Source organism: Podarcis raffonei, chromosome 1, assembly GCF_027172205.1.
Source record: "Podarcis raffonei isolate rPodRaf1 chromosome 1, rPodRaf1.pri, whole genome shotgun sequence".
NCBI lineage: Eukaryota > Metazoa > Chordata > Lepidosauria > Squamata > Lacertidae > Podarcis > Podarcis raffonei.
Genome location: NC_070602.1, coordinates 20,622,505 through 20,766,683, shown reverse-complemented (window position 1 = coordinate 20,766,683; position 144,179 = coordinate 20,622,505). Strand labels below are relative to the sequence as shown.

The window sequence follows — 144,179 nt, the reverse complement described above, 5'->3', positions numbered from 1 at the left end:
TTGACCAAACTGCGGGAGGCAGTGGAAGACAGAAGTGCCTGGCGTGCTCTGGTCCATGGGGTCACAAAGAGTCGGACACGACTAAACGACTAAACAACAACAAAACACAAAAATGAACAGACCATAACTTTATTGGAGATATATTCAGCTACAATTATTACAAAAAAATCTATTAAAGGTAATTGTGATCCATAAGGTGCAGACTGCAAATTTCTGCAGCATGATTACAGTATGAATGAATTACATTTTATGTCCCTTAGACAGCTGCAGCATGTGATGGGAAATATTTTATTGTCCATCAAATTATGTTATTCATTCTACTTGATTTTAACCATCTTTACAGTCAAACTATTTACAATAAAAAAGCCTGCAATTTTCAATGCTTGTTCAACTTCTGTTTCTCTAGATAACTTGCTGCTGTAGTAAAACTGAGTGCATCAATCATATCAATTTAAACAGTCTGTGGTTATCCAAATTAAACATATGCAAGTGGGGAAGCTATAAAAGGACTTAGGAAATAAAACTGATAGATTAATGTTGAGTTACTCTTGGAAGTTGCAATTAACGGTTTTGGGCTGGATCAAAACTAAGATAGTTGAACTTAAGTTCCACTGAAAGCAATGGATCAAGCTAGTCATAAGTCTCACTGATATCTATGGGAACTAAGTTCAACTCACTTAGTCTAGATCCAACCCTTTGTATTCTACCTGACTTTATGGATATCTGTTATCAGACTTCTGCTGGTGAAAATGTAGGTTTCAGTTACATTTCATGGTTGTAAAGTCTTAAGGATTTAAAGACACAGTCTTATAAATATTAACACATCTTCGCTTCACTGAAAGTGAAAATATTTGCCATTAATAGTGTAGCGTTGCCCTAGGTTCAGTCTCTTTAATTACTCACACATAGCTAATTCCATTACATTCAATGAGGAAGGTAGAACAGCGCATGGCTAAAATATTGTCAAATAACTTTTTTTTTCAATTAGAAAAGGCTGTGACTTTGGGGACTGCCAGTTTATGCCACTTGCAGATGTGGCCTTACCCCTTACAGGACTTCTCACAGTTCAATCTGGTTAAAAATTCTGCCCTCTGGACTTGACTAGATGATACCTACAGATAGATCCCTTCATATTCAAAATGAATGTATGCATGTTCAGTGAATTTACAGCAAGGCAGGGCAAGGGAAGGGGAGCTCGAAAGAGTCAATTTTAAATATTAACCGTTTCACAAGACAGTAAAAGGATGGCAAAAAGAGACACTGCTAGGACCCTGATAGTCCCTGGGCAGTGTTCTGCTTGTGCAGTGTGGATCTCACGCCTCCTTTTTGCAGCCCTTTGCATCCACTGAAAAGATAGGGGAGGGACAGGGACTGGGACTGGTGGCCAGCCAAATGCCAATGGTCAAAGAATGGGAATTGTAATGGGAATTGTAACCCAGCAACATCCAAAGGTCATAGGCTCCCCATGTCTGGGTTAATGGATCTCCAGAAGGAAATGGGACAAGGTGTGGGTAGCTGCATCTGGGAGAGAAGACTCATTGGAAATTGGAGAACACCCCCTCCCTTCCCACTTGCAGAAGCACCTTCCAGTCATGCAAGGGGCTCTCTGGATCCTAGACCAAAGTCTTTCTTCCTTAAAATATAGAAAAAGTTACAGACAAAAAACCAACAAATAGCCTATTTCCATTGTGCAATTTAAGTGACACATTGCAGGTATTCTAATCATCTTTTTTTTCAAATTCAGTAAATCAAAGCAGCAGCAAGGCCCAAACCACATTAATTCCTCTAATTAATTATCTTTCTCCTTGAAATGAGGTAAAGCACGGTACCAAGTGCAATGCTTATTTGTGCTACATGAACAGAACAGCACAAAACAAAGCCATAACAAAAATAATAATGCAGCATAGTTAGGAGGACTGTTTTAAGTATACAGTGTAACAGAACACACAAACACACACACAAATCCAAAATTAGGTTCATGCCAATTAACCCCTCTGCTGTCTACATGAGGGGTCTGTGTGATACATTGTGAAGACAGGCTTGCAACAGTCCATTTCCTCTCATGCTTGTAGCATGTCAAGGGATTTCGATCCCAACCTTCAAAGGGTGAGATTTAGGTCTAAATAGCATACATTTTCCAATACTCCAACTGTACTAAAAAGGGGACGTGGGTAAAGCAGTTGCACAGCATGGAAACTAGTGTGTTTTTGCATTCTAACAGCATTATGTAATATTTGAATTAAATCATACAGCAAAAAGGTTGTTGCATTAAACACGCACACACACAAACAGCAGCAGGACCTACATTTACCATTGGCCCCTACTCAATATTTTCAGTTTCAGTTCATTAGCTTTCTTCAACAGGGAGGCATTGAATACTTCTGATTAGAGAGTGTAATTATTCCTATTGCCATCAGGCTACACTCTTAACCTTTGAAATTATCCAAGTATGAAACATTTATGTGAAGCATTTGCTATCTTTCAGTCTCATGAGATTGGTTCTGATTTTACATATGGCATTTCACAAAAAGAAAAGAAAAACCAAAGCTTATATATTTGATTGGGATAATACATGCCCTTTTTTTGAATTACAGAAACTTGCGAGTTTTTAAATGCTGATCTGGGCATCAGCAAAGAAAACTATCAACATTAGTAGCTATTATTTACTAGAGCTGCAAAATCCTTGCTTTGGGCTGCAATTGTAGATTTAACAGTGTTTATTAATAAACTACCTATGCATGAATAGAATTTAGATAGTAATCCTCAATCCACTTACCACTGAAAAGTCTTGTTAAACTCTGTTTGTAAGAATACTTTTACAGCACCTCAGATTAGTGGTTTGAGGACTACAACTTTACCTAAACCTTGTAACAAATGTCACAATACAAAGCTAAATTTCGGGAATACTATGCATGTAGTGGGCATTTTCACAGACATTTTCACAGCAGCTGCTCATACTGAAGCTGAAAAGGGCCCACTGGAATCAGCTGGAATCACCTGAAAGGTGTTTCTCTGTGCCATCCTGGACCCAGGTAGGTTAGTACTGCCTAGAAGTCAAAGGCAGGAATATCAATAGGTTCACAGGAAGTTTTAACCTCTGCGTTCCCATGAGCAGTCTCCAGGTACAGTTTTGCCAAGCTAAGAAGCAGAGACAGACAGAAGACCACGCATACCACATGCAGACAGGTTGAACTCAGTTAAACATCTCTGTGTGTGCATATAATCACTCCCCAAAAGTTTGATCTGTAGGCAGCCATTCATGGAAAAAGCAGGATGCGGCCCTGGGTGCTAGCAAGGAGAAACACCCTTCAGGTGAGCTTAACAGACCCTTCTCCTGTACTGGCATACCGGACCCAGATGGGATGTTTGAAAGCTGACCAATATCAATAGGGTTATTGGTGGCTGCCTAGGGTGGAGGAAGCACACTTTGTAAGACTCATCTTCCAAAGGCCACTTCAGCTGAAGCAAATAGGTCTACCTTATAGTGACAAATGACCCCGTGGCTCCCTGGCATACCTCCTAAAGAGGTGTGTTGGTTGACAAATGCTGCTGGAGCGAGTGGTAAATTTATTGTGGTGGACAACTTTAGGAAGTCACAAGCCAGGGAAATGCCAGCCTTAATCTGCTTTGCCCGGGTTGAGGGCAGAAAAGATAACAACAAGGAGTCTTTTTATGTTTGAGTCTGAGAGATGTAGCGCTTTAAGGCATCTTAGGGAGTGCCACATCTTGGGGAGGAGTGAGGAGCTGCAGAAAATAGGCAGAATGACCTCTTGGTATCAGTAGAAGGTCAAGTTGGCTTTTGGGATGAAGAAGGGATCCACGTGTCTGGGAAGGTGCACAAATGTTTGGCCAATGAAGCCACTAGTCTTGTCAATAGAGACTTGGGTGTCTTGCAAGGCTCCAGAAAATACTTGGATGCCCAACATTTGGACACAGTGGACCTGCTTCCCATAACTTTGCCCAACACTACTTTTGATTCATTCATACGGAGACTTGAGTGCAAATCAGGGTAGTCATGACATACAAGGGCAGGCCGCAGTGCCATAAGTAGAGCAGACCCAGGCCCTGGCTGTTGTGCAACAGGTGCTGCAGTAGGCTGCTGCTGAATAGGTTAAGTTGGGGGAAAAGAAATTTGCAATTTCTGCTAACAAAAATTGCATGTCGTTAGTTAATTGTAGCTGCATGAATAGGGAAAATTATTTGACTCAATAGCTAGGGAGTTTAATCAGAGAGGGAAAACCTGGGAAAATCAACAGTGGGAGGGGTAGAATCCATTGCAGAAGATATTTTTCTTCAGAATAAAAATGATTTTAACAATCAAACCTCTCTCACACACAGACAACACAAGTTGTAAGAGAAAAATAAAGCTATCTGAGGTAGCCATGGTGAGCTAAAAACTAGGATGCTGAACTCTGACTAGGACTTGGGCAGATGAGAATATCCCCCATGGAACACAAAAAGCAATCAGTGAAAAATACAAACAGATCAAAGCATGCAAGAAGAAAGGAAATTAGAAGGATCCTGGCCAAGTACACAGTACAAAAAGAGCAAGTAAAGAAATAAGCAGGTGAAAGTAGAAAATGCAAGCCTGAAGCAGAGGAGAAATCAGAGACCTTCCTAAGCTGCTGCTCTCGAGGAACGTATTTGAAGACCGATTCCAGGAACAGTTAAAACATCCTGTGACTCTAATGACATTCCCGTCTTCGAGCTCTAGGCAGCACTAACCTACCTGGATCCAGTGTGCCAGCACGGAAGAACGGTCATTTTCCAAACTGAAAATGAGGCTTGCTTCCTCATCCGGGGGGGGGGGGGTGTCTGCAGCAAAAAAACAAAGAAACTTTTGAGCCATGTGTGTAGTTCATCCTTGCACATGAGCTTGTCTTTTAATCCTACCATGACATTTTACTTGCTCACTGTGACTGAAGTCACACAAAAATCTTTCATTTCACTGTCACCGTTAGAAAGATTTGTTAAACTAAATTCTGTATTTCAGAAAAAGTTTAATGTCTTCTACCACTAAGGTATGATCCTTCTCTTTTAGAAAGGTAAGCCAGATGTTTTCCCCTCTAAATTTTGAATGCACATGTGTGAGGAAGGGGGGTGTCTTTAACACAGAACACAGTATTATCTGTAATTTAACACATAAAACAGCATCAAGAGCAGACCACTGTGCTGGAAAACATTAAAAAAAACTTGCTCAGCTCTCTCAAACTTCAAGCATAATTAATGGGGTAAAATTGCAGCAAACCTCTATTGATATTGGTGGGAGTGCAAGACGACCCACAGCTTTTTAAACAAGGTAAAATTAAGAGGTATTATAGTTACAGTGCAAAAATTAAAATTTCAAGCATAATACATACACATAGCACCAAAAACAAACAAAAATGCATGCAAAAGGGAAAAAGGACACAAAAAGAACAAAGAAGAACTGAGGTATTTAAGTGAAGGGTGGCTACAAATATCTAAAGAAACTTAGGCATAGCCTAAAAAGTATGCTTTCATATCAACTGAAACAACAATAATGAGCTAGTTATTTTAAGGTAAGGGACCTAAATCACAGATGTATCAAAAGTATGGCAATTTCTCTCACACAACAACTTCCATGGCATTTAACAGCACAGCTTTGGTAGGTGAAATATGCATGCAATTCTGAAAAGTACAGTAAGAAATTTACGTGGAAATCGCTCTTAAAGGTGTAAAGGTGCTCCGTTTGTTAAATATGTATCCAATATAAAATCTGCAGCATATTTTAGGTGCGATATGTCAAAAGTTCTTTTTAAAGCAACAGTTTACACTGTGCAGTTAGCTATTATTACAAAGTTCCAATGCTGGAAGCAATGCCTGCAATCCACCAATAAAATCTCTTGCACAAGTCCCTTGAAGGGAAAGGAGGTTCCACAAGAGTGATGGACTGTGCTCAGTCTCGGTTTCTGTAACAATGGAAATCAGCGAGAGACTTTTCTGTTTGCAATAACAAAGAAGATCTGTACTAACCATTTCCTCTGAATTGTTAAAAAATAACCTCACTACATATATATGAATACGATTTCTATTACAGTCCTGTAATAAGTTAGGTCACAGCTAAACTAACATGTTGTACTGTAAATATGGAGCTTCATCATTGTAAAATGCGTTCTAAAAATGAAGGGAATGTAATACAGTTTGCTCCAAGGAGTTCAGAAATGAAAGGTTGCATTAGTGAGGGCTTATGTACTTTTAAGGCAAGAACCTTTTGATGCAAGACTATGCGGCATCAGTTTTAAAATCTATCTGATGCCAGACATTTCAATTTAAACCTGTCCCTAACAAACAAGTGCAATAATGATTGGGAATGCCATCTTAATGCAAAGATGGCATGGAAAGAACAAGGACAATACTGGCACACTTAATCCTTACACCAAATCATCCGGTGCAGTTTATAAACTGCTTCGTGACTGGCACTAGTGCACAGATTTGAGGAATTTCAAGATTACTATATATATATACATATATATATATAAATCTAGTAACTGCAATAGGCATAAGCTCCCTGGCCTTTAAACACTAAGCAAAGCTGTACTGACAAAGTAAACCAAAGATACCTGACAACAATTATTTTGAACACTTGCTAAATGTCATCATTAAAGCACTCTTGTGATTAAACAAAGCAGAAGTGAGGAAAGAAGACAAGATTGTGTTTGCGCAAAAAAACCCTATAACTACATTTCGTTCCAAAATTATGTGTACATGTTAAATGTTGTTAGCTATTTGTTATCAAACTTTAAATGCTGTCTTCAGTTTGTTCCTCTCAACATATATCTTTTAAATTTCTCTATTGAGTGTGTGGTTGTTGTTGTTGTTTTTAAGAGGTGTCTCAGCTATTTGGAACCTGAGGTTGATTTGCTTTGAGGCTTCGTAGAGCTCTTCTTGCTGCAGCAGATTTGGCGATCCGATAGCTTCTTCCAACACCTTTGAACTTTCCCTTTCCTACAACTTCCACAGTTACTCTGACCTTTCCATCGTAGGTTCTTTCCGCAGGACTGCGTGAGTGGAGGGGGAAGCAGGAAAAACAGAAATAAACACATATGCCAATTAAAACAAAGATACTCAAAGTGGAATCAATTCCGGAAGAATAACCATGTTAATCTGAAACAGTGTACGGTCCCGTGAAACACAATTTATTGCAACATGAGCTTTTGTAGAAGCAACAGCCTACTGCAGGGATGCATGAAGTATAAAGACATTGTACATATACACACATGCATCCAATGGGAGGAAACAAAAGCCCTTCACATACTTTAAATGGAAGCAAAAGTGTAGTTGGAAGTTCGTTACTGTTTTTCCTCAGTTTTGAGATTTCTTTTCCAGAAGAGTATGTCATTAAAATTATTACAAGGACACTGGGTGGCATCCAGCTAAGCAGTTCTACTAGCAGACACACTTCTAACTGTGCAGCAGAACATCCCACTCCTTCTCCCCTCCGGTCCCTAAATCTGCTCCAAAGTACTGGAGGAAACCCTAGAACACATTAAAGGGGTGCACAGCAAGAGGAGGAGGTCCACTGTTAGGCCAAAAAAAAAAAAAAAAAAAAAGCTTGTGCCAGCAGAGCTGTTTAGCTAGACATCACATATTACTATTAACTCAATTTCTTACCTGCCCTTCAATATAAGGTCACAAACAATTTTAAAATGCAGCAATTTTAAAATACAGGGTTTTTTTTAATAATACAAATATAATTCCTATTATACAGTAAAACACAATTATAATCCATTGCAAGGTGCATGACTTCAGGAATATTTTACAGAAATATTAAGCAGATTAATTCTTACCTAAATTTAGCTGTCTCTGGCTCCATTTCCAGCAGCTCTCGTACTGGGGAACGGGGCACATTTGCAGAGAATTTCTCTGTGATTAAAAACAACAACAACAACATGTTTGTAAACCCTATTAACGACAAACAATGAATTACTGAACATTTCTTCCGAGAGCTCCAATGTTACCTATTAATGGCCTCATCATTGGATAGTACACTTGCCAAACCATTTCAAGAGACATTCCACTATCCATGTAAATGGCACCAGCGAGTGACTCAAATATATCCCCCATGGCCTTTGGTACTTCTATGTCCTCCTCTTTTTCTTCATCTTCTTCAGATCTTCGGAGCTAAAGCAAATACCAAAACAAAACTGTGTTACAAAATTGTTGCAAATTTTCAATTAAAAAGGATTTATTCACTCAGAACTGCAAATTTTCAACTTCTAGACGAGCAAGAATGGGTTAAACAAAAGTCTGACATTAAACTGGTATTAAGCTAGCTTCGATATCTAGTCCTCCTTCTGTGTGCTATTCAAGTTCCTTGAGATCAGCCTTCTTTTTCTTAAAAGTTTTCTGTTCTTACAGCTGTGAAGAAATGTTTGAGCGATGCCTGTTAAAAAGTCTGAGAAGCAAGATGGTGACTAAGATATCAGTGAGTGGGAATAGGCTTCAGTGTCCCCCATTCCCAACTAAAAAAACCTCCAAGAATTATATGCAAAATTGCAGCATTATGCAAAAGAGAAATGGTGTAAATATGCTCCATTTAAGTAATTTATACTGGTCTCAGAACTCTGTTTTCATTGGCACAGAATTTGAACTACTTGACCACAAAGTTTAATTTTTAAAAAAAATATGCAACACACAGCCCTGGTCATAGGGTCAGTAGTTCACAATAATTCTGAAGTAGTGTGACAAAAGTCCTTGCTTGTATGCGGCACAGACAAGGATGAAATTTAGAATGCAGCCAGAATCCGATAACTAGTTGCTGTTCACAATGTCCTATTCAGTAGAAAGCCTCTACTTGATCTTGCCATGTTGTGCTAGATGTTTAAATTCTTCAATATAAACTCACACTAAAATGAACTTCAACACACACAAATGATTTTCCGGTGCCACTAACCTCGGAATCCATTCCTTGCATTTCATTTTTTTCCATCTGAAACTGCACAAAGTCATCAATAACATGAAACAGCTCGGGAGAGACAGCTTTGAAGTATTTGTGGTAGTCGTACTTTACAGCCAATGAGGCAAAGATGGTATTGTTAACAAGAGCAGATCGCAGGTCTGTTAGAACTCCAGGAGAGTGCTGCCGTGGGTCTTCGTAAAGGTGCTTGGTTATGAGGTAGTCCAAAATTGCATCTCCCAGGAATTCCAACCGCTGGTAACAATCTTAACACACAAGGGTTGAGGGATTGGCAAGAAATAGATAGCAATATAATTAACAATCCTCCCAGATAATCTGCATCTCTTCAGGCATGTAAGCTTAATGCAAAAAGGGGATTTTTCACATGACTTACCAGTAATGGTGTTGTAATGATAGGAGGCATGAGTAAATGCCTGAAGTAGATAAGCCTTATTCTTAAAACTGTAGCTAATTTTCTTCTCGAAGTTTTCAAAGCCAGATATAAGGTGATGTAAGGTTCGCTCAGCATCTGGATGATCAAACATACATCTTGGAGGAATCTTTAAACAGCCATACATCAAGTCTTTATACAGAGAAGACTCTTGATTGGCTAGAGAGGCAGAAACACAGATTGCTGAAGAATGTTTCTGCTGGTGGTTAAAATGCTCTCTGTAGGAATACAGAGCACTCTCCCAATCAGTTTTCTTAATAACCGGAAGCACTTTTAGCCCCAGTGAACAGAGGAAAAGCTGGGCAGCTCTTTCACCGCAGCTGGTCAGATAGCAGCCCAGAAGGGCTTCCACACAGTCTGCAATGCTTTTGTCAGCAATGCATTGTTCTGTATGTAAGTCATAGGAGATGGACTGTTTTCCAGCATCAATACCACAATTTTCCTCTGATGGATTCCAGAAACCCACTACAAAGTCATCCTCTTCAACAGCCTTGCTAGGGTCTAGATAGCACATTGCATCCCAGGAGCTGTAATCAAAATCATCAAAATCTGATGCAAACTGGACATTAGTCAAGGTTGATTTTTTGGGTGCTTTCCATTCATAACTGTTATCAGTGGGTGAAAATGGGGAAAGGGATATTTTCTTCACAAATGCTCCAGAACCCATTAACATATTGTCAATGAATTTGATATGCTCCTGATCGTATTCCATAAAGTCATCCTCAAAGTCAGCTTCCTCCTTGGGTACTCGCCACATTAAGTCGTCGTCATCGTCATCATCATAATCATCATCAAGTTTTCCATTAGACATCAATCCCTCTTTTGCCTGAAAGTAGGGGAAAAATAAAACAGGAAGGGCCACTTAGTTTAATTACAAAAATAATTCCAGAGCATCACAATAAAATGCATATGGACAGTATTAACTATGCCTTTCTTTCTTTCTTTCTTTCTTTCTTTCTTTCTTTCTTTCTCTCCTACATTAGATTTAATACATTCTTATTTATGCTGTCTAAGAACTATAGATGCCTGAACCACCTAGAAACAATGCTAGGCACTGGGAGACACTGTTCTACAGTGGTTTCAGTCCTTTTTGGAAAGTTTGTCTCAGAATGTGGCACAGCAAAACTATAGAGAAAACAAAAATCTCTATTATCTTGGACTACTGCTACTGATATTGTGCTTAAGCAGAAAAATGTCAATTTCTCACTTTAGTAAATAGAGCTTTTTGCAAATCAGTGAGAAGCCGATTTGCTCAGCATGAATGAAACCAGTTTAGACTATTGTTGAATTATATCTATAAACAGATGCAAGAGCTGTAGACCAAATATTTTAAGCAGGGGTTGACACTGATGTAAACAATTACTCGGATAGTACTGAAACACCATGCTAGGAATTTGATAGCTTGGTAAATGCCATAGGTTTAAAGAAAGTTTTAGCTTTCAGATACATATTATATTTGGGGTGGGGGGGATCACAACAAATTGTGATTTTTTTTAGTTTTAATACATAACATTTTGGATATTCTTCCAACACATTGTTTTTCAATTATGATTTAGGACAAGAATGATACTGTATTCAAATCTGCAAAGTAAACGAAGCTAAGACTGAAATACATCCAAACAGAAACAAGCCACATTGATACAATCAAGCCATTTCCTTTCCAATGCTCTCTCGTTTTTACAATAGAGTAAGAAGAGACAATGAGGGACATCCAATTGTGCCTGTGTACCAGTAATATGAATGGACAATTGAACATTGGGTTTTCTCATCCCTGCAGTCCCTTGTATGCCTCCCAAATCTGCTTTGGACGGTTAGGTGACCTGAGCAATAGGCCTGGGCAACATATCAATAAAAGGTAAAGGTAAAGGACCCCTGGACGGTTAAGTCCAGTCAGCTATGGGGTTGCAGCGCTCATCTCACTTTCAGGCCGAGGGAGCCAGTGTTTGTCCGCAGACAGCTTTTCGGCTCATGTCTAGCATGACTAAACTGCTACTGGCACAAAGGAATATTGGACTTTTTCGTCAACACAGTGTGCGCAGCGACTGGAGCATAGAAATAAAAGGCTGTCTGCATATCTTTGCTTATTTTTATTTTCAAAAACGTAACAGTCAAAAGCTGCAAGCTATCACCAGTCCTCACCAGCAGCTTACAAAACATTTGATCAACTTAAATACAATTTCAAATAATCAATTACCCTATCACATCCCTTCCTGCATCCGGTGCAGAAAGTAACTCCCCTTTCTAATTAGGGAAAAAGTCAAGAGACCACAGGTGTGCAGCTAAGTAGGTCAAACTGCAAACATACACCTGTGAGCTTCAATTAACCAACCCCGTTCCTGCGTAGCATCATTGACCACTTTAAGATAAAGAAAAACCAACATGAAACACTGTGACGGAAACCAGAGTGCAGGGAAACACCGTTTACCTTCCTGCCACAGCAGTACCTATTTATCTACTTGCACTGGTTGGCAGGAGCTGGGACAGAGCAACGGGAGCTCACTCCGCTGCAGGGATTCGAACCACCGACCTTTTGATCGGCGAGCCCAAAGAGGCTCAGTGCTTTAGACCACAGCGCCAGGATTGGTATGAGGAGCAGACCACGATGTCAGCTTCACTGAGTAGTATATCACTGGTGAAACTGCCACTGCTCCTAAGTCCCTCTGCTAGCAACTTCCTCCAGTGAGCGTTGCTAGCAGAGGGACTCAGGACAGGAGCAGTGGCGGTTTCACCAGCAATATATCTGCCCTCATACTGCGTAGAGAGAGAAAAAAGCTGCATTGGTGAGGTGCCGATACAGCTTGTTCCTCCCTCTGCATCTTTTAACTGGTCGGCTGAGGAGTATGCGGTTGCTGCCCCCTTCAGCTGAGCAGTTAAAGGATCCCCCAGCCCGGCGCTGGCTCCCCCACAAGTGGGAAGAGCACCGGGGACGGGGAGCCCTCCCCACCCTCGGCAGAGCCGCAAAAAGGATCCCCGCTGCTCTCTCCTCTCATCCACGAGCGGGAAGAGCACTGGGGATGGCTCAGCTGGGCATCAGGAACCCTCACCACAGGATCCTGACTGCAATAGTGAGGCAAGAGGACAAGTTTTCTTATGGATCAGTAACTGGTTAAAGAACATTTTCACAATGGAGGGAATCAGTGGATTATCACAATGATCTTTACTAGGGTTAGTGTTATTTTAACGTGCTCATGAGCAATGAGGAGTCGTGTGAGTGCTGAGATGGTCAAGTTTGTGGATGACACCAAACTATTCAGGAGGTGAAAACTGAAGAGTTCCAAAGAGCCCTTCCAAACAATCCATACATTCAAAGACGATCAAGTTTAATGTAAGTGTAGAATGACTCCCATCTTGCAGCAAAAACATCAACTGACAGGACCTTAAAAGGCTGTGACTATGAAAGAGATGCTATGTCTTGATGGATGAAGAAGATGCCAATGTAGAAAATAGTGACAGGGAAAATAATAATGTTAGGGTTCAATTTTAGCATCGTCACATTTGAAATATACCAAGCATAGCCTGATACTGTTGGACTACAACTCCCATCACCCCTTACCATTGGCCAAGATGACATCACACACACACACACACACACACAGAGAGAGAGAGAGAGAGAGAGAGAGAGAGAGAGAGAGAGAGAAATACAGTTCTTATTTGACAAGCTCAGAATTCCCAGATTTTTATTTTATTATTATTGCAGAGTGAGTGAACAAGACTCAGATGGACAGGACAGCTTCTTCCCTTTTTTCCTGAGGAATTCCCATGATCAGTGCATTCAATCTATACAGCTAGAGTGTAATGGATTCCCTGTGTGCTAGTGCTTGTCCTATCCATATACCTTCAAGTTGTTTGCAGAAGCATCCCCCCACCTTCATGCCCCCCTCTCAATTCGTGTACCCTCCCTTTCTATAACAGCTCACGTGCTGCTAAGAGATTATAACATACAAACTATATTACATGTTACGTGCGCGAATTATATCATTAAAACCATTCTATTTTAAGAGCATAATAAAATAATACTGTTTGAAGTGAGTATACTTGAAATGTTTTACTCTACAATAAATATTTCACAGTGCAAACATTAACAGTCTTTCAGTGTGCCCTCTGGTGGCTCTGTAGTCAAAATATGAATTTCAGAAAACTGATGAGCTCAAATAAAGCATTATTTGCTTTTTCTAATCAAAATATTAACTTTTTATGGAGGAAAGCTAATCATAAAGCAAAGGACCACTGTAGCCCCCCCCCCATATTGAGCTGTTTTATATAAATAATGAAAAAGAAATAATAAAATAGAAACAGGGCTATTATTCAGGAAGTTATATTACCAATGAATCAGCAGAAGTCTAGCAATCTTTCTAGCAATTTGACATCTGATTATTTTTACCAGTCAATATTCTTTACTCAACAGTGAAACAACTCATAGTACTAGACACATCTGGACTTTGTTCAAACACTATCTGTGTCAGTGTTTCCTGTAAATTGAGCGACGGCTTCAGAACCCCAGTAAATCCCACTATGCAGTGAGTTTTGGCAAAGCAAGACAAATATTAGTTCAGATCTATGTTTTTGATCCTTAATGAAGATTTAATGAATGTTAACGAGCTAACAGTCCCATTGCAAAATGCCAGCAAGATGACACCCCACTCTGAGAGCACTACAAGTAAAACCTTTACTTTTGTACTCCCTGGGATAAACACACCAGCCACAACATAATGCAAGTCGCATATGAACCAAGCATATGAAAAGATAAATGTAGACTCACAGTTTTCCTTACATCCCCTCTTGGAAGGAGAAGAGGATTGCTTAGGTCCAGTAAACAACATGCAACTCTGTACATGCAGTCTTACAAACATTTCCATGCATATTTATATATCTGTAGAAGCAGATAATTACTGCTCCTGAGAGGAGGGGAGAAGCATGTGAACCTGAGGATACTGGCTGGTAGTTCATGTAACACCAAACCATGGTCAGGGCTACATCTGAACCACCTTGTGTTCGACATTGCAGCAAGTGCATGGGGCAGAGAAGGGTTCTTAAAAGACAACCCTCTGCAGTGAAACATATTAAAAGCTGCATACACACATCTTTAACCCAGACAATCTTGCTCTTCTGGTCACATGAGGCTAGAATTGCTGAAAACACATTCTTTATCAATTTCCATAATAGGTGCTAGCACCAAGGTAAAAAGGCCATCTAGATTTTTAAAAACCCTTATTTTTCATGAGTATTCATGTTCATTCATAGCAAAGAGATAAATGTTCCTGAGGGACATTAAGAGTTTCCTAACAGCAGGCCAAGGAAAATATTAACAGTATATTTTCACTGCAAGTATTTCTGTTCTTTTCCACTTTATTAGTGAACCAATTTCCACAAATTGCCCTTTGTTAGTCTTCCAACATGACTTTGCTCTCTATTTTTATTAATTAAAGCAGTGGTTTAAGAGGAGTTAAACACAAAGATGTAATAGGTGATATTCTGCTGAAGTATGATAAGAAGCAGAAACCCCATTTGCCTGTTTCACTTGTAATGATATACTTATACACCAAGACATTCAATTTTACATGTATTTCAACAAAGGCTTACCATTTCATCTTTTTCCCATTTGTCTGTATTACTCTTGTCTTGGTTTACTATGTAACCAGGAGGAAGCCAGTTGACAGGCGGGTCAAAAATAGATACCACCATGCGACTAGGAAGCCCTTTCTTTTTTCCAAGACGATACAAGTTACAATTGCTGACCTTTAAAGAAAAAGAATTTATCATAATCTATAGGCAATCAATAATTCTGAGAACACAGTAAACACAAACTTTGATTTAAAACTTCCATTTATAAGCTTAATTTTGTGGTAAATTTCCCCCATATAAATACACACCCACACCCACCCCTACATAATTGTTATCCAACTATGCCCAGATATGGGCTGTTACCTACTATTCATGGTTTATCCAAAAAAAGTTAATATACAGTCCGTGTGAAGGACAAGGAATTAGGACAAAACAAAGCTGCTCTTAAGTTTAGGGTGACATGATATAAGACAAAATCCCATGCTCCTAATATTTGCATTGTATCTTTTATTGAAATCAGGAACAGTAAGCTATCATGTTTCACACTCGATTCAAAAAGAAACACTCTTGGTGAACAAGGATATTTTAGAAATGGGAAAAGTTGAGGAAAGGGCAGCCAAAACGATCAAGGGGGGAGCAATTTACCCATGAGGGTTTACAGCATCTGGAGATTTTTAGCTTAGGGAAAAAGAAGGAGAGTAAGGGACACGACTGAGGTGTGTGAAATTATGTATGGTGTGGAGAAAGTGGATAGGTAAGTCTATTTCCCTCTCTAGTTCTAATCTAAGAATTTGGGCAATCCCTAATCATGCAAATCACTGTGTGAAGTGCTTCTGCAGATTGGGGTGAGCAGCGGGGGGGGGGAGTTTAAAGGGAGGGAGAGTTGTTCAGGTGTGGGGAAAGGTCAGCTGCCCCTAGTCAGATATATTCAGCCATCCCTTCTCAGTGATGATAAAGCTGCTTGCCTTTAGAAATCCCTATTAATTTATACTAGCATTGGTTATGCAACATCAAAAGCTGCCTTGTGGAGTCAGACCACTGGGTCTATCTAGTTAAATACTGTCTACACTGACTGGCAGCTGATCTCCAGGTTTTTGTCTCTCCCAAGGTAGAAATGCTAGGGATTGAAATGTAGGAATTTTTGCATGCAAAGCAAGTGTTCTTCCATTGAGCTATGGTCCTTCCACACAGCATATTTCTATCCTGCCCTTCATCCCAGGATCACAGGGTGGTTTGTAATATAAAACCACAAAAATACATAAATCATGCTAACAAACAAATAAATTCAGAGGCTAAAGTTCTTAAGAAAACTGTGCATTACAGTGCTACTGGCATACCCATCCATTTCCATCCTCTATGTGGACTTATTATTTTTGGAACAGTTAAGGATCATGGAAGCATTACTCACTTTTTTGCTTCTCATATATGACAGGCGTCCCTCATGAGCATCAGGGTAAGTGCAAAACAAGTATGTAGTGATGGCATGCTTTAGAAATGAATCACCAAGCATTTCAAGACGCTCCAGATTAAATCCATCGCTAGCATTTGAGAGAGTCAAAGCCTGAAGAATGAGACCAGGGTTTGGGCCAAGGGTTTTTGAGGAGTATCCCTTGGAAGGGCTTGTTACAGAATCCATTCTTTCCTTTGAAAGATCACAAGCATCTGAAGCACTGGTGTTCAGGGCCATTCTGGGACATCCATCTGAGGTAGATTTGTTAGCATTTCCATCAAGATATTTATTACTCAGTAGAGTACATTCATTGCTGGGCTTGAGCTGGTTCTCACTGTTGTATAAATTCTGAATAGGATACGAGGTAGTTGGTTGTACAGGTATTTCCTGCCTGGAGTAATTTAGCTGATTTCCTTGGCAAAAGTCTCGGCTAGCTAAGTCAAAATTGCCGTTGGCAAGATTTTTATTGTAAGAAACACCATTAACTGTTGCCAGTTCTACCGAGACGTCATTTTGGAGTTTACTAGGTGACTCAATCAATGTTCTGTTGCTCACAGACATTTGGTCATGCTTATCTGCAGAAGAGGTTTTATTAGCACCTTGATATGCAGCATTTTCAGGGACTACAATTGCGCTGTGCTTAAAATAATTTTCATTCTCTGCTACAGAAGAGCTAGAAGCAGAGATGAAGGATTTGCTGTCAATAGACTTTTTCCACCCAAAGTCCAGGTTAGGATATCTGTAAAATAAATTAACTGATTAATCATGCAGATAGATGCTGATGTGATTATTATTTTTTACTGTAAATGTTAATTATCTGAAAGCGTTTTCATTGATTTTGTTTTTAGTGATAATGTTAACTGTTCTTGTAAACAGTTTAGAGGTTTTATGACAATCAAGCAGTATATAAATTTTGTTAACTAAATAAATAAGGCACAGGGCCACAACATTGGTGCTTTCCATCTACCTACAACAATCACACACCCAAATAGCCCAAACGGAAAACTGCTTTGGGAACTCACATTCCAAGTCAGCTCCTGAACAGGAATTGAGCCACTCCTAGTAGCAAAAGAGGAAGATCCCACTCATAGGAGCCAACTTCTAGGGGCTAATGACCCTCCCCCCCATAAAATATTTGAGGAGGGCAGACCCCCGCAAAGTTGATGGGCATTGCAATTCAAATGGTGTGTGTATGCTGCATCTTGTGATTATGTGGGGCAGGGCTTACCTCCCCCCCACCCCAATTTTTTATTCAAGTTGGCACCCCTGATCCTGCTGTAACACTTCATTATGCTGGTCAGTGGCCATAGTATAACAGTTTGATATCTACATTTTTTGATAGATGCTGATTATAAAATCCAAAGAACCACAAGTGGAACAATATAGCTGCTTGCACTGTTCTACAAATACGTGAGGCACATGCTACTATAAGAATTCTGAAACTAAGTGCCTAAGTTAGTTCCCTGCCACCCAATTCCTTTTCCTTCTGCCATGCCTTTTAGATGGATGATAAAGCCTGGGATTAGGAATAGTCTTTTTATTGATCCTGGTAAGCTGCTCTGGAATACTTTTTTGATGGATGCATGGGATAAAAATCCTTCAAAAACACAACTACAGAGGAAGAGTTTGCATAGTGCTATAAGAGGCATGCTATATAATACATCTCATGCTTGCGCATGGAGAGCATTATGTTTGAATTTAGCTTCAATTATTGCACAACATATTAGGTGTGAAGTGTATTAATAACCCTTCCAAGAACAGAAGATGGTTTCTACATATGGAAGGCACACCTTTGGCAAATGAGAAGCTACCAGAGGACATAGCAATGGCAAAATATCAGACTACTATGCAACATAACTTTATACAGATAAACTATAGTATTCCAATACCTGAAATCTGAAGGAAGTGACTTAACTCCTACACCAGCATCAATGGCGGTTTGGGATCTGAGTTCCTCGGCTGTCAAAAGGCAGTGAAGACGATAAAGAATGCTGGGGAGGCAAACTGCTTTTCTCCACAGCGATGCTGGAATAGGATGGATAGCACAGAGTTCTGGAACCAGAATCTTTAAGAAAGAATAAAATTTGCCTTTAGTCTCTCGATATTTCAGAGCACAGGTTGCAACCCACCGTTCGAGGGCCTGATTTCCCACCAAGGTTTTTTTCCTACCCCCTTCCCCAAGACCAAACTAATTTTGACAACAGCAGCCAAAAGGGAAAGGAAAAAAGGGAGAATATACAGCACTGGGAAGGATAAAAGCCCAACACCTTGATAGAGTTGCAGACTCCCACCCCACCCTCCACTCATCAGATCGAACATTTGATGAGTTTGGAGTGGGAAACAGCCTCTCTTCAGATTATCTAAGTGGAGGAGTGCATACCTTGGCTGGGGGGGGGGGGGAGGCGGGACGTGCGAAAGCATGCGTGAGATGCAGCTTCCAGAGGGTTGGAGCGAAAGTGACCAAAAGTGGTTAGTCAGCCCATTTTAGGGTACTAAAGAGATGCTGAACACCATAAAATAGGAAATTCATCATTACCTGCTTGTTCTGTAGACTTTCCCACTTAGCTTTCCTCTTCTCAGCACTACTCAATGGGAGAGCTTTCCCCTTCTGATTCAGATGACGAGGAGTCAAAAGATTAAGTCTAAAGAGAAAATGGGAAGGGCTGTTCTTTAAAATATGCAGTATAACTTTGCATTTCACCCTGGAAGGTGGTGCGAGGAAAAGCTTGATTAAAAGATGTTAAAACCAGGAATGTGGGAAAATAATATTAGATATGTTACCAGACTTAAGAGAAATTATTTTTGTTTCCCTTGAAATTCCCCAGATGTTTCTCCTGAGCAGGAACCACCAAATGCATTTCAGGCAAAAAGTAATTTCAATTTTATTTAACAAGTGGGGCCTGCAGCAAAATATTGCAGCACGGAGAGCAGCTGTTCTGGATTCCAAGCGTTACATTCTATTCTTCCCCTTCCCATTTTCCAGCCCATCTCTCTCTCTCCCCACCCTCTCTCAAACATATGGCATTCTGCAGCCAATTTATTCCACTTCTGCAAACCTTGGGAGATCCCACGTTGACTATATTGAAACAATACAAAGTAGAACTATTTTAAGCTATCAAAACCCTCTTTACCTTGAAGACGTGTGGTCCACATCCAGCAATGGCTGGTTGAGATTGGTCAGGTCAAGGTTATACTTGGTTTTATAATATTCAGCAAAAGTTTCATATTCTGGGGAAGGAAATTTGCTCAGTGGAGTAAGATCTGTGTAGACATCAGCAACATAAAATCGATGAGGCTGATCAAAATTTCGATACCTAGACAGAAGCAGATATTTGGGTTGCAATGTCAAATGTTCTGCTGAACAGGTTCCCTAACATGACCTGAAGTTACACATTAGAAAAGAAGTCCTATTATGCAACCACAAGCAAGTCCAAAATAAAATGTAAGTTATTTCCATTAATGCTGAGTGGAATGACTGGATTTATAAAAATAGTTAAGCACTGGCCAGGACACAAAGGGCTACTCTGGGCACATCCAGTAATCTGTGCCAATGAGAATTTTATTGGTTTTAATTTAATTTTATTATTTCATTAACCATATTATTTTTTACTTGTAGACTCTCCTGCATATCAGGAGGTGAGCTCCTGTAAGCCAGGGTTACGCATCTTTAACCGTGTTTATATCTATGAAATATTAGCAGCTGACAAATACTGGTTTCTCTCTCACACACAGTATAATCACCTTGGAATGATAACTGCATCCTGGTAATCTTCTAATTTGAAAATAAAAGGTGTCTCTTTTGTATACTGTGTACTGGGAATGCCTGTACGTGCTTCAGATTTTTCAATATCTTCCATAAATTTAAAATCAATGTCCAAAGTGCTGGAGCCATCAACTTGAAAGAAAGAAAAATTATTTGTTTTAGCTGTCAAAACAGATTTTTTTAAAAAAACAACCCCCCTTGTGTACATTCCCAAACATCATCCATTTACCTATTGTAGCATAACCTACTAAGTCTTAATGCTGCAATAGATCTGTTAGTATCACAGGACTCTTGCTGAACTATAGTTGTAATCCACAGCATCTGGAGGGCATTCTGCAGCCCACAACTTCTAAGAGAGCACCAAGCTGGTTATCCCTGCTATAACCATTACCCTTTTCTCAAACTGTGAATCTAAAATAAACAGAACAATTCACTGGATACAAAGAAGAATGAATAGAAATTAGCCAATGCAAACATATGCACAAGATTCTGCACAGGAGTGCCTGAAGTGATGTAAGGGGTAGCTTCTACAACAGTTCTAAATATCCTGTTTTTAAGTGCAAGTGGAAGAACAAAGCTGGATTTATTTCATTTTTCTTGTACAATGCCCCTCACTTGAGCAGAAAACCCCTTCTGCATGCAGATGGATCCAACCCATTGTATATACATATAAAAAACCCTAGTTGTGGAATTCCCTACCTTTAGAGGTGTGCCAAGTACCTTCACTATACAGCTTTCAATGAACTCTCAAAACATACTTCTTTACCCTGTCCTTTGATACCTGAGGTGTGTGTTTTCAAGACCCACCCAATTCCTCTGAGTATAATTTGTTTTAACTGTTTTTAATATTGATTTTTAAATTTCCATGGGATCTTCTGGGATGCATAATGACAAAAAGGATAATAGCAAATTAATATTTGCAACAGTCTTCTCCTCACCAACATTAAGAGGTAGAACACAATAGGCTGAATCAGCATCGGTAGGTCTGAATTCTAGTGCAGGTTTCTCAAGCCGAAGAATGTGAGAGAAAATGTACTGGTGAAGTCTTGTGATCAACTCAAGCATTTGTAAAGACAAAGTGAATCCTGATTTCTTTAGCTCAATAGATATGGTCACTTCTCCCGAGCGGGTATACACAGGAAAGTGAGGAATCTGAGTGAAGAAAGGGGGGGGGAGAGACAAGTCAATATGAGATTGTTCCAACAAAGAACTGGCCAAAGTGCTAATGTGCAACTATTTATGCATAGTTTTTCTACCTGAAGACAAGTGGGGAGAGAACTGATGGACAGAAATGTCTCTCCAAGCATCTCTAAATTCAAATGGATTATGGAAGGTATGTGTGGCTTTGAGATTTTGGGGAAAACTTTTTTTTTTAATTGCTTGGCATATCACTTGGTAGGGCTATGCCCTGGCTACCTAATGGACCAGCCTCCACTGACTTTAATCATGAAGTAGGAGAAATGAAGAGTGGAAATAATGCAACAAGCTAAAATACCAAAATTCATTGAGCACCATTAATTGCTTGTAGTCATGTTTCAAAGGTATCCTCTCAGCTAACAATATAAACTAAATAGGTTGGGGGTGGGGAGGCTCAGTAGAGCATACCTATAAATCCACCACCTGGAATGTGGGTGGCTCTGTGGTCTAAACCACTGAGCCTCTTGGGCTTGCCGATCGGAAGGTCAGCAGTTTGAATCTGTGCAATGGGATGAGCTCCTGTTGCTCTGTCCCAGCTTCTGCCAACCTAGCAGTTTGAAAGCACACCAGTGCAAGTAGATAAATAGGTACCACTGCAGAGGGAAGGTAAACGGCGTTTCCGTGCACTCTGCCACTCGTCATGGTGTCTTGTTGTGCAAAAACGGTTTAGTCATGCTGGCCACATGACCTGGAAAACTGTCTGTGGACAAATACTAGCTCCCTTGGTCTGAAAAGCGAGATGAGCACCACACCCCAGTCGCCTTTGACTGGACTTAACCATCCAGGGGTTCTTTACCTTTAATAAATCCACCACTGTCTATTTCCAAGTCATTTTTATAAGCCACTGGATTGCGACATGCAAAGCCACAGATACCAAAAAGCTCTGAGCTACTGCTTTGAAAGGATAAATTATGCTGGAATGATTGAGGAAACTATTTGTAGTGAACTAAACTGAAATGATTAAGTTTGTTTCATGAATATGAATGTGTTATGTGACACAATGACCTGCTTCCAAATCTGCAACATCTCAAAGCAGACTAGATAGACTACAAGCACAAGTTTACTACCTGAGGTATAGGTTTGGCTGTCAGTATTCCAAAACATCTTGCAGTATCTTCAGGAGGATATAGCTTTCGCCGCCTGAAGTTGAGCTCATCAGGTAGAGGGGTAGTTAATACCATTCCAATTACATAAAGGTAACAGGGTTGGTCAGGTTTGGGATAACTATCCGTCAAACATTCTGGAATCTATAGGTATAGAATAAATTGAATTTATTTTTAAATCAAAAGTTCCCTTATGAATTACTTTTGTACTTATTTTTTTACTTATAAATATATCTTTGTACACAAGTAGTTTAAAATGGAAAAGACATTAGGACATTTCAGTCTGCATCCTGAGTGTAAGCAAAACAAGAAGATCAGACATCTCTGCTCCACAACGTGCATAATTTCTACCCTTACAAGTGTTCTGCCACAACAACAGTAAAATAATAAATCTGCAAATAAACCGCAGGAGATTGGAACAAATAACTCATGGAATGAACACTAGGCATTTTGCGTGTTCATGCAAAATGAACATGATCCAAACAACTGGTGAGTCTTTGCAAGGACTCTAGCTGCACACGGGGGCATAAAAAGCAGTGTATGAATACATTTGTTCTTGTAATAAAGAAGTTCATTAGCAGCCATTTAAAAGATGGAATTGTTAAGCGTTAAAGGCTAAGTGACTTTACTACATCATAAAACTTATGGGTAGGGCTGTAGCACAGTGCTAAAGCACGTATTTTGCACGCCAGAAGTCAGAGCTTCATTCTCTGGCTTTCTGCAGACTTTCACACAGGCACTAATTAGTCCTACATCTACTTGGCTTAAATGAGGAGGCTCCAACATGTGCCATCAAACCCTGTCTTGAATCACACAAGCAAAAACCTGAAGTAGCAGTCTGCCTTTCGTTACTCTGCTGTTGTTTAAATATAAAAAAGTACTATACATTCTTAAATGAAGCAAAAAGTATTAATTTTCCACAATGTCAGATTAGCGTCCACAACACAAAACTTTATACAAAATTATTTCCTCCCTCAATCTCCTTCTCCACCCGCCACCCCCCAGATCTGAATGGAAAAAGTCTGTCTTAGCCTATGTGATCATAGTATCCATTACTCCATGGTAGAGTATCAAGACTCCTTTCCCCAAACATATGGGAATTAATTGTTTGCAAAACATTCCTGTAGGACCTTGGGGTTAGTCTATTCATATCCTGCCTCTGCTATGCAACTTAGAAGAATCTTAAGCAAACATGGTTCAACACCACAGCACAGTCACACATAGTGAGGGCACAGAACTATACTAACAGCTTTAGGGTAGCATTGCCTTCGTTTTGTAGAACCTGGCCTTCCTGGAACACTGGTTTCTTCTTCATCATGCAAATCAAGTTCCTCCTCATATTTCACTGTCTCTTTCCCAACAGGCATCAAGTGATCATCCAGTTCACCTAAAATGCATTGATAAAGAACAAGTTATAAATCCAATTATATTTCATAAAATGTGGAAATATCTATCCCTTTGGGGCCGGGGGAACTTTTATAAGACCTATGATAAAAATGTTGAGGAACTGTGACATTTCAGTGAACTCAGTAACAAAGCATCAGCAGTCAGTCCACATGCACCTTATATTCTTTGCCAATGAAAGGCCTTAAATTCCTCATTCGTTTAAGGCAATGTAGTTTTTTGGTTGCTTTTTTAAAAACCTTTCCAGGTACATGCAAAAGAATTAAAAATAATCCTTTGTTGGAAGTGACAGAGTACTTAATTTCCTGCACCAATGGCTTGGTGAAAGCTGCCTAAATTTAAATAACCGACAAAAAGCTTTTAAACGTTCTCAGATGCTACACTATTTTTATTAAATGCTATTGTTTAGAGACCAATCTATAACGCTAAGCATCTAAAAGTAATATATTCAGCATGATCCTATTCATGTTTACTCAGAACGAAGTCCCACCAAGTTCATTGGGCTTTATTTCCAATACACATGTTTGCATTATTCCCAAACATATTGACTGGGATCCAGACTTGTAAAGGTGGAAGTCCACTCATGCAAATGGCATGGCCTCTCGTCTTGACGATAACCCCAATAGTCTCAAAAAAGCTGCAACAGCTGGCAAAAATGGGGTAGGGTAGGAGAGTTATAATTATGTTTAGTTGTATATATTAAAAATGTAGTGACATCTATGAAAATCAATAAAAAATATTTACTACTACAACAAAAAAGCTGCAGAGGATCTCCGTAACAGCGGGGGTGAGATGAGAGGAGTTTCAACTGGTGGAAAGAATTGGGGAAAATCAAGCTGAGATACCTTACAAGTAACCCTCAGGAGTTAGGGGTGGGCACATGGGGGCTGCATAAAGGAGGAGGTGGGAAGCCAGCATTGTATGAGTGGACTTCCACTCACATGTTTTTGGCTCCAAATCCTATTTCCCTGCAGCCAATGATGTAGCTTTCCACAATTGCATGAAATGTTTTTGGCAGCAAATATGTAGGCGTTGACAAGCATATCAATAAAAAAGTATAAAATTGTATCCTTTAGGTTTTCATGACTAAATAAATGTTCCTCGCTTTCAAATATGCTTACCAATCTTATGCAATTTTTCACAGCAAATAAGAGCAACAACCCTCTCTGCCAATCTTGTACAATTCATTGGAGGACCCTAGAAATAAAATTTGAACCAATTATATTAAAGGAAGAATATGTTCTCATACGTGTGTGTGTGCGCGTGCGTGCGCGCACAAGTCACACACAAGAACAGCTCCTATGCAAATGACACTTTAAATAATAATGAAATCACATTAAAAACACATAGCCCTAAATAGAATAGATAAAAATTTGATTACCAGCACAAGTTGTTAATTTTTTTCTCATGCAGCAGCAAATAAGATACATGGGATCTTACTGTATAATAAATACCAAACCACAGATGATTATTTCAAGTGAACACTGAACATGAAGGAATAATATATTTTCCTTTAGATTCCAAAAGCTCTGTGCTGAGACAGCTGCTAACAGAAACTGGGCCCGGACCCAGCTCAATGAAGCACTTCCTATGCAATTTCCAATGAGTTCATTCAAGTATTAATATGCTAGTCTAGTCAGGATGATGAGAAAGATTAAGATTATCTCCTCTCACTTCCTATTTTGGGCTCTATGCTCTACAGTGTTTAGAACAGTCAACTGTGCCCCATTTGATAGTTTTAGCTGATGCAGCATAATTCACTGCTTGCACCAATTATCGAGCTTATGGCAAATCCATGGGATCAAGCTGCCAAGCAGAGCAGGGCTGCAAAATAAGCACTACAGCAAAGCGTTATCTTAAACCAGTGCCAATGGAAAAAAGTAGAACTTTGAACATATTCCAAGCATAAAGTAACCTAAATAAACTGAAATACTTACAACTATTGATGCTCGTAGAGGAGAATTGATAGGTAGATAAAGAGTTGAATAAAATGTGTTATCAGGGAGTTCTCTAGTTTTACACTTGGGAGCTAGATGTGTAAAAGGGTCACTTGGCAGTCTAGCACAGTACCTATGTAACACAAGATTAAAGATAATTAAGTTATTCTAGGAAAGAGCCATGCCACTGAAGAATTTAAAATAATGCATTGGGCTTACTCTGGGAAGGGGAAAGTGAGCATCACATGCTAGCCCTGCTTCCAACATCCCTGCAGCTGCTCCACCTCTGATCTTCTTGAAAAGTCTACAGGAAATCTGAATGTTCAGCTGAACACAGTTGCAAATTGTCTCATAATCAGAAAGGTTCCTGGTAATGTGGAGGCTGAATGTACTTATAAGCCCCCTTCAGACCTTCTTGCTAAACAAGGAAAGGTCAGGGATTGAGTGGACATTTTTAAAATCAGATACTAGAAATGAATGGGGAAGGAGGAGCCAATATGTTAAAAGTCAAGGCTCAGAGCCCTCAACTGGAACGGCTGTTAAGGATGAACAGTAATAACAATCTGACAGCCATGGAGTGGGAACAAATTGAGCTTAAGGGCAGAGAAGTTCTAATTTATAGTGAGAATGATTACCTAAGCTTTAACAACGGAATTAAACTGGATTCTCTGCTTACTATTTCAGTTAAAAATGACATTTAGTAGAACATTTGTACACCAGAAAGTGTTACAGAAATAAACAGTGTCCTAACAGTAAGGGGGGGATGCAGTTGGCACTGTGGGTTAAACCACAGTGCCTAGGACTTGCCGATCAGATGGTCAGCGGTTCGAATCCCCACGATGGGGTGAGCTCCCATTGCTCGGTCCCTGCTCATGCCAACCTAGCAGTTCGAAAGCACGTCAAAGTGCAAGTAGATAAATAGATACTGCTCCAGCGGGAAGGTAAACGGCGTTTCTGTGTGCTGCTCTGGTTCGCCAGAAGTGGCTTAGTCATGTTGGCCACATGACCCGGAAGCTGTACGCTGGCTCCCTCGGCCAATAAAGCGAGATGAGCGCCGCAACCCCAGAGTCGGCCACGACTGGACCTAATGGTCAGGGGTCCCTTTACCTTTAAGAGTAAGGGAGCACCATGCAAGGGTAAGGTGAGTGAAAGGCATCGTGATTAATCAAATTTGAGGTCTGTCCACTGTCTGCAGTCAGAAAGGATCCTGCCAGCAGAACTTCCACCCACTAGTGCTTGGTTCTAACTCCAACCCAGCACAAAGGGGTTTTGGATTGCTGTGTAAGACATACACTGGTCAGCATTTATTTATGCCAGTGAGCCACGCTGAGTGGAGGATTACATAGCAAGAGAGCAGGGTAACTGGTAACTGGTATGGTTAGTTGCTTCACTAAGGGGAACAATTTCAAGTTCATGGAACAATACATGTTGATCCTTATAGGGGGATTTTAAAAATAAGCAGATTCTTCTGTACCATTTAAACATTCTTCTGCATGAGTATCGTAATAATGATATAAATCAATATTTTTAAAGATCTGATTGCCTTATTTTTTAATAAAGGGAATACACAGCACAACCAGAACAATTTCCTCAGATCTAAAGACAATTCCCCTCAGGCTAAAGCAGGCTCTTAGAAATTCAGCAAATTACCGTATTTTTCACCCCATAGGACGCACCGGCCCATAGGGCAAACCTAGTTTTTTTGGGGGGAAATAAAGGGAAAAAAGTTATTCCCCCCCCCCAGGTGCGTGGCTGCTATCCGCAAGCCGTGGGAGAGCTGCGCGAAGCTGGAAGCCTGAGTCGTGCTGAGCTCAGCGCGCCCCAAGCTTCTGGGTGCAGGCAAGCTCTCCGCTAGCCGTGAGAGAGCTGTGCGAAGTCGCGCAGCTCTCCCACGGCTTGCGGATAGCTGCCTGGAGAACGAGAGGGGTCGGTGCGCACACACATTTCCCCTTCATTTTTGGAGGGGGAAAAGTGTGTCCTATAGGGCGAAAAATACGGTATGTCAAAACTGAAACACCAATAGATTTCATACCTATTAATGTGCCCAATAGCAGTGTTTATTGTGACTCTTGGACCGCCGTCTTCTGGTCTTAGCACATATGGTGGGAATATATCATCGTCATCTATAATGGGTTCATTTTCGGTTTCACTAGTATCCACAGACTTCGAGCATTTGTTCCTCAGGATCTTTAAAATATACATATGACAGAATGATGATAATTCTATGCAACTCAGAACTGATCTATGTATTTTGCAAAGTTTAATGTCTATTTTTTCCCTCTTCTCCATGCATTTCGACACCTCTTAAAATATACCCAAATTTTGCAGTATCAATTGTTTCCCAATATCAAGAAGCTGGATTCTGTCTATACAATGAAACATGATTTTGAATCAAGATGCCAGACTAAACCTTTCAAAACTGCAATTATTTTTTTCCAGACACTTAAATAATTAAGTATAAGAATGTGGGGGAATGAAGAGAGAAAATACCTAGAGCTGTATTAAGCAGCTGCGGCTAAGCCCTAGCCTATGTTACAACCTCCTCATACTGTATACAAAAGCTACTGACTAGCTCCAATAACTGATTTGCCACTTTTTGCTACCCCCACCACCTTTAAAGAGGGCACTTGCCCTGGGCATCACAAATGGAAGGGGCTGAATCAGTATTAGCCAACAGTACATTTTGTGGGAAATTTGCAACCTGTTACAGGGTGTAGTGAAAACAGAAATGGAGGTGGGAGTCTCAAATGAATGTTCATACCTGGAATATTTGTCTAAATTAAGGAAAGTGGAGGGGAATTCTTCCATCCTTTTACTCATCTGCTATGTAGTAGGCCTGGGGGAAAAGGCTGGCCAGATCCTTTTTCAGACCCTGAGCCACCCAGGGACTAAATTTTTCTTTAACCCACCCCTCCCACTTTACTTACTAGGCCCTACACAGTCCTTCCTGCAGCTTTCCCAACCCTTCCAAACAATGGATATTCAAACCTTCTGCCCTAGTCACTTTCTCCTATCATTTTTAAAGGCATAATTTTCAATTAAGCTTGGATTCCCAAGTCTCCAGCCCTTAAGTCTTCTTCAGCCCAGGTTCACCATATTTCTTCTAAGAACAGAGTGTTTTGTTGGGGCCAAGGACCCTTTCCCCCATTTTTATTGCTGCTTGAGTGTCTAGTGGTTTTTATTTTTGTTACTCATTCTCTTTTGCCACATACCTTCTCAATTGCCTTGTAGGTTTTAAGATCTTCTTCAAAACATTTGATTTTGTCTGAATCTGCTAACATGATGTAATTCGAGATAGGTGCCCTGGCCCTTCCTTTGGACTGCACATAGGAACGATATTCTGTGGGCAAATCAAAACGAACCACCAAATTGCATTTTGGTATGTCAACACCCTCTTCTACAATACTAGTTGCAATTAGTAAGTTGGTCTCGTGTGCTCGAAATTTTCTAAGTACCTACAAAAGCAACCAAGAAGATACATATCTAAGACCAATCAGTTATTAAATCATCAGCTTGACAAAAGTTTAATACATACTTCAGAATTCAATAATCAAGTGTACAAATTTGTTCACAAGCCATCAGTTAGCAAAGACAGGTTTTAACCAGAAAATAATTTTGTAATTAGAAAAACAGCTTACTAGAAAAAAGTGGGATTTGAATACTTTCAGCTCTTCTTCATACTAACAAGGTAAATATTATAACAGCCCTATAAGCAAACCACTATTTTTATCACCACAGAGGCCTTTGATAGAAACCCACTGGTTTTGAAGTCTTTGATGCAGACAATGGAAATCAGATCACACAGCGACTATGGTCTTACGGAGGTGGGGGACACCAAAGAATTCCATGATGATGTGCTGTTCTATTCCTTCTTAAAAAAAGGTATTATTCGCCTTTGAAAGCAGGCTGGCACACTTTTGCCAAAGTGTAAAACTAAAGCCCGTTATATTTTTCTGGGGAGGAGGGACCCAGTCTGTTAAATTTTATCGCTGCTTTTAGGGAAAAAAATCATTTTGTTTAAAAAGTTGCATTTTTCTTTGCATTTCATTTTGTGTGTGTCACTCACACAAAAAGAACTAAAGCTGTATCAGTATTTCAGAAACAGGGCATTTACAGTGCCTTCACAGAGACTGCAAATCTGATATCAAAGTAACATTTTGAAAAATAGCTAAAGTTTTAAACCAGGAATAAAATTTTTCATTCTGTAGTATTTTCAACATAAACCTTAGCTCATAAGCAGTACAATTTCAGCCAGCTGTTGTTTGTCATTTTTGTTTTAAAATTCAGGTTTGCTTCAGAAACTTGTGTGCTTCTACATATTGATCTATAAGAACTATGCAGAATTTGTAAGATGCAGAATCTCTGGACTTTGCAAAGGTTCTAAAGGTTAAGCAACTATACAGCATTTTTGTACAATTATTTTCATTAAAGTTACCTCTTCCTGCTTTCGGAATTCTACTTCCATCTGTTTACTACGGGGCTGATTCTTTCCAATGCCATGTCCAGTTATAAAATTGCTGCTGATGTAAGCCAGCTCTGGGTCTTGTTTGCCAGCTTCTTTTATCAACCTAAACACATTATACACATTTTGGAAGTAGTTGAGAGAATAGTTGAGAAAATGTAAGCTAATCATCTTCTTGATATCAAGGTGGCATTTGCATTTAAAATTCTTAAAATAAATTCCTCCAGTGGTTCTATACCCGACACAGAGAAAGACAGCATTACTTTTGAAGAATAAAAGAACATCAAGAACATTTAGTTCATGTATTCTTAATGGTCTCAAAGTCTAGAATAGAAAATATTATATCTAACAAGTCCCAATAGTGAGTGCCAATTTAGTAGGGACTGATCGTCACATAACCCCACCATGCAGCAAAACCAAGGTTCTTATTTCTGAGAAAAGCAATCCATAGGAAATTCCTATTTTTTGGAAACCTGTTCATGGATTTAGTCATTCTGATGATAAGCTTCCACTGGCTTAATTTACACATTACCCACTTGACAAGGGAAGATTATGTTTTAAAATCCCTCATGCTTTAAGTGGCCTGCGGTTCTAACAGCCTCTACAAGTAGCCATGGCCAGACCTTGCCCTGCTCTACATTTCTATGAAGGAGACTGCTGCTGTATATTCACTCACAGCAGTGCTTCTCTTTTCTTTGGCAGAGAAATCAAGGAAATTACAAGTGTTTTCCTTTCTTGCTCTCTCTGCCAGCAACTAATTTTCTCCCTCACTGGGAAGTACCAGAACACATACGGTCACATGGTTTGCTATATAGCCAATTAGATGGCTTTGTATGTCTATAAAGATGACATGTATGCATGTATATAATATGGAATCCTCATATCTTGAGAAGCATTTTATAAGAAGCGATTGCTAAAACAGAGCTAAATGAAAAGTTTGTCATTCCTACCCCCCCCACACACACTGGAATTTTCTACTGCTCTTTTCCCCCCCCTTGCAGTGGCCTTTGGTTCAAGAATGAAAGAAAAGAGGACATGAATTGTGGCAATACACAAAACTAGTCAGGATACTTTTAAACAGAAAAGGGGAAGTTATTTTATCTCTATATCCATCCATCCATCCATCCATCCATCCATCCATATGTTAGTGCCTTTCTCTTATTACTCTGTATATTATCACCTTTGCTTGTGTGCCTGGTATTTGTGGTAAAAAAAAGTTCTGAATTCGATTAAAAAATTATTCTAAGCTTTTAAACAGTTGATAACTGCATATTCCACATAGCCTTACTACATTTAAATCATTTAAATATATTTAGAAGTTGTTTTTGCTAATTCTTAAGGGTTTTTATGTGATGTTGCGGCTAATATCAACCATCTTCTTCTCTTTTTTTATGAAGTGTGGTTTGCAGAGATTTGCAAAAACTAGCAGGCTTCATGAGCATTTGGACATATTTCTTCTATAATAATTCCGGATTAGCATTCAATTAGCTCTTTTGCAATTCACAATTTATTTATTTTTTAAAGAAATCATACCTGTTCAAAACAACTGCTGTGTATCTTCTTTCCACAAAAATAATTCCACATAAAATATTAGTAAAGGGAGAAGGAAAATTAGTTTCCGTTTTCTCTTTCTCCTCTATTTCTTCATCTTCGTCCTCATCTTCAGAATCACTCCAGGACACATAATTATCCTGATTCCGATTATTATACCACTCAACACTTTCAAACTGTTGCCGTTCATAGGGCTTGTATTTACGCAAAATTTCAAGCAGTTTTATTACTTTTGGGGTTACAAATTTCAGGTCAAGTGAGGCAGGTGAGAAGTGCTCTTCACAGAGTGCATGTATTTTCCTTAGGAAAGTATCTGTAAACAATAAAAATTTCCTGTGCAGCTCCTCTTGCTCGTGCTTTATGTACTTCTGTAGCTCTCTCACCATCATCCCAGCTACTTTATCAGCACACCAGGGTCCCAGAACAAGCAACACTGCTCGGCAGTCTGACAGTATCTGCAAACAAATTAAATCCATCAGTTTGGTGTGGCACTGTAGCAGTCGACACAGCTTACACTGAGCCCGCAAACCATTATTTAGAGCAGGGATCGGCAACTTTGAGGCCGGTCCGGTCCACTCCGCGGCAGACCTCTTGGTGGGCTGGAGCATCCATGCCCGCGCCCAAGCTATTTCCAGTGCTTTTCTGGGTTGGAAGAGCACTGGAAATAGAGCGTGCGCATGCGCACAGGCGCTCCTCCGTCCCGGAAGTGAGCCGGAAATAACGTATATGGGCACTCCTCCGGGTGAGGAGCACCTGTGCGAGTGCGCACTCGCTATTTCCGGTGCACTTCCGGGACAGAGAAGCGCCTGTGCACATGTGCACACGATATTTCCAGCGCTCTTCCAACCCAGAAGTCAGTCCCCACGGCGAGAAAAAAAATGGCACAGAATCCCCACGCCAGGAAACTCATAGTTTGGAACCAGCCCATGGGCCTTAGGTTGCCAACCTCTGATTTAGAGGGTGGGGGGAGAACCGCAATGCACATATGCTTCTTTGTAGATAAACTAATGATATATACAGTGGTACCTCGGGTTACATATGCTTCAGGTTACAGACTCCGCTAACCCAGAAATAGTACCTCGGGTTAAGAACTTTGCTTCAGGATGAGAACAGGAACCGTGCTCTGGAGGCGCAGCGGCAGCAGGAGGAGGAGGCCCCATTAGCTAAAGTGGTGCTCCAGGTTAAGAACAGTTTCAGGTTAAGAACGGACCTCCGGAACGAATTAAGTTCTTAACCCGAGGTACCACTGTAAAGGGATTACTGTTCCAAATAAGTATCATTTCAGAAGGCAACAAAGGAAGGGAATGAACTGCTCAGCTACATTTTCCTGGGGTTTTATTTTTTAAAATCAAACATTGGTCTGGTTTGATAGCTGACCAGATTCTGAATGCTAAAGGTTTAGCAGAGAGACATGGCAGAATTGTGCATCTATACTTGTTACCATACTTTGTGAAGAACCTGCAGTTCTAGGTAAGACACACGAAGGAGGGTTCATCTAGAGATTCTGAAATTTGTTCCCCTGTGTTTTCACTTTGCTAGTTAAAAATAGCTTTCACAATCTTGTTAGTTTCGTAAGCAATATTGTGGAAACACCATGCGGGTGAAGTGGGATAAAACAAATCAGTATACCTGCAGTATGATCTAAGGATATTATGCGCTAACCGTAATTTGTCTTGATGTCCAAACTGCACAAATTATCATTACTGCAAACTATAGCATGCCTCCATAACAGAACCAGAAACTCATTGTGTCACACTGGTTCAATATGCCAAGGAAAACTGTAGTTACCATGAACAAGGATGTGAGGCAAGCAATTGGAACACCCGGGATGGTGTGCAGATTAGAAGTATACAAGTTCATAAAGCAAGTTCATGACTGAAACAGATCACTGTCTGAACTATTTTTTCTCGCTCAAGTACAAGCTGCTTGTAGGGGAAATCTTGGCAAGTTTCTACTGTATATTTGTTCAGATGTCATAAAATAATCTCAGACTAGGTAAAACAAGGGACAGATTCTGAGACATGTAAAATTTTGTGGTACTGAGCAAATTAGCTTCAAGAGTGACCTCAGTCCCCTGCCTACTACTTGGTCATTATTTGAAGTGCACTTTCTTTCCCATACTTGGCTGAAGTACTAAAGTCTGATCTTCTGGAGAAGTAGCTGAAAATGTATGCTACCTTGCCAAACTGATTCTTAATAATGAGTACGAATAATTTAAAAGTGGCAGTATTTCTGGAAGAAAGCAGTAAATATTTCTATTAAGAAGCTAGACCAAACTGCAGTTAAGCAATGCAGGAACAATGATAAATCATGTGCCCGTACCTGTTTCGAAATCAAGGTAGAATCTCTCTCTCTACACAGTACAGATATGTTGCAATCATTCAGAAAGTGAAGTGCATCATCCAGCTCCGTTAACAACCTTTCATAGAGCCCACTTTTGTCAGCATATGGTCCACAATCTACCACAATCTCACAAGGCTGAGAAGTATACCTTTAACACAAACAAACAAGCTTGTCAGCCACATTTTAAACTGCTGTTTAAATGGCACAATTACAGATTTGGTAATCTAAAAAGCTATATGGGCTGCACAGCAAAATGCAAATTCAACCTGGCCTTACTTTATTGAAATAGGTTTAAAGAATGCCGTTGAGTGTTTAGATTAATTTTTATTTAAAACAACAACAACAGCACACCAAGCATATAGATATCAAGTCACCTCTTCCAACGTGTTTTTTATGAATGGTATTCAACACAAAATTCAAAAATAACAAAATGTACCTGTCCAAAACCACTAAATCAGTTGCAGTTTCCGCACTACTCTTTAGAATGTTCTCCAATTTCTGAATCTTCTCTTCCAACTCTGCTGGATCACATTTCCCATTTAAAATGGAAGCTGTTAATCCTAAAATTCGGGGGCATGATGGACAACTCTCACAAAGCTGAAAAATAAACCAGAATAACCCACAAGGTTAAGTTTGCTCTTAAGTAGGGTGGGGGGGATCCAAATCAAGAAAAGGATCCCAGTGGCGAACAGTGGCGTTCTGCACCTTCTTTTCCAGCATGACACAAATCCTAGAGGAGCAGAATGAAAGAGAGAAGAGGCTTACTGAACTCCTGCAGGGGGGGTGAAAAAAAAAGAGTTCATGCCTCACACACATAAACCTGGTGACCCCAGAACTGGAAATGATCCTTCTAATATTTTGATATTTAAAAGTAACAGGACTTTTGTTTTAAACAACAACTTTTCAAGTTAGTGCAGTAGGGTAACAGTTTTGAAGTCCTATAGGTCATGTGATCCTAAATAAGAGAAAATTAATGTAGCTTCAATCCCTAAACTGCATGCTTCCAAAGGAGGAAGCCCAAGAACTCTGCAGAATCAGGTGCAAGCCCAGGTTCATTGATTTGTGCAATGTAATGGCTACTTAGTAAGCTCTCCTGATGTTTCTGATTTAACATTTGGCAATGAGAGGTCACCACAAATTTTCTGCCAACTTGTTCACTGGATAGTTTCAAGGAAGCCTGCCAACATTTAAAACAGCATCTAGTGCTCCACTTTTAGACCTCCTTGATGGAATATGTTTAATCAGACCATTTCCACCTTCATTAGCCTCCCAAAACTTGGAGCAGGCTTCTGACTCTGTTAACCATTACAGTCAGTGGTGACTGAAGAGAACTTCGAAATGTAACAGGCACTACTATCCTTGCACACTGAGGACAAAAATAGTTTATTATTGACCATTCTGTCTGCACTGGCTCCGTTCCTTTCCTTTCCCAGTCACTTTGCAGCATCTGATGAGCAAAGAAATGCAATCCCTCCACCCCAATCCTTGGCAAGTGGGAGAACTATTTCCTCAAGGGAAAGCAGCTGGCACGAGAATGAGAGAAATACAGAGAAGGAGGCTTGGTGCACACTGAGTGAGCCACAGTGCCCACATGGGGGTAGGAATGCAAGTCAAGGCGACAGGAAAGCACACACTTCAACCAGCGGTGCCTATTATGGTCTGTTCATTTATTCTAGAAACAAGGGGGAGGTGGATATCCCCAATTAAGAGAGTAATCTGAAGGCCAGTCCAAAAACGGATCAAAATAAATGCCAAGTTAAATATTAATGTGTAATATGCAAACAGTTTGCCTACTTATTTGTTTTGTCAGTGGTTAAAGCTATATAGATGGGTCACAACCTACCTGCATAATTTCTCGATAGGGGTGATCCTGAATTGCAAGATGGCACTCATCAAAAATAAGAAGATTAATGTTTGACAGGGATAAATGGTCATTTTTTAAAATATTCAAAGCGACACGACAGGTCATTACCAGAACCTGAAATATGAAGAGATGCAAGAAAAAAACTGAATGTTATTTTATAAGATTTTTAATCAGCATTAATAAAAATTAAGCATTCATTCTTCCCTCTATACAAAATGTAGGTTAAAACAAACAATTGACCATTCACTTGTACCTGAGACAACATTAAGTGAAGTGCATTTTAATTCTGCCCAAAGGCCACTCAACTGAAATAAAATATTCCATTTCCATCTACTCTCCGGGAGCTTTTATGGCTAAAGAGTGGGGTATAAATCTTTTGAGCATGCTGCTCAGTAGTGACTCCCCATCTGTGGAATGCTCTCCCCAGGAAAACACATCTGGTACTGGTTTTTAGGAGCCATGCTAAACATTTTAATCTACCCAGGTTTTTAGTGGTTAAGTAGTCTCTACTGTTGTGCTCATCTTTTAGTGGGCTGGGGTAGTACTGGAATATAGGTATGAAATGCCTACAGATGACCTCCATAGCATTTTATACCCCGCCCATCTGGCTGGGTTTCCCCAGCCACTCTGGGCAGCGTCCAACAAAATATTAAAATACAGTGGTCTGTTAAACATTAAAAGATTCCCTAAACAGTGCTGCCTTCAGATGTCTTCTAAAAGTCTGGTAGTTGTTTTTCTCTTTGACATCTGGGGGGAGGGCATTCCACAGGGCAGGTGCCACTACTGAGAAGGTCCTCTGCCTGGTTCCCTGTAACTTGGCTTCTTGCAGCGAGGGAACCACCAGAAGGCCCTCGGTGCTGGACCTCAGTGTCCAGGCAGAACGATGGGGGTGGAGACTTTGCAAATCATCCTAAAAACAATAAAACCTTAAACTATGACACTGGTTTATAATTTGCAGGGGCTTATGGTATATTAAAGCTATGGTTTCCCCTGTAGTGATGTATGGAAGTGAGAGCTAGACCATAAAGAAGGCTGATCGTCAAAGAATTGATGCTTTTGAATTATGGTGCTGGAGGAGCTCTTGATAGTCCCATGGACTGCAAGAAGATCAAACCTCTCCATTCTGAAGGAAATCAGCCCTGAGTGCTCACTGGAAGGACAGATCCTGAAGCTGAGGCTCCAATGCTTTGGCCACCTCAGGAGAAGAGAAGACTCCCTGGAAAAGACCCTGATGTTGGGAAAGATTGAGGGCACAAGGAGAAGGGGACGACAGAGAACGAGATGGTTGGACAGTGTTCTCGAAGCTACCAGCATAAGTTTGACCAAACTGCGGGAGGCAGTGGAAGAGTCGGACATGACTAAATGACTGAACAACAACAACAACAACATGGTATATTAATTTGCATTACCTGATACTTAGCAAATTCTTGGTTCCATTTCTCTTTTGTCCATGCTTCAGTTATTTCCAAACTTGAATACTCTCCCACTTTGAGATCTGAATGCGTCCTAACAGTTGACACTTGCTGAGCAACTTGGTTTGCTGTATAGGGAAGAAAAAGTGGAATTTAGGCAGCAAACCAACTACTTTGTAATGGGATTCCAACTGTGTACATGCAATCATAGGGGTGATTCCATAGCAAGCATTTAGTGTGGGATTGTCATGCTTCATTCACTCACATTTTACTGGGCATCCATAAAATGCAGTCAACCAATCATTGTCATCTTTATTTTCTCTGTAATTCTTCTATTTTTACCCAACAAAACATTTTACTTTCAAAAGAAAGTTTTGGCATGGGGGGGTGTTAAACAAGCTTTTAATTAGTGCTAGGTGGCCATGCCTTCTTTTTTTAATTAAAGAAACTGGTTAACATTCCTGTAGTACAGTGTTAACTGTAGTATAGCACTATAACACCTTAATACAAAATTAACATTATAAAATGATGGTACTACTTAATTTGAAAATGTTAGTAGTATTGCCCACAAATTTTATAGTACAGTTTGAACACTTATCCAATCCTTATCAATTATGTCCCGTACAAAAATGTGTATTACTTCCTTACCAGAGTTGACCAAGAATACTGTTCTTTTTCCATTTTTGTTAAAATCTCCCCTGATCTGGTAAGACAGTTCTTTAATGAGTAGTACTGCAATAAAAGTCTTCCCTGAGCCAGTGTTTAAACAGACTATTGTATTATGATCCAGAGCTGCTTCCAGCAGTTCAACCTGTATTGGCAAATACAAAATGTTTTATTTTTTTTAAAAAAAGAATCCTTAAAATTACATGTAGACAGGTTTCAGCTGACTCAATGAAAGACAATCCAAGACATAGATGTCTCTCTGATGTATCAGCCAAAGAAAGTCAATGAACTGCATACCTAAAACATCTAAAAGTCTATCTGACATTTCTCCTTCCACCCTGTGATATACCTTTTGGAATTTTTCTGTGAACACTTTACACATGGAATAGTTGCAGTACAGCAAACTGTCATGTAAAGTTTTCAACAGGACCTTAAGATCCTTATCCCCTGAAATCCTATTCTAATATAACTTTGTTGCATGGATGAGCTTACAGGAGTAGTTACATAAAGATTTCAGTATGAGCAACAAATGGCTTACCTAAATCAGCTCTAAAATATTTAGTATTCAAACCTTTTAAAACAACTGACGTTGTGTGAATTTTTCATAAAAGTTGTAATTTGCCAGAATCACTTTAAAATGCAGAGCAGTGTTCTTGAAACATGCAGTTCTGAAAGTTTTACAGAGCTCTTATTTATTTAGAATGCTTATGTTCCACTTTATATCCCCATATATCCCCATCATCCCTGACCACTGGTCCTGTAAGCTAGGGATGTTTGGAGTTGTAGTCCCAAAACATCTAGAGGGCCGAGTTTGGGAATGCCTGCCTTAGAGGCTCTCAAAGTTATTTTAAGACTTGCAAAATAAAAAACATACTTAAGTCTGATATCAGGAACAGAAACATTATTATGATGGCAGGATTATACAAGTGGCATTTCCTACGCTCATCTTTGTTTTTTCTTGGTGTTTCCACATAGTCCCTGTCTACTAGGCAGTAGAGACCAGAGAAGTCTTCTGAGGCAGGGGAGGGGCTGAGCAGCTGGAATCATTCAGCCCATGACAAAGGCAAGACATAGGTGACAAATAACAATGATAATAGAAAAGAAAGCAGTTTCATTTATGCAAAGAGGAAGACTGCTGATTGTCACGGATGTTTCCTCACATATTTTTATTCACTCTTATTTATTTAATCTTCATCAAAGTAGCAACTTCATGGTAAGACCATGAGCACTTTAATCAAATACTCTTCTGTTTAGTCAAATATCCTTCAAGTGTGACAAGCTAATTGCTGGCGCTATAATAAATTATCTCAGTAAGCCAAAGACGCTAGTGCTGATATCTTCACTGCTTCTAGTGTTAGCGAAGAAGAGAAAAGGGTCTCTTTTCACTGTGGTTCATTCTAATGGAAATGCATGCAAGACGGATACCAGCCTCATGGTCAGTCTCCAGGAAGCAGCCAGATTTCATTTTGCTTAACAAATATTAACATTGTCATTAATACCTGGTATTTTCTTGGTGTGTAAATATTATCATGAATTGCTTCTTGTTGCCATGGAAGTCCAAAAAAAGGACCCATTGGTGAGGAAGCCGGGGTCATGAGTTGTAGTCCTGCCATGCTGAGGAACTGCAAAGCAGGGCTTTTCATTCATTCATCCAGTGTTTCTTTCATTGCATTTTTGTTCCAACACAGCTTACTGTGACGGGGGGAAAGAGCGTTAAAACCAGTTACGAATCATATCTTACAGAATAAAAATTACAACTTTGACAGTATGACTTTTCCACTCAGGTTTTACATTTTTAAATATGCCCATGGAATCTTTAAAGACAAACTACAGGCAATATTCCAGACTTAACGTATGATAAAATTCAGCTGAATACAGGCAGCAATGCTATCAGTAGTAATAATAATAGAATAAAAGGAGTATTTGCATTGTTCTCAATGTTCAAAACGAGTCATATAAATCATATCTCACTGCAAGTGCTATGTAAATACTCACAACAGCTATGTAAGTAGTGCGAATGGGCACTAGGTAATGCCTAAAGTGGCTTGCCTAAAGTAACTTAGGGAGTTAGTAGCAAATATAAGATTAAACTGGCAACCTTCCAGATCATTGCTCTTTCACCACTACATTATATGAGCTCTCCATCCTGGATAGATTATATTAATCACTTAAGGACTAACTCAACTATATTTCATGGACTTTCAACTTGAATTTTGCATACCTACCTCCTTATGGTCTTGTGCAGTACACCAAAGAATATCATATAACGTTTTTAAAAATCCGTAAATAATTGAAAGGTTATTTCCACATGCCACAGTTGGAAAATTGAGACCAAACAAGTAATGGAAAGCACCACAGATATACCCAGCAAACAAAGCAGTACCCACTTTCCCTATAATATGCTCATTCAGTGAAGTTAAATGAAGAGGAACTCAGATGATGAAAATACTTGTAATCCTGAGTTATACCTGTCCTTGTTATTCTCCAAATTAAACTGGAATGTTCTCTCAACCTATAGCACTTAACAGCAATTATTCCACTATGTTCTCACTGTAGATTGCTATGGGCGGTGTGGGGGATAGCCTCCATTTAATTGCACTTTGAAAAGATACTAATGCTATAAGCCAGTGGTTCCCAACTGGTGGTCTGCGGACCTCAGAGGCTCTGCATTACCCACCCAGGAGGTGTGTGGCAAAATTAACGTAACAAAAACCACCACAGAGATATCAACATTTTCAAAAGTAGTGGTTCCACGACTTGGCTTTTGAAAAACAGGGGGTCCACAGTACTTAGCTGATTGGGAACCACTGCTATAAGTAGTTACTATTATTAATGTCAAACAATAACTAAACAATTGTGAAGTGATTTGAGAACTTATTTTAAATAGAAATGTCCACAAACAAGATCAAAATAGGTATCACCTCTAACTGCATTGGTGAAATTGCAGGATAAGCCACATCACCACCTTATCCAATCTCTGCCTAGAGTGCAAATTCTATGTGAAGGTATTGAGAGAAATAATGCTTGACAAAGGGGGAAGATAGTTTGCAATTGCTTTACCCTACCTGATCCCTTAACCATTGTTAAGATATAGGCCACACACTGGTAAATAGTGATATTAACTTCCAGCTGCCACAAGAACAGAGTTCATGGACAAAGCTCAATATAAAGTCATACATATATTTTGTGCTTTGCATTAGTTCAATTCTCTTTATACCGGTTTTGATTTTATTTTAAGGGGGCATTAACTCCAAACAAGTATGTTGCAAGTACTTAATTATACCAGTTTCCTCTGTACAGAAAAGAAAACCTAGATATTGAAAAAGCTATGAACCAATAAACATAGTACTATCACCACTTTAATAATAAGTCGTATATAAAGTTTCAAAACTAAACTCCTCAATTTAACACAATATAGATTGCTTTTTCATAAACCCAAAAACTTTTGTTTTAGAATTATTAGCAATATACAGCAATTCCAAAAAATATGGGTGCTGCATGGGCCATTTCGTACGTGGATTTAACCTCTCCGGGGAAATCCGAGCTCAACAGGAGATTGGAGCTTCACAAAGGTGCTGTGAGCTCCGGAAAAAACCCCAAAAGGAAGTTTTGGGTGCTGGGGACTCAGCGGCACCCCTGGCATATCTCCCCAAAGGCAAACGATCCCATAAAAGGGTTTGGAAGCTTGAGGGGATGGAGGCACGGGTGTGATGGGGGTCTACTCGCTACTGCTGTTGAGCGACGCCTCTGGTTCTGATGGCAAGCTGAAATGTTTGTGCTGATGGAACAATCAGAAGAGCCCAATGGTGAATCCCTCCCAATAGTCGTAAGAGAAATTGAGCAATGTGATTTGAAGTTTTCTTCCAAAGAAATGCCGGCATTACGTAGATTATTTAAAAAGATAGTGATTTCTGATTGAATTAGATACAGACTTACCATATTAGTTTCTGTGCCCTCTAAGTATATGTTCTCTGAACTGCATTTTGACACCATTATATCTGCTTCGAGGCTAACCACATTGCTGCTCAGCTCCTGCTCAATATAAGAAAATTGTTAGTGAAGAGCTAAAATACTGTTACAAATATTAAGAATAAGATTCCATTCAAGATTTCAGTCAAAAGTGGATTTCTATTTGTAGTTTCTCTTTAGAACAAACAATTTATGATACTCAGTTAACTGGTGTACATAAACTGTGTAATTAAATTTGAAATAAAGCGTTATAAAAACAATAAGGGGTGGAGAGAAAAGAGTTAGTTCAATCCATCTTTGGATGTGCCAGCCGTCCCTGCAACCCAAAATGTCATTTTTTGAGAGGGCTGACAAGGTAGAGGATGGAAAGACACAAAGGAACTCCTGTATAAGGAGCCACATATGCAGGAAGGGGAAGAAATAATGCATTAAGTGACCATATTGACCCTAAATAGTTTTTGCTAGATTTGAGAGCTTTAAAGCTAAGTAAAGAAAATTATCAGGGTAAGCCCTGTGTTACACCACAAATCCCTTGTATCTAGAACCTGGGATAATAGAAGTTCCTGAACAAATATTTCCTCCACCACCCCAATAAAAATGAAAAATGTTGTTATTAAAAGGATAAACTCTTCAAGCTTTATTTTATAATGTTAATAAATTGAGTAATACAAAAATGGTGAACCTGGCCAATATACAACAATAAACCAGCATAATAATTCTTCATTAAATAAAGACAAATATTAATTTTAAAAGAGAGTTGTTTTTACATATGAAGCAGCAGGGATGATGGCTTCCACTCTTTCTACAGGTTGGATAAGAACGTGTATATTTATACTTATCAAAATGACTACAGCAGCAAGGTTCCCAGCCATTGTAGGAGATACATATAATCATTTTCTAAAATATGGATGCCATTTTAAAATAATTATCCTTGAGAATTTAATAAGATCAGCATGCCACATTACATTATAAATGTAAAAAAATAAACATAAAATCCATACTGGTAAAAATCATCAAGGATTTGGTAACCACAATATAGAGTCAAAGTTTTACGTTTTATGTATTGAATGAACTGTTCGGGGGGGGGGATAGTATGCTGATAGCAGGTCATTTTTAAAAGTTAAAACGAAGTCAGAATAAAAGGAAACAATCTTAATGAGAACTTCTACCCCAAGTAGCATTTAAAAGTTAACACCATAGCATTAAGGAGCACACGTAAGCATTTTTCTACCTTGAATCTTGATATTGAGCTTATCCAGAGTTTCCAAGACTGTAACTTTGTTTCAAACCTAGATATCCTAGAAGGCAATAAAAAGAGCACATTTTCAAAAACACTAATAAAACCCAACCACACCATGTAATACTCTTCATCCTTGCATTTTAATGTTTAGCTCTGGGGAACAGCACATTACCCTTCAAAAGTCCTTTTTGGCCAAGGATGCAGACAGTGAGTGTCTGAAAGATCAGCTTAAGGGCCTGAACATATTTGCTTATTTTCTACTTTACCTGTTAAAATAATTGTTCACTAACATCACTTAGGCTTACAACTGGTTCTACTTCACTTGCTGTCACTATGAAAATGAAATCTTAGGGAAACTTAATATTCACTTTGGAGGAATTCAAAGTTGTGCTAAGGCAATCCTTCTGCCAGACAGAACGATTCCTACTGTCTTCCCCACTTCACGCTATCTGCTGTTCTGGGGTTTCTCCTGACCCACCAAAGCCATTTGGGGGGCACGGGGGGGGGGGGCCCTGATACGCAAGCCGAGTTCCTTGTGCAGGGATTCCATTGACGGGATTCATTAGTTGAAAACAGCCCTATGCTATAGGGCAGAAGTGACTGGCATCCATTTTATTGCAAATTTCAAACACAACTACCACATTATTTATTATACATACTGAGAAAAATGACGAAACAGATAACCATTGCCCATTTGTGTGTCTTCATGTAAAACAAGGCAGTGTATCAACAACCCTTTTCCCATTTCACTACGAGAACGGTGCAGAAATCAATGGACACTTATTGGTTTTAAAAATTAAATGTTAATAGGCTTTTCAGTTTAACTGTTCTATTTCCCATGCATTTTAGCCAAGTGAAATCAAATTCTTAACAGCATGCTTCTAGTCTGTGTAGTCCAAAAACAGCCTATTTAGCAAAGAGCAAGAGAAAATTCATCCACAGGAGTTGAAAAAGCAGTTCACTATCAGTGAAGAATATTGAGGCTATTGTCAACAGCAGCTTTGGGGTGTGGGTATTCAGGTTCACATTGGGAAAGTACCAAAACAAAATATCCAGCCAGAACTGTTAATCTTCCTATCTCAGCTGTAACCCAGACCAAGGGGTGGCATGGAACACCATTACAATTTAGATGGTCCTTCTGCAATGAACATATCCCCAATATGCGACAGAAATTCAGCACACAGCATAACACACTATTTTGTGTCAGACTACACCATCTTCTTTCCTCATAAATTTATTATACCCTTCCCGCTAAAGCAGGATGGGGAACCTGTGGCCCTCCAGATGTTGTTTGACTCCAGCTCCCATCATCTCCAGTCACCGTGGAAATGACAGTCCAACCATATCTGCAGGACCACAGATTTGCCATCCTGATTAATCCCATGCTGATTGTGTGGGACAACTGATTATTCCACACTGCAAACCAAGTAGATACCAGACCTTGAAAAGTTTGCAGCAGATGGCTGCCCTTGCTAAAACCATGGCGAAACCACAGGAATCTCAGCTGTAGTTTCTGCCCAATGTTTCTGTAATAAATAGGTATGGTTATGCCAATGAACACAAACCTGCTTCCTTTTTCCACAGAACCTCTGCGGTTGCTTTCAATCCTGTAAAATTTCACTGAATTAAAACAGAATTTAGTCTTCCCTGGCAAGATAAAAGGTAATGCTGCCTTTCATTACAATCAGAACATTTGTCCGAACAGAAACATTTCATTGGTCTATCCCACCTTGACACTGGTAACTCATCACTTCAATCGCCAAAATATTTAAGATTAAGATGGAGGCCATTAGTTTTCCTCAAAAGTGGTGTAAACAGAAGAGTAGAAGTGTAGCTGACAGAAAAATATAAACTGGATACTGCTGCCCTCGGTGCAGCAGGCCCTTTCAGTTCCTAAGCTAACATACTGCTAGACAGGCTTCATGCAAAAGACTGAGCCAAGTTCTAGTAGGAAAGTGCAAGCTTACATCGTATTACCATGTTGATTGTGTTGGTGCTCTCCTCTGGACAAAAGGCCTGTTGCAGCAGGCAGGCAGGCAGCCAGCCAGCCAGCCAGCTTCTGTTTGATGGTCAAAGTCATATACCATTTGCCAGGAAGCATAGCCTCACAGAAGCAATACTCCTGGTCCTAAAGCAGCACCACTCACCAGTAAATTTACTTTACAGATAAAGATCCAATGTAAGGAAAAGGAATATCTGCTAAGTACGGAGCATGCTGTTTTCCATTTTAGTTCTTTATGCAAGGAGAAAGATTGTGTGACCACAGTACGTACAAAGCCATGCGTGTCATATAAATGTGTTTTTATTTGTGCAACTGCTAGTTTAATCCTAGCATACATGCCCAATAATACTAAGTCCTATGCTCTAAGAATATTGTAAAAGTTAAAGGCTCCATATTGCTTCTTAGTGCTGGTCTTTTAAAATGCAGACACTGAAATTTGGCAACTCCTTAGTTTGAAGTATAATGAAACCTACTTAAATTTTAGAATTCCAAAGCTATCAAAGTTTAACATTAAAAGCTTTTTTAAAAAATGCACCGGATTTTTCAGGATGCAATTACTTTCAAATAATAATGCAAAATATGAGATTTTGAACACAAAAACTATCTAGAAATACCTTTAACACTTTCCCTCCAACTGTTAAATCATTCACTTAAGAAAAAAAAAGGTGATAAACCAAACTGAGACTAATCTTGCAGTCAGGTCTGCAGAGTCAGTTTTTTCCATACTTTATAAACTTAGGACTCACTGATATAAGCTTCCTTTTCCATAACAACACTAGAGGCAAATAGTAGAGCTGGGGTCTTTTCAGAGCCTCAACCATTTTTTACTTCATGGGAGCATAGCAGCTGCCTATGTGTGGTTTCCAGACACAAGATTTGCATAAATGTAAATCATATACTTCTCTTTTCTACACTACTGAGTTGGAGCTGGCAAACTGCCAAACTATTCAAAGGAAATGTGTGTTCAACTCATTAAGGAATGGCTGTGCCACATTTCTCACCAAGGAAGCCCTTTAAACAAGCACTTTCTATGCAGACATCATCAGCCCTAGCTAATTTTCTTAAACATGGGCTTAAATGTCCCAGACCTGTAGAATGGCATGGGTCTTGAAACTTAGGAAGCTCCCCCCCCCCCCGAACACAGTACCCCTCCCCTACACCAACTGGAAAGCTTCCAGCTCCAGAACAACCTCCAAGAGATCAAGCCAGTTACAGCTCATGGATGTTTCCTGCTCAAACCAAGAGTCTTCTGCATACAGCTGGAGAAGCTTGTATCAACTGCAATCTGGATGCTGAAGAATTCCCCTGAGTGAACTCACTTGGGCAGCTAATGTGAGCAAATCTAGCAACTTCTGGAGGCCAAAGGCAACTTATAAATTATCTTCTTGTACAGGGGAAACAATATCCACTGTTGAGGCCTGAAATAACATACATATAGCACATGGGTCACTAGAGTAATTCTCATAAGGCTCCCAATTTTATAAGGCACTTCAAAAGTTTACCATAAAGGAGCTATAATCATATCTTGTCTGGAGACTAAAGATATTGTCACCATTTCCCATTCTACTGGTTGTATCAGGGCAGCAATGGCATCTCGGTCATTCATTCCCTGAGATAAAATGGTGAAGTGCTAGAAACTAGGATAGAAACACCAAAACAGTCTAGTCGCCACTAGGGGGGCAGGTCAGCAACACTTTATTTCTTATTTTGATAAGCATGAACTCATACACAATTCACATAAGTGACACATTGATAACACACATTTTTAGCAGAAATTGTTAATACGTGTTTAATTTGATGTTGACAATAAAAATATTACTTCAGTTTTCAAAACACTCTACTTTATTGTTAAACTCCTTAGCATATACATATACATTTGAGAACTGAGTTCAGCATGCTCCTTAAGAGCATAAGTCATGAAAACTTCTTGCATGAAAGGACGGTCAGTCTACATGTGGAAGCCTTTTTCCATATCCAGGAGATCTATCCAAATGGTTGGATAGACTTCAGACCTCTGTTCATTTCCTTGCGCCAATTTGAAGGAAATGTGCTTTAAAGTTTATTTTCCCACATTTTCTTTCCTACAGAAATTTTGCCAGTGCATTAATTATATTATTTATATATAATTATATACATTTATGTGTGAAAGCAACGTTTGGCATATTTGGTGCCAGGCCATTCTGTTGTTAATTTTCAAGGTACAGGGGAAGACTTTTGTTTCAACTGTAGCAGTTAAAGCAGCCTTTACCAACCTGGCTGGAACTGATGTAATAGTTATAGTCCAGAGCCTAGTTTCAAGAAAATGTGTGTTGTTAGGTTCCAGCTGCAATCACATCGTTCACTTTATATACCTCTCAAGCACTCCTGGCTGTGCTCTTATAGGCTGTTAAACAATTTCTTTGAATACAGAAAGTTTGTTGTAGCACTTCCAATTACTGGATGGAGGTTTATTCCACATGCCTAATTAAGCAAGATCAGAAAAGAAATGTATTAAATGGCTCTTGCCCTGTAAAGGTTACATATGATTGAAGAGAGCGAGCTCACTCTCACGGATATAGTTTAGCTGGGCCCACTTACAGCTAAACTATCAGAAACCAAATACAGGATGCAGAATACCAATTTTGCATTGCCATCACCCACTCAAGTAGTTTCAGCTAAGGTTAGAAGCATGTGAATAATACTCCTAATTTGGGAACACTGACTAGCTCTCTGCTTCTCTCCAATATATCTCTTGGATTTTAGATTGCAACCACCAGAGTTCATGAACTTGTCATGACATTCATTGTTTTGCTTCAGATAAAAGCATCTTCTAAAACCACCACCGTAATTTATTGATCTGTCCACTTTGTGACAGGATCAATCTTGTGGAATTTCTAACTTCCCCTTGAAAGAGGAATGGGGAGCCTGTGACCCTCCATATGCTGTTGGACTTCCATCAGTCACAGCCAACATGGCCAATGGTCCAAGATGATGGGGGTGTAGACCAGCAACATATGGAGGGCCACATGTTCCCCATCCCTGCCTTTTAAAAAAAAATGCCTGCTTTGACAGTATGATTATTATATAAATGATTACATTTATTATTACATTTATTACCTGCCCTTCACCACCAAGACTCAGTGCAGGTTACAACTATTTAAAATTCAGTATTAAAAACAGTTAAAACTAATCACAGGACTATGGTAATGTTCACCAAGTTACTACTGCTGTGAATACTTCTTGGCTAGGAGCATCAACAATCAGAAAGAATTGTATCAAGTCTAATATGCCATTCTAAGGCATTACTATTTTTTTAATGATATCCTTTGCAACATGTGCCCGATTCAGCAAGGGACTATACAGACAGAGAAGCAGGTATATTCATGCATATCCTAAGCTGGAGGGGAAACTGAATGCATGGACAGGGAAACTGCTGCACATGATTCCCCAGAACAGTAGGAGCCACTCTTACAGAGAAAGAGATGGCCAACTGAAGTTGCCTCCAGTCAAGAATGGCAGGTGAGGGCAAAGTTTGAACAGTTCAGCCTCACCTCATCTCATCAACCTTTCAGATAAAGACATAGGCAGTGGAGAGAATTGAATAATACCTATAAATTAGAACGTAACCGGAAGGATGATCAATTTTTTGGATGAAACATGTGAAAAGGCTGAGGGCACATGCCCTCGAAGGAAGTTATATTAAAAATATTAGCATGAAGACAAGTAGTTCTAGGTTGCATTAGAACTGCTATTTGGATATCAGGATTTGATTATTCTAGTGATGTTGGATATATTGCCCAAAGTATTGTGGAATCCCCTGTGCTGCATAAAAATAAGGTTTGGATAAGCGATAACTTAACAGCAAGGAAGAAAAACTTGCACAATACCTAGAACAAGAAGATGGTCAGAATCCCTAATGTTATAAAAGTCTCAAGATTTCAGGTAATTTTCCATAAATATGCACCCCAATCTAGCTAGGGGCTCTCAGATACACAGGAAGTAGCTCAAAGCACAAAATAATTTATGGGCTCATTCAAAGGAAGGGCAGGGTATGAATTTAATAAATAATAGTCATAAGATGGGTCAAGTGTTCTAGCCCTTAGAATATTGAAGCTCTCTGGTATACTTTTTGTTGTAACTGAATTTCTAGTAGATATCCTATTTCATTGTGAGTCGCCTTGAGTTCCTTCCAGAAGAAAAGTAGAATACAGTTTTTTAAAATAAAAAAATTATTTGACTCTCATACCCAAACTTTCTAACTAAGGTACACAGTTAATAAAAGGTGAAAAAATTATACGATCTGAAGAGAAACCAGAGTTCAAAGAAATAGTTAAAAGGACTAATCATTTCTGGTTGTGAAGTCAGCTCAGCAATTATTCTTTTGGCATTCTTAACATTGCGGCAGTGTCATAACTGATCTCTGATGGTTTTAGAGTTTGACTTGTTGAAGAATCAGCTTCCATTTAATATATTTTCAGTAAATGCTAAAAGGCTTATTTCAATTTGGGGAGGATACAATCACACAGTCCTGATGGATAGTTCTGACTGTAGTCCTGACAGCACCTGTCCACCTCCACCAATTCATAGCACTAGCAATTACATCCACTTCTCTGCAGTTTACATTCAAATACTATGGCTCTTATGGGGTTGCCAGTTCTAGTGACAGGTCATTATATCAGCATAGAAAGTAGGCTTCTGGATAGTTTCCTCAAAAAGAAGCTTTATAACCTCTTCCAACCTTCACAACTTGCCCTTCAAGGTGTAGAATTGTACAGTAGTACCTCAGGTTACGTACTTCATTCGTTCCGGAGGTCTGTTCTTAACCTGAAACTGCTCTTAACCTGAAGCACCACTTTAGCTAATGGGGCCTCCTGCTGCCGCTGCGCCGCTGAAGCACGACTTCTGTTCTGATCCTGAAGCAAAGTTCTTAACCTGAAGAACTATTTCTGGGTTAGCGGAGTCTGTAACCTGAAGCGTATGTAACCTGAAGCGTATGTAACCCGAGGTACCACTGTACTCTGAGGGACAAATTACACATAACATCAAGAGTGGTGAACCTGTGGCCCTGAATATATTGTCAGACTCATTTCCATCAGTTTCACTTGGCAAAGGATGATGGAAGATGAAATCAAACAACTTCTGGAGGATCATCTGTTCCCCATGACTGCTTTACAGAGTTGCCTGCAACTTTTTCCTTTCCTTTGTAACAAACATGGCATTTGAAATTGCAGTTAGGAAAAAAGAAGGGGATTAATTAACCCTTTCTCTGCTAGTAATTTTGCCTTCCCAAAATTGCCTCACCAATCAAGCTTCTTTTCCCCATGGGAAAAGAATACAGGGTGGCAGCAGCAGAAATAATGGTGCAGAGATTCTTATCAGGCAAAGGGTGAAAAGACAAAGGTCTTGAAGCAGCAACAAGTGTCAGAAACTGTAGTTAACGGGAATCAGAACTGTAGAGTTGGAAGGGACCCTGAGGATCATCTAGTCCAACCCCCTGAAGAATTAATTCCTCTTCCCCAGCAGTAGCAATGGGCACTTTTGTTAAAGCTGTGAAATTTCACTTATCCCTTAAGTTCTTTAAAGGTGATAGCTGGTACTGTATATTGAAGAGAATGCATAACATACAATTAGCAGTGAATCAGGATAATACTTGTAGAGTGTTACCAAGGGGCAAAATTGCTTTACTGTTGCTTGGATGAACAAAGAACCTCATGAAATGTTACTGGATAAACTGTAGGATCACTGTTCCATAGCAAACTATTGAACGCACAGCCCAAATATAATGAGCATGAAGAGAGCTAGCTTCTTCCCATTACTGAGACTGTAATGGGCCAAGATTATACAGAATATAAAATACTACCTCTGCATCATGTGATTAGTGTCTCCTTACACTCATCAAGAGCAAAAAATTTGCTACAATACATCAAGGGAATTCTGCTTTAAAAATCATGCCTTTCAAAAGATTACTCTACCACAGTAAAACATCCAGTTTATTATTTAGTGTTACTTAAAGCTTGATTGATACAGTAAACAAATCCCCACCACCACCTTGCCCTTACTATGAAGTTACAATTCCAATCTTCTCATGGAGCCATGAGGGAAACATTAGAAGCAGCAGTGAATAAAATTCACATCTTTTGCTCAGTTGCAAACAGAGGGATGAGAAGGGAAAATGTATTTATTCCAAGAAAACTGAGTTAATTTAAAGTGTGTGTGTGTGTGTGTGTGTGTGTGTGTGTGTAAAAGAAAGAACCCTCCTGTTATCCCAACAATGGCAGAGACAGACAGCCGGAACAGACGTGAGGCAGCAGCGTGCACAGGAAAAATCGAGGTTACCAGACATATCTTATTTATTCTAGCCTCGTTGACATGGATCAATGGCAGTCACTTCAATTCAAACCCCTGTAAGCCCACAGTGTTATAGTGAGACCCCTTATTTCTTGGGACATTGTGTTCTGGTAATCCTAAAGGACAATGGATGAAGTAGGACAAGGAACTGGGAGGAAAAAAGAACATGCCTGCGAAAGCCCATTTCTGCTGCTGCCCTGCTATGGCCCACACAATTGGCTGAGGTGGGAGACAAGGAAGCACATCTAGCTGCTCTCTTAATGCAAAGTGTGGCAGCCTCATGAATTATACCCGTAGGAGCACATGGGCGCTGAACATCCCTCCCCTCCACAGCCTGATCCATACCTCATTTTTAAAAAAAGAAAATGGAGAGAAAGAGAGTCTCACAGACTCCAACAAGACTTGTCTCCACAGGAAGCAAATGCTTTATCGAGCACCACCATTCTTTTTAAAACAATAAAGACACAGGATGTTTTATTTGGCATTACTGCGGGTGTTTAAGACAGAAATGTGCCAGTAGCACGGGTGCTTTCTCGGAACTGCTGGGTGAAACTTATAAGCTGCATCCAACGTTCATCACGCTCAGCGCACATGGCTCACATGGGCCCCGTTAATACCAGTGGATCTACTCTTGAGAAGGAACGCAGCCTTAAGGGGGATGCATTTCAGATTCATGGGCGGGTGGCCGGAGAGGGAAGAGCATTTGATAATTAATAGATAGATAGATAGATAGATAGATAGAGAAAACGTTGGAATTCTGAACCCCACTTCCCCCCGGGAGTTCGCCAAACTGAAGAAAGCGGGATATCCCCGGGGAGACAAAGAGCAGCGGGAGGAAGCTTGCTGCGCGTGGGGAGGAGGAAATAAAGCGAAATAAAGGCGACACGGCTGCCCACCCCCTTTAGGGAAACGGAAAGGAGGCGGATTAAGCTGAGTGGAGGCCCCGACCGCGCCGCCTGGGCGAGACATAGGCAGACACCGGGAGGGAGAAAGCGAGGCTGAGAGGAAGACAAAGGCGCCCTTCCTCCTCCTCCTCCTCCTCCCACCCGGCGGCGGCCCACAGCTCCGCTGAGGGGAGAAAGAAAGGGAAGGCCCCCCCCCCCGGCAAGTGCTGGGCTCCAGGGCAGGCCCGTTGAGGAGCAGCCAAGCGCAGGAGGCGAGCGGGTTGTGAGGGAAGGAGAAGGGCCGGGTGGAGCCTCCTACCTGCCAGGCGGGACCCAGCCTGGAGCTGCCCCGGTTACAGGCGTCGCCTCATTATGCCGCTGCCGCTCCTTCCCCCGCCGCCGCCGCCATTTCGCCGCCTCCGCCTCTTTTAACTGTCAGGCTCCTCCATTCACCTGGGCCCGGTTAGGACAAGCCTCCTCCCCGCCCCTGCCTACGCAAAAGGAGCTCCACCCTCCTCCGCCTATAGGGCCCGACTCTGCGCTGCTGGCGCAGAAGCGTTCTGAGAATCCGGAACTCGCCGCCGCCTTCGCTATACGTAGACCAGCGCACAGGAGAGAGGGAGAAGGAGAGAAACCACACTCGCCTCAGTTTGCGCCGATGAAACGGCGGGCGCGATTGGAGAGGAGGGCCGGGTGAGAGGTGAAAGGTGGAGGGGCGGACCAATCGGGTGGCGGGAGGCAGCGTAAACGGGCAGGGGGCGGGGCTTCGCTTGGGCAGAGGCTCGCGTGCGCTGATGGCTGCGGTGCCGGGTTGCGAGAGCGCTGGCTTAATGAGGGGAGCGCAAGGGAAGCCCTGCTGGGAAACCCGCAAGCGGGACCCTGTTGCTTCCAGCAGCAGTTATTGGGAAGCATTGCTGTAGTTTGACTATGTGCTCTGCCCTGAATCTGCCACCATTCAGTTTGACTTGCGTGGATGTCCCATGAGTTCTAGTCAGCGTTGGAAACTGCCATTGTTCCAAGGTGCATTTTGCGCCTAAGATTTTGGATTTGAAACTGCAGAGTGGAAGAAAAGGGGGAGCTTTTTCTGCTTCCCCACCTACAGCTACTCTCTGAAGAATGGAGAAGAGACCCTCTTAAAAATATTAGGGGGGCGGGCAGGGGAAGGACCAGACCATGTGGGAAATGAACATAACATTTATCTGCAGTTCATGCATTTTCAGCTTTGTATTCTAGTTATATAAAAAAGCACGCCTCGACATTACGTTGTTGCGCCTATAACCTGGGCTCACAGCATAAAAATTTAAAAAGCAGCAAAAAACCATAAAAAAACAAACCAACCCATAACCCCACCCCAGCCCATTTTTAAAAGGACACCCTTGCCTTTTCTCTAAATTGAAAATTACCCAAGTATCTGAAGAAGTGTGCATGCACACGAAAGCTCATACCAAGAACTAACTTAGTTGGTCTTTAAGGTGCTACTGGAAGGGGAAAAAAATTTTGTTTTGACTATGGCAGACCAACACGGCTACCTATCTGTTATTGAAAATTACCGTTGTTGAAGCCTGTGGGAACAAAAGAGCCAGTTCCATTTTGGCGGCATCCTTATGGGGCCCTAAATGGAAATACTTCTCCCCCATCCCCACAAGGTACTCTTAAATATTTCTTCCAGCCTTTGAGATTGGATGGAGATACAAACTTTCCTTCTATCTGGGATGTCCTCTCCCACTTACCTTGGGAAGCTTAAAAGCCAGACCTTAGTGCAACAGTGCTTTCCATATATGTGATTCCCGCCAAGCGGCATTCAGGTATACTACCTCCAACCATGGAGATAGAAAATTGTTATTGTGGCTAATAACTATGAATTTTGGTTGATCTTTATAAAGGGGTCATAACATTTACTCTGGCTTTCTGTTTTTTCCTAATGAAGCAGCATAGCTACCTACAATGTGTGTGTGCATTCCATTCTTACAAACGCCCTTCATTATATGAAGGTACGTTGACATGCTTAATAATAATAATAAATTTTATTTGTACCCTGCCCTCCCCGGCCGGGGCTGGGCTCAGAGCGGCTAACATCATATAAATATCATAGTATACATAAAAACAAGCATCAATTAATTAAAATACATCTTGAAATAAATTCAGACAAATTAAAATCTGGACAAATTAAATTCAGACAAATTAAAATCTGGACAAACGGCAGTTATCAGGTTAAGATTCAGAGCAGTTAATACTTGCCAGTGTGGTGTAGTGGTTAAGAGCAGTAGTCACCTAATCTGTGGAACCGGGTTCGCGTCTCCGCTCCTCCACATGCAGCTGCTGGGTGACCTTGGGCCAGTCACACTTCTTTGAAGTCTCTCAGCCCCACTCACCTCACAGAGTGTTTGTTGTGGGGGAGGAAGGGAAAGGAGAATGTTAGCCGCTTTGAGACTCCTGAAGGGGAGTGAAAGGCGGGATATCAAATCCAAACTCTTCTTCTTCTTCTTCTTGCCAGGACCAACTGTTTTCACTGATCATATAAGGACCTGTGAACAGGCTGTGAGGCCTCCTTCATGCTTGTTCTTATACAAAGGAAAAAGGTCAGACTGCACCCTGGCCAAAGGCCTGTCGGAACAGCTCCGTCTTGCAGGCCCTCCAGAAAGATATCAAATCCTGCTGGGCCCTAGTCTCTCGTGGGAGAGTGTTCCACCAGGCTGGGGCCACGGCCGAAAAGACCCTGGCTCTGGTCAAGGCCAGTCTAATTTCCCTGGGGCCCGGGATCTTCAGTGTGTTATTGTTTGCAGATCTTAAGCATGCTTATTCAAATACAGGTTATTACTGCATACCAGGGGGTTGAACTAGCTGACACTTGGGAGTCACTTCCAATTCTACAATTCTAAGAATCTGGATCCCATTATAGTCAATGGGGCAAACTCCCAAGCAAATGCACACAGGACAGTATCCATAATTTTACCTACTCAGCCCCTAAGGGACCAGTACCCTGATTCTAATTATATTTACTTGCAAAGCAGTCTCTTCAAAGCCTTATGGTGCAAGCCCCTCTCTGTACAAATTTTAAACTGCAGCCAAACCCACTTAAAAGTGACAGGTCAAGGCAGGAGCTTAATCACTCCTTTCGTTTTTGTCTGAAATTCTACTGTAAAATGGAGTGCCCCTATCTTATGAGCATCAATAATTTCCTAGTATCCTGATTTCCACCTATGCCTAATCAGTTGTTAAGTGGGTCAAAGTGATTTTGTTTCAGATTGTGAGCTGTATATATGGCATCTATCCTTGTAGATTTGTTTTGTTTTTGAAGCTTAAAGCAGAAAAGGAATTTACATAATGAAACAGACCAGAACAGACTCCAGCAAATACTCAGCATTGGGGAAACAAAACATAATGACGGAAGCAAGAACTTAATAAAAAGACACTTGGGACACACTTGGGAGTGTGTTTTATTTGTGTAGGTCCCCTCCACAATTTAGAACCCCAGCAGAAGTCTACAGAAAAAATGTTTAGATTTGGGGAAGGGGCTCTGTCAGTGACAACTTAGAAGATACGTGGACTAAACATCATTTGAGGGGGTTGAAAAGGATTTGGCAGCTGCTTCCAACTACCATACTATATACTGTGTAGTTAGCGTTCCCTTCCTTCAGTTCATGAGATGAGTGTCAAGTCTCATCTTCAGCTGTCCTGGGGCCTCTAAAATTCCAGTGTCTCATCCAAGGGAACATAAATGCCTTAGAACTCCATACGCCCATATTTCTGTTAAAAGAGCCACATGTAAACATTAAAATCTCAATTACTCAGTGGCAAGAGTTACTACCTAGTAAAGGAAAGAATGATACTGTTAAATTGTGCATTTATATGTTTCACATTATTTGATATCAACCAATGGCTTACATAGGAAACAGTAAGGGGCTAGCAATGTGCTTGTTGCAGTGGAAAGCTTCTAAGCTAAATTTATTTTCTATTAAAGAGCCATTTGAAGTACATCGTCCAATCTCCTTTAAAAAAAAACATGCAATTTTAAAGGATTATAGTACTATTTGGCATTTATATGATGTTTACAGTGTTCAGAGCACTTCATATACGTTATTGCAGTAATCTTGTTTGGATAAAGGAGAGGTTATAAAAGAGCCAGCTTTCTATATAGACAGACAGAAGAACAAGTATAATCACTTGGGGAAGGGCCATCACAGCTTAATGGCAGATCACATACCTTGCCCACAAAGGGTCTTTGTTTTACTCCCCAGCATCTTCCAGTAGGGCTGAGGAAGACTCCTGCCTGACACCTGAGCCACTGCCAGCCAGTATAGCAAGGCAGAGGTGGGGAACCTTTGGACCAGAGGATGCTGCATCACTTCCATCAGCTCCAGCTGGCATGGCCAATGGTCAGGGATGGTGGGAGTTGTAGTCTAGCAGTATCTGGAGGGTCAAATGTTCCCCATGCCTGAGATAAGGGCTGGGAGATCTGTGCCCCTCCACTTGTTTTACCTACAACTTTCATCATCCATGACCACTGGCCATGCTGGCTGGGACTAGGGGGCTTTGAAACTAAACCAGGGACTCGGCTATACAGCTGCAAATGTGTTGTAAAGTGCAATATACAAATGTGACACTAGATAGCAACAGTGAGCGATGTCAAATTCAATGTAGTTTTCAAAACTTTGTTTTTAAGAGCATTTTCACAGCATTTTTAATATGTGTGTAGAAGATTCCACCCAGATCTGGAGACCTGCAGTTCCTCACCCTTGGTGTAGACAATGGTGAGCTAGATGAACAAGTGGTCTCACTCGGTATAGGGCAGTTTCCCGCAGTCCTAAGAACGAGGATTTGGTAAAGGCTATGAATAACCACTGTTTCCATGTTGCTAAACAGTGTTGGTTTCATTACATCTCCTTTCCTATCTGAGCAGAACGCTGGTTATTTAAGAATGTATGTTCTGCAAATCAAAAAGAAGGGACATGTTCTAGGAAAGGGTGTATGTAGTATTACTAGTATTTATTTATTTTATTTATTTATTCAATTTATATACCACCCTTCATCATAAGATCTCAGGACAGTTCATAGAATAAAATACAGCACAAACAAGTAAATAATTGAAAACAAAACAGCCAAACAATATCCGCCCTTCCCACAGACACATTTAAAAGGCCGTAGAATATTAATCAGCCAAAGGCCTGATTGAAGAGGAGTGTTTTCGCCTGGCACTTAAATATATATATAATGAAGGCGCCAGGAGAGAGCATTCCACAATTGGGGAGCCACTATCGAGATGACCCATTCTCGTGTTGCCACCCTCTGAACCTCACATGGAGGTGGCACACAAATAAGGGCCTCAGATGATGTACAGGACGGTTTATACGGGGAAAGGCCTGCACATCAACCTACCAAGTAGAATTCAGCCCACCATGAGGTCAACCTCCTGTTGCTACTGGTTGGGGCTGCAAAAATGGAGGTGTGCCGAAGGGACAGGTAGGTCTCAAATTATGGCTGGAGGCTTGTGCTTGCCTTGGTGGGTCAAGTGTAACTCACACTTAATGAGGGGAGATGGGAAAAATTAACCAGGCTCACAGACCTCAAAGGAAGCTCCTGCTGTCTCACAAGAATCCTGCAGCCTGCCCACAAGCTGTGGGAGCACAACTCCCACCAACCATTGACCATGTTGGACGGGGCTGATGGATGTTCTTCCAATACGGGAACATTGGAAGACTCCAAAGTCCCGATGCAAATGTGCTCTAATCAGTGCTGCACCAGAAAGGAGCCTCTGTGTTCCCTACATCTGAGCCACAGATGTACCAACTGTTCTGTTTGCAGATAAAATGCTGGAAGACTTTTATTTTTATTTTATTTTTTGCATTCATCTAGCACTTTGAGCTGTACCAGGTGGGACTACCAAAGCCATTCTTCATCCGTTTCCGAAATTACACCCGCTTCTTCAGCGCTGCTCGGGTACTAATCGCTAAAGCTGTAAAGTATCTGTGGTTCATTCCAGGGGCATCGTTCTGCTCTCCGTGGCTGGAAGAAGAATTATGTCCTGTGAGGAGACCGAAGGAAGGGGAGCAGCTGTTCTGCTGTACGCCGTGGGAGTTGGTCAGAACATGTGAGGCCGTGCGTCTGCTTAGGTCAGGCAAATTTTGAATTCTTCAGTGTATTTTTAAAGTAAAATATAGCAGCAAGGTGGGAAGAGTGGGGGAACTCACACAAACCCCAAGACTAACCCGTGCAAGTGCTTTGCAGGCTACCATCAAAGGAGGTGGTTTATCATGATGTGCAGGAAGTTCAGATAAAGGCCAACCTGGAGGATTTATAGACCCATGATAAAAGACGTGATAGGGAGATAAGGATTCTTTAACGGTGCTCCTCTATTCCTCCTGCCTCATTGCAGAAGGAAGCTGATTTGAAGAGGCCCTGGACAGAGACTCCCTCCTCCATCCCGGTGCTTTAACCAAGTGAGAGTGGGTGACATCAGCAGCACCTGGTTGCTGACTCTGAACTGCCATTTTAATTTTCCATTATACAGTGGTACCTTGGTTCTCGAACTTAATCCGTTCTGGGAGGCTGTTTGACTCCCGAAACCGTTCAAAAACCAAGGCACGGCTTCCGATTGGCTGTAGGAGCTTCCTGCACTCAAGCGGAAGCCGCGGGCTTCTGAGAAGCGTTTGAAAACCGGAACACTTCCGTGTTTTCGGCGTTTGGGAGCCGATTTGTTCGACAACTAAGCTGTTCGAGAACCAAGGTACCACTGTACCTGTTTTTTTGCCTTCAAGGTGTTGGGAAATTTGATATGGTAGGCTTTGCCAGAACACAGGGCATGTTTCTCAACCTGAAAAACAATTTAGTTCAGAACAGGTAAATTCACTATTACAGGAGGGATCGTGTTAGAAAACTATAGGGATGGAAAACTTCTGTGCTTCTTACAGATAATAATACTTTAGGCGCCAAGCAAAAATGTTCCTCTTCAACCAGTCCTTTGGCTGATTAACATCCTATACCCTTTTAAATGTGTTGTGGGAGGGAGGGGTTTATTGGTTATTGGTTTGGCTCTTTCTTGTTGTTTTTGTTATGTATTTTGTTTTTATCTTGTGAGCTACCCTGAGATCTATGGATCTACTACTACTACTAAGTGTGGCCTCATTATTTCCCCAATGGAGGCTTATCACTAGGCTGTGATTTTTCTGGGGGTTCTCAAGAGTATGCAGACCCCCACCTCCCCCCCCCCCATGTTAAAAGTGTGGCACTTACTGTAGAAACTTCATGTCAATCAATCAAACTTCAATCAATCAGTCAAGCAAGCAAGCACTGAGTAGGCGTGACTAGAACCAGAGGTGGTTGGGGCCTAGACTATTCTGTTTCTCTTTCTTTCTCTCTCTCCACATACACTTATGGGGAGTGGAGTGTTCATTTTTACAGACATGACTCTTCACCCCATCATCACAATACATACATAAATTTATTTGTATGCCACCTTTCCATAGTTAAATCCATGCTCAAGGCAACTTACAACATAAAGGGGGGGGGGAATCACATAATTACAAACATAGTAAAAGTAGTCATAAACAATAAATAAAACGTCAAAAGTACACAACCAAATTGAACCATTACCACATAAATCATAATAAGATCTAAAATAAAAATACAAAAAAATAATAATGTCAATAACGGCAACAACAACCCCCTCCCTTAAACATTGCCCCCAGCCCAAGAGTCTGTTCAGCAGCCTCAGCTTTTGTAGCTGGAGTCAGTCCTCTCAGGTAAGGTGGGAAAGCCCGGCAAGGCAGGGAGCAGGTTTTCCAGGACACAGCCAAGATCTCAACCACACTCCCTCCCAGCTCACCTACCAGTTGGGGGAAAATTGAAGGTAGGACACTCCCGTTGGCCACACTAAAGGCCTCTGAAGACCGCATGATTACCATCTGTAAACTGGGAATTTTTAATTATGTAAAATGATTGAATGTGTGTGCACTTATATCTCAAATGTGGAAGAGAGAAGGCTCTCTCTAAGGTACAGGCTCTTTGGTTCATTAATTTTAATTGGGCTTGTTCTGGCTTGTAGGCTCAATTTGGCAGTGACGCTGAGTTCTGAGTGTAACGCAGCAACTAGGTGCTGGTTGCTTTTTGTATATCTTGTTCTTGTTGTCCTTCTCATTCTCCTGTCGCTTTTGCAAAAGGTCAGTGCCTCCCACTTTGTAACGTTGGTTTTTACAATGCCAGCCTGAATTTACGGGCCCTAGATGTCCGCTTCAGGAACTCCTTCCCGAAAAAGAAGAGTAAAATCAATTCTAGCATTGAGCTGCATCAAAAAGTCTGTAAAAGATTAAAAGGTCGCAGAACATTAACCAAATACAGCGGGAGCCTTATCCCCTGAAAGAACGTGCCGTGCCTCTTGTTAGCGTGGGCTGATTAGAGAGGGAAATAAAATCAAAGAAAAGGGCATCTAATGTCTACGAGGAATTGATGACAGGACAACTTTGTGTGCAGAAGGTAAGGAACGTAGCAAGCGGCCTTAAAAGCAGGTGAGAAAATCTAGCCCAGTATACTCTGCTCTGACTCACACAGCAATGCTGCTGACTCCAAACCCTTCATATTGTGTGGTCAATCAATCCTTCTTTCGCCCAATGTCTGCACATTGAGCATGGACAAGTATGCAGCACAGATGGGACTCCACGTGACAGAGGTGCCTGCAGAATTAGGAGCGCAGGATGCTGTCTTAGGTTGAGTCAAACCATTGTTCCATCTAGTTGAGTATCATCTACATTGGGGCACCCAATGGGGTGCCTGCCCTCCAGGTGTCACTAGACTGCTGGTCAAGAGTGATGGAGGTTGAGTGTCCAACAAGATCTTGATGCCCTTATGTTGTCTACCCCTAGTCTACACTGACTGCCAAAGGCTCTGTAGGGTTTCAGGCAAGGTTTTCCCCCAACCCAACTTGAAGATGTTAGGAACTGAACCCAGGATCTTTTGCACTTTACAATAAACTGAACTAAGGCCCTTCTCCAAGGAACCACTAGGCATCATCAACTGCTCATTTGGAAGGTTCCAAATGTCCACCTGTTAGGGGAAGGACTGAGCCAGCCATCTGACAGTAGGGCAGGGGCAGGCTTTGGTCATTTTTCGTAATATGGTGCCCTGTGAGAGCCCAAAATTTGGTGCCCCCATATTTTCAAGTATGGATCTTCTCAATTTTGTGCCCTCTCGGCTCAGTGCCCTGTGCGGGAGCACAGCTTGCACCTCCCTAAATCCAGGGCTGTATATGGGGTAGAGCAGTGATAATAATAATAATAATAATAATAATAATAATAATAATAATAATAATAATTTATTATTTATACCCCGCCCATCTGGCTGAGTTTCCCCAGCCACTCTGGGCGGCTTCCGCCCAGTGTTAAAAACAATACAGCATTAAATATTAAAAACTTCCCTAAACAGGGCTGCCTTCAGATGTCTTTTAAAGAGAAGATGGCTGCTTATTTCCTTCACATCTGAAGGGAGGGTGTTCCACAGGGCGGGCACCACTACCGAGAAGGCCCTCTGCCTGGTCCCCTGTAACCTCACTTCTCGCAATGAGGGAACCGCCAGAAGGCCCTCGGTGCTGGATCTCGGTGTCTGGACTGAACGATGGGGGTGGAGACGCTCCTTCAGGTATACAGGACCGAGGCCGTTTAGGGCTTTAAAGGTCAGCACCAACACTTTGAATTGTGCTGGGAAACATACTGGGAGCCAATGCAGATCTCTCAGGACCGGTGTTATGTGGTCCTGGCAGCCATTCCCAGTCACCAGTCTAGCTGCCGCAGTGATTCCTAAACTTGGGTCTCCAGCTGCTTTTGGACTACAATTCCCATCATTCCTGACCACTCGTCTTCCTAGCTAGGGATGATGGGAGTTTTAGTCCAAAAACAGCTGGAGACTCAAATTTGGGAAACACTGGTAGAGCCAGTTGCACAATTTTCCTCCTCGCTCTAAGCGTGAATCCCACTGTACAGTCTGTATTGTTATAAATTTGTGGGATCCCCCTCTCCCCAAAAACCCCTAATAAATGAATGAATGTCAGGATCTAGCTAATATTTGGAATATTTAAGAGAAGGTTCCAGGCCATTGCAGAATACAGGCTAAGCTTCCTTTTCAAGCCAGGGCCTCACCTGGGATAGAGACATTAGCATGACAAAAGGTGTTAATGACCAACACCACAGAGAAATCCTTGGACCCTGGCAGACTGTGCTGCAGGAAAAATGTGGCTCTAAAAAACAAGGCTTGGGATAGCAGGGGAGGAGTTGCTTGCCAGAAGGGTATGATGAGAACAAGAAAACAAAGGTCAGAACCACCCTGGCAGGTAGTGAGAGAGGGCAGGGGTGCCTCTGTCTGCCAGTAACTTCTGCACTCCCCCCACCTACACTTAGTTTGCATATATGTGAATAAACCACATATCTTAAAAGTCACTAACTTTTCTGCCGCACCTTCATTTCCCCAAAGGAACACAGACCGCGGAAGAGGGCCAAAACCCCTGGAATCTTGGGCATTGCTTGGCAAAACTTGGCGTTGCTTGTAACATTGTAAAGGGAGGGAGTTTCTCCTGCACAGCTCCCAAGATGTTTGTCCATTTGGGTATTTCAGTTTGGTAACTTTATAAGCCACAGATGTCACAAGACAGCATAATGAAACAGTAACCTTACTACTCGATTGTGGGGATAGAATAGAATTTTGCTCCACACGGACAGGATAAGTTTTCAAGATTAGAATGTGAGGGAGAAGGCAGGTGCTAGCCTGACACGTTTTCTACGTAAGGGATTTATTTTTGCTGAAGTAGTACAGTGCACACAGACTGCTTTCACCTGCTGCTTATGAGAACAAGACCTAGCAGGAAATAAGCACTCTGAGGGGGGCAATTTTATCACACCGTTAATTAGAAGGACGCTAGGAGGACATGATGATAGGCTAGCTTGTAAAGGAACCTAATGGCTGGTATAATAGTTGGATTTTTAAAAATAAACTGTTCTGCATTGGTGATCTTAACAATAGGATGAAGCTTTTTCACCAAGTCTTTCCAGCAGCAGCATTACAAGAATGCCATATGAAAATTGCCCTTTCTAGAGTGCACCAGTTGAGAAAGCAGATGGTGGACCCATTATTAAGATGCTGCCTCCCATTAAACGTCCCCTGCCAACAGGACTGCCAGGGAGACTGTCACAGGTATGCTAGTTTTTAAAATGTAATTTATTTTACACACAGAAGCATTAAAAACATGCCACCCCCATAAACATGCCATTTAGCCTTTGCCAAGAAAACAAATTCTGAGCACCTTTGGCTATTTGCTGAGCTGCTGTGATGTCATGGAAGGTTAATGAACACTAGCTGGTTCTATGGAATAGAATGCTGAAAACGGTGAGGCTGTTGAGTGGGAAATGGGAGGCTAGATTGGGGTGGGATGGAGGGGAAGAAACCAAGTCTATTGTTGCTGAGAGAGGATGCACGGACATGGGGAGGGTGTCTGAAACGGACATATTAAATTTGGTGTCGCTGGACTGATTTTTGGCGGCAAGTCTGTAATGTATCAAATGTCGGGGTGGAAATTAATAGACCAGCTGCTATGAGCCAGATTTGGCCTGCGGGGTCTTCCAGTCCTGTCAATCAGACCAGAACTGAAGCATGCCGATGGAGAGCTTGTGGGGTTTGGAGATCATAGAGATGACCAAAGCTGGGAATTCCTCTAAGAAGCAACTTTCCCCCTATGAAAAGGAGAAATTGCAGAAACCCTTTCCTTAACGATTCACCCAATAAGTGTGACTTCCATACAAGGAAAAGTCGAATCAAAAGACCAAGTTGTCATCGTTTTTAATGCCTTACAATATATTTTTTTTAAATGATGAATTGATGGCTAAATTGGAGTAAGGTACCAGCCCTCTTCAGGAACATTTATGGAAACATAGGAAGTGAGGACACACATACAGTGGGGCTGTGCCTTTGGCCCAGTTTCACGTCACACCACTGTCCCCTTGGTGTATTTGCAGCAAACTTCTTCCCGCCACAAAGTGAGAATGCTGAGTTTCCAGGTTCTCACTCATTCAGGCAGCCTCCATGCAGGGGAAGCTGGCCCAATAGGGCAAACAGGGCACTGCCCTGCCATGTCCAGTCTGTCCTCAGGCAGCCCCAACCTCCTTACTGAAAACCTGTCCTAGGGCTGGCACTGGCTGTCAGCTTCTGACACCTTCTTCGGGTTGCCTTTGCAGAATTCAGCAGGGAGGGATGGGGACCAAAGAAGAATTCGGTGGCTCCACCTAGCATTGGCTTTGGCTCCGCCTACTTTTATCCTTCCTGCCTTCCTCCCCACAGACTTCCAGACACACGAGGCGCCCATGCCACAGATGTTCACCATAAACATGCATAAGTGCCAGAGGAATTGTGCAACTCCACAGTCCTGCTCCACCCGTCCCACTGATCATCCCTGGAGAGGCTGGCGAGAGCTTCTTAAGGACGCTGTGGCTTTAAATATGCAATTCTTCCCTATATTGTTATTTGTATAGTGCCAGTACCAGCATGCATGGCACTTTACAAAGTGTAAGAGGACAAGCCCACTGCCTCAAGGAACTTACAATCTACAATTCAACCCATGGGAGACAACAGAAGACAGGTGAGGGAAAGGTGTAGCCTGTGTTTATTTTTGTTAAACGTATTGTTCTTAGTTGCAGAAGGGCAGTGGTTCCCAAACATCTCCCTGCCCCAAGACCATTTCATAATTGCGGAGGGTCTTGGTGGACCACTCAACGATTTCTCTGCCTGTTTAGGAATCGTGATATGCTGTGTATGCTTTTTGAATTCCCCTTGTCAGCCTCTTTCCCCAACTTGGGATCTATCTCTATCCTGTACAAGCCAAAGTTTATTCATCTGGGGAAGAAAAAAGCCTCCTCCTTCTTTCACTTCCACAAACCACATGAATGAAACTCCTGGACCACACACTGTGGGAAGCCCTGTGGTTGCATGCAGGGACTAAGAAAGGGTTAGGGGTCCTGATATTTGTAGGACTCCAGCTCCCAGCAGCCCCAATCATCCTGAAAAATGGTCAAGAAATATGGGAGTTGTAGTCCAGCAAATATCTGAAGGAAAATTGGCTCCCCAACCATGGATTAAGATGTTGCTTGGAAGCCCTAGTACCTGTCTGCCTCTTCTCAAATCTTTTCTAGTGCCCTGAGACCTCTGGGTATAGGGCAGTATATAATCTCTAATAATGATGATGATGATGATAAATAACCAAATTATTTCAGCTTGTGACAAAAACGGTATGAAAAGCTGTTCTGACTTCCTAAATATGCAGAGGTTAACATAGATTTCGAAGAGGAAAGTAGGCAAACAAACCAATTTAGTACAGAAAATCCATCTATTTATTTGAAAATCAGAGGCATTAGAAAATAAAGTTTCAAGCTGTTCACTATTGCACTCTCCTTTTAATATAACTACAGATCAGTGGTTGGGGCGGGGGCAACCCACGTCCCCTTTGCTGTTTGTTCCAACTATACATAAAACATTTTATTTATTTATTCTTAAAAAAATACTTTTGGAGACTAAGTGCAAACATTCAGTGTATAGAAGTGACCGGGAAAACATACCAGGAGTACATAATGTGCTTGCTTATTTCTGTGCTTTTAAAAACAAATCCTTCTGTCTTAGTAACACCATGTTCAGATTGTCCCCGCTCAAAAAATATGCCAACGCACCACAGAACAAAACCTGAATAAGCCAAAGGTTGTCAGTAGTTTGTAAAGAGTTCAAAGCGCAGCACAATCCTTTGCATATTTACTCAGAAGATCTGTCAAGGATTTCTGCCACAAAAAATGTGTATAGGACTGCAGCCTAAATGAACTGCACTATGCACCCCAGAAAAAAAATATTGGTGCGCAGTAGTGTAAGTTCATAAAGGAAGTTTTGTTGCTTTGTGTGTTTATTACATTTATATCCCATCTTTCCTCCAAGGAGCTCAAGGCAACATACCCGGCAACAACTCTGCGAGGTAGGTTTGGCCGACCTAAGGTCATCCTGTGAGCTTCACGTCTGAGTGGGGATTTGAACCTGCAACTCCCCATTCCTAGGTAAGAGTGCTGAGCCACTACATCACATTGGTTTGCTCCAATTCATTTACAAACTCTGGTTAAGCGCCTTCAGGATCTTCTTTTCCTTTTTTTAAAAATAAGGTTCTCTATTTTACTCTACAACCCTGAGGACTAGAATATTGGAATACAGTATATATTTAAACAAAAGTTCTGGGTTTCAGGATTTCACCTCTGGAAATGCAAGCTTCTTTGGTGCTTTAAGTGAAGAATTTTAGTTATTTAAATACTTGGCTGAATTTGGCCCATTTCGTAAACAGTTCAGCAGTGGAACAGACTGCCAAGGGAGAGTGTGGCATCTCCTTTTTTTTGGAAGCCTGCACAGAAAGGTTGGTAGGCATCTGTTGAAGATCCCTCGGGTGCAGGAGATGCTGCCATTGGAAGGGTCTTGTGTGTCTTCACGTTAACGCAGGCGTGGGGAAGTGGATCTGGGGTGGCAAGCTACATCCTTACTTCCCCTGCCCCCTGCAGGATAACTCCACAAGTACCGTATTTTTTGCTCCATAAGACACACTTTTTTCCTCCTAAAAAGTAAGGGGAAAAGTCTGTGTCTTATGGAACGAATGTGTGGTCCCTGGAGCCAAATTGCCCAGGGGCGAAAAGCAGATTGTGTTTTTTTGGTTTTTTTTTTAGAAAGAGGAAAGGGGGTGTTGAAATGAAGCCGCTGAGCAGCTGATCGGCAAGCAGTTGGGAGGGAGATAAGGGACACTAGCGATAAAGGAGGCCGCGTGGGAGTGGGGAGGTAAAGACAGCAAACTTGCAAGGAGAGGAGACAGGAATACTAAAACAAGTAATGAGGAGATAAATTAGAAGAAAAGGAGGAACAAAAAACTGTTCCAGCTAAGGAAAAGACACTAAGGCAAACAAGAGGGAAGGAGGTGTTGAAAGGAAGCCGCTGAGCAGCTGAATGGCAAGCGATCAGGAGGGAGATAAGGGATACTAGCAATAAAGGAGGCTGCCTGGGAGGGGGGAGGTAAAAGCACATGGATCCTCAGGATTTTTGCATTGGGTCACCCCAAATTCACCATCAGATCACATAGCATGTCCATGGCTACAGCCTGCACACAAAAAAACCCGCATCAACTGTTTCATGGGGCCGCAATGGTGCAAAAACGTGGTTACAAAGCATGGATCCACATGGATCCTCAGGATTTTTGCATTGGGCTACCCCAAACTCACCGTCAATTCACATATCATGTCTATGGCCACAGCATGAACCACAAAAATCATACATCCACTTTCATTCAGAATATTTTTTTTCTTGTTTTCCTCCTCTAAAAACTAGGTGTGTCTTATGGTCAGGTGCGTCTTATGGAGTGAAAAATACGGTACGTGCGGCCGCCCAAGTGTCCATCACTCAACATCAGAGTGACATCAAGTGACCCCTTTTCCTTTGCCTGTATGGTCTGAAATCAAGCTGCACCAAAAAAGGCACAGAGCTTTGCAGATGCTAAGGACCATCAGATTGCCAGTGCTTGCAAACTCCTGTGCCTTTGCTGGGATCACTGGCTGTGCCTCTGCAAGCCCAACAATCAGCTGTTCGGTGGCGGAGAGCCATCAGGTCTCTCATGCCACTTAGGGGACAGAATTTGACTAGACGGCACTAGATGGTTTTAGCTGTCCTTGTTGCACGATTGGGCCTGCAGTCCTAATCAGAGTTACTTGGGAGCAAGTCCCACCGAGTGAAAATGCTTAGGATTGCACTGTTAATGGGCAGGAGGGCTGCAGCTGCAACAGGGCAGTTATGTGCTGCAAAAGCTAAGAAATAGGATTTCTTAGCCTCCTACAACAGCACCCTCCAAATTACACTAAGAGCTACGGGAAAACTGAGTAGGCAAACAACACACCACTGTTTGCTTCTCTCGCAGCATTCTCCCCTTCCCGTAAATTCAGCTGGGTTTCTCGGCACTGTTCAAGAGACAAATTCTGTTTTGCTAACCGGCATGATCTATCAACTGCATGATGTTTAGGGCAGCAGCTGCAGACTGTGTCTGGTTTAATCTGAGCGCTCTGCCGCTTGAATGGCTAGTTAGTAAGCACTGGGGTGGAAAGGGAGAAATAATAATAATAATACAGTCATCCTTGCAGCCCTTTTGTTTTCCTGGCAGAGGAATCATTTTGGAAGAATATCAGTAGCATCAAGTGGCAAGAGAAACACTTTTCTGAGGTATCGTGCTGCTCGTCATAGATGACTTGACTTTTTTAGAAAACAAAAATGCAGCTATGACACATTTGGGGAAATTCAGCAGGATTGCCTCCAAATGATTTCTCCCAGTGATCGGGATGCTTGCCAAAGCGGACGTGCACAATTCAAAACAGCCAAAATCATGTCACACGGAGAAGGTCCTCTTCCTGCCACGTTAATCTGACACGGAAATAAGACCCCAGAGGTTTGGCCGCTGTTACATGCAGACGGCAGCAGAGGCAATAGTAGTGGAGTTAATGTGGCTGAGAAAAGCCCAGCAGAACCGCCATTTGGGTCAATTCAGGGACATCAAAGAGGCTTGAATAATTTGAAATTGCGACAAGGTGAGCTTGGGATGTCAACAGGCTGGATGGCCTTTTAAAACCTTCCCCAGGGCAAGCGGAACTGACGGTATTATTTCTTACTGCAGACAGGAGACATCATTTCTACGTGCTCCTTGTCTCTAGCAACAGACAGGACACCACAAAGAAAGGCTGTTGATTCTTTGGAACTTTTATATCTATCTATCAATTTATCTATACAGGAGAGCTTTTAAAAATGGTATTTTCCCCACCTGCAGTCTGAGGTGGTACAGGCCATTCTACTCCCGCATTCTGCTAATCCAGGGAGTGTGGTAACAATCTTCTCATTGCATGAACTGAGCCTACATTCAATCGGCTTCCCAAAGAGGTGCAACAGACTCTACCCTCTGTATTCAGAACATGTCAAGCCTGCTGGATCAGGCCAATGGCCCACCCAGCCCAGCATCCTGATCTCACAGTGGTCAACCGGATGCCTCAATGGGAAGCCTGCAAACTGGACATGAGCACACTGCCCAGCTGTGATTCCCAGTAGCAGGGATTCAGGGGAGGTAGAGGAGCATCATCATCATCATGGAAGCACCTAGTCATTGATAGGCTTGTCCTCCATGAATTTGCCAAATCCTCTTTTAAAGCCATCCATGCTGGTGGCCATCACTGCCTCCTGTGGCAGCAGGTTCCTTCACGCTCCGTTTCTGAGCTCTCCAAAAGGATCTGCTTAGCTGCTTTTGGAAACCAAATGGTGGACAAAATGGATATAGGTCTGATCCAACTTCTTATGTCCTTATTCTCACCCACTGGGACATTATGAGTTTTATCTGGGAAACCTAACCATTATTGAAACCCCATTGTTCATGCTTGTTGACATCCCAACTCTGGTTCACAGTCGTTGACATCTCAACACATGGAGCAAATTCTGGTTGTGCGAAGGTAGAGGAAGAAGCATGTACAAGACACACACTGGAATCCACTATATAATAATGCCAGCCATTGACACTGCAGCTCTGGTGCTACGGGATTATGCTGAGAGAACCATGGACTGAGCATTTTACAGATTCTAATATGGCAACCAGAGGCTAACAACTTTCCTACCTTGGTCAATAAAACACAGTCTCTCACCTCATCTCTGTATGTGGCTCATCTTCTCTCCTGCCCACCCTCATGACACTGATACAGTTCTAAATAAAAACATTTCTTCCGTACATTTCCACTAAAAATTGTAAACAGGGTCCCTCCTTCATTTTTATCTAGAGCAAGGCTGAGGGGAGCCTGTGGCCCTCTAGGAGTTGCTGGACTACAACTCCCATCATGCCTTGCCACTGTCTGATGGGAACTGGAGTTTTTGCAATGTAAGCAGGCATCCATTTATATTCCACTCCATGTCCATAGCATGCCGCGCCGGTTCCGTACCACTGCAGTTCAACTTCCATCAAAAGTCACATTGTTCATCTTGTTGTTCACTGTGGTGAAATTTTAGATAATTATGTAATTAATCCCTGGTGCACCTGAAGCAGCAAAACCAGAAGCCTTCATCTGCCCCGCCTGCAATAAAACATGTCTCTCCTGTATCCATCTCTACAGCCACAGCAAGCGCTGTAACTCTCCAATGGTTTGACTTCACCTCCAAAGGCGCACTCCTCCATTGTCTCCCAAAACAGACAGATGCCAACGATTGTGATACTATACCACATCATTCATTTAAATACAAAGGACATTGGATAAAAAGCAAACAATGCAAAGGTTGTGTGTGACATCAATTAAGTATTGTTTGAGGACTAAAAACAACAACAGTGAAGACCTGAAGAGCCACAGGTTCCCCGTTCCTGACCTAAATCACTGTCTGGCATTCCTTCACAATCCCATATACATTAACCTAAAAATTGGTTAAATTCTGGTCTTGAGTCATATCACATACTTCTTAAAAAAGTTCTCTGGAGCTATTCCAGATTCTTCTAGCATAGACTATTTAGTGCAATCCGATACATGTCTACTCAGAAGTCCAATGAATTCAGTAGTGGGTACCGGACTGCAGCCTTAGATTGGCTCTAGCTGCACGTGTTAGATAATAAAATAATTACATCTTGCTTCAGTTTATGGAGGAAGGACAACTTTCTTCAATCAAAAATTTCTACTGAAAAGGCAACACAAAAAATACACACATATATATTTTTGGCAGATTTCATGGCTGTAGATAAAATCCGAAGTATAATAATGATTCTTTTTGAAGACTAGAACTCTCTAAATCTAGGATCTTTTCCCTAAGAGATTATTCATTTTATTTAACATCCTATAAAGCAAGGCACAGACATACAAAAATTGCAAGTATTAAGTAATTATCCCAATGACTTCATTCTCTCTCTCGATATATATAATCTCTACCTACCTATTATATAAATATATATCATATGTACACAAAGTCAGGTGAGCTGAATCTTCATAATGTAACAAGCCACCTGAGTAAAAGAACGAGCTCTGAATTCAGGGGAGGGGTGTATGGAGTCCTGTACTTTGGCTAACATTTCTACCTCCTGAAGAAACGCATTTAGGGGCACATCAAACAAAGAACATCAAGCCGCTATCTTTTATTATTCTGGCTCACTCACAGGGATCAAAGTGGGCTGCTAACCAGCTGTGGAAGGAGCAATAAGCAGTAGACCAGCACCCAAAGGAAAACAATGAAGTAAAACAGCTCAGGCTGGTCTGTCTGCGGAGAGGGGCTAGGCACGCTGGCCTTGTCAGAAGAGTCTTTCTTTTCAAGGTCTTTTCTCTTCCTGCAAAGGAATAGGAAGAAAGATAGTCACTGGAGGCCTATCTCAGAGTACCTTGGCTGAAGGTGAGCAGCTACTGCAGAGCCTTGTGGGATTCCAAGGATGATCCACCAGGCCAGAAGCAGCTCACTGGAATGGGGACATTATGCTAGCTTCCTAGCAGGTGGGTCGCTGTTGCCTACCAGGAGAGAGAGAGGAAAGGCAGCAGGGAGACTGGCGTGGTGCAAACACATCATCAGAGTCAATCCAGTGCTCCTGCCAATGGAACTGCACTGTGCTGACCTCCTTGCCACTTTCCCTCTCACTAAGCAGCAGCGACTCACATGCCAGGCTCCACCCCATCCACTAAGCCACTTCTACTCCGGACACCTTCATTACTATCCTTCCAGGTCAAAGGAAAAGAAAATCCTGATTATTGGAGCTTTCAGTAGCTAGTTTCATTGGTTTAATGCATCGCAGCATTTGGTTTGCTTCACTGCACTTGGCTTGTGGATAGTTTAGAGTCTGCTGAAGTAGTTAAGTTGTTGTTATCGATTTTTTAGCCCACAATGGCAGATTTTTAAAATTCGGCTGGCTATTCTCTATTAGGATAATCATTTTTAAAAATAATGGAAATTTCGTTACGTCACGCTGAAATGCCATTTGGCAGAAAAAGGTGGCACACAGATCTTTCAAGTGTCAGTGAGTCAGTTTTTTTTAAATGCTTGGACCATAGGCCATTCGCATAGAAGATAAATACAGTGGTACCTCCGGTTAACTACTTAATTCGTTCCAGAAGTCCGTTCTTAACCTGAAACTGTTCTTAACCTGAAGCACTACTTTAGCTAATAGGGCCTCCCACTGCTGCTGTGCTATTTCTGTTCTCATCCTGAAGCAAAGTTCTTAACCCGAGGTACTATTTCTGGGTTAGCGGAGTCTGTAACCTGAAGCATATGTAACCTGAAGCGTATGTAACCCGAGGTACCACTGTAAATGCAATATAAAACCCAACATAAAATACTGCGTAAAATCACGTTGCTGCCTGGAATCATACATAAAACCTACATCTTTGAAATACTGCATAAGTCACATCTAACATATTAAGAACTTACATATTTAATACAGACAAAATCATTAATCATTATCCCCAAAGCAATTGAATGCAATCTCCTTAATAACGCTTGCCCGGATTTTCAGTGCTGCTAGGGCAAGAAGAGAGACCTTGTGGGTTACCCTACAATCGGTGTTTGACAGGAAGTAGAAAATATTTTCTGGAACAGGTCTTTCAAGTGTAAAATAAATAAATATGCAGGTGCAGCAATGGGTAGTAAAAATGCAAAGTCAGAATTACCAATCATTACATAGCGCTGGAATACGCGGTAATTTATGGAGGAAGAAGCAAAAAGACAGATTGCTGCTCTGATTGGCATTAATCTAAATTAAGTCTTGGTGTCTGTGTGCATGTGTAGGGGGCAACATGGAGTTGGGAAAAGAAAGCTTAACAAGGAATAAATAACAACCAGGGCATAATCCTGTTTGTCCTCAGGCTGCACTGCAGGCATGGGGAACCTCCAGCCCATAGGCCAAATGAGGCCAAGCAGGGTCCTAATTTGGCTCATGAGGCTGTTTTCCCCAGGCCACGCCTACCTGCCCCATACCTACTGCCAAATAACATAAGGTGTATGGCAGGTAAAGACACACAGTTCCACTTGCAGCTCCTGACTGGAGCTTATCCTTTGTGAAACCGAGGCTTGCAGTCAAAGCTGGTGTCTGTCTTCACCCTGAGGCTCAACTTATGAAAGAAGGGTAAGTACCCACCTGGAAGAGGAGCTAGCAATTTCACTTGTAGCCGAGCTCTTTGGAACATCAGTGCTGCCAAGTTCCTGGAAAATAATCAAATCCAAATTGTCACAACAATATAATTAAATAGCCTGGACTGTAAAAGATATAACAGGTATATTTACAGTATTTATATCCCACACTGTAATAAAAGTCTTCTGGACAACTTACAATCAAGGGGAAATGGTTACATTTTAAAAAAATGAATACCATGAAATCTAAACACAGCAATAAGCCAGCAGCAGAGAACAAAACAAGAAATGAAACACACCGCAGTACCCAAACTTTCACAGATCTTAAGACCCTAAACGGGTTAAGTATTTGGGATTGTTGTAAGCTGTTATGCAGCTCAAATCTTTTGCCATTAAATCAGTAACTGATCATTTGAATAGTTACAGGTAGGTAGCCGTGTTGGTCTGCCGTAGAAACAAATTAAAAAAATTCCTTCCAGTAGCACCTTAGACACCAACTAAATTTGTTATAACGACTGTTAATGACTGCAACTGGGCTTACAGGAAAAAGCAAGATGATAAAACATGATAAAGCTATTTTTAGCCATCTCACCCCTTGCTTTTTCCTGTAAGACCAATTGCAGTCATTAACAGTCGTCAACAGGTTTACCACACCTATCTGCCAATCACCCATTCCCACCACCCTTCTGAGTAATACCCCTCTCTGCCCTCTCACTATATATAAGGGTCTGGTGACTTCTGTTTCAGTGTATCTGAAGAAGTGTGCATGCACACGAAAGCTTATACCCAGAACAAACTTAGCTGGTCTCTAAGGTGCTACTGGAAGGAATTTTTTTATTCTGTTTTGATCATTTGAATGTGGTGACTTGTAGTAGTTTTCAGAACTGTAAAAAGGCTTTATTTTTCCAGATAAGAAGATTTGGCAAAACAAAATGGAATGGTATCATACTCCTGGATAAAAGGATTAAACCGGAAGAATCCTCATTATTAACATTTTCAAAAACGCAAGACACTTCGAAGAGGAGACCACAGTAGTCACCACCACACCTCATTTGAGAGGAGAACTTGGGGAATGTCCTTCAATGATTAGTGTACAGGCAGGCAGCCTGCTGTTTTAACAGCACTGACAAGGGGAAGGCATATTGAAAAGCAAGAGTGTAATGCCACAAATCTCATGGCAGAACATGCTGAAAGAACCTAAAACATGGGGAAGGGTCATAGCTCTGTGGTAGAGCATCTGCTTTGCATGAGAAGGTCCCTGGTTCATCTCTAGGTAGGGCTGGGAGGTGGGCAATTGGCTTGATCCAGCAGATCTCCTCCTGCGATCTTATCTTAACAACAACAGGTCTGCTAAATGCATGGTGAGAACAGACACATATCAATACTGGAGCACAGTAAGCAGTTCAGTTCAAGACAGATCTCAACTCAGGGTGACAGAAAATAGATCCCCCACATACAGAAAGATTAAAAGCCACTGACTGTCTAACTGCTGGCTAACCAGAATTATTTAAAGCCATGTTGTACTAGCTTGGTTGTGAATGATTATGCAAAAGAGAGAGACGTGCATATATTTACCTTACTGGTCGACTCTGCTAAATATCTTTGGGAAACGACATTGGGATCGCTGTGGCTGACCCTGAAAAGGTTAATTGAATCAATGTGTAAGAGAAGCTTGATTGGAAAGACAGCCCAGCTCTAACACTTTTGCAAGGTGTGCACTGGCTAGACATTCTTCTCCACCCCAGTTTCAAGATATGCACAACACCGTATCGTCCAAAGACATTTATCTCCTGCGAGGTCCAAGTTCTCAAACTCCACTGCAACCAGCATTCCCATTTACTACAATCTAATTAACGGTCCCAGCCCAAATTCATATGCAACACTGTAGAAAAACCATAGCTCTGGGAGAGAAACTGACCAGGCTCCCAAGTTTGCGTCTAGGGATGAAGCATGAACTTGCTGTTGTCCCCAGCCTTTCTCTCCAGAATGAGTAAAGCTTATGGAGAAGATGACAAGGCAGTGAGGGTTAAGGGATGAAAGGAGGAACATCCAAAATAGTTTCCTGGGGGTTATAGAGCAGGAAAAGGAAATGGTGTTGAGGTGGCCCAGTGAAATTGCTAGGTAGGACAAATATTATTGGAAGCGAATAAATGGGGAGAATAGGTGGGGAGAATACCATATTGGCTCGAATATAACCCACATCCCCCCCCCGAATTCTGACCGTGAAAAGTGCTGCTTATATTCGCAACATTATGGTATGCAGCCAGGAGTGTGGGGCAAACAGCACCAGGAGCGTGGTGAAGTGGCACCCGCCCTGCGCATACTTCCCCATCTGCATCCAAGGCCAGGAAGGGAGAGAGCAAGGAAGGGAGCAGCTTATATTTGGGTATTTTTTCTTTCCCTCCTCCTATTTTAAAGGTGCAGCTTATATTTGGGTAAATACAGTAGATATAATATCATCATCATCATCATCTATTACTTATACCCCACCCATCTGGCTAGGTTTCCCCAGCCACTCTGGGCAGCTTCCAACAGAATAAAAATACATATTAAACAATGTCACTTGAATGCATAAAGCTAGCTTGAGACTCCCCATTGTGCTAACAAGGTTTAACCAGTTTGGTTCATTGTACTGAATGATTCTGGAAGAACAGGATCAGAATCCTATATTCAGCTGTGAGTCCCCCACAAAGTCTCTTCTCTCTCTCTCCCTCCCTCTCCACATGCACAACTCATCTAAAAGTAAAGGTAAAGGGACGCCTGACCATGAGGTCCAGTCGTGGCCGACTCTGGGGATGCGGCGCTCACCTCGCTTTATTGGCCGAGGGAGCCAGCGTACAGCTTCCGGGTCATGTGGCGAACCAGAGCACGCACAGAAACACAGTTTACCTTCCTGCCGGAGTGGTACCTATTTATCTACTTGCACTTTTGATGTGCTTTCAAACTGCTAGGTTGGCAGGAGCAGGGACCGAGCAACGGGAGCTCACCCCGTCGCGGGGATGCCGACCTTCTGATCGGCAAGTCCTAGGCTCTGTGGTTTAACCCACAGTGCCACCCGCGTCCCACAACTCAGCTAGACAACATTTAATAGCCTCCCACTCAGTGCTACTGCAGAGATGGGTCAAGGCCCATAGCTCAGTATCTGCTTTGCACACAGAGAAGTCCTAAGTTCAAACCTCACATGTCCAGATATGGCTGGGAATGGCCCTTGTCTGAAACTCTGGAGAGCTGCTGCCAGTCAGTGCTCATCTAACTGTTCCATCTGCGCAAGTATTTCAGTTTGCCAGATGAAATGAGCCCCTCTTTCCTCCCCCTGTGCACTGATCTAGGGGTTCCCCTGACCCTCCAGAGCCAATTTCAGGGGCAGGCAGGTGGGTGGGGAAGCGACTTGCTCATTCTGCTTGGAGATCAGTCATCGTTAAGAACCGAAGCATGTTTGTGCTAAATTCTTCCACTGAAGTCAATGGGGCTTAAACACACTTTGGCACTTGTGGGAGCTGATCACCCAGCAGGTCCCAGAAGTGCTTAGATTTTGGCTGCACCTCGCCCTTCCCAAATGCATCCGGCTGCCTGGACTTTTCCTCCCCTGCCTGTGCTATGGCTGTCCAGGACTGCAGCCAAGAAGGCCAGCAAAATATGAGACGTGGCAGGCAAATAAGCTTTGCCTGGAAACCAGACAAGAAAAAGTGGCAAGACGGGTTTTGTGTTTAGGAACCAAAGAAGCAAATGGAAAGCACCTTGAAAGCCCCTGATGGTCTGTGGATTCTTCCTCCAGCTTATCTAGTAGCCTGGTGGAGCCAGCTTTCGGACTTGGGTTGTTTTCTCCTTGAAAAATTGACTTATTCTTCCTTTTCTCTTTCTTTTTGCTCCTTTCTTCTGGCAGTTTTCTTTCTTCAGCTGCAGTATCAAACTGGTTTACCACTATCTGTTAAAAATAAAAATGATGATAATTCAGGTTGTTAAAAGGAAGAGTTTGTACAAGTTTATCAAGATCTGCCTATTTAATCTTTGAAGCTCCTTTTTTCTTCTTTATATTGGCAAACTACATTCACTTGCTTGTTTAGCTAGCAAGCTAACTAGACACGGACATGGTTAGAAAGAGGGATTTCTATTTTGCCCACTAAAATAGAGATGCCCAAAGTGGCGGGAAGCTGGCAAACAACATCAAAATAAAATAGATACAGAGGTGGGTAGCTGGGTGGAGGGAAGGATTTCTGCCCTGTCTCCCCAAAATAAAGGTGGCTAACAAGCAACAATCAAACAATCAAACAAGTCACTGAAAATACAAAAGGCAGCGATCTTAACACATGCAAAAGCCTAGGCCAACTAGAAGAACTCTGTACAACAAACAACTTAAAATCTCATTGGAAAAAGAAATCTTCAGGTGGCAATGGGAAAATTGTGAAGTACAAAGCCATCTATTCTTCTGGGGCAGATAATTTCACATACTGGGTTCCACAACTCATTTGGTGCCAGATGTTGCTGTACTCCAACTCCCAATATTGCTACGCATTGGCTAGGATTGCTGAGGCTGCTGGGAATTGGAGTCTGACAGTATCTCAGGGTTGCCATATTGACAACCTCTGTCTCAGAGGGTGTTTTAGTGCGCCAGAATGCAAGTAGGGCTCTACCGATACCAAGCTGAACAAATTGGGGCTATGTGTGGACAGAACATGCTGTCCATCCTTAAGCTGATCTTCTCATGTTGACAACTGTTTCCTAAACAAGTAAATGTATACAGCATCAGTGCCTAATGATGCCTGGGGCACTTTCAAGAAAAGCGAAGGAGAAATGTAACCAACCAAGTATCCAGCTTCAGGGCTGCTTCACACATCATGGTTTGCATCGAGACTAATTTAGTTGAACTTTGGCCTCCTTGAAATCAACAGGGCAAATTAATTCTGACTGATGTTCCACTGATATCAAAGGGAATGAAGTGCAACAAAGTCTGGATCCAACCTTATGTTTGGTGTTTAGGTGTACACCTCAACATGTAAAGTGCAATTGTGAAAGATAGGTGTTTGAAACCAAGGGCACCGTAGAGGCAAACTCACAAGAAAAGGCAGGATTAGCTACAGCTCCCTGTTGAGAGTACACTTGCATGGTAAATCTGGGCTTGTGTTATTTGTGAAATGACCCTTGGGATTTTCTAACGCCCAACAAAACGCAAACACATCTATGAACACAGCTGCAGGATCAGTATGTACAGTGGGAGACTTGCCACTTGAAGAAGATCTCGCTTCCCCAAACAGAGCTAACCTCTTAGGACAATGCATCAAGCCAAACAGAAGAGAGTCCAAATTAAACTCTCATTTTAGGCTGATATTACACCTTATTCTAATGGCTACCAAATCGGGTCATAGGGCTGTATCCAACTAAGTCCTACCCGGAGTGGAGTCACTGAAATCAATGGACCTAAGTTAGTCACGACCACTGATTTTAATGGGTCTACTTTGAGTAGGATTTAGTTGGACACAACCCATAGTATACCACATGAAAATACTGCATTGCTCCAGAGACTCACAATCTAAACTGAAGTACCATCCTGCAGTACCATTTACTACTCCTGCCAAGAAGTCACATTGGTAGAAGACAAGTTCTCTGACTCTCATGGGAGCAGCAACCACCCAATATGGGTAGTGTGTGTTTGACCAGTCAATGGGCCTGATCCCAGATATTTAAATATAAGCATTTAAGTCAGGGGTGGGGAGCCTGGGGCTCTCCAGATGTTCCCAGACTACAACTCCCATCAGCCTCAACCAATGGCAATAATTGGGACTGATGGGAGTTGGAGTCCCAACAGCACCTGGAAGGTCACAGGTTCTCCATCTCTGCATTTAAAGACTACTTCCAGGTGCAACACCAGGGGGATAGACCCAAGCAGTTGCTAGTCACCAGAGCCCTCAGAAAAAGAACTATGGTGTAAGCTTCTCTATAATAATTTAGATGGCATCCAGTGCAAGGGAAGAATTTGGCACAAGCAAACAAGTAAGTGCAAAAAGCAACCGTACCACAGGGACATCTGAGTGAGCAGAATCCACGCTGTTTGCTTTGAGTATCACATTCTTCCCTTCTGCAGCAGCCTTGTTAAGGGAAGCCTTGGTGTGACCACGGGCATCTTTTTTCTGCTTCTCCAGGCTTTTATCATCCAAGGGTGTTGGTGCTGCATTACTCGTGTGTAGGCCTGCCTTTGAAATATCCTTCTCCGCGTTTTGGTCAAGCAACTCTTTCTCCGCCAAACAGTTTACTAAAAGCTCGGCGCAGATCTTGTTGTTTTCCGAGAGGGTGGGGTCTGCGCTGGGTGTTGCAAAAGCATCCAAGACGTCCGATATGGGAACGTCATAATGGGGGTAATAGAAGAGGTCATGGGGGATTATGGAGATTTTGGAAGGGTTTGCCATCATTTCACCCACCGAGCTGTCTTCATTAGTAATATCTAGGCTCTTGGGAGTGTTTCTAACTGGAGAAAAACGTTCCAATGGGTAACACTCTTCTGAATTATCGTTGAAATCAGGTCCACCAGTTTCCTGGTGAGTAGCATGTCCTTCCCTTATGGAAGAAGACTGCATTGCATGGTCATATTTTTCTGGGAGCTTAGATATTTCCTTGTTCAACAATTCTAATATATATTTCTTTGTGCTATCTTGCTCATCAGCAGCTGGAATTGGATGTTCAAGTTCCGTTGTCAGATGTTCCGGTACGTTTTCAGGTAGAGGGGATGAGCAAGCCTTTCCATCAGATGATTCTTTAGTTTCAATGGCTGGCTTGTTCTTGCTGAATTCTTTGGAGTCGACTCCCGAAGAGTCAGCAGGTTCAACAGAATGTTTGTGATACGGAGGTGAACTTGGCGGAAGAAGGTCATCGCCCTGGGTTGGTGAATCGGACATACTCAGCTGATCCCCTTCAGACCCGTTTACATTATTGGCAAGAATGTCGGCAGCAGAATTGGACTGATAATCAACAGGCTCTGTTATTGGCAGTGAGCTCGGCCTCTGAGGTTCTTCTGTGGAAGTCTCTGAATGATCTGGTAGTTGCTGCTGCAGATTGTCATTAATCTCCTCATTTGCCATATGAAAACTTCGGTTCTCTGGATTGAGGGGCGAACCAGGAATATAGATTTTTGGAGGTGAAGACTGGCTTCTGTCCAGGTGACCGGTATAGGTGTGCTTCCCATTCTCATTCAAAATCAAAACCTTCCCTTGATTTTCTTCCCCTGGTGTCCCTTTAACGTGGAAAGGAGATTCAGCTGCAAAGTCCTTGTCCGGATCTGAAAAATCTTCCTATACAACATTAAATAAATCATCATCATCATCATTTGATAAATAATATTTCTTTTTGCAAGGTAGTTGTCGGAACAATTAAGCCACACTTCCACCAGCCCACCAAAGACTTGCTATCATCATAGGAAACAGTAAGACATCTCTGCCTGAGTTGCTGCATGCTTCCCAACTGTAAGAAGGCAAACCAAGAGCAGTGACTCACATGCAGAGATGCAATGGCTGGTCTCCTCTGAGGGCAGGGGGTGTTTCTGCTGTGTCTCTGCAAGCCACCTTATGCAGAGATGCATTGGGCGGCCTACCTTGAGTTATGGGAGTGTTTAGTTGCTGAACATCTAATGATATACCTGCAGCCCTCTCAACTTCCAGGTTTCTCAGGTGCAGTTCAGGAACTGCTCATGCAGAGTCAAGATCCCAACAGTGTCTCTTTGATTCTTGCCATTTCCAATCTAGGGGGTGGGGAGACAAGAGGAAAGCCTCCCACATTTGCTGCCCACTGTCCATATTGTTGGGAATTGGGTTGACCTAGTGAAGTAAATACAACTGAACTGAAGTAAAGTAAAGGAGACCAGGTGAGGGAAACAATCACCCAACTTCCTCTTAACTGTGGAGGAGGTGCTTATCGCTGAGAGTGACCTAACTACACTTACAGGAAAGAAGCATTCAAAGAGCGAAGTGAAGGAACATACGTACCCCTTCCAGCTCTGGGAAATGTTCCAAAAACTGTGCCACATAGGTCACAATGGACTGATCGTCGGGCGACTCAACCATGATGTCTGGGGAGAGACACATATTGTCTCGTGATGAATCTAAATTTATTTCCTTTTACTTATTGATTTCATTAAAAAATATATGACACTGGAAAAAATTCAGAGTGATTTACAAACAAAGATCAAACAATGTAATGATCACAAGGCCCCGGTGATCAGCCTGTAAATCCCAAAAGCCTGCAGAAGACATTTAGGTATGAAAAAGTTACCTTCTGGCTCCAGAAGTCTTGGAATACCTAGGTGGTTATGTGCTGTAGTGAATGCATCCTCTAAATTCTCTCGGGGTGATTTCTCCAAAGCTTGCTTCATATCTACCAAGCTCGAATCTATGGCTTTGATTACCGCCAAGAAAGCCAGGCCACTTCGCCAACTGCTGGTAAAGTCCTGAACGGCAACCCCATACCTGGAGGCGAGAGTACCAAGGAGAGAGGTGGTATGAAAATCCATACAGGGAGATGGGTATGTTCAATACTCTCGTAACACAGAAAATTATTCCAGTGCAAAGGCTTCCTAGCTTTAGGGAAATGCATCATACTCTAAGCATTCACAAGAGGGAGTTTTTGTATACAAGGTGCCTTTTCCTCCATCATGGGGTGAGAGAGATCCAGCTGCCTGCCCTCAGAGGACCTCAGTAGGAGCTTTTGCCTGGCAAATGGTAACTGTCAGCAAAGGAATGTAGGAAGCTGACCAAAGCAGACCACTGGTCTATCTAGCTCAATATAGTCTACACCAGGAGTAGGGAACCTCCAGCCAAATGTGGCCTGGCATGCGTCCCAGTTTGGCCGAGGGTTGTCCCTGCCACCCACCCCAAACCACACTCGCGTGCCCCGCACGTGATGTTACCTATACATGTGGAGCAGATAAAAGATGCATCTGGAGCAGGTGAGCTGAACCACAGAATCGATCCCTGTAGAAAGCAGGGCTGAAGTCACTTCGCATCAACAGGCGGGCAGCTGGATCGACTTTCACAAGCAAGTTCCCTGCGGGGAGCTTGATCATGCAGCCAAGCCCTGTACTTAGTACTGACGAAGCCCCATGCACATCATTTTCCAAGCATCCAACAACCCATTTACCACTGGGCATTTGGGAAGCGCAGCACGAGAAACTTTGGCAGGTGGACAGGACAGCGCACCTGTTGGTCACCTGATGCCATTGATGATTTCACAGGTGGGTTGTCCCACTCACTTGTCAAAGTTATCCCACAGTGGTGGGGACAGGGAGGGATCTGACCCACCAGGCCGAAAAGGTTCCCTTCCCCTGGTCTATTGATATTTATTGATGCTGCATTTTATGTTGTATTTTATGCTGTTTTATAGTCGTATTTCAATCAATGTTTTATATTTCCTGTTAGCCACCCTGAGCTCAGTTTTTAAACCACGTAGGGCGGAGTATGAATAAAACTTTTTTGTTGTTGTTGTTGTTGTTGTTGTTGTTGTTGTTGTTGTTGTTGTTACTATCATCATTATCATCACATTAGCTTGGAGATGGCCTTGTGCCTCCTGTAAGCTAATGAAAGGGCCAGCCATGAGCACATCTTTATACTTGGGATCCCCCACAAGGCAATGTATGCTGCAAAGAAGAGTCGGAATAGGGTCTTATTACTGACACAAAACACAGAACTGTGAAACAGGAAGGACAGGAAAAACCCAGCTGCATAGCCCAAGCTCTTCCTTGGCTGATACAGGCAAAATTACATAGCCTGTTCTATTGCTTGCCCTTGGATCCACTTTAAATGCATCCAATCCATTTCATCACACAGATAACTAATGGAAATCTTCTTCCATCTGATTGGCAGTGGGATTTGTGGTGACTTTTAAAGGGGGGGGGAGAAAGGTTGGCTTACTTTCTTGTTTTCCTTTGGACCCAGTTCAAAAGGGTCTTGATTGCTTTTCGCTGATCCTTCACCGAGACAGACATGCTTCTCTCGACATTAGGCGTGTTGGGATGAGAGGTGTCTGAATCAGGGCCACTGGGTCCCGATGACAGGCTGGAAGACGAGGAGTTCCTATTGAGGTTGCCTGTGAGTTCTTTAATCTGTTGCGGGGGGTGGGGGGAAGGCAGCAGCCGGGGTCAGAAAAACAGAGCAGAGAATCCATCATTCTGTCATGCTGCCTTGAGGACAAGCAAGCCTATTCATTTCTTCAGGCAAGCAGCCGCTTCCAAACTTCACAAACAGCCCTGTCATGCCAGCTAGCCCCGCGCGAAAGGCAACGTTGACTTGGGGCCCGGTTTCATGCTATCTGAAAGAGCACTTGCCCCTCAGCGAGACTCAAGCCAGCAGCCTCGGCCGCTGCATTCCAGACACAGGGAGTAAAAATGCATAGCAACTTCTAAATCAGGGATGTTGCTGGACTTTAGCTCCCATCAGCTTTGTCCATTGGCCATGCTGGCTGGGGGGAGGTGGGAGTCCCATGGTATCAGGAGTGCCACAGGTCCCCACCCCCCAATTCCTGCTCTAAAGGCAAGGATCCTGTAATGGAATGAATATGGCCCACATGTCTTAAGGTTGTATTTCGTGTCATTGTCCTGCTTGCACGATTCCCCTAAGCTCCTCTGGGTTGGTTACTGCAGCTAACAGGAGTGCTAAGATGGGCCTTTGATTTAATCCTGCAGGGCTCTTCTTATGTTCTGGGATAGCAACAAGAACCACAGGAAGAAAGGTCACATCCGTACCGTGCGTATTAAGCACTCTTATGCTATTTCAACAGTCAGGGGTTCCCTCAAAGAGTCCTAGGAACTGCAATTTAATAAAGCTGCAGAGATTTGACAGGAGACCGCTCACACAGCTAACATTCACCAAAGCGACTGCTTTGAAAGGTGCTTGGAAGTCCTGACTTTGGGACTTCAAAGCACCTTGCTCACAGCATCACTGTGATGTCATGGGTGCAGCCTTGCCCACCAGTCAAATGCGGCCCATGAGGCTGACCCTGATAAGGATCTCGCCCCTGGAGCCAAAAATGTTCCTCGCTCCTTATATAGACAAAATGGATTTCCCCAGAAACTATGGAAGACACAGAATGCTAGAATGCAGAGGAGCAATTCTCTCAGTGGAGAGAGATCAAATGGCGAGAAGAAAACTACAACAGAGTTTTTGGGAACATATAGGCAGCTGGGGGATGGGGCACAGACTGGGGTAAATGAACCATATAGTGCTGGAGAGAAGAGCGAATTCTTGCTTCTCAGTCATTTGATCTTGTGGTTCCAGAAGACCCCCATCAGCAAAACTAGTGTTAGGAATTCCTTTGCATGAGATAACAGAAAAATCCAGAGTCATTTTGGGTGAGTGCAGACGTCACATCCTGATCTCTTAAGGGCAGCTAAAGAGTTCAGTCATAGACATGCTTTATGCTGTCTTAATAGCTCAGTTGGTAAAGATTAATCTCAGGATTGTGGGTTCAAGCCCCACGCGAGGCAAAAGATTCCTGCATTTCAGGGGGTTGGACTAGATGATCCTAGTGGTCCCTTCCAACCCTACAATTCTATTATTTAGGTTATATATGAGCACACAGGGCAGGAGTGGAGACCCTGTGGCCCTCCAGAGGTGGTTGGGTTCCTCAGCCAGCATGGCCAGTGGTCAAGGACATATGAGTCGAGCAACATCTAGAGCTTCTCCAATTTAAGGGGCAGAGTTGGGGGTAGGAGAGCTGTCCTGCTGGGTTTGCTGACTTGGGAGGATCTGCTTTCCTGTTTTTGAAAACTTGGCTCACCTTTAAAGAAACAGAGGCTGGGTCAATCTAGAGGCAGCTACAATGACACAGCTGGCAGTTAGCATGATGGTTTAGTAAATAGCAGCTGCCAGGGGGTCAACTGAATTTGGATTGGGACCCTGGTGACAGCAAAGGGTAAATCCCCTTCTCTCCACCTATTACCAGCTGCAGTCCTAATCTGGACGCACGCGCGCGCACACACACACACACACACAGACACACTAGCCCATGAGTGTGGTTGCTATTTAACTGAACAAAGAACAATCACGCAAGCTACCAGCTGTGCGATTATCATCATGTCTACTTTGGCCCTTTGTTAAGCAATGTCGGAAATTTTTGGACGGGAATTGTGTGGCTAAGAGGGTGACATAAGAGATGCTCATGATGCCAATTGGATTTGGCCTTCTTGTGGAGGAAGGGGGCATAAAAGATTTTAAGTGTTCAAGCTGTATTTTGTTTAGTTGACTGACTACATCCGCCCAGATGTTTGGGAATGATGAATTCCAGGTGCCCAAGAAAATATATCAATATCACCACCACTACCACTACCACCACCACCATCATGTTTTCATCAGTTCCATTTGGGAGGATACTGGAATCTAGAATGTAAGAAGTGCCCTGCTGGATCAGACCAGAGACCCATCTAGTTCAGCATCCTGTCTTCTCAGTGGCTGACCAGATGTCTGTGGGAAGTCCACAAACACAACATGAGCACAACAGCACTCTCTCCACTTGTGATTGCTCTTCCTCTGACCTGAATCTGAAATTTGGATTCTTCACCTGAAACTCTCTATGAGCTTTCAGATCCCCTAGAAGGGGATGGTAGGCTTTACAGGAGGAGAGGGCATTGCTAGGCCCTCAAAAGACTTGAGGCACAGGGCCATGATGCAATTTTGAATAACAATGACATACATTAATTTATAAGTATAGGTGCAAAGTTAGACAGACTTTCAGAGGGAAGGGGAAGGTTGGCCATCAAAGGTAACCCTGAGCAGTGGAGTGCCAACATGATTTTCTAGGCCAAGTACTGTATGTGGATTGTGCCCTCCACCTTGCCTGATATTAAAACTGAAACAAGTGTCTCTGGGCAAATGAGGTCGGCAGATGAATAGGGCTTCACTAGTACTGTGCTTTTATATTGTACCTGTTTGCACCAACAATGCCCCTGTATGGAGACATCATAGTTTTTGAAAGAAGCTCAGGACCATGTCAATGCTTTTCATAGAATGATAGACTCTTATGAGTTGGAAGGGACCCCATGGGTCATCTAGTTCAACCCTCTGCAATGCAGGAATCTCAGCTAAAGCATCCATGACAGATGGATATCCAACCGCTGTTTAAAAACCTCCAATGTGTCTATTTTAAATGGTTTGGGCACTCGTTGTTTGATCTCTGGCCTTTTAAGCAGAAAAAACGATTCCAGTTTTCAGAAATCAATGTGACACTTTAAAAGCTTTAAAAATAGTAGGAGGAACTTGGCACACTTTGATGGGTTCTCCCATAGGCCATCAAGGTCTAGTTTAGGAATTACAGTAACCAGTCTCCTGAAATGGCCCATAGATGTCAGTGTCCTTCCTTAAATTCTGAAGCCTCTCAAAAGGTGATATCCAGATCCCAAGGCACAGGAAACAAGGTGCTTGCTTGTGGCCATTCTACAGAGCATGATAATCCAATAGTCCACACATTCCCTGAGTAACAGGGAAGTGATCCAACTTAATGGTGTAACGTTGGAAAATGTCAACCACTTTTCCTACCCGAGCAGTTATCTTTCCACAAGGGCCAACATTGATGCCAAAATCCAGCATTGCCTGAGCTCTGCAAGCTCAACTTTCTCCTGATTGAAGCAACAAGTGTTTGAGGACAAGGATGTTCACAGAGAAACCAAAATGCTCATTTACAAAGCCATTGTACTACCAACTTTACTGTATGTTTGCAAACCATGGACCACTTATAAACCCTATCTCCAACTCCTCGAAAGATTCCATCAACAATGTCTCTGGAAAAAATTACACATCTCTTGGGAAGACAGGCAAACAAATGTCAGTGTACTGGAAGAAGCAAAGATCACCAGTGTTGAAGCAATGATTCTTCAACATCAACTTCGTTGGACTGGTCATGTTGTTTGGATGCCTGATTGCCATCTTCTAAAACAACTACTCTATTCCCAACTCAGGAATCGAAAGTGAAATACTGGTGAACAACAAAAGAGGTTTAAAGATGTTCTCAGGGCAAATGTCTTAAAATGTAGCATAAGCACTGGTAACTGGGAAACACTGGCCTGCGAGTGCTCCAATTGGAGAACAGCCTTTACCATACATGGACTTTGAAGAAGCATGAACTCAGGGTGAAAAGGAGAAACAAGCGAAGAGGAAGGCACGCTTGGCAAACCCTCACCATGAACAACTCCCACCTGGAAACCTATGTCCCCACTGTGGAAGGACGTGTGGATCCAGAATTGGCCTCCACAGTCACTTACGGACTCGCTGTTAAGACTGTTTTCATGGAAGACAATCTTACTTGGCTACGAATGATCGCCACAGAAGCAGCAGCAATACAATAAAAGAACAAGAAGTGGAATGATTTTGTGAAAGGGTATAGGATTGCATCCAATGATGGTTTTGAAAGCCCTATTTCACTGCACAAATTGGACTGCCCAGTTTTTTCAGATTATCCTTGCGTACTACCCTCAAGAGTAGCGTTAGAGGAGGACAGTGGGAATCAAGTGGCTTGGTAAAAATGGGGTGCCATGCCTTGCACAATGAGGGCGTTTTCTAATAAAGAGCCACCTACAACCCAATCTAAAAACGTCTCCTGGAGATAATAACAACAAGGAAATCAGCATGGTGCTAAAAGCCAGAAATCAGGGTTACCACCTAATAATTTTTTGTAATATTATTATACAATGACAAATATCATTACAGCCTAATAATCAGCCTCCTTTGGGGATTAAAATGATTTAATCCTGAAATCAGGGTTGTTATCGTTATTAGGGTGACACAGGATTTCATTTTTTGCAACTTCCCCACAAAGCAGTCATAAAGACAGCTGTCTGCTATGAATCACTCCATGCATTTTCCTTTTCCTTTTTTATTATTTGCTTCTGGAATTGAATCTCATTATTAGTCAGGTGCTCCTTGAATTTGACAGCTAGCATGTAAATGACTTTGAAAAATCCCAGCATTGTTCATAATCTACAGGGGTTCTCGCTTTAACCAATTTTACTGTCTGCCCCCCGCTCACTCCCTACACTAATCAGTAGTAAGAGGAAATATTGACATGTTTGGAAATGAGCCTACAGCACAATCCTAACCTCCCAGGTAGTAGTGCTGGGGAGGGTGGCTAGAATTCAGTGGAAGTAGCCCTCTGCCTAGGGACGCAGGTGGCGCTGTGGGTTAAACCACAGAGCCTAGGACTTGCCGATCAGAAGGTTGGCGGTTCGAATCCCCGCCAACGGGGTGAGCTCCGTTGCTCGGTCCCAGCTCCTGCCAACCTAGCAGTTCGAAGGCACGTCAAAGTGCAAATAGATAAATAGGTACCGCTCCGGTGGGAAGGTAAATGGCATTTCCGTCCGCTGCTCTGGTTTGCCAGAAGCGGCTTAGTCATGCTGGCCACATGACCCGGAAGCTGTACGCAGGCTCCCTCAGCCAATAAAGCGAGATGAGCACTGCAACCCCAGAGTCAGTCACGACTGGACCTAATGGTCAGGGGTCCCTTTACCTTTTACTAGCCCTCTGCCTGGCTCTGCCAACAGGGGGCAGCATCACAGCAGAGTAGGGCTAGGCAATATATCGATTTATTGTCCCAAATCGATTTGAAGTCCACATTGTCGTATTGTATTCATAACTATTGACCTGGAAATATATCGCCAATCATGTGTGTGTGTGTGTGTGTGTGTGTGTGTGAGAGAGAGAGAGAGAGAGAAAGAGAGAGAAAGAAAGAGAGAGAGAGAGATGCAAAAATCACAGTGTGGGGAAAACCGTAAAGCCAGCCAGTGCTTCTATTAATCCCGGCAGTGCCTGTTAACTCTGCCGACAAAGCTCTCCCCTGCCTCAGGCAGGGGGCAGCGAATCACAAGATCAGGCGCTGGCAGAAACCATGGTGAGGGGGAAACCGTGCCCCTAGATAGCTCCATCCTTACTTCAGACATCGTGATATATCAGTATATCGCAATGTTTAGCTGGTGATATATCACAACGCTGAAAACCTGACTATCGCCCAACCCTACCGCAAAGGATCTTGCAGAGGGTGGGCAAGATATGGTAGCCAACAGGGGACCCTGAAATGGGACATGGCAGGCTTAGGGTGGGCGCAGAACCGTGCTGCCTATGGATCTACTGGATCCTAAGCTAAGCGCTTCCTGGAGAGGAGCCTAATTTGGGTGTAAAGCTGCTGTAGAGGGGAAAAAGTGTGTTTGTGTGTAATGGCTGCAGACTCAATGAAGGACCCTCCATATTGCACCTCCCTCAAAATTTGCCCACGGAAGGAGAAGTGGGTGTGGGTGGGTAGGTAGAGGGGTAATACACTAGCCCATTGTCTGCTCTTATCCATGATTAAAGAGATTGAACTAGGTTACATCTGCACCAGACTTTTGAGAATGGTCAAGTTCACTGGCTGCATTCAATTCTTGGCATTTCAAGGCTCCCAGATCGTTGAAATCCGTATCAGATTCCATCTTAGTACATGAAAGTAGTGCAAGTAATGCATATTAAAGGGCTTTAAAGCCTCGTTTCAGGACTCAAGTCTTAAGACCCATGTTGCTAAAAATGCACAAAGCAGCATTCAAGTGTTTTCAGCACAAAAATAGAAAACAAGATCTTCTGATCTGGGTTCTGGCCGGCAGCCACATGCACACAAGGCAGGCTGGACTCAAGTACTTTGAGGCAGAAATCCATTTGCAAGGGCAATGAAGTGGACTGCAAGGTGGGGGGAGGAAAGTGCAATGACGCCCAGGTGTCTCATCTATTTCGGTTTATCCAGGTTTGCTCATACATTTTACGGAGTCTTTAATGCAAGAAAAATGAAGACCCGACACAAAACAAGGTACATGGGAGAAAAAAATCTGTTTCATTCCTAGCCTTTAGACATAACAAATCTGTATTCTGATGAAAGGTTTAACAGAAAAGTCAACGTGTAACAACATTACCATTTGCTCCTTACCTGAAAAAACAGGATTATGTTCCATATCAGGCCCAGGACCATGGAAGAGTTTCCATCTGCTATTTCAGCTGCATCAATGCTAACCAGCTTCACCTACAGAAAAGGGGGTTGCAGGTTTTAAAAGACGTTTAAAAACAGGTAGACAAATGCACTCAAGTGCAGTTTCAATTACAGAATGCACAAGTGTCACATCTAAAGGCCAGGGAACAGGGAGTTGCATTTTGCACTCATACTGGGCGCGGTTTTGGCTTGCAACGTATAAAGCTGGATTGCTTACTTCTACGTATATCTAGTTCACGCGATATGGTTGCAAGATAGCGGCTCACTGAAGGGAGGACCGTTTTCTTTATGGGGGGAGAGAGGGAGAAAGAAAGAAAGAAAGAAAGAAAGAAAGAAAGAAAGAAAGAAAGAAAGAGTGAAGCCACATGGCTGCTATGCACTCATGTAACTAGTTTGACCCTCAGTTGCATTATTCTTAATGCCCTTGTGATGAAGTATTTACTTGATTATATTATGCATATTTGCAGCTACATAATCTGCTGTCATTGTTCTGCTGAAGTCAGATTTATCAGGTCCATCTTGGCAGACAGCCTGCTGACGTGCAGCATGTGTGATTCGGGGAGGGGGAGCATGGGTAGGCAAACCATGGCCCAGGGGCCAGATCCGGTCCAATCGCCTTCTAAATCCAGCCCGCGGACGGTCTGGGAATCAGCGCATTTTTACATGAGTAGAATGTGTGCTTTTATTTAAAATGCATCTCTGGGTTATTTGTGGGGCATAGGAATTCGTTCATTTCCCCCCCAAAAATATAGTCCGCTTCCCACAAGGTCTGAGGAACAGTGGACCGGCCCCCTGCTCAAAAAGTTTGCTGACCCTTCCTCTAAGGTGCCATCTGAGCTTTTGGGGTGATAGGAAAGGGGAACAGAGAAACTCTAATACTAACTGGGCAGAGAAACACCTCTCCACTATCTTGGGAGGCTCAACTATCACTACAGATGCATTCTCCATTTTTAAATGCTTGTTGAGCACGATCTGGGGAAGGGCCGTAGATCTGTGGCAGAACATCTGCTTTGCATTCAGAAGGTCGCAGGTTCAATACCCGGCAGGGCTGGAAGAGAACCCTGCCTGAAACCCTTGAAGCACTGCTGTCGGTCAGTGCAGACAATATTGAGCTAGATGGACCAGTGGTCTCTGTATAAAGGCAGCTTCCTACATTGCTATCAAGTTATTAAGGATTCTGGGTTTGAAGCCATGGCAGGACCCAGAGTTCCCACAGAGAGGTTTAATCCATATGACAAGGACCAGCTTATGTTTCTCCTTCAAACTACACACTCTCTTCTCTTGCTCATTCATTGCAAGCAGGATGGCAGAGCAGAAAAGAGAGAAATCCCCAGGCTGCCCATGATAGCGATAAACCCTTGTGTTGCAATACAGGGCCTCAGACCTTTCTGAAACGCTGACAGTAAGAATACTGAGCCTCTCCCCACCTGTCACAATTCCTCTCGAGTTCTGCATTAACTACACACCATGGCTGTCCCTTCCCACCTCTTTCATGGTGGTTTAATATTTAAACTGCTGGCTCTCCATTGCCAAGGGAATGGAAACAACATTTCCCTGCCCTGCCCTGACTTCTAAAATTTGGTTAAACCGGCTTGAGATCAAGAGGGAAACCTTTTAACCTGTGGCTCAACTGCAATAATGGTTCAGTCCCGGTAAGATGTCACCAACGTCATATCATTCCCCAGAGGGAAGGTCACAAAGGCAGCGCATGGGCTGGAGCAGGATTAGGCAACATGGCGCCTTCAGATGTTCCGGCCTACAAATCTCGCTAGTTGCAGTCAACACAGCCAATGGTGAGAGATGATGACAGTCAGCAACCTGGTGAGGGCACCATGTTTGATGCTCATGGATAAATTTTAGGCTGGGGTTTTTTTAGGGGGGGGTGTTTGCGTGCCCAGGCACAGTCCCACCCCCCTCCGGGAGCCAGACCTCAGATCAAGGAAAACACATGACAACATATTTTGGGATTAAAATGGCCACAACTTTATTGAATTTCAAATGTAGGAAACCTTGGCTTAGGCATTGGGCGTATATCCTTCTCAGCCCCCAGCTAGGGGTCTGAGGCAAGGGTCAATCGGGAATATGGGGACACTGCAAAACGTGCGTTTACACAGCTGGCCCCCTCCCTGCACTGCTGAGGGAAGCTCTATGGCCCACTGCTGAGCGCTTGTGGTCAGAGACTCCCCTCAGGACTCCTCTAACAGGGAACCCTGATATCGCCGCCACAAAAAGGGGTGAGTCACCACAACATCCCTTCCTCGATTGTTGAACTAAAGGATTCTGCCCAAGGCCTAAAACTGCCACCCAAGACCGCGAAATTGCCACCTCGCCACCAAGACTACCTACAGCTGAAAGCCACACCTCATGTTCTCACCAACCATTCCTCAAGGCCCTGCTTCACATCCCATAACCAGTGTTCATTTCCCAATGGTGAACGTCGTCAGCTCTAAACAATTCCAGCTTGTACGTTTTAATGTCCGGATGTTTAATCACTCGGCCTCCAATACACAAGAGTCACATTGCAAATAGCCCTGTTCATTTTAACTTGTGCGCTGGGCTGCAAATCTCACCCACCACCAGAGCCAGTGAGCGGTTATTTAAGCACATCTCTATCCCACTGTAGCACTTATAGTTTAAAGTATAAAGTAAAGGTAAAGGGGCCCCTGACCATTAGGTCCAGTCGTGGATGACTCTGGGGTTGTGGCGCTCATCTCACTTTATTGGCCGAGGGAGCCGGCGTACAGCTTCAAGGTCATGTGGCAGCATGACTAAGCCGCTTCTGGCGAACCAGAGCAGCGCACGGAAACGCCGTTTACCTTCCCGCCGGAGCGGTACCTATTTATCTACTTGTACTTTTGACGTGCTTTCGAACTGCTAGGTTGGCAGGAGCAGGGACCGAGCAATGGGAGCTCACCCCGTCGCGGGGATTCGAACCGCTGACCTTCTGATCAGCAAGTCCTAGGCCCTGTTGTTTAACCCACAGTGCCACCCGCGCCCTTTATTTTGCAAAGTATATAACCACCCAGATCTTTGTTTAGTTCTTGCTGCAACATCCACAACAGGTGGATCACTCTTATTCCCATGCTGAAGACAGCCAATTATAGTGGGGAATTTGGGGCCCATCTCTTCCAGTCCCAAGCCTGACTTCTCGTTTTTTTCCTGAAGTTTTCCAATATTTCATACATACATTTCAATACATAATAAAAACTCCCCCCAAAAAAACTTCCCAGCCCCATTCCCATGATGTTTCTGTTTCTTTCCTTCTGCTGCACTGTCTTTTATCTCTTAAACCTTAACAAGAATACCATAACCTCTAATCCCTTCTGTTGCTCATAGTTCAAATCGTGCTCATGTGTTCATCATATAATAATATTTCTTTAAATTAATCTGAAAGGGTTAGACCTTCATCGTTAGGCCAAGCCTGACTTTCCTGTGTTGGAATTTAAAATAGCCTATAAATGGGAAGCTGGTTAGATTTTGCCAGTGCTGGACTTCTCTTGAGTCACACAGCTGTTGCAAGTCCTTGGATTCGAGACCTGTTGGCCCTGGTTTCGCCACCATACGTGAATAACTCTTCTACATCCTTTCCAACTAAGCATGACTTACAAGAATGAGATTGTGAAGACCCTTGGAAGGGGCTGGACACAGAGACCAAATCAGTCCATCTGGCCTCCGAAAAGTTCAGTGTGTGCCTAAAGGAGTGTTTCACCTTACATAAGCTTTTAAAGCAAGGCAAGGCACCTTACTATGACATACCAAGGCTCCTGGCAACAGGGTTAGCATGAGCGTGTGAAGTGTGATGTCAGCAGCACATGCAGAATCCAGTGATAATGGAGCAAAACAACAACGGCCTAGCAGAGACACTGCTGTGAGGCTGGGTGGTGATTTATAGGGCCACAGCTAAGTGACAGAGCATCTGCTTTGCGGGTCCAATCCCCGACACCTTCTGCTTGTCAGTGTAGACGAGGGACACCCAATGTGTATTCCAGAACTTGTTGGATCACAACTCCCATCATCTCTGGCCATTTGGCTGGGGATGATGGGAGCTGTAGTCCAAAAACATACGGAAAGCACTATGTTGGCTATCACAATGCTGAGCTAGCTGGGCCAACTACCAGATTTGGTATACGCATTGGTGATGTTTAACTGCTTGAGGTGAAACAGGAAGAGCCGCCCTGTCACTCCTGCCACCACCACCGCCATCAGCACTGATTTCAGGCAGGATTATGCTGATTTCAGGCGAGACCTCACCCAAATTGGCACCAATGGAAGAGGTGCTTATTTGCTGATGCGGTTCTCATGGCTACCAATTCCTGACTTGCTTTACATTACTGCCCATTGCCCAGACTTGACAGGGAACTTTATCCATCTCCTCACCATCACATAAGACTCCAAAGTGAGTCTTGCTTAGGTGAAAGGCCATAGTTCAGTGGTAGGGTGCATGCTTTCATGCAGAAGGTTGTAGGTTCAATCCTTGGCTTCTCCAGTTGGTGCTGGGAGATAACCCAATCCCGGGCAGCTTTTGACAATGCTGAGTGAGATGGACCAATCTTCTGATTCAGTATAAGGCAGCTTTCTACATCCCTCCTTCTGCACTTGATGCAAAGGCAGCCTGCATAGCAACACTAGTGTGGGGTGGCATCCCCCCCACATCGTTACACAATGTTCAACCCCAGACTTTGCAGAATTCTAGAGTAACCGTTTCCATCTTTCTTTGAACAAAGCTCAAATGATCTCTTGCTATAAATTGGGCAGAGAAATATAGAACATGTGATGCTGAAATCATATTTTTTTTGGGGGGAAGGGAAAGTCAGATGACTCAAATCACTAACCTTCAGAGCAACTTGAGCCCAGCTGCTTAAAGGTTGCTGAACCCAGTCATTTCTTTTATTTTCTTTTAATATTGGCCTCTTGATCCTTTAATCCAGTTGAACATTACGACATTAAAATAATAATTTGTGTTGAGAGGAACCCCTCCTTGTGCATACTGTATGCAGCCTTTCAGACGCAACTTTAAACAAAACATAATTCCTTCAGCTTACACATTCCTCCTTTTGGAGAGAGAGATATTGTACTGGGAGAAGTGAAAAACAAGTCAGCAGCTTTCAAATTACTTACATTGCTGTCCTCCAAAAACTTGAGGGCTTTTGCGATATTGTTCAGTCGAAAAATACGATGGGTTGAGGGCTTGTATTCATGCAGCTAAAAAAAGGAGGAAAGTAAGCCAGTTAGTGCCTTTTAAAATGTTATTATTGAAGGGGGAAAGGCTGTGGCATCCGCTTTGCATGCAGAAGGTCCCAGTTTCAAACCCACTGCCTGAAACCCTGGAAAGCCATTGCCAGACAGCGCAGACTCTACTGAGCTAATTCTGAGCACATCTATCAGGAAGTAAACACCACTAAGACAAGCTGGAACTTTTGCAGAGGAGAGTGACCGAGGTGATCAAGGGTCTGGAAACCAAGCCTTATGAGGAACGCTTGAGGAGGTTGGGTATGTTTAGCCTGGAAAACTGGGAGGATATATGATAGCCATCTTGTCAAATGGAAGATGGAGCAAGCTTGTTTTCTCCTGCTCTGGAGGGTAGGACTCAAACCAATGGCTTCAAGTTACAAGAAAGGAGATTCTGACTCAACTTCAGGAAGAACCTTCTGACAGCAACAGCTTGTTCAACAGTGGAACAGACTCCCTCAGAAGATGATGGTGACTTTCTTTCCTTGGAGGTTTTTAAGCAGTGGTTGTCTGGCCACCTGTCATGAATGCTTCAGTTGAGATTCTTGCATTGCAGGGGGTTGGACTAGATGACCCTCAGGGTCCCTTCTGTCTCTGCAACTCTATGATTCTATGACTGCAGTTATAATTGCCAACACTGGCTGCGTCCATGTACTTTCTATGAACCACATGCAACTAGGATATACAGACTGGCTGCAGCTGCCCACCTCAAGATATATTTCTGATGTGGTCCTTGGGTGTTGAAAAGGCTCAATTTTATCACAGATGCTGGGAAAGCAGAAACTGTGAGTGTTCAGCTCTGCCTGGACCTCAGATTGGAGGTATCTTCAGAGGATGAGCAGAGGAACTTGACTCACCCACCACCTGCAAACCTCACACTGTCATTGGCCATGAAGAGCCATTAGATCCAAACCTCATTCCTTCCACAGGACTGGCGTCTCCCTGCACCAACTGCCTGGGCTAGGTCAGTGACCCACCATTTTTGCCCTAGCCCCATAGAAGCAGGACAGCCGGGCTGGAGCAACCACCAAAGAGGCCAGCTAGCTGAACACAAGGCCACACAGAAGGAAGGGGAAGCCACAGGGGACACTTGTCCAGATCAGGGCCTGGCTGAGAGCCATGTCAGACAGAGGCTGTTAACGAAGGTTTACACCTACCAAATTTTGCCCAGAGAGAACTTCCAGCAGAGCCATCAAAATTTTGCCATCTTTAACATCAACCAACAAATCTTTCACTTCCAGAGGGGGGCTGCACTGTGAAGAAAGAAAGGGGTACAGGATTGAGAAAGGTGACCTTGGGCTCTGTCACAGGGCAAGCTAAACAGTAAATCACACAGTTCAAAATTGGGAGTCAACTCGTTATTTGCAAAAACTGTCTTCATAGACTTAGCGGAGTGTCAGACCTAAAGAGCACAGAAGCTCATTCCCTGTAGGTCTTACTCCACGAAATCAGTTGCCAAGACTGAAGGTCCCCCCTCCCCACGGTTGTCTATGTCTTCACTGCTTCAGGACAAGCAATCAGAGACTATGCCTGTATGCCTGTTTTTGTTCCTCCCATTTCATGCTTCTTCTGGTTCTGGGAGTCATGGGGAAAGTGGAGACACCTGTGACTCTTCACCAGCATGACTCATCTCTGCCTCTTCACCTCTCTTCTTTCACCAGCCTGATGAAGCTTCTGGTTCTGAACTTCTCTCTGCCACAAACTCTCCCTGTTCACTAAGCCCTGTCACCTCTTCAGCTTCCAACACCTCCTCCTCCCAGTCTTCTCCCTCTGACCACTCATCCTCGTTCCACCACCAATCCCCAGGCTCTGAGTCTTCTTCCTTTGGGGGTTTCCCAGCCGGTTCCTCCCACCACTTCTCTGTGTCCAACCAGTCCATGACAGGCACTCAGTTGGAAAGGACCTCAATGGTCATCCAGACCACCTGCAAATGTATCATCAGATAATAAATATTTAAGGAATAATATAAACCCCTATCCTTTTCATCTACTTTTCAATAACTGCAATTTTAAAAAATGATTGTTGGTTTGTTATTGCTGTTGTTATTTATCCGCCCTTCATCCTAAGGTCCCAGGGCAGGTTACAACAATTAAAACATTATATTCAAAACAGTTTTAAATAACTTAAAATCACAGAGATAAGGTGGGTCCCAAAAATATACAGTGGTACCTCTGGTTACATACTTACTTCGTTCCGGAGGTCCGTTCTTAACCTGAAACTGTTCTTAACCTGAAGCACCACTTTAGCTAATGGGGCCTCCCGCTGCTGCCGCCGCACCACCAGAATACGATTTCTGTTCTCATCCTGAAGCAAAGTTCTTAACCCGAGGTACTATTTCTGGGTTAGGGGAGTCTGTAACCTGAAGCGTATGTAACCTGAAGCGTATGTACCCTGAGGTACCACTGTACATCCAAAATGTCAAAAGCCAAGATAGAAAGGTGTGTCTATAATATTTGAATGGGCTAATTTGTTCAGCAGGCTTACCTTTTCCAAATGTAGATTTATCCAACGGGTAAAAGTCCTTTTCTGCACATTTTCCCTTTCCACTAGAAAGGAAAGATATAAAGAAACTCAGTTTATTAAAACGGGAAAGCACCTATTTAACAAAGTGAATCTGCTTAGAAGAAGTAAGGTTTGGGTTCCGGTGCAACTGTGGACTTATATGTCATGCAATCTACAAAAATAACATTAAGGACACTTGCCGAAGAACACCAGAGGATGTTCCCAGCATCATTGGGCCACATTTGATTCACATGTCTCTCGCTGCATGCCCCTTTTTTATTGCAGGACTCCCAATATGAACCATTTCAATCTGCATGGCTCACAGAGGCTCCATAAATGTAATACAGTTTCCAAAAACCCAATTAAACATGTTCTTTTTGCACCTATCCTTGTGAAAAGCAGCAGTCAAAAAGGAAGAAAGAAAAATCTGTCCAAGTCTTAAGATGTCTGCTCACATACATATGGTTTACTGAATCTGTGTTGGCTTTTTCTGGGCATCCAGAGAGTAGTAACAGGATTATAAATCTCATAATTACATACAACACACGACTAGGCCTGTTCACCAATCCACGTCATCATGCCAGAAAGAAGTCATGTTTGCTAGAACTCAGTAATATAAACAGTAAAAAAAGAGAGAGAGAACAGTCTGGTTTCAGTTTTAACCTTCCAGAGTTCCAGGCTCAATAAAGACAACAGGAACTCAAGAGGAGAAATGATCACCAGGCAGCTGACTTCGAAACTAGGCTTAACTCTTACTCTCAACTCAAGTTTGAAGCAGCACACTGAGACCAGTCGTTGCTCGTTCTCCCTGTGCACTCGGGACTCCAGAACCCCTTCAGCATTTGTGTGTAAAGACGTGACAATGGCTCATTGGCATTCTAGAGCCCCGGCGCACCCAGGTCATGTTCCCATGGGATGCCTCTGCAACATGATGGAAACTGAGATGGAAACTCAGTCTGAGATTCATAGAGTTGGAAGGGACCCTGAGGTCCCCCTTGAAATGAAGGAATATGCAGCTGTCCCATACGGAGATTGAACCTGCAACCACGGAGTTATCAGCACCAGGCTCTAAGCCACTGAGCTTTGCATGCAGGTGCTGCAACTCAGATTAACTAGTTAACAAATATCAGAGCAGGGTAGCGAGGAAATGAACAGTATGGGACAGGAAAGGGTTGTGTTGGGGCTACCCTTGAGGTTGGTCTGGAGGCTGCAGTCAGTGCAGAACACAGTAGCTAGATTGCTTGTAGGAGCAAACTACTGCCAGCATATAATACCTGTTATAAGTTATAAAAAAAATCCTTCGTACACACACAAACACACACACACACCCTAGATCACTGGATCAGTTTTGAATAAAGTACGATTGCATCTTGCGTGCAAATAATTTGTGCTCTCTGTTCCTGTTTTTGAAAATGCAAATAAAAATAAAACAACAACAACTTGTGCAATTTCAACCTTATGCACTTGAAAGCCAGTTGAATTTGTGGACATGCATGAACAACATACAACAAGGGAACCGGGGTGGGGGTGGGGGGTGGAGGGAAGTCAGGGGATTCTAGTAGTCCCGGGTTTTGGATTCAATGTGGATTGTCTATATAGTTGTTTTAAGATTTTGATGTATGGTTTTTCTTTTTTGTGTGATGTTTAGTTGTTGTAAAATTAATAAAAATATTATTTCTTTTTTAAAAAAGAAAGCCGGCCAGTTGAAATACCGCAAATTAATTGCATGCAAAGCAGAAAGCTTAAGAGCTCCTTTTGCACCAGGTTTTTCTGGTGCAGAAAGAGCTTTTAAGCTATCTGCCTTGCTTACCAGGCTCTGGGACACTCTCACAAGATCTTCAGGAATCGTGAGCTCTTGCAAAAGCATTCTGGAGCCCAGGAAGCAAGGCTTAAAAGCTGCCCATCTTGCTTAGAAGGCAAGGATGGTTTGTGTGGAAAGAGAAGCAGCAAGGTGGCAAATGAATAGCAAGGTGGCAAATGAATTTTACAAGCAATGTGGACAAGATGACTAAAGCATGCAAAACCAGGCTCTGGCACATTGAGTGGACAAGACCAATAGTGGGACCAACGGTCAAGAAGGCGGTTTCTGCCCATGCTGTAGAGGGAAGTGAGAGGCAGATGGGGCTCATCAACCTGGGAAGGTAGTCCATCTAGGAGAAGGAAAACTCTGACCCTAAACCTTTGCTGCCTTGCAGGATATCTTTGGGAGAAGAAAAGGCTAAGGAGTAAACACTACAGAAATTTGGAGTCCCTAAAACTAAGATCATGGCCACTGGTCCCATCACCTCCTGGCAAATAGAAGGAGACGAAATGGAGGCAGTGAGAGATTTTACTTTCTTGGGCTCCATGATCACTGCAGATGGTGACAGCAGCCACGAAATTAAAAGACGCCTGCTTCTTGGGAGAAAAGCAATGACAAACCTAGACAGCATCTTAAAAAGCAGAGACATCACCTTCCCAATGAAGGTCCGTATAGTTAAAGCTAGGGTTTTCCCAGTAGTGATGTATGGAAGTGAGAGCTGGACCATAAAGAAGGCTGATCGTCGAAGAATTGATGCTTTTGAATTATGGTGCTGGAGGAGACTCTTGAGAGTCCCATGGATTGCAAGAAGGTCAAACCTATCCATTCTGAAGGAAATCAGCCCTGAGTGCTCACTGGAAGGACAGATCATGAAGCTGAGGCTCCAATACTTTGGCCACCTCATGAGAAGAGAAAACTCCCTGGAAAAGACCCTGATGCTGGGAAAGATGGAGGTCACAAGGAGAAGGGGACGACAGAGGATGAGATGGTTGGATGGTGTTCTTGAAGCTTCCAGCATGAGTTTGATCAAACTGCGGAAGGCAGTGGAGGACAGAAGTGCCTGGCGTGCTCTGGTCCATGGGGTCACGAAGAGTCAGACACGACTAAACGGCTAAACAACAAGTTTTATTGTAAGTCCTGCAGCTGGATTTTTATGGACTGTGCCAATCCTGAATGTTTTGGATTTGTAACCATTATGCTCATTTGCCTTCAGTATCAGTAAAGCTCTGCTGGATGAAGTGCAATTGCCTCTGGTATATTTTTTGGGAATCCTGCTATGTGTTCTCGAAGCTACCAACATGAGTTTGACCAAGCTGCGGGAGGCAGTGGAAGACAGGAGTGCCTGGTGTGCACTGGTCCATGGGGTCACGAAGAGTCGGACACGACTAAACAACAACAAGACAGTTGGATAGCACATTGTATGCCTCTTTCCGGCAACTCCTTCAGCCAAGCTGGTGCCAAACATATTGCTCTGCTTTCTTTTGGACCACATCAGTGAGACCGAGGGGTGGGTGGGTCTTTTTGTGTGGGCAGCCCAGGACCCCCATACATACTGCCCAGGCTTGCACCCCAGGGAGGTCACTTCGGTGCTGCTAACCCAGCCGTTACGACTTCACCCCTGGAGGCACACTCCATTGTCTCTCAACAATGTGCATCCAACTATCAAACTGCAATAGTAGGAGGAAGGCTAGGCAGGGGGAGGGCTGGAGAGACTGGGAGTCCCTTTTATATTACAGTTGTTTCTGCCCTTCAACATCTTTTAAAATACATACTTTTCACAACCAACACAAAATTAACGATGGCTCAGTTCATTTGAGGCTCTTCTGAAGGTTGTGATGTGACTAGAACATACTAAATTCAGCCAGTGCAATCCAAATCCTTGGAGATAGTGGAAAGACCGTGAAAGCAAACAGAATTAGAGAGGACAGAGTATTAATAGTTTTGAAAAAGGCTGTGCAATGGTTACTGGCTTTATGGGAACATTACTGAGGCTAAGCAGAATCATCTCTGGCTCAAGTCAGAAGTTCTGGAGCTCACCAGATGAATCCACACCTTCTTCCAGAGTGGACTTGCATCTGGCCAAGTCATTAAGGGTGTGCAACACCACACATTTAAGGGAGATTTGTTTAACAAGATCATGCAGCTAGGCAATTGCCTTCTTCCAGTTTTTAAGTGAGGCCTCTAAAACTGATCCATCTGTTCTTTAGGGGTGCAGTAGAGTTCTAGATTTTATCTTTCTTTTCAGTTGAGCGAAATGAAACAACTTTTTCTGCTGTTTGCAAGACCAGCATCCACCATTTTGTACTACCCAAGGGATCTGAGGGGGCGGGGAATTTGCTTCTTCAATTGAGTAGTACTTTAAACAAAAACTACAAAAAGGCCTCCTGAGTTTGCATTGGATTTGGCTACCACTTAATAAAATGATGTTAGTTACTAAAAATAGCCCCTCTTGTTTTACTGGATTAGAACAGTAAAGCCTAATTTAATTGAAAAATAACTTCACCCTGTGTTCTTTTATTCCTGGAGGTTGCCAAGCTTTAAATTGCTCAAGTTATGAGTTTACCTACTCCAATATTCAAATCATTCGCAGTGACAAAATCGCACAGATATTCTCTTTCTTCTCTCCCCCTCCCTTTATTTCAGGATTCTGTGGAGATTTCATTTGGTGGGTAGAAAAGTAGAAAACACTCCACTGGGAGGACTAGACGGTGCTGGATTTTGATGGAATCCAGCAGGCTCCTTTTTATATTATGGGATGGGATGTGGGAGAGAGACTGAGTTAAAGAAGAAAGGGTTAAAATCCCTTCACGTCTGCAAATCACGTCCCAGCAAATAACTACACAAACACCTCACTGAAGTTTGCATTTTAAAAACCTGCATCCTAGAATTTCTTTCGGCTCTTTGTCAGAGGTATTTTCCAGAATTGGAAACTGTTGAACTGTCAGTGTTTTTCATTTTTTAAGTATTTCACACACCTGTTATTCTCCACTCTCCTTTCATATCTCGACAGAATCTCTTCTCATTCAGAGAAACTGGTGTCAGAAAAGCTGGTTGCACACTTTACGAACTACCGTCAGCAATCCCATCCACGCCCACTTCCTTAAAAATCCAGATGTCGTTCCATTTCAGTTTTATTTTTGGCCACTGTGAGCACGTCGCATATTTTAAAATCTATTCCTATCTTCGAAAAACAGAGTTTATGCTATAATTTTCTCTGGCAATGGGTTATACAGCCATTCTTGATGGGATTATCTTCTATCTTGTTAATTATGGTGAAAAGCGCCCTGGAATTCTGAAATATGAAGTTACAGCGCAATGGGTAATTATACCAAATTACATAATGAAACATACACTTACTGCTATTTCATCCATGGCCAATACTACTCTGTAAGATTCACAAAGGACCAGCCCTACCATTGGGGAGGATGAAGCAGACCTCAACCCCACCTTCCTCTTTCAACAAAGCTTTTGGTCTTTCCCAGTCTGCACCTGTATCAGAATTGTTTTTATTTTTTATTTTATCACTCGCTGTTTGCCAACTTGTGCTCCACTGGGAAGAAGGGCAGGATATAAGTTAAAGAAATGAAAGGCAGGCTTGGGGATGCTATTAAAAGGGCATTTTGTCATTTAGTTAATTTCACTGTTTTACCACTAGGGTTCCAGCAACTGGTATTCAGAAGCATTGCTGCCTCGCAACCGTGGGCACAGAACTTAGTCATCATGTCTTGCTAGCAACCACAATAGAATCATAGAATTGTAGAGTTGGAAGGGACCCCCAGAGTCATCTAGTCCAACCCCCTGCAATGCAGGAATCCCAGCTAAGGTAAAGATAAAGGGATCCCTGATCATTAGGTCCATTCATGGCCAACTCTGGGGTTGTGGTGCTCAACTCGCTTTATTGGCCGAGGGAGCCAGCGTACAGCTTCCGGGTCATTTGGCCAGCATGACTGAGCTGCTTCTGGCGAAACAGAGCAGCGCACGGAAACACCATTTACCTTCCATTGGAGCGGTACCTATTTATCTACTTGCACTTTGACGTGCTTTTGAACTGCTAGGTTGGCAGGAGCAGGGACTGAGCAACGGGAGCTCTCCCCGTCACAGGGATTCAAACTGCCGACCTTCTGACCGGCAAGTTCTAGGCTCTGTGGTTTAACCCGCAGCGCCACCCACGTCCCAATCTCAGCTAAAGCATCCATTATACATGGCCATCCAACCTCTGCTTTAAAAACTCTAAGGAAGGAGAGACCACGGCCTCTCAAGAGAGACCGTTTCACTGTTGAACAACCCTCTCCTCCATAGAAAAGGATCCTTACTTCAGATCATTGCCCTCAAGCTCATGGTTTGCTGTACACAGAATAAATACGTTTCATGGGACAGGGTGGAGCTCAGCAGCCCTTCGCCTCCACATAACTGCTTACATGCCGCAAACACCCATACAAGGCTCTGTTCAGATCTCAAACTATCATCTGCTTGTAGAGAGTTGTGTTTATACAAAAACATATGGCAAACAGTTTGAAAGTCCTGCTAACGTAGTTTGTGAGAACATGGGCATGGCTGCACGAGGCTGAACCGGTTTTGCACCTCAGGAGGAGGAGATGAAAGACTTGTGTGTGTGTGTGTGTGTGTGTGTGTGTGTGGTTGTTTGTTTCAATTCACCATGTCTTCATTTGCTTCAACCTTGATAGGAAAGTCAGAACTGGAGCAAAACGTTCTGTCCATGATGGAAAGGAGAGCTTAACATTTGTCCCAGGAGTCATGTGAAATTCCATGTCCCCTGCCAGGGAAAGGAATCATTGTTCATAAAATGTATATCTAAACTGAAGTTGCTATTACTATTTGGTTTAGAATACAAATTGTCCTGTAACTGTAAACTGTACAGGCTAGGGCAAAATCCCATATCATTTTGGCTTTAAGTTACAAGAAAGGAGACTCCCACTAAACATATGAAAAAAACTTTCTGACAGTAAGAGCTCTTTGACCATGGAAAAGTCTCCCTTGGGAGGTTGTGGACTCTCCATCCTTGGGAGGTTTTTAAGCAGAGGTTGGATGCCCATTTGTCATGGAAGCTTTAGCTGAGATTCCTGCATTGAAAGGGGTTGGACTAGATGACTCTTGGGTCCCTTCCAACTCTACAAATCTATGATTCCATGCTAATCAATGTCTTATGCAGACTGTTTTGACTCACCATTCCACCACCATATTCACTGCAGAATTTAGATTTACAGAAATCAGTTCTCTGACAGGCTGAAAGAGGACAATCCCTCAGAGCCCTGTATCTGAAAGACCATCCAGTCCTAGTTCAGTTTAAAGATAAAGAACCCTAACAGAAGCAAGCAAGAAGGGCCTGGAAGTTACCACCAGACTAGGCAGGACGCACTACATCTGTTCTCAGCCTTCCTCACTATGGAAAGTTGTAAAAAGGTAAAGGGACCCCTGACCGCTTCTGACGAACCAGAGCAGCACACGGAAACGCCGTTTACCTTCCCGCCAGAGCGGTACCTATTTATCTACTTGCACTTTGATGTGCTTTCAAACTGCTAGGTTGGCAGGAGCAGGGACCGAGCAACGGGAGCTCACCCTGTCGTGGGGATTCGAACCGTCAACCTTCTGATCAGCAAGCCCTAGGCTCTGTGGTTTAGACCACAGCACCACTTCTGTACTTCTAATTCATATTATAGTAAATCTTTCTAAATTTGCACCTATGCAGATACAAATTAGCACATGCACATTTTATGCAAACGATTCCCCCATTTAGTCCTCTTTTGGATTGATCGGTTTCCACTCTTTCATTTACCGTATTCATTATTATTTTTGAGGATGATCCTTCCTTCCCCTTAGATGCATGCTGTACTTTGGTGGGCAGCCACACTGATCAATTTATCTGTGTCCCCAAGACTAGAAACATGAATGGCCTAAGAAGTAGGTAGCCACTGGGGTACCATCCAGATGTTGCCATACCCATCACCCCTGACTATAGGTCATACTGGCTGGGACTGGTGGGAATTGTGGGATAATTCTATGATCCTACGAACATGTGGGAAGCACCACATTGGCTACTCTTGACCTAATACTAAAAACTGATGTTTATCGGCAGGGGGAAAACAAAAAACAAGGCTGGTTTTACAGTTTCTTTGACTGATAATATGGGGATACAATCAACTGTCAGTTATCTTCTGTGCAAGCCCCACTGGAAAGGGCATCTGTGGTCACTGGAGTTTGCTTAATGAAGGAAGTTGGAGCAATGATGATTGCCAAAGGCCGGAAAACTGATTTGGACTTAACTATGGTCATTTGGTGCACTCGTATCTGGACATTAGCCCTCTTGGGAAAAATGACTTATGCAGTTCGTAAAGCCTGTAGGCACTCTAGGAAGGCCACATTTTAAACAACATGGATTGCCTTTTTCTCAGTTATCAACGAATTGACAGAGGGGAGGAAGTCTTCGTGAACTAACGGGTTTCTGGAGACATTTCTCCATCAACTAGACCAGTGGTTCCCAATCCGCTAAGTACTGAGGACTGCCTTGTTTTTCAAAAGTCAAACCATGGACTCGCTACTTTCGAAAAATGTTATATCTCTTTGGCAGTTTTTGTTGGGTGAATGGCGCCACAGCCCCCCTGGGGGGGGGTTATGCGGATCCCCTGGGGTTGGTGGACTACCAATTGGGAACCACCAGACTAAACAATTACTGTCAGATCCAGGATATTTCTCCTCCATTTTCCTCCTCCTTAAACTTTTTTTCTGCCCCTACTCAGACAAGAGTACCTCTACTATTCGTTCACTTTATTGAGAAATCAATAATATATGTTGTTGTTTTTAAAAGAAGCTAGCACATGATTGCTGTTTCCCATAGGAGAAATCTGCCTCTCAGATAGATAATGATAGATAGATAGATGATAGGTAGATATAGAGACAGATATAGATACAGATAGATAGATAGATGATAGATAAATGATAGATACCGTATTTTTCACTCTATAGGGCACACCGGACCATAGGGCGCACCTATTTTGTATTTGGGGGGGGGGAATAAAGAAAAAAAATTATTTCTCCCCCGCCGCCGCCCCCAGAGGCTGTGCACGGCTTTGGCAGAAGCCAAGACAGCGAGCGGGATGGATCCCGCTCGATGTCTTGGCTTCCTTTTTAGCCGCGGGGCTGGGGCGGGGGAAGCCCGAGCTTCCCCCAACCCCAGCCCCCAGAACGGGTCCGGGAGCAACGGCAAGGTTGCGCTCAACCTCGCCATTGCTCCTGGAGCTTGCCGGGCTGGGAGTGGGGGAAGCCCGAGCTTCCCCCGACCCCAGCCCCCAGAACGAGCCCGGGAGTGAGGGCGAGGTTCCATGCAACCTCGCCTTCGCTCCCAGAGCTTGCTGCTATCCGCAAGCCTTCTGAGCCCGGCAGGAACTCCCGCCGGTTCCGCAGGCTTGCGGATAGCTTCCCGAAGCCCAGGGTGCGCGGCGCCGCACTCCCCGGGCTTCGGGCTGCAGGCAGCTGTCCGCAAGCCTGCGGAGCCTGGCGGGAACTCCCACTGGGCTCCGTAGGCTTGTGGATAGCTTCCTGAAGCCTGGAGAGCAACAGGGGTCGGTGCGCACTGACCCCTCTCGCTCTCCCAGCTTCAGCGAAAGTCTGCATTCACTCCATAGGACGCACACACATTTCCCCTTCATTTTTGAAGTGGAAAAAGTGTGTCTTATAGAGCAAAAAATACGGTAGATATTTTTCTAGAAAAAGAGGTGCCAGATCTCACCATGAACACCTCCCTTGTTCTCTTGTAATGGCAAAGGCGCCCACCTGAGAGGTGCCATAACTGAGTTCCAGTGAGTTCCGGCTGAAAAAATAGTCCTGGATATACAGCTATATGGCACTCAACCTAAATGGGATATGGTCAAAATAGACTACAAGGACAGCACATTTTCTGGCCTTAGTTGAATAAAAATTCAATGCAAGGCAGGGGGAACATCAACTGTGCACATGACAGCAGGAGGGAGAGGGAGTTGCCATGGCCCACTAAGAACCTGCACCACCCTTAAAGAGGTCAGGTTGTCAAGTCTGCACTGGGTCTAACAGTTTGTGGGTTTCAATATTTGAGTTCATTTGGCCCATGCTGAAGGTCACAGGTCCACTAAAAATGCCTGGAATTTCCCAACGATAATTTAGCTTCCCTGCTAGCTACAAAATAAGGTAACCCTTTGACAACATTCTGACTACGCCAGGCTTCAGCAATGTCTAAGGAGTATTTGAACAGCCATTTCCTGAAAACGGATCCCCACTTGTATCACAAACAAATCATTTACAGCACTTATCTCCTTGAGCTTTTTACATTCTGGAACTTGAGCCCATGTGAAACGCGCAAAGAATTTTCCACAGTGAGCCCTTGTCATCTTTGTTTTACAATATAGTGAAGAGGACAATATGTATTTGGCCCTAAAAATTTGTATCAAGGATGGGAGGTGCAGTCTAAAAATATTTGGAGGGCACCAGGTTCAGGAAAACTGATGAAGGTATCAAGATGTGTTATATAACCCATTGAGCATCACAATTATTAGGCGTCGACACCAGCATGCGCATTGGGCTTCATTTTTCTCATCGCCCATCAACAAAAGATTTTGCTACTGGCCTCAGAGAGGGAAGGAGGAAGACAGCTTTGCAAAATGAGTTATCAACCCACAAAAACGTTTATGAGGCCTAGATAGATCCATTACTCATTTGTAGGCTAAAGGAAGGAGAATCAGCTCTTGTAAAGCTTCCCTGCCCAGTTGCTGGATGCTGTTGCAAGTGGCTACTTCAAACACTAGGTCAGGATTCTTCCTTCTTGCCTTTTTAAAGGTACATACAACATTCCACCTCAAAGGCTTCAAAGTGTTCCAGGTGGCCTACCGTAACCATAGCAATGCAAACAACACCAAAACTGGATTAAGGATCTTAAATAGCAACCAACCCTTAAAATCCAAGGTCTACTTGGTGCCTCAAATCCCTGCCCATTGGCCATGCTGGTCAGGGCTGGCAGGAGGGATGTGTGTATTGATGATATGCAATGTCCAGACTCTTTATATTTAAAAGAACTTTACATTCATAAGCATATAACTGAAGAGAATCAATTTACAATCCCATGCTTATTCACTTTGTTCCTTATAGAGAGCTCTTCCTATTAACTTTTAGGGATCTTCCTCTTTGTCTATTTCACTTCAGACAGTTCACAGTAACAGACACTGTCCTCATCACTATCCAGAGAAGCCTCTCTCAGCAGCCATTCTCCTCTCACAGAGAAAGAGAAGAACAGAAAACAGTAAAAAAAATGACAGTTACTGGAATAACAGTCACAACAGAATGGAATGCCTCTCTCATGTGACTCACAGTCAGCCAATCACATGAGAGAGCTACTGCCAAAGGAAAAAAACCCATGCTAAAAATACACAGCAATTTGAAATAAGCAAACATTCCCATTTCAGGAAATTAAACCATTATCAGCCCAGCTATATGATTGCCAGGACAATGGGAGTTGTAGTCCCAAACATCTGGAGGGCACCACGCTGGCAAAAGCTGTTTTAGGTCCTATTTCTGTGCAATAAAACAAAAACCGCTTTCCTGCTAAGCAGCATTCAAACTGGAGGCAGATAAGGCAACTGCTCACCTCCTGCGCCTCTTGGATAGACATCAGAGGAGCCATAATAAAATATCCAAGCCCTTCAATCTGTGACACTGATCTGAATTTAGGATTCCCCATGAGGGGCTCAAGAATCATGTTGCCAGGCAGCAGCGGATCACCATGTGGCCTAAATGTTTTGATAACAAGATTTTGGTCCCTATACAGACTCATTTAAAGGATGTATCACATGGCACCACAGTCTCTGAGGAGAACCTACATGATGGTATGAAGCCTCTGTTCACTTCCTTATCCATGCCTCAAACATTTCATGCTTTAATGAAGCTGGTTTAGCATACAAACAAATTTTAAAACAGTATTTCTCGGAATAGCCAAGCTCCTACGACACAACTCTTTAGATCCATCAACCTAAGAATGCAAGTGAGAGGCCCACAGAGCTCTGTCCCTGTTATGTACTGAGTTGAATAGGATCCAAGAGGCAGCAGTCTGATTGGTCCTAGAACAATAGGGTCTAGAATGCAGCAGTCTGATTGGTCCACAGGAGCAACCCAATCCAGCTCCAGGTGGAAGTGAATCCGCAACCTGATTGGCCTACAGGTGAATCCCAGAATTAGCCAATCACGTGGGGCCCATTGTGTAAATAAGGTATATAAAACAGACATTCCGGGGGAACTTCTAGTCCTCCTCACCACTATGAGCTGAATAAAGAGCATGAAATCCACTCTCAACTCCGAGTATATTTCAGTCCCTAATGCATCCGGGATTAGCCAGGCTACCTACAGGCATCACTCAGATTTGAGGGAATCTGGTCCACTCCCCTTCCCTATGACTTAAAACACAAGGAAAGAAAGCCCTGCTGTTGTTGGCATCTGACCACTGGTCCTGTTAGCTAGGGATGATGGGAGTTGTAGTCCCAAAACATCTGGAGGGCCGAGTTTGCCTATGCCTGCTCTAAAGCATGTGCAGAAACCGCCTTCTTGACCACTGGACCCACTATTGGTCTCGTCCACACATTCACATACAGTTGAAGTTCTTAACTCACCGAGAGTTTGAGACCCATTGGCTACCCTCACTTGGTTTAGCCGGCTAGTCAAAGCCAGTCCCGTGGTGTGACAGCTGTCACATTCTGACTTCTTCTAGGAGCCACAGGTGAGAACTGAGTGCAGGGTGGGGACCAAAGGTGCAGAAACTACGCCAGAAGAAGGACAATGTTTCCCTCATCAGAGGCACTACCCCTCCCTTAACACCCCATACACCCCAAAGTATCTGTTTAATCAGGGGGTGGAAGCATCAAGCATTGCTGTACAGTGGTACTTCTGGATGCGAATGGGATCCATTCCGGAGCCCCATTCATATCCTGAAGCGAACACAACCCGCATCTGCGGGTCGCAATTCGCCACTTCCGCGCATGCATGTGACATCATTTTGAGCGTCTGCGCATGCAGCGAAACCCAGAAGTAATGCGTTCCGTTACTTCCGGCTCGCCGCAGAGCGTAACCTGAAAGTGCTCAACCCGAAGCTACTTCAACCCGAGGTATGACTGTATTACTTAAACCAGGAACCTGTGGTCCTCCAGCTGTTAAGAGGACTACAACTCCCATCAGCCCCAGCCAGCATGGTCAATAGTCAGGGATGATGGGTGTTGGGAGTCTAGCTCCTATGGACCCAAATCAATGTCTCGACGGGAGGTACCTGGGAGCCCCACGTAATTTGCTGAGCTTTCCAAGCTACAGCAGAAGTGCAGGCATAAATCATGCCCATCTCCACCATTCCGAAAGGATCATGTCTGCATGCAACCCACGTGCTAGCAGAAGCCTCATAACATTACCGCTGCCAGGACGTGAACAGCTGCTCTCGGAGTCAGCCTTTGGCAGCTTTCGCATGTTTAGATTGGCCCATCCCTCAAAGCTCCTTCACTGTTCAGGAAATGTATGTTACCTTTTAACACAGCAAACACTGATTAAGAAAGAGGGGGCCGCAAGTTCAGAAAAACCGAGTGTGTTACGCTTTGGAGGCACTCCTGATGAGTGCAAAAAGAAAAGAAAAGAAAAACTGCTCTCCACATATGCACTTAATTGTTCTCACAAGGACTGTAAGTGCAGGTAGCACATGCACAAGTGCTTTCAAATGCTTCACAGATTAGCGTCCGGGGGAGCAGAGGGCATCATGCAGAAGTCTGGAATCATCTCAAAGAAAACAAAGAAAAAGAATTAACACCAATCCTTCAGGATTTAAATATTTTCTCAATTCTCTTTTCAGGGCTCACTCCTTTTTTCTTTTATTTTTTAAAGGGAATACTTCCTTAGCCCTGCAATGCCAAAGCAATTGTTGATATCTGTCTGTATCGGGAGACAATGGAGGAATGGACCTTTGGAGGTGAGGTCCAATTGTTGGAAGACTGCAGCACTCGCTGTGGCTATAGACACCAAATGCCACAGAACTGCAAAAGGTTGTTTCACGCATTTCCCAGTCTACGAGGTTTTAAAGTACACATCCAGAAATGCACAGTGCACATGTACACAAAGAAGCACATTGATCAGGGAACCGTGATTGGCTACAATGATCCGCAGCATGCAGATGGGTGGAAAACCTGTGATTGCCTTTGTGCAATGTGTGAGCTGTTCCTAAGAATCCAGTCAATGGGACTGGATTCACAGAGCCATAATGTACACCGATATCCTTTGGGGCCTGGCTCAAGCTATAAAATGCTCAAACATGCTCTTGATATCAATTAGGTGAAAAGAAAAAAATGTGGCCAACTCAGTGTCAGAAGCGGAGTGAAACTTTAGTATTATTATTCCTGTGCTGGGGTTCAGTGCGAGTGAAGACTACTACCCTGTGCAAAAATTAGCCTGTTCAGTCAAGTCTTAAGTTACAAGTGTGTGCAGCCCATGCATTTTCCAGTAATATGAACAGATAAACTAAACACAGCCAGACCCAAGATTTAACTCTGATCTCTGGAACACTTCCTGAGATTTCAAGTAATCTAGCCTGACAACCTTTCTCAACTTGAAATTAGACCTGCCCAGATCAATCAGGTCCTGCCTTTTGTTCTTTCTAGCTTGCTTATGGAAAAGTCAATATATGCAGAGAGTTCCTACCCATAGCAAACCCAAAACCCTTTTGCTGAAGAAGGGACTGCTGGCAAGCTGACAGCATTACATAGCGAAGCCTTGCTTGCTGAGACTTCTCATTCGGATCACAAGGTATGAATTACAGCCAGAGAAAATCAAGTTGTTAAGGGTGAAATTGCCTTCACAGGAAAGTCTGGGTCCAGTATATTCCAAACCAATTTATATCACAGATGATTTTTATTTTTTTTGGTGGTATGCCTAGAAGAAAAAAGGCCTGGTCCAACAGGGCAGGATTTGAACCCGAGCTACATTAGCATTCAGATTCCATCCAGCTGTAACCCCGTCAGATGGAACCAATTTTGAAACAAAAACTGGTATCCGCTCTTTTGAAAGATGATGCCAAATATGTAGTATGACTCATTCTTTCAGCAAGAACTACAAATGGACAGCCCATTTTTGATAGTGGCCTTCATGCATATGACCCAGGAACAGTGTCAGAAACTGACATATTCTTAGGAGGGTCCCTTCTCCAGCCTTCAGAAAATAGCTGGAAGTGAGGAGGGAGAAAAAGGTCCTCCTTTCCTTCCACGCTGCAGTTTTAATCCAAAATCTTAGGTGTAGTAGCTCAGAGCCCAGAGCTCAGAAACTGCTTGTGCTAATGAAATTCCCTGTCGTAACTGTGCCTTAGAACAATGGAAGTGTTGAACACAGCCCGGGAATTTGCAGGAAGCATCCTTTGCATGAACCAGAACCTACATGTGGGCACAGTGTGTATAGTAACATAAGACAAACCTGTTGGATCAGGCCCCTGGCCCATCTACTCTAGCATCCTCCAGATGTTCTTGGGCTACAAATCCCATCAACCCTAGTCTAAGGTTACCAGACGTCCCCGTTTCCTGGGAACAGTCCCCAGGGTTACAAATCAGTCCCCATACAAAATCCTATCATTCCTATTGAAGTTGAAAAGTGTCCCCAGATTCATTGAAAAAAATCTGGTAACCTTACCCTAGTCCACACATCCAATGGCTAGGGATTGTGGGAGTTATAGTTCAAGAACATTGAGAGGGCACTATGTTACCTATACTCTCAGCCAATGCCTTTTATTACAACTAACAGATTGGAGGAAAATACTTTAGAGAGAGAGAGAGAGAACCTGATGATTGTTCAAACTAAAATTACTTTCCATCATGTTTTATTTAGACCTGCATTATTGTATAGGGATGAGCAGTCCAAGCATGTGTGACCTGCAGATGTAACTTGTGTTTATCTTCTATGAAATGGCTTTGAAAAGCAGCCGCAGCTTGGAATTCAGATCCCCACAACCAACCATAACAAACATAATTTGATCACATGGAAGTCCTGAGCACCCATTTGGAAAATTGAATTTGGAATGGGAGAAGAAGAATGCAAGATAGATACCAGCCTCGTGATATGAATGAATGCTGTTAAACCTGATTCACCACAGACGTTAAGATGACCTGGTCCTCCCACTCGCCAATGTAGCTTGTTGAGTCATGATCCTAGCTGTTCCCAGTAGTGGTGCACTGCAACTTGGCTGAACCTCTGAAATTCTGGACCTGTGAATATCTAGAAATGGAAATGGTGCAATCTGCGCCAGGGGTGGGGAAGAGATGTGGCTAGGTGGCTATCTGGGAATGCGCTAAATTGAAGCAGCATCTCCACTCCCATTGTCCAGCCCAGACACTGATGTCCAGTTCAGAAGTCCTTCTGGCAGTTCCCTCAATGTGAGAAGTGAAGTTACAGGGAACCAGGTAGAGGGCCTTCTTGATAGTGGCACCTGCCCTGTGGAACGCCCTCCTACCAGATGTCAAAGAGATAACCAATTACCTGACTTTTCAAAGACTTCTGAAGGCAGCTCTGTATCAGGAAGTTTTTAATGCTCAGTGTTTAGTTGTGTTTTTATATTATCTTGGAAGCTACCCAGAGTGGCTTGTGCAACCCAGTCAGATAGGCAGGGTATTATTATTATTATTATTATTATTATTATTATTATTATTATTATTAAACCAGGTCCCTGCAGCCACTGGGACTGAACCCTCTGCTCATTAGCTGATGAGTGGAGGGTTCCATCCTGCTGGTACTGCTTCTCCAGCACATTGCCTTCATGAAACACACTGCTAAAGCAGATCCCTCTGCCTTATTCCATACAGTCATACCTCGTTTTGCAGCCGGGATCAGTTCTGGAGCCCCGGCTAGCTGAAAAGGACACAGGGCAAAGCGCCGCGTCTGCGCATGCACACAGAACAGTTTCCGCTTCTGCGCATGCGGCAAACCTGGAAGCAACCCGTTCCGGTACTTCTGGGTTTGCCACGGACGTTCACCAGAATGGACACTAGACAAGGCGAACGTTCACGGAAGTATTACTGTAGTTAATACCATTTCCATTTCCACTGTGTGTGTCTCTCCTTGCATACTGGGACAAGTGAATTGTTTTAGGAGTAAGCTACAAGCTACAATCAAGCAATGTAGTTGAGATCACAGTGCTGGAAGGGTCCCAAGGCTCATCTAGTCCAACCACCTGAGAAATAGACATTCCGTTGTGGCGAACATAACTTAGGCTTAAGGTGCCATTTGGCACCTAGTTTATATATATATTAATTTCTAACACTGGAACAAACACAGGTGACCTTCCAAGACAACCAAATGTGCAAGACATAGAGTTGGGTTTGGATGTTAGTTAGTTGCATTTAAGTCCTATGCGGATGGCACTGTGGTCTAACCCACTGAGCCTCTTGGGCTTGCCGATCAGAAGGTTGGCAGTTCAAATCCCCGTGACAGGGTGAGCTCCTGTTGCTCTGTCCCAGCTCCTGCCAACCTAGCAGTTTGAAAGCACACTAGTGCAAGCAGATAAATTGGTACCACTGCGGCAGGAAGGAAAATGGTGTTTCCATGCACTCTGGTTTCCATCATGGTGTTCCGTTGTGCCAGAAGCAGTTTAGCTGGCCGCATGACCCGGAAAGCCGTCTGTGGACAAATGCCAGCTCCCTTGGCCTGAAAGCGAGAAGAGCGCCACACCCCATAGTCGCCTTTGATTGGACTTAACCATCCAGGGGTCATTTACCTGTTTTTAAGTCCTATGGGAACTAAGTTGCATCTAATTTAAAGCTGCATCCAAACCACCATCTGTAAGTGCAGTTTGCCCTACAAAAGAACTTTGGCTTACCTTAAATCCTCGCCGCTTTACCCCCACCCAGTTCCCTCGAGCCTACTATTAATTTTTAACATGCTACATTTTTCTATTTTATGGGCCAGTTTCAGAGGGATCATTTTTGCACAGTGGTTCCTGCCTCTGTGCAAAGGAAGCTGGATTAAATAAACTTTGAGTCCGCTTCCAGACCGATGGATACCACAAGGTGTATCCAGATGTAGACAACAGTGCGCACTCTAAGTGGTTAAGAAAGGATTGCACTGTCAGAGGAAGTTCACCCTTGTTGAAATCAAAGCAACACAGCGCTCTTTTCTCTCACCGCCTCAATAACCAACCTCTTTCGGTTTGCTCCTTTAAGTAGCTTCTCTGTTACTGCCTAGAGCTGTGATAAGAGCAGTCATCAGTGTTTGAGACACACACACTGTCCTCTGTCCAAAGCCACAGTCAAAGTCGTATTTGTGCTCCAAATTGCTTGTGTGCTGCTTGCATGTATCCCAGCTCCTCTCCCTAATCTCTATGCTAAGTATCAAATCCTGTTGCAAGAACCTGTGTCAGATATACTACCAAAAACAAAATAAAAATAAATCACTGTGCATTTACCCACGTTCCCCATGGGGCTTAATTTGAGGCAGAGTTCTAAACTGAGTTTAATACTAGCATAAAGACCTGCGGAAAATACAGCGGACGGTTGAACTCTTCAGAAACCAATCTATGAAACTGCCTTATACTACTGCATCCAGCCTTTCCATGTCTGATAGAATCATAGAATTGTAGAGGTGGAAGGGACCCCAAGGATCATCTGCTCCAACCCCTAAAATACAGGAATCTCATCTACGGCATCCACCCTCTGCTTAAAAACCTCCAAGGAAGGAGAGTCCACCATCTTCCAAGGGAACCCGTTCTACTGTCGAACAGCTCTTCTGTCAGAAAGTTCTTCCTGATATTTGGTCAGAATCTCCCTCCAGAGCAGAAAAAAAGAAGCTTGCTCCATCTTCCATGTGACAGCCCTTGAGATATTGGAGGATGGCTATAATATCTCTTTTTTACCAGGCTAAACATACCCAACTCCCTCAACCATTCCTCATAAGGCTTGGTTTCCAGACCCTTGAACATCTTGGTTTCCCTCCTCTGAACATATTCCAGCTTGTCAATATCCTTAAATTGTGGTGCCCAGAAATGGACACAGTAGACAGTATTCTAGGTGTGGTCTGACCAAGGCATAATAGAGTGGTACTATTACTTCCCTTGATCTGGACACTAGACTACTGTTGATGCAGCCTAGAATAGCGTTAGCTTTTTTCCTGCTGCTGCATCACCACCACACTGTTGAGTCATGTTAAGCTTGTGGTCTACTAAGACCCCTAGATCCTTTCCACATGTACTACTGGCAAGCCAGGTGTCCCTCATCTTATATTAGTATAGCTAGTTCTTCCTGCCTAAGTGTAGAACCTTAAATTTGTCCCTATTGAAGTTTGTTTTGTTAGCTTGGGCCCAGTTCCCCAATCTGGTGAGGTCATCTTGAATGCCCTCCAACTTGTTGTGGATTGCAACTCCCAACATCTCCAAAACAGTTGACCAAGCTGCCTGGGGCTGATGCAAGTTGGAGTCCCACAACATCTATAGGACACCAAGTTGAGGAAAGCCAGCACAGCACAGCGCTCTCGAATCTGACCGCCTGCAGCTCTCCCTGAAACCTTTTAACTGGAGATGCCAGGAAATGAACTTAGAATTTTCTGCACCTAAGGCACGTACTCTAGTAGGGTGTGTGTGGCCTGCAGAAAGTCTCAAGGGCCACCCAGAGAGCTCCAAAGAGCAGCATTTGGTCCCCAGGCCTGAGGTTCCCAATCCCGGCTCTAGGTATCACTTCTTTTGGAATAGCCTGTATTTTACTCTTGAAATAGGCTTCCTCAACATCTAGAGGGCACCAGGTCGGGGAAAAGCTGCTCTAAATAGTAATTCCTATCTGTTCCTCAAATTAAACCAAGGACAGGCTGAAATTACCCATCAATTATAGTCTCACCTCCAGGGAATGATTGGTGCTCCATGGGAAGGCTTGAAGCTGCACAGCTAAAAGCAGCTGCCTCTTGGTTTAGCAACAGCAGACAAAACGTGCAGAGATGCCCTTAAATTATACATCGAAACACAGGATTTTAAAGTCCACCACGGTGCACACATTTCATGCATTATTCCTTGACAGCCACATTTTTTAAAAAGACGCTACAGCTGATATTTTTAGCTGGCTTCGCTGCTCTCCAGTATAGTAGAAACGAACAGCAAAGTTTGGGCTTTAATAATATATGGGGAAGGCGCAGCTGATGGTTTTGTATATTTTGCACACTGCTACGGGCTTTTCGAAGATGTGCGATGGGACACAGCGTGGCCTTAAGGTATTATGCTCTGCCGGACAATTTTCTCTCTGCCAGGCCTTGGTCTGCTATTTTTAAAGGTTGTACAGAGATTCCTTCATTTATTTAATTTTTTCAACATTGTTAGATATGGACAATTGACACAGGGTTGTGTTAATTACTAATGAGGCACATGTTGGTAAGCAAAAGACCTAACCAAATGCCTTATACTGAGTCAGAGGATTGGTCCAGCTAGCTCAGGGTAGTTTACAGCACTGACTGGCAGCAACTCTCTGGAGTTCCAGGCAAGGGGCCTTTCCCAGCCACTACCTGCTGAGGCTGAGAATTGAACCTTGGACATGCAGAGGAGATGCTCTACCACTGAGCTACACCTCTAAATGGCCTGCACCATCCTTGTACCTGCACAAAGACACAGGACTGATGGCAATTCATCTACTGTTCATCTGTGCTGCCAGGGGGGTAGCTGCTTATTTACTTATTTATTTGCCACCTATCTGACTGGGTAACTCCAGCCCCTCTGGGTGGCTTCCAACAAATTAGAACACAATTAGACATCAAACATTAAAAACTTCCCTATACAGGGCTGCTTTCATATGTCTTCTAAAAGTCAGATAGTTGTTTATTTCCTTGACATCTGATGGGAGGGTGTTCCACAGGGCGGGCGCCACTGCCAAGAAGGCCCTCTGCCCGGTTCATTGTAACTTCACTTCTCGCAGTGAGAGAACCGCCAGAAGGCCCTCAGTGTCCAGGCTGAATGATGGGGGTGGAGACGCTCCTTCAGGTACACAGAGTCAAAGCTTGTATACAAGGCCAAAGCCCCTCCATACCTTAAGGAACACCTCTCCTCTCCCAACAAACCAACCAGGACCCTGCACTTGCCACGCGAGGCCCTTCTCTGTGTCCCCTGTCCCCAAGAGGTTCAGATGGTAGCAACATGAGAACGGGCCTTTTCTGTGGTGGCTCCCCATTGATGGAATGCTCTTCCTTGATAGGTTTGCCTGCCGCCATCATTACATGTCTGTAGGCGGCCAGGGGGAAACATTCCTCTTTACGCAGGCCATTATATGATCTATGGCCTGTTCAATGTGCTGGGCTGGGGGGAGTTTGTTATTATAATTATTATTGTGCTGTGTATTACTATGCTCTGATGCTCTGTATTACTTTTTTATCATTACATTGCGTCCATTATGTTCAGCTCTCCTGGATCTTTGGATAAAGGGAGGTATAGAAAATGAATGAATGAATGAATGAATAACAAGAGGAGGCTGGAAACCTGAAGCACAGGTTGCAGGCACATCAGTGCAAGCATGTAGTCACCTGGACCTTAACCCCAGCAGCCTACACCAGAATTCCTGTTGTTACGCAGCTCACATTCTACAGGTGTTGGGAGTACATTTCTCCATAGGTTTTGGAGCAGAGCCCTGATTAAAATGTTAGCAAGTCAGCTTTTTCCAGGACAATATTAATTGTTCACCCCCCTCCTTCCCCCAATGTCATCTATGTCGGGTTATATTGAAGCCTGCCCTAAATTCTTGAAACAGGTCAGAAAAAAAGTCTAAAAATAAATACAGGACACATTAGCCTGCCAACTTCATTCAGTTGGTCTTATGCTGGTGACCATAGTTAGCTAAATTAATGTATAACAGAAAAAGGGAAAGCGGGGGGCGAGGGGGAGGGGAGGAAGCTGCTTCATCGTTCCTCCATTGATTACAAAAGCTGGTTGTATCTGCGCTTGTTTCGTTGCAACCCAGAGCCAGCGATGCTTTAGGTCTTCAGTTTCACCTAAATTCTCCATGCATGCAAAATTAATACAGTAGGATTGCATCTCACACAGATTTTACTTACTCACATCTTTACATGCTTGGCCAAATTCTTTTTTTAAAGGGGGGGGGGGCAAAGTAGGAGCAGACCATCAGTGAAAAGAGCTTTTAAGCTCTCTGCCTTGCTTTCCAGGCTTTGGAGGCCTTTGCGCGATCTCGCAGGACCGTTCAAGATCTCGCGACGTCATGCGAACGTTTCCAGAACTCAGTAAGCTCTTCACCTGCCTTGCCTGTGGGCAAGGGTCACTTAGCTTTGGAAAAGCAGGTAAAGGTAAAGAGACCTCTGACCATTAGGTCCAGTCGTGGCCGACTCTGGGGTTGCAGCGCTCATCTTGCTTTATTGGCCGAGGGAGCCGGCGTACAGCTTCTGGGTCATGTGGTCAGCATGACTAAGCCACTTCTGGCGAACCAGAGCAGCGCATGGAAACGCCGTTTACCTTCCCGCTGGAGCGGTATCTATTTATCTACTTGCACTTTGACATGCTTTCGAACTGCTAGGTTGGCAGGAGCAGGGACCGACCAATGCGAGCTCACCCTGTTGCGGGGATTCGAACCGCCGACCTTCTGATCGGCAAGGCCTAGGCTCTGCGGCTTAACCCACAGCACCACCTGCATCCTTTGGAAAAGTAGGAAAGGTCTTATGCGGACAGTTGTGGGAGAGCTCAGATAGCACGAGACTCTTAATCTCAGGGTCATGAGTTTGAAGCCCATGTTGGGTGAAAGACTCCTGCATTGTAGGGGTTGGGCTAGATGACCCTCACGGCCCCCAGCAACTCTACAATTCTATGATTTTTGACTTTATGTGCTTCCTGCCCCACACCTCACCCTGGAATGTAACTCCCATGCCATATGTGATCCTACTGTAATAATTATATACAAATGTCAGGGTAAGAGATGCTGAAAACAGTTTTAGGATTCCTCAGGTTGTTAAAACAAAGTTAGCAATAATCAGAATGTAGGTTTCATTTTTTTAAAAAAGGTGGCACTTCTGCTCTCTAGATCATCTCCATAATATTTTTAAATGTGACATATTCAAGTTTTGCTCCTCCACAGCATGCTTTTTGAGACCAAAATGCCCAATGCCTAATTGACATCGGGACAGAACTAATACACAAGGTAAATAAATGCTTTCCTGAAATGGAAAGAGTTACAACATTTTTTAAAAAATCATTCTAAATTCTAAAGTTTGGTTCTGTGGAAGGGAGAAAAAGAAGAAAAAAACACAGCTCCCTTCCAAACCTGAAGGCATCTAAGGTAGCAATCTGCTGTACCCAGACATAATTTGTTTAATTATCTGCCTTTGCTTTTGATCTGAACATCTATTACTATGGATGAGATATTATTTTTATCTGCATGCGTTCCCAGTGTATCTTATGCATAAGCCTCCTCTGGTGAGAGCTTGCTTTGAGGATAGGATTGCTTGTGACCTCAAATTGCATTAATCAATTTGGATGGATGCAACAGCAAAACCCACCTTCTTTTGCACAAGGGCATAGGAATAGCTGTGCTGAATCAGGTCAAAGACCCATCTAAGCCCAGCATCCTGTTCCCACAGTGGCCAACTAGACACCTGTGGGAAGCCCATAAGCAGTACCTGAGCACCACAACACGTTCCCATTTGTGATTCCCAGCAACTGATAGCGAGAGGCACACTGCCTCTGATAATGCCAGATGTGTCGTTCTTTTGCCACATTCCATTCTGGAAAATTTCCACTTTGTGCTTCCCTATAGAGACAACTGATAGAACTCATTGGCTTGGCGTCTATGGATTATCACAAGAATTTCCACACCAAGCTATATAATGTCTCTGGAAACTCACAAAGAGCACATGGCGGAAATACAGGAATCTGCCTTATACTGAGTCAGACCAGTTGTTCCATCTAGCTCAGATTGACTGGACCTGGAGAACCCGGCGGTTGAATTTTGTACATTTGCATGCAAGGCAGGTGCTCTACAACTGAGCTACAGCCCTTCCATAATGGTGATGGCTTGACGTCCTTGGAGTCCCACACAAGACCATGGCCCGTAGAAACACCTGGGTAAATGACAGTAACTGTTATGGACTGGCTGGGTGCAGAGGAGTGGTGGGAGGCATCAGATAGGGAACCCCAAAGGCAATCCCCAGGGGAAGAAGGTTCAGAGCCAGGGGATTGGTGGTGGGATGACGAAGAGTGGTCAGAGGGAGCAGGATGGGAGGAGGTGGTGTCGGAAGCTGAAGAGGCAACAGGGTTTAGTGAGCAGGAAGAGGCTGAGCCAGAGAGCAGTCCAGAGTCAGAGGCAGGAAAGGAAGGGGGCCAGGAGACAGAGATTAGGCAGGCTGCTGAAGAATCCAGGGAGTCTCCCCCTCCTGCTGCGACGGGCAGCTCCCCTCCTAGAACATGCAGAGAAATGAAGAGAGGAGACCAAAGAGAGGCTAGACCAAGGGTCAGTAAACTTACCGCACCTCGGGCTGGTGTCTCCAGCACTGATTGCGCGGTGAGCCGGAGGGCGGTGGAGTGCGTGCCCATACGCGGGCGCACACGCTATTTCTGGCGCACTTCCGGGTCAGAGGAGCACCGGAAATAGCTTGTGCGCATGTGCACGGGCCTCCTCCGACCCGGAAATAACACGTGCACATGCACAAATAACGCTTGCGCATGCGCACAAGCTATTTCCGGTGCTCCTCCGACCCAGAAGTGGGGAGCCACGCAGCGCAGCGCTGGTAAGAGCGGGTGGCAGTAGCAGGGGTCACTGCGGGCCAGATAAACGAGTCCCTCAGGTCTTATCTGGCCCGTGGGCCTTAATTTGGGGCCCCTAGGCTCGATGAAGGAGCCTCGGGTTGCTTGGAAAGGACCTTGGGACAGGAAGCATCTTAGAAAGTGCTGGGATGGTGGGGAACCTTCCGTCCTCACAACTGCTCCATTGGGGAGGTGTTGCTGGAATCACCAGACCTGGGCTGTTTTGTTTCTTTGAGTAAAGAAACTTCATTGTCATCAGGTGCTTTATTGTTTTATTGCTGATGTATGCCTGACTCCAGCTTCTTCACAATAACTAACTAGGTGTTGCGACACCATTGCAGCTGTCCATTCTTTCTAGGTTTTTAAAATAACAATGCATACTAAAGCAGGAGTAGCCACCATCCTGTGCTTCAGATGTTCTTGGACTACAGTTCCCATCATTCCTGACCACTGACCATGCTAGCTGGGGCTGATGGAAGTTACTAGTAACCTATGGAGGGTAACCACACTGGCTGACCCTATGCTACAGGATGAGAATTTCAAGGAATGTTATGCCAATAATGCGCTTGCCAGCAGACCAGGTACATCATGTGCCCATTTCTAGTAGCAATCCAGATCAAAGGAGCCCTTTTCTTGTCTCCAAATTATATGCATCTATTAGATTTCTGGCTGCTTTTGATCCTTTTGACAAAGAAATAATGTTTCAAGTTAATAAGGCCAGAATGCAACATTTCAAAAAAACACACACACAATAAGCACACAATGGTTGCCACAGGAGAAAATTAAGCCTACCAAGCAAAAACCTTCTCTGACCTTGGCATGGGCACAAGAGAATAGTTACTTTTAGAACCTGTATCAAACTTGTCAAAATGAAACTGGAACAAAAAGTACTTTCCCAGCCCTCCAACTTTGTGTACCTACGAAAATGAAAGCTACTTTCAAGAACTGGAAAGAAATGAAGAAGTTTGCAGAGTTATTTGAGTATTAAAAGATTTCTGCTACAAGAGGGTCTCTTTCCTTAGTAGGATTTAGGACCTAAAATTTATTTATTTAAAGCTGGCTGTCAAGATGCAATAACAACAACAACAACAACAACAACAATTTATTTATACCCCGCCCATTTGGCTGGGTTTCCCCAGCCACTCTGGGCAGCTTCCAACAAAATATTAAAATACAATAGTCTGTTAAACATTAAAAGCTTCCCTAAACAGGGCTGCCTTCAGATGTCTTCTAAAAGTCTGGTAGTTGTTTTTCTCTTTCACATCTGGTGGGAGGGCGTTCCACAGGGCGGGTGCTACTACCGAGAAGGCCCTCTGCCTGGTTCCCTGTAACTTGGCTTCTCGCAGCGAGGGAACCGCCAGAAGGCCCTCGGAGCTGGACCTCAGTGTCCGGGCAGAACGATGGCGGTGGAGACGCTCCTTCAGGTATACTGGACCAAGGCCGTTTAGGGCTTTAAAGGTCAGCACCAACACTTTGAATTGTGCTCAGAAACATAGTGGGAGCCAATGTAGGTCTTTCAAGACCGGTGTTACATGGTCTCAGAGGTTGCTCCCAGTCACCAGTGTAGCTGCCACATTCTGGATTAGTTGTAGTTTCTGGGTCACCTTCAAAGGTAGCCCCATGTAGAGCACATTGCAGTAATCCAAGCGAGGAATAACTAAAGCATGCACCACTCTGGCAAGACAGCCTGTGAGCAGATAGGGTCTCAGCCAGCATACCAGATGGAGCTGGTAAACAGCTGCCCTGGACACAGAATTGACCTGCGCCTCCATGAACAGCTGCGAGTCCAAAATGACCCCCAGGCTGCGCACCCAGTCCTTCAGGGGTACAGTTACCCCATTCAGGACCAGGAAGTCCTCCACACCTGCCCGCCTGCTGTCCCCCAAAAACACTACTTCTGTCTTGTCAGGATTCAACCTCAATCTGTTAGCTGCCATCCATCCTCCAGCCGCCTCCAGGCACTCACACAGGACCTTTACTGCCTTCACTGGTTCTGATTTGAAAGAGAGGTAGATCTGGGTATCATCCACATACTGATGAACACCCAGCCCAAACCTCCTGATGATCTCTCCCAGTGGCTGAATGTAGATGTTGAAAAGCATGGAGGAGAGGACAGAACCCTGAGGCTCCCCACAAATGAGAGCCCAGGGGTCTGAACACTCACCCCCCCCCCACTTTCTGGACATGTTCCAGGAGAAAGGAGTGGAACCACTGTATAACAGTGCCCCCAGCTCCCAGCCCCTCTAGATGGTCCAGAAGGATGTTATGGTCGATGGTCTCAAAAGCCGCTGAGATATCCAGCAGAACTAGGATCTTTGTACAGTTCCTACCCTTCTCTTCCATATGTATTTCAAAATCAGTACGGCCTCATTAGTTACCGGTAGTTGTATTATTATTAGCCACATCCTCTCAGGTATTACATTTCTGAATACGCATGTCAAGACTGGGCACCTCCAGGGCAGTTTGTTTTTTTTACAGGTGTATTCCAGAACATGTCACTGATGCAATAGTATTGTGTTAGTGGTTCTGAAATGCTTCCCTAATGTTACAGCAAGCCCAAAACTTACGTTCCAGGGATCTCACCTAAAACCAAAATCTTGGAAAGTCAAAACACCTTGGGTTCAATGGCAGGTGGGATTGCCAAAGTCATTTTTCTCGGAGCCCTGACCCCTTTCCAATCCCTTTTATTTGGGGGGTGGGGTGGGCACACACATAAAGCTGTATGCACATAAGTTATGGGCTTACTGCATTGTCTTCTGTGGGGGTACTCTTGCATTGCAGCACAAGAAAAGTGTGACCCTTCAGCCTGGAACATTTGTGGTACAAAAAGTTACAGGTTTAAGCAGGAAGCCAAGGGACATGCGCTTATTGCAAGCTCAGTTGTGTATAACTGCCTTGAAAGCATCATGAGTACAAACCACGATGACTTCTCAATACAAATGAAGTCTAGAGGGGCCCCTAATCATACCATCAATTTAGGAACAGACAGAGACAGAAAGCACCTCCAAATACTAAATTCCCACTTGCCTTTTAAGTCTGACTGATTACTGTTTCTGCACGGACAGTTCCCAACTGCAAAGCTGCAAGTCCTATCTGTTTGGAGAAATAAATCCTCTCCAAGCCCTTCTTCAGCAGACAGTCTCTAGCTGTTGCTTTGTGGGAAAAAGATGCTTGATTTAAAAGTGAAGAAGCATGGCCTTAAAACTGAAAATTGCGGCAAGGAGATGTAGTTCAGCTGCTTGCTAGGAAACACACCAGCAATTATGATCAAGTACACCCCCCTCCCCTGCAATTTCCATTGTTAAGACTCACCCGCCTCTACTGAATTTAGCTGAAAAAGAGGGATTAAATAATAGAGAAGGAGCTGTATTAAAAGAAGTTCAGTCAGTCCTCCGGTTTAGCTGGTAAGGATGAGGCTAACAATGGCTATCGACCACAATGTTCTCCCTTCACTGTGGGAGGCAGTGTGCCTCTGAATGCCAGTTGTCGTGAATTGCAAGTAGGGAGTGTGCAGGAATTTTCTTATGGTCTTAACTCACTGTAAATTTCGACAACCTCAAACATGGATTATATTAAAGCACCAGGTTCACAACTAGTTTACACACACACACACCGTATTTTTCAGTGTATAAGACAAGATTTTTAAAAATTATGTACGAAATTGGTGGTCGTCTTATACACGGATATTGTCAGCGTTGGTCTGGTGGGTGAGCGATTTTCGGCAACCCTCCCCCAAAAAGCTTAACAACTCTTGGCAATCTCCCCCATTTTCTAAATTCAAAACAGGGGGCGTCTTGTACACGGGGGGTGTTATACACGGAAAATACAGTATATGCCACAGTTCGCGGTGAAATGTGCAAATTACACTCACTGCCAGCGTCAATATTTCCCTTTCAGAGTGTTTCCAAAACTCAAATTCTATTGAGCTGCATGTGTTTTTAGCACAACCCTTGTAAGGTTGGCAGTGGGAGCTTGCTCCTCGTACAGTTTACAGATCACAAGTATGCAAATCTCATTCCTTGGTTGGGAAGTTTACTAAATGTTCTAGAGCTTCATGACGTAGCTTTGCACCCTGCAGATCTTGTCAAATTCATTTATTTTAATTACCATTCCTGCTCTGAGTGATAATGCTCCAGAGATGTTACTGACAGCATAAATAGCTCAAGGTATTAATGAAAGACATTCAGCTGGACCATTAAAAATGAAATAAATGAAGGCGAAGATTCTAGGCTACTCTCGGGGTCACGCTACATGCTGTATTAAGTAGGGCGCTCCTAACGTGTAGTTTGGCCACCACAGCCTTTATATCCCTGATCAGCAACTGATCTACCAGGATGACTGCTGCTTTGGCTGCTGATATTATGTTTTTATATGCACTGGTAGCCACTCAGATGGGTGGGGTATAATAATAATAATAATAATAATAATAATAATTATTATTATTATTATTATTATTATTATTATTATTATTACTACTACTACTACTACTACTATTATGGCTTAAGCTAAGCAGGCCTGAATCTGGTCACTGTCTATGGTTGACATGCATGCCACCTCAGGTCCCACTATGGAAGAAAGGCAAAACGTAAATGGAAGAAAATACTCTACTTTTCTGTCTATAAGACGCCCCCATGGATAAGACGCCCCCTATTTTGGGGGACTCAAAATTCAGAAAATGGGGGTGGGGGAGAGATGGCTCTGCTTTTTTGCAGAGGATTGACCAGAGTTTTACAGCTTTTAGGGAGGGGGACTTGCCAAAAATCACCCATACGCAGCATCGACGCTGACAATCACCGGCAGCCAGCAATCACCCGCTTGCCACAGTGACAGCCAATCGCAAACAGACCCTTCCCCAGCAAAAAACTTTTACCTGACTGAGAAAAGCTGTCCACTGGCAATCGCGTGCATCCCAGTACAGCAGCCACCAATCGTGGCAACAGCAGCCAATCCACAGCAGTGTTTGATGCAGAAAGCAATCACCAGCCCCATGGGAGAAGCAGCAGCCAATCCAAAGCAGCCCTTCTAGCAGCCAACAATCATTGGTGACAAACTCCTGCTTGCAGCTGCAGCCAATCACCCGTCCACCCCATTCACTATCCATGTATAAGACGAGGCACGTTTTGGAACATAATTTTAGAGTAAAAAAATCTCGTCTTATACAGTCATACCTCATGTTACGTTTGCTTCATGTTACGTTTTTTCAGGTTGCATCCCGCGGCGACCCGGAAGTACTGGAAAGGGTTACTTCAGGGTTTCGCCACTCGCGCATGTGCACAAGCGCTAAATCGCGCTTCACACATGCGCACAAGCGCCAAATCGCGCTTCACACTTGCGCAGATACGGCGTTTCAGGTTGCGGGCTTTTCATGCTGCGAACAGGCCTCCGGAACAGATCCCATTCGCAACCAGAGGTACCACTATACAGTGGTACCTCGGGTTGCATGCGCTTCAGGTTACAGACTCCGCTAACCCAGAAATAGTACCTCGGGTTAAGAACTTTGCTTCAGAATTGGAAAACACAAGAAGTCCCAACAGTGGAGGAATGGCAGATGAAGATGATGGACTTTTCAGAACTAGCCGAACTGACTGGAAGAGTCCGCGACCAGAAGGAGGAGGAGTACCAGGAGGAATGGATGAAATTCAAAGACTATTTAGTTAAATATGCTAAGATAACTTAACTGGAAAAACTTGCAAATACCAGATAGGCCTAGGGTTTAAATATGTGATGTTAGAGAATAATATGTTTAAAGTCAAAATGAAAAGAAAGAAAGATGTTAAGTGATTAAGTTAATTTTATGAGAAAATTGGTTTTGGAAAACTGTTACAATGAAAAACACTGAAATTTAGCTAGGGGGGATTTGAGGAAGTCACTTAACAATGTTACTAAGATTGGATTAAGTACAGTTAAGATGTATGTTTGTTTGTTTGTTTGTTTGTTTAAAAATTTTGGAAAATCAATTAAAAATTTTTGAAAAAGAAAAAAAAGAACTTTGCTTCAGGATGAGAACAGAAATCGTGCGGCAGCAGTGGGAGGTCCCAAGTGGTACCTCAGGTTAAGAAGAGTTTCAGGTTAAGAACGGACCTCCAGAACGAATTAAGTTCTTAACCCGAGGTACCACTGTACATGGAAAAGTACGGTACATGTAGGGGGCTCAACCCATAGCCTCCAAAGGTGGCCTCTCAGCCACATTCTGGTGCCACAGATGTCGTTTTCTCTCGGCACCTTATGTCCCAAGTTGGCAGCAACCAACATCTGTCGTGGGACCATGTCTGCCCACCCCTTAAGGACAACAGCATCCCACCTTTTCCTATGCGAGTTCTCAGACAGCTTAAGTTCTTCATCTGAAACAGAAGCTGCTCCTGCAGATTTAAGCACCGTCTGCGTCTAACGCCTCACTCAGTTGGCAGGAAGGCAGCACCATGGTAAAAAACCGAGTTTGGAAGAGAAGACAACGAACAAAATATCATCATTTTTGCATGGATGAAGTCCCAGATGCCAGTGCCTGTTTCAAAGCTGATGTTTTCCCTCCTCCACTTATTCTAAGGATGAAGAGTGGCAGCTTCCTTCAGTTAACAGATGTCTCTGGAAATGCTATAAACGAGCCCAGATAAACTGCGGAGACAGGATAATTTCAAGGCAGGAGCAGGGAACCTGTAGTTCCCTCAGCCTAATTTCACGCAACATTCTGCAAGTAAGTTAGTTCAGATCAGAGGGGCAGTTGGAAGAGGGGATCTAAAACAGGGTGGTTCACATGTTGCAAGAACACTAAGCTGTCTCTACACGTGTACAAATGTTTGTGTGAAAAGGTGCTCACTTGATGACTCAACTGTTGTGTACGCAGGCATACAGCCTCTTTATATTCAGTGCTTCTTTTTCAGTGGGTACTCAAGGCAACGCAGTACCGGCACCACTTTTTGTTGTTAAAAAGCATGGCACTTACTTTAACAATTTCATGGTGAGTACCAGCACCTATTTTTTTTAGGGAAAAAGCACCGTTTATACTCATTGAACTTTCCATGTGAATAACTGCATGGATATACAGTCATACCTCAGGTTACAGACGCTTCAAGTTGTGTTTCTTCGGGTTACGGACCGCCAAAACCTGGAAGTACCGGAACAGGTTACTTCCGAGTTTTGGCGGTCGCGCATGTGCAGAAGCGCTAAATTGTGCATGCGCAGAAGCACCAAATCGCAACCCGCATGTGCGCAGATGCACCACTGCAGGTTGTGAACGCTGCTGGTTGTGAACGTGCATCCCATATGGATCACATTCGCAACCCGAGTGTCCACTGTACAGCTCAATTACTTTGTACACAGACTGTATACACTTGCTGAATGAGACACGAGAACAACCCTAGAAAGATGGAAGAATGGGGGAGAGAGAGAGAGAGAGAGTGCGCACAGTGTAATCCCCCCCCCCAAGTGTTAGAAGCTGAGATATATGTAAGCTAGGAGCTAAATGGTACCTTAAACCTAGGTTATGGGCGCAACAACGGAATGTCTAGGCACGCTTTTTTAAATAGCAAGAATACAAAACTGAAAATGAATGAACTGCAGCTAAAATATTATGTTCATTTTTCACATGTCCTAGTCCTTCCCCTGCCCACCTACCCACCCTAATATTCTTAAGAGGATCTCTTCTCCAGTCTTCAGAGAGCAGCTGGAAGTCGGAAGGCAGAATAAGGTCCTCCTTTCCTTCCACTCTGCAGTTTTAATCTGAAATCTTAGGTGCAGTATTGTGCCCAGAGCTCAGAAACTGCTTGCAATTCCTCGTCACAAAATGCACATAGAACAATGGAAGTTTTAAACACTGACCCCACCACACACACACACCTATTCTGGTGTCTGAGGCAGATAATCTCACAAGCGGTCTCTCTCACCTCCCTGTTAACAATCATAACACAACACAGTACTATCCTAATGAATAGTTAACATTATGCTGCCCTTTGACGGCAGCTGCCTGAGGCAAATGCCTCACTCTATCTGATAGTAGGGCCAGACCTGTGAAACCTTTCCTTATGCAGACTAGCAGTGAAGAGACCACATAAGGTGTGTGCTTTGTCAATTAATTGCTAGCCAACCTCTCTTCCTAAAAGGCCATTTAGAATGTCATCAGTGTGGCCATCCAGATCCTGTATCAAACGATCCCCGAGAGAAAGAGCAAGCCGCATGATCCACATCCAGCGTTATCATTAACAGGTTGTAAATTGCCAAGCATCGTGATTAATAATGCACCTGTTTTCTAAGGATTTTACAGAAATTTTAAGCAGTTATTTGGTGCATTTCATTTTCATCATTGGGTGGGACGGGGAGGTTCAGATTTTCTGCCTCTGACACCAAAATGTCTTGGGCATCTCAAGACAAGAAGTGTCTGAACTGACAGAGTTCTGATATTCATGAGGTTAAGGTCAGAGGATCTGTCCTTTATTAAAGAAGTCAAACTACAGCACCATAAAAATATACAGCGGTACCTTGGTTTTCAAACATAATCCATTCCAGAAGATGGTTCAAGTTCTGAAACATTTGAAAACTGAAAACTCAACAGCCGACAGCTAGGCCTCAGGATCTTGCACTCAGCGGAAGCTGTGTGGCGTGTTCGACTTCCGAGGCGTGTTTGAAAACCGAAGCATTTATTTCCGGGTTTACACCAGCATTCGAAAACCGAAATGTTCATCAGCGGAGACGTTCAAAAACCGAGGTACCACTGTAAGGCAAATTATGAATTCTATAGCTTACAGAATGGAAGTGTGATGACCTTGTAATTATAAAGGTGCGTATGCCATACAGGTAAATAATTCTTTGGCTGTAACAACAATGTAAGGCTATAGGAGCCTCCTTTATACAGCGTCAAGTCTACCGGTGCATTTGGTGTAAAAGCTTTGACTTTGACTAGCAGTGGATTTACAGGGATTCAGACAGGAGACATTCCCACCCCCACTTTATAGCCAGGGATAGCTCAGTTGGCAGAGCACGAGACTCTTAATCTCAAGGTCATGGGTTTGAGCCCCACGTTGGGCAAAAGATTCCTGCATTGCAGGGGTTGGGCTAGATGATCCTTATGGGTCCCTTCCAACATTCGGGTTCTATTTGGAGATGCTAGGATTGAAACTGGGACCCTCTGCATGCAAAGCATTTGCACCGCCACTGAACTATGCTCCTTTTCACCAAAGGATTCAGAACAGGATAATGTTTATGCAAAGCAATTCCACGTAACTCCATAAATTTCAACGTGCATCTTTTTGTCAGTGGCTTTCACCCCGCTCACAAACTTAGATTCAAACATTTCAAGTAAACTTTCTAAACATAACCTCTTGCATTCTATTTGGGAACAAGCAAGATGTGATTTTTTTCAACTTGGTCAAAAAGAATTCCCTGAGTTTGAGAAGTTCTCGCTCAAGGTCATAAAAGGACTTTAGGCCTACCTTAGACTATCATATTCACAACAGGGTTTTTTATTATTATTTATTTTAAAAATTAGCAGCTCTGCTGGTACACACTCTTTGGCTGCCAAAATTGCCTTTGGCACCATAGCAAATGGAGCTTTAAAGCCCTGCCCTCTCTAAAAATCAATAAAAAAAATTCCCTCTGGACTTCAGAGTAAGAGCAAGGCAAACATTCTGTGCCACTTCAAAAACCTCACTGGTGCATTCAGATCATACATCACATTGGGTGGAAAAACAGATTGGATTTTTAACTGGATAACTGCTGCACCAGGTCCATTACATCAGACGATGCGGCCTGTTGCCTATGAGAATACATATAATATATTTGACTAGTTAGTCCCTGTCATCCCAAAGCAATACCTCAGCTACAGTCAATCACTGCTTATCTTCTAGAACTGCATTTTTCATCTTTTTGTCAGGCTCCAATTAGTCCCTGAACAGATTTTACCAATGATGCACGGGGGGGGGGGGCAAAAAACAAAGAGCACCAGTAAATTTGCCTTAAAAGACAACCAGCTGTATCCAGTGTTAATCATACCCAGAGTAGACCCATTGGAAAATGGACATGAAATTAGATCCATTAATTGGGGTGGGTCTACTCTAGTTAGAAGTTAGTTGGCTAAAACTCTCAGCTATGGAGAAGATGCAACAGAATTCTCATACAGCATTTTATCCTTTTATTTGTATCATTTGTCTATATATTGGATTGTATCCTGCCCAGGCACCTAGAAGAACGATGGGTTATAAATACTTTTACCAGTTAAATAAACATACAGACAAGAACCAGGTGCCAATCCTTAATTCAAACACACCTATAAAGTCCCATGAGCCCTGGGACAAGTAATGTACTGTACAGTAAAATGCAAACAAGCGCTTGCTTGAATGCAGAAAGGTATCTCTGTTTGCTTTTACAGTTGTACTATATAGACACTCAAGTGTTCCCATTTTCCTGCTACTTGGAAAGTCTACTCCTGCGCATTGAACTGGTCCTCAGGACTGGAGTTTGCCAGATGTGCATGCTTGGCTTGACATCCTACTGGGAAGTGGGAGCCCATTTGGGCCCATGGCAGCTGCTTGAATTCCTGTGCGTGTCGGATCCCTGTACGTGGCTAGCTGGTTAGGGGTTGTTGCTGCTGCCTCCAGGCATAGGGAGATTAAATGCTTTGCATTCCACCACAAAGCTTTGAAAGAAAGAAAAAGACATTTAAGAGTGGTGAGCAGAGCAAAGTCCACTTCAGGTGGCAAATACAGATGCAGCGAAATTTCTAATAGGTTTTGTATGTAGTTGTTTGCAGCTGTATGTAGTTGGTTTATTCCGCTTTTAATATTTGCTGGTTGCATTTTGTACTTTTTCTATGCTTACCCCTGGAGAGGGGCTGGTAGATGAACAGTATAGACATGAAACAGATATGTAAGCAAATAGGAAGTTCTCCGCTTACACAGTGGAATGGTACAGCCAATGATTTCAACCAACATAGCAACTGAAGAAAACTTTATAAAAAGTTATACTGCAAAGGTATTGTCTATTTTTCTTTTTAAAAATCATTTTAAATAATAATAATAATAATAATAATAATAATAATAAAGATAAATGTTGTTGATGCCGTGTTAACAATGCTTGATTATTATTTTTTTACACATTTGGAGATAGTGTTAATATTTACATTACAGCAATTTAGGTATGCTCTCAATTACAGGAGATGTTCTATAACAGGAGATGTCGCAGGGAGTGCTACTGAATGAGCCAAGAAACTGAGCAAAAAGCTGAAGGAATGGTTGGGTAGTTTATTAGCTGGAGCAAAAAAGCTTTGCACACAGAATAGGAATGTGAAAACAGCAGTGGGGGGGGGGGACTACTAAAGAAAGAAAAAGAAAGTATGTGTTAATGTGCAAACTGGCCATCAGTATTAAGACATGAAAGGAATTGTAAGGCTAGGAAACTGGAGAAAATTTAGCACATGGTGGTTGATGATAACCAATAGTAGTCCAACTCAAAAGCAGACCCATCAAAATCAATAGACTTAAGTGACTCAGGACCATTAATTTCAGTGGGTGTACTCTGAGAATGGCTTAATTAGATATTGCCCTTTGGGGGGGGGGATTTCAAAAGAGTAGGTGCACAAAAATATTTATTTAGTTACTTAAGTACATTTCTGCACTTCACTATAATGAAAACCATAAAACACAGACACAAGGAATCTAAAACTAACCATGCAGTATAAAACCTACGACAGAGAAAACAGCAGCACAAAAGGTATAAGGAATAGTAAAACACTTTTCTAATGGCCCTGGAGGAGTAATAAGATCTTCATCTGGCACCAGGAAGACCACAGTACGAGTGCTAGGCGGGACTCTCTATAACAACCATAAAAGCATATTTGTTTCAACTTTATAGCCCTTCTTTCCTAGATTTTATTTGACATAAGATAAACACCATGTATGTACTCTTTAATATATGTGTGAATGTGTGATCTACAGTGTTAGTCAGATGGACCCACTGAAGTCAAAGGATTTAGCTTGTCAATTTCAGTGCGAATCTATTCCACTGAAGGAGCATCACCACCCCATTGTTCAGCCCAGACACTGAGGTCCAGCTCTGAGGGCCTTCTGGGGGTTCCCTCACTGTGAGAAGTGAGGTTACAGGGAACCGGGCAGAGGGCCTTCTTGGTAGTGGCGCCTGCCCTATGGAATGCCCTCCTATCAGATGTCAAAGAAATAAACAACTATCTGACTTTTAGAAGACATCTGAAGGAAGTCCTATTTAGGCAAGTTTTTGATGTTTTATTGTGGTTTTAATATTCTGTTGGGAGCCACCTTTTAAGTGTTGTTAAAAATGTTTCCTTTTAAATGCTACGGCAGTGGTCAGGAAACCTTGAAAGGAGCAACAATGAGCTTGAAACGCATGTAGCCTGAACCTCACAACCTTCCTAGCACATATTGAGATATATGTGTGTTTATGTTTGTGTACACACTCTGTCTCTCTCTCTCTCTTACAGACTAGGCTGCAGGGGCGCCATCTCACCCTCAGAATCGTGGGTGCCCTCCACCACAATGCAGGCATGCTACATCACATGCACATGCATGTACATAGCACATGCCACATCACACGCACAATGTGCAGGCGTGTGTATGTGACATTGCATGTCTGCCTTGCAGTGGTGGCAGCGGCTGCTCTTCCTCCTCCTCTCTGCAGCCAGCAAGGCACCCTTTTCCGCAGGAGGAGCTCAGACTCCGAGGAAAAGGCTGCCTCGCTGGCTGGCTGGAGAGGGCAGAGCTGAACTGCTTCTCTCTCGGAGGCAGCGCCGCTGCTGCCTGCCAGCTTTTCTTATTGACTTTGTGGGTGCCTGGCCCCCACAATTACATTATTGTGGGTGCCCAAGCACCCATGGCCCCTTAGAGTTGGCTCAATTCTCATTTGTGACTTTAACTACAAAAGTCTCCTGCACTTTTCAACAAACGCTATAAAAAGATGGCGACTCAGTCCTACGCAAACAGTGTAATCCTATGTACGTTTACTGAGGAATAGGTCCAACCACTGTACTTAATAGAGCTTGTTCTCAGGTACGGTGAGTATGCTTAAGATTGCAGTTTCAAGTCACTTGCTCATGCGCAACACGATCCAAACCAAGTCCCACTGAGTGCAATGGAACTTGCTTCTCAGCCAAGTGTGCTTAGGGTTGGTATTAGTAGAAAACAAGTCTGTTATAAAACAGAAACCACGTCGCTTCCCATCAACTGCAGCAATTTTCTCTGCATGCTTTCCTGTCGTATTAAGAACATTTGCTCCCTGCTCCTAATGATAATGGCATGTAATCCCAAACCTATTATTTTAATACAAGGTACAGCTATACTTCAGCTTAACATCAACTGTTGATTAAAAAGATGGGGATAGGCTACATTAAGCAAATTGTTTCCCCATCCCTGTATAACCACAGCTCTTCTTTTACTGTTACTTGAGTTGGCACAGCTCCTGCCAACTCAGGCTTACTGGAGAGGAGCAAACATAAACTTTGCTGGACATATTTCATCCATACGGAATGAAAGCTAATGAAAGCCAATACAGCTTTGCTTTTGCATTAGCCGATCTATAGGCACTGCGGATAGAACAATCCATGTACCATTTCTCCTTTAATTTGCTCTAGCGAGATTCTATTGCAAGGTTTCCATCGCCAGTCACGTTCTGGTCTATTCTGACAGAGTGCTGTAAACCAAGCTGGTTTTCCCAGTGAAATTTCTTTCCTAGCACAGTATACACCTTTGCAGTTGATCCTAAAACTACCACTATAAACCTACTGCTGGACTCCCCTTTAGACCAGCACTGCCAGAATAAAATTCCAACCCAGGAAAGTAGGACCTAGGGCCCTCCAGACACTGCTAGACTACCGGTAAGTCCCATCTTCCCTGTCCACTGACTGATGCAAGTAGCAGCTCAAAGCATCTCAACACTTCTAATTGAGTTCCACTCTCTCAAAATCATGGCTTAAGATCAATTATGGCCAGACTCAACAACAACAATAACAATTATTTCTATACTGCCCTTCATCTGAGAGTCACAGGGCGGTTTACGATATTAAAGCACAAAAATACACAGCATAAAAGCAAAGATCTGAAAATAAAGTTCCAAATCAAAGGTTAAACTTCACTTTCAAAGTGAACTAAAAGAGCCCCCAACCCTGCAAAGATCACAGGCTATCAAGTTGCTTTGTCTACCTCACAATATTTGACCTTTAAAGAAGAAGAGGAACCAAGATTGTTACAAATACTGGCCTTTGAATAACAGATTGCCTGGGAGAAATACTCTAAAATTACTTCTTCAGGGATGGCTGTGTCAGGTAGCTAGAACAGAGATTTTGAGGAGGAGGAGCATCAAAGCCAAACTGCATCATGCACATGCCTCTAAGCATTCATGGAAGTCACATTTAAGTGTATTTCTGTTAGCAACCAGTTCCTCCTGGTTCCTACTGATGTTAAGAGGAAGACTAGAAGCCTATTGCATCTGGGCAAGGAGCCCATCTAATTCTTCATCAACCGGCAATAGCTCTCCAGGTTTTTCAGAGAGGACTCTTTCCCAGTCCTCCCTGGAGATGCTGGCGACTGAAGTTGGGACCTTCTGGAGGAAAAGCATGTGCTACAGTCCTTCCGCCTTGCCTGATGAAAGCACGCAAATTATTGCTTTTAAAACTCAAACCTAAACATGTCAACTCAGGCCTAAGCCCATGCGAGGATTACAACTGTAAAGAAATTCAAGCAAAGCTGGCGTGGCACAGAACCGGGGGCTGGGTACACAGAAACTCTGGCGAGCATGGGCATTTAAGAAAAATATGCTCAATGGCGACACTCGAGAGATATACATACTGGAAGGACCATTTCCTTCCAGTAGCAGCATGGACTCTGTGTCCAGTCCTTTGCAGAAATACTACTGCAGAACAACCTTGACCCAGAAATGTCTGAATTCCCATCTGTGAAGGAATAAGCCTTATTTGATGTTCTACCACAGATCTGGAACGCTGCGCAAAAGACTCTCTACACCCCCCCTAAAAAAACACCAAACCCTTGACAAACATATAAATTGTCCGGAGGAATTCATAATGTGTAAGGCCACTGAAAGCATTAGTTGTAGAAAATGTTCCAAGCAAGTCTGAGGAAGCCTCAATCTCTTTTACTTATTTCAAATATAAACATAACCCAGCCTCTCAATACAGAAACCAGGGTATGCATGAACATATACATACAAACACACACTTAAGAGTCCATACTTGCAAAGATGGCTTCCGTAGTCTCTAGCTCTTCCTAGCTAGCTATATTCAAGCAGTTATGTTCAAGAAAACATAATTTAAACTTAGTGACCTAAGAGGAAGAGTGCAGTGGCAAATGCCTGTAATCCTGGAAGCAGAGGCTGGTGGATTGCTTGAGTTCAGGAGCTCGGGGCTGCTGTGGGCTATGCCAATCAGGTGTCCGCACTAAGTTCAGCATCAATAGTGAGCTCCAAAGGATGCCATTTCTGAAAGTTACCCATTGCCAAGAGTAAAAGCCATCCTAACGATGTCACATTATTGGTGGGGTTGACCAGGTACCACAGCTATCCCATGAATAACATGGATATCCCATGAATAACAGCATGGACAGCCCTTCCTGTTGCCTTGTTAGCTCTAGATCAAAAGCTTGGCAACCTGTGGCCTTAGGCCTCATTTCATGCAGCCCTTGGCCCAGTTTCAAAATGCCTCTGCAATTGATCAGGACCGCTGCGAGAGTGATTTGTCCCTCCCTTGGCAACCTACTGGCCAGGTATAATGAGGAAGACAGAGAGAGAGAGAGGGACGGAAGACAAAAAGAGAGAGATGGGTGGCAGAGATAAAGAGAGGGAGTGGCCTGTCCAATTTGTCCTCTAGCCCCAACCGCTGCTGGCTTTGGCTCCTGATTATTACCCTCAAAGGAATAGACTGATTTCACAAAGTTAAGTTAAGCTAAGCAGATATATAAGATTGAATGTTTAATTATTAAGATACAAAAATACAATCTCAATAATAAAGTCATAAAATAATAAGAAGGAAGTCACGCACGGATGGAGGGAAGACACAGGGCGAGAAATAAGAAATGGATAAATGTTGGTACATAATGAAATGTGAAAATGTGAATTTACGAATATAATGTATATGTACCATTATGTAAAGATTTCATATATGTGTTGCAACATTAATATTAAATAAAAGGAATTTGTTCCCAGAGAAAAAAGGCTGCCTAGCTCTAGATCAGTGGTTCCCCACCTCTTTTGGCCATGCCCCACCTAAGCATCTCTAAAATCCTGATACCCTCCCCCCCCATGACATATAATTCTTATTATTCAAAAAGTGGACTCCTATTCACGTGGAAGAAGCCTAAAAAGCCATTCACCATTAATAACTCATTCTCAAATTACCCCCCCTTAAAAATCAAATTGCCGCCCTGTGGGGCATGTGCCCCATGTTGGGAACCACAGCTCTATATAATACCATGGGTCTTCTGTCAGATGCGATTTTAATGGACTTTCCCACTTACCCAATGAAAGCTTAATTTTTTTAAGCTACCTGATGTGGAGGAGGAAGCAAGTGCAGATTATAGGAAACAGTCCATTACAATTTCCCAGGAAATTTTCACTGCCCTTGCTTAACCATGCTCCAAATTATATACTTAGCACATTTATTCCCTTAATCCGCTGAAAATGTGAGTATTTGTGATAGGCTTTAGAAGCTGTGGAGGAGAAAGAAAGGACAGTGCAAGGATGTCTATGAAATCAGAGTATCCAGCCTTATGAGTCCATTAGATCAGGACTAGGTTAGATGTAGGCCTTGCCGTGTTCTTTTTCTTTCTTTTTTACTAAAATCTTCATGGTCTATCAATGTACAATGCAAGAATGCACCCCCAGGATCTACTGCCATCTATACAAAATACCATCAATATGATTGGCATTTCAGGAAGTAAAAGTGGAGGGAGAGAAGAGAAGAAGGCAGCAGCACGGTATATTGTATATTGCTTCAGTTGCACGCACTTAAACTTAGTTGCCGTGGCGCATGGGGAGGTTAAGGAATGGCTAATCAGTGCTATGCGCTCCTGAGAGTACATTATTGCTGGAAAAAGTGCCTTGCTTGCTCAGACCAGGGCCCATCAAGTCCAGCATGCTTTGCAAGAATCCCAGGAGGCCTTGGGGGCCTAGAAATTGGCCCAGTGGTTTTCCAGTGAACCATGATCTACCGTCACATTACCATATTTATTCAAATGTACTGCACACCTTTTTTGGCTAAATTACGTCATGAAAATTAGGTTACGCATTAGCTTTGATGCCCCATTTACATTCGCCAGCAAATACTTTTTTTGGTTTCAAGGTTCTGAAAATGGAGGTGCGCGTTAGATTCGATGGTGCATTAGATTCACGTAAATACAGTATATCTCATTTTTAGGTTCTCTGCAATGCTGATTGCTTCAACTTTTCCTAAAGTTAAAGACCAAAGCTAATGCACATAACCGCTTCTCCTTCTGCGCACAAGTCTCTCTTTCTAAGATTCCCAAGCAAAAAATGAGCAGCAAAAGCAGAATGTACCTTCAACAAGTCACCTAAAATTACATCTTTGGCCTCCTCCGATTCCTGAGTCCTGCATACACAGCATCCCATCACCACCAATTCCTCTGCGTGCCCCAGCGTCAACTATTTTATCCTTAAGTTTACACACATTAAGATAAACACCCATACACTTTCTTTTTATTTTTTGGTCTCCCAGGCACAGCGGATCAAAGCAGCCAGCGAATGGGAAGCTGTGCTCATATGCACAGGCGGAATTAAGACGCGGGAGTTGGGGGGGAGGGAGAGAAGGAAGAAACCGGAGTTTAAAATCCCCAAATCGAATCCATCTGGAAGCCAAAGCCGGAGGGGAGCGCGCTCTTCGGGTGCGGACGCGCACACCGCACGCGCGCGCACATACTCGAAACACGGAGGGGCAGGATTGGGGTGCGGGGTGGGGGTGACAAATATAAAAATCTAGGTATTTTATTTGTTTGCTTTTACCTTGGAGATTTTGGACTCTGATGTCGCTGATCTGTCCGATCAGCTCCTCCCGCTGAAACCAGTCCCATTCGTTCCCAGCCATGAAGGAGCGAGGCAGAAGTGGCGATGGAAACGCCGCGGCTGCAAAAGCGGGGGTACCCCTCTCCGTGTGCTCGCTCTCTCTCTCCCCCTTCTCCGAAAGCGCACTCGGGCGGAGGCAGGATGGGGGGAGAGAGAGAAAGCAAAACGAGGAAGAGAAGGAGGAGGAGAGAGAGAGAGAGAGGAGAGCGCAACCGGCAGGGGAGCGATGGGAGGGAGCAGGAACTGCTTGGCCAGAAGAGTTTGGGGAGGGGGGTGGCGTTCAAAGCCACTGAGCAGACACAGGAGGGGTATAGAAAGGGTGGGTCCGGAAAAAAAACCAGACCTCACATTTACGCACAGGAAAAGGGCAGTACGCGGACAGGGATGCAGAAGGTATGGGGAGGGGGCTGGCTGGAGTGGGACCCGGAGCCTCTTCTGGACGAGAAGGAAAGCCCCGCGCTCTCTCCAACTCTTCCCACCCCCTTCCCGGTGGGTTCAAGTTTTTAAAGGGCGGAGGTGAAGCCTGAGGATTCTCGGTTGCATGTTGTGATGTTTCGCACAGAGGCGACGCAGCCGCTGGTTTGAGTGAGGAAAGAGCCGCCGCGCAGAAATGCGCACACAAACACCACCTGGTTAATGTTTACTGGAGAGCAAGACGCGTAACGCTGGCGCCGGCCACCCATTCACACGCCTCTCTCTCTAGGCCAACGTCAGTCTCGCCTCCTCTGCTCTCTTTTTTTCTGGCCAAGAGGATAAAAAAAAATCGCCATCTGATTAATCATTTTTTTCCAATTGCCAATTGGTTGGTGGGAGGGAGGCAGGAAGGAAGGAGAAGAGGGAGGGGACGGGGGGGGGGTGTCTCCAAATCTCTGGGAAAAGCAAGCAGATATTCTGGTTAGCGCGACCGTCCCCTCTGCCGGTAGCAAGAGCAGCAGCAGCAGCCCCCGTTTGCAAAATGAAGACATGAGACCAAGCTCTGCATTCCTGCTTGGGGATTTCAAACCGTGTGTGTGTGGCGGAGAGGAAAGGAAAGCAGCGCAGGGGGGCGAGAGGGAGGAGATCCGTATCACCCGAGCAGAAAAAAAGGGAGGAGAGAGAGCGCGCAGGAGGGACGGGAGGAGGAGCAAAACCCTCCAACCTGTAGGTTCCGGGGACATCCAGGACTCAAGGAAAAATAAACAATGCAAATTTTTTAAATGCCCAGAAGAAGAATTTGGGCAAACTGGTTAATTTCTGCGAGGGCTTCTTCCGGTCCTACCGTCTGCCAGTAACAAGCTGCAACAGGAGAGAGTGAGAGAGCTCTTTTCTTCAGGTTCTTGTATAGTTTCTCGCCTCCAACCATCTCATTTAGCACTGGATGGGTTCCAGATCCGTTTGCCAGTTGAGTGTTTCTCAGTATGCGATACTCGATAAATAGCTTTGTGGTCTAGCATAGGGCACGTGCTCAGCCGATTTCATGTTTCACGTGGGAGCAGGTTGGAAAAATTATTTACGCAGGGATCGAATGGCCCTAATTTGGGAGGAGACTCGCACGTTTGGGGCGCTTCTGAACCGGAGGGTCTCTCCGGATGATGGCCTTGTTATTTTAAGGAATGCAAAACCAGTGCTTTTTCTTCCCTGGTGGTACTCAATGGTACGCAGTACCGGGCCACCGGCACATTTTTTTCCTTGAAGAAAAGCACTGTGCACAACTCTCTTGAATTTAATGCAGGCAATCCAAATGCCTTTCTTCCGGATAGCAACAAGGAAATGGTGTTTCTTGATCAGGATTCAAAAATGCAATTTGGCCAGTTTGCAAAATTTTCCCTACTAGCACCAGTACTGCTGTTGGGAGAGCTTGGGAAGATGGTCCTAGGTGCCCATAAACATCACAGAGGGCAAGGGACACATTCTGCTCCCCCTCTTGCTTGTTTAATGTTGCCAGATCTCTGGATCTGATCCAAAGTTTTCAGGTTTGGACCTCCTTTTCTATGTCATCAAGGAGAAGGAGCTAAACCTCTGGATGACTGGAAGAACAAGGATAGCCAAGTATTTGTGTGAGACAATGCACACTGTGGTGGGTATTGGGAGATGACAGAAGCAGGTACCTTGGTGAGCTGAGATCAGCCTCAGCTGGAGCCACAATAGCAGGGTGAGCATGTATCTTACTTTACAGAATGGCTTTCTATTTGAAAAACTGTCGGAGGACAAACCTCTTCTAGAAGATGCCCTCAATCTGAAGGGCTGTTCAGTCCAAGGGACCCCAAAAAGGGAGAACAAAGGGGTCCTTAAGGTTGCCCACTAATGGTTAGAAGTTCCACAGCAGGCACACAAGTCACATGGTCATAAACTGTGTCTGTATTTAAAATATTTGCATCTTTACATATCAGCTAGCATATGCAAGTAGATAAATAGGTACCACTCTGGCGGGAAGGTAAACGGCGTTTCCATGCGTTGCTCTGGTTCGCCAGAAGCAACTTAGTCATGCTGGCCACATGACCCAGAAGCTGTGTGCGGACAAAAGCCGGCTCCCTCGGCCTATAGTGCAAGATGAGCGCGCAACCCCAGAGTTGTCCACGACTGGACCTAACAGGGGTACCTTTAGCTTTAGCATATGCAAATTTTATGCAAATACATTTGTTTTTTTGGCCAGGCATTTCTTCTTTTTAAAAAATGTGTAAGGGGCTCTGTACCCTATAGTGAGTTCCTACTTTGTTCAGCCTTTCTCTGTTTCTTCTCTGCCTTTGTCATGTCAGAGGTGACTGGGAGTTGGTTCCACATCATAAGCCGTCTCCCCCCATTCAGAGAAACACAGCACTCAATGTGTCTTGCGTGCAACAAACTGTATGGCTTAGTGCCATTATACCGTCGGGCTCCAAAAACTGATTTTACCCCACTGGCCAGCTAATTTTCCTACTGGGGCATCCAGTTCCTTCACCCCCTTGAAAATCATTGTGAACTTTGGGAGGAAGCAGAAGCTGATGGTAAAAATCCTCAAAAAGACCTGTTTCGCTTTTGCTGCCAGAAATGCATACAAACTAACTGACTGGCCAAGTGATTCTCCTGCAACAGACACAAGGAAAAAACTCTGTGTGGGTGGGTAGGATATCAGAGCCTCTGCTAATTATGATGTGGAGAGAGAGCGCCGCTCTCCTGATGCAACTGCCTTCTTTAAGCAAATATGGAGGAGGTTATCCCACAGAGAAATGACGATACGCCCCCTCAAAAAATAATAATTCCTGAGCTGTTAAATAAGTAATGGC

General features: G+C 43.2%; 3 protein-coding genes across 7 annotated transcripts; 1 reads left to right on the top strand and 2 right to left on the bottom strand.

Annotated features, from left to right (window-relative positions):
• Window positions 1–6,795: 6,795 nt before the first annotated feature.
• On the bottom strand, window positions 6,796–52,930 carry DICER1 (dicer 1, ribonuclease III). 2 transcript variants are annotated; one of them, XM_053375788.1, is made up of 29 exons: window positions 52,824–52,930; window positions 43,283–43,349; window positions 42,019–42,114; window positions 39,582–39,774; window positions 38,065–38,227; window positions 37,414–37,544; window positions 35,984–36,118; window positions 34,577–34,737; window positions 34,120–34,288; window positions 31,780–32,252; window positions 30,220–30,352; window positions 28,997–29,239; window positions 27,817–27,971; window positions 25,785–25,917; window positions 24,969–25,044; window positions 23,691–23,830; window positions 22,408–22,587; window positions 21,082–21,295; window positions 20,122–20,275; window positions 19,512–19,694; window positions 18,917–19,022; window positions 18,270–18,445; window positions 16,339–17,119; window positions 14,949–15,104; window positions 9,312–10,194; window positions 8,915–9,183; window positions 7,980–8,142; window positions 7,809–7,884; window positions 6,796–7,019 (listed from the first exon to the last, which is right to left on the bottom strand). In XM_053375788.1, exons 4-29 carry the CDS (start codon window positions 39,723–39,725, stop codon window positions 6,854–6,856), a joined length of 5,763 nt encoding a protein of 1,920 aa, XP_053231763.1. In that variant the 5' UTR covers window positions 39,726–39,774; window positions 42,019–42,114; window positions 43,283–43,349; window positions 52,824–52,930; the 3' UTR covers window positions 6,796–6,853. The 2 variants fall into 2 exon arrangements, 1 of the variants encoding a protein (XP_053231763.1); XR_008328802.1 differs by lacking the exons at window positions 6,796–7,019; window positions 7,809–7,884; window positions 7,980–8,142; ... (3 more) ...; window positions 16,339–17,119; window positions 18,270–18,445 and having other exon boundaries at window positions 18,921–19,022; window positions 19,512–19,641.
• On the top strand, window positions 51,544–59,126 carry LOC128402332 (uncharacterized). The gene is made up of 3 exons (XM_053366325.1): window positions 51,544–51,571; window positions 52,624–53,197; window positions 58,485–59,126. Exons 1-3 carry the CDS (start codon window positions 51,544–51,546, stop codon window positions 58,594–58,596), a joined length of 714 nt encoding a protein of 237 aa, XP_053222300.1. The 3' UTR covers window positions 58,597–59,126.
• Window positions 59,127–71,657: 12,531 nt separating this feature from the next.
• On the bottom strand, window positions 71,658–141,637 carry CLMN (calmin). 4 transcript variants are annotated; one of them, XM_053375813.1, is made up of 13 exons: window positions 140,878–141,637; window positions 98,333–98,394; window positions 97,006–97,101; window positions 95,738–95,821; window positions 90,560–90,652; window positions 83,539–83,729; window positions 81,905–82,098; window positions 81,619–81,701; window positions 79,660–80,928; window positions 77,386–77,573; window positions 75,224–75,284; window positions 73,656–73,720; window positions 71,658–71,861 (listed from the first exon to the last, which is right to left on the bottom strand). In XM_053375813.1, the coding sequence occupies exons 1-13, from the start codon at window positions 140,957–140,959 to the stop codon at window positions 71,699–71,701; spliced, it is 2,631 nt and encodes an 876-aa protein (XP_053231788.1). In that variant the 5' UTR covers window positions 140,960–141,637; the 3' UTR covers window positions 71,658–71,698. The 4 variants fall into 4 exon arrangements, with proteins under 4 accessions (XP_053231788.1, XP_053231804.1, XP_053231796.1 ...); XM_053375829.1 differs by lacking the exon at window positions 140,878–141,637 and adding an exon at window positions 109,270–109,398; XM_053375821.1 differs by lacking the exon at window positions 140,878–141,637 and adding an exon at window positions 99,107–99,195.
• Window positions 141,638–144,179: the final 2,542 nt, after the last annotated feature.

Excerpts from the sequence above, each read along its gene's own strand:
- DICER1 (XM_053375788.1), bottom strand. The coding sequence starts at position 39,725 with ATGAAAAGCCCTGCTTTGCAGTTCCTCAGCATGGCAGGACTACAACTC. Across the intron at positions 36,119-37,413 it reads AAGAATTTGCTAAGTATCAG|GTTCTGGTAATGACCTGTCG; the intron begins GTAATGCAAATT and ends TTCATATTTCAG. Across the intron at positions 34,738-35,983 it reads CCTATCGAGAAATTATGCAG|CTTTGTGAGAGTTGTCCATC; the intron begins GTAGGTTGTGAC and ends TTTATTTTTCAG.
- LOC128402332 (XM_053366325.1), top strand. The coding sequence starts at position 51,544 with ATGGCAGAGACAGACAGCCGGAACAGAC. Across the intron at positions 51,572-52,623 it reads GACAGACAGCCGGAACAGAC|AGGAAGACAAAGGCGCCCTT; the intron begins GTGAGGCAGCAG and ends AGCGAGGCTGAG. Across the intron at positions 53,198-58,484 it reads CGATTGGAGAGGAGGGCCGG|GGGCATCGTTCTGCTCTCCG; the intron begins GTGAGAGGTGAA and ends GGTTCATTCCAG.
- CLMN (XM_053375813.1), bottom strand. The coding sequence starts at position 140,959 with ATGGCTGGGAACGAATGGGACTGGTTTCAGCGGGAGGAGCTGATCGGA. Across the intron at positions 95,822-97,005 it reads TTCTCTCTGGGCAAAATTTG|CTGCATGAATACAAGCCCTC; the intron begins GTAGGTGTAAAC and ends TCCTTTTTTTAG. Across the intron at positions 83,730-90,559 it reads ACATAATCCTGTTTTTTCAG|ATTAAAGAACTCACAGGCAA; the intron begins GTAAGGAGCAAA and ends CCCCCGCAACAG.